Source organism: Scardinius erythrophthalmus, assembly GCF_964197995.2.
Source record: "Scardinius erythrophthalmus genome assembly, chromosome: 23".
Lineage (NCBI taxonomy): Eukaryota > Metazoa > Chordata > Actinopteri > Cypriniformes > Leuciscidae > Scardinius > Scardinius erythrophthalmus.
In genome coordinates this window covers 22271386-22404002 of record NC_138243.1, presented here as the reverse complement: position 1 = coordinate 22404002, position 132617 = coordinate 22271386, and the positions used below count along the sequence as shown (strand labels likewise).

At 38.6% G+C, this 132617-nt stretch overlaps 8 protein-coding genes across 20 annotated transcripts in view; 4 read left to right on the top strand and 4 right to left on the bottom strand.

Moving 5' to 3' along the window:
• Positions 1-11922: 11922 nt before the first annotated feature.
• Positions 11923-14820, top strand: ovca2 (OVCA2 serine hydrolase domain containing). The gene is made up of 2 exons (XM_081355289.1): positions 11923-12306; positions 13851-14820. Exons 1-2 carry the CDS (start codon positions 12141-12143, stop codon positions 14366-14368), a joined length of 684 nt encoding a protein of 227 aa, XP_081211415.1. The 5' UTR covers positions 11923-12140; the 3' UTR covers positions 14369-14820.
• Positions 14821-21396: 6576 nt separating this feature from the next.
• On the top strand, positions 21397-50887 carry smg6 (SMG6 nonsense mediated mRNA decay factor). 5 transcript variants are annotated; one of them, XM_081354323.1, is made up of 24 exons: positions 21397-21514; positions 22481-22559; positions 23581-23610; positions 23689-23794; positions 25634-25736; positions 26183-26268; positions 37621-39793; positions 39953-40133; positions 40896-41006; positions 41130-41236; positions 41463-41541; positions 41802-41912; positions 41995-42207; positions 43081-43142; positions 43661-43806; positions 43920-44036; positions 44138-44312; positions 44394-44610; positions 45107-45274; positions 45435-45602; positions 45728-45872; positions 45955-46172; positions 47012-47093; positions 49389-50887. In XM_081354323.1, the coding sequence occupies exons 6-24, from the start codon at positions 26211-26213 to the stop codon at positions 49517-49519; spliced, it is 4662 nt and encodes a 1553-aa protein (XP_081210449.1). In that variant the 5' UTR covers positions 21397-21514; positions 22481-22559; positions 23581-23610; positions 23689-23794; positions 25634-25736; positions 26183-26210; the 3' UTR covers positions 49520-50887. The 5 variants fall into 5 exon arrangements, with proteins under 5 accessions (XP_081210449.1, XP_081210450.1, XP_081210448.1 ...); XM_081354324.1 differs by lacking the exon at positions 21397-21514 and having other exon boundaries at positions 22476-22559; XM_081354322.1 differs by lacking the exons at positions 21397-21514; positions 22481-22559 and having other exon boundaries at positions 22880-23595.
• Positions 50888-50960: 73 nt separating this feature from the next.
• zdhhc20a (zDHHC palmitoyltransferase 20a) lies at positions 50961-64846 on the bottom strand. Of its 2 annotated transcripts, XM_081354327.1 has the most exons (14): positions 64630-64781; positions 63028-63054; positions 62696-62790; positions 61441-61561; positions 60377-60446; positions 59900-59932; positions 59137-59257; positions 57662-57697; positions 56878-57010; positions 55850-55976; positions 55568-55651; positions 55179-55288; positions 53697-53744; positions 50961-52803 (listed from the first exon to the last, which is right to left on the bottom strand). In XM_081354327.1, exons 1-13 carry the CDS (start codon positions 64745-64747, stop codon positions 53701-53703), a joined length of 1119 nt encoding a protein of 372 aa, XP_081210453.1. In that variant the 5' UTR covers positions 64748-64781; the 3' UTR covers positions 50961-52803; positions 53697-53700. The 2 variants fall into 2 exon arrangements, with proteins under 2 accessions (XP_081210453.1, XP_081210452.1); XM_081354326.1 differs by lacking the exon at positions 57662-57697 and having other exon boundaries at positions 64630-64846.
• Positions 64847-69543: 4697 nt separating this feature from the next.
• LOC308683432 (uncharacterized protein) lies at positions 69544-72159 on the top strand (the record flags this gene model as incomplete). Its single annotated transcript, XM_081353904.1, has 1 exon — positions 69544-72159. The coding sequence occupies exon 1, from the start codon at positions 69574-69576 to the stop codon at positions 72157-72159; it is 2586 nt and encodes an 861-aa protein (XP_081210030.1). The 5' UTR covers positions 69544-69573.
• A 3380-nt stretch (positions 72160-75539) lies between these two features.
• Positions 75540-98769, bottom strand: phldb2a (pleckstrin homology-like domain, family B, member 2a). 8 transcript variants are annotated; one of them, XM_081353839.1, is made up of 18 exons: positions 98633-98769; positions 94360-94428; positions 90702-91663; positions 88162-88494; positions 85891-86028; positions 84625-84762; positions 84131-84259; positions 83648-83803; positions 83438-83548; positions 82539-82628; positions 82254-82430; positions 82041-82140; positions 81601-81793; positions 80923-81013; positions 80698-80814; positions 79607-79826; positions 78569-78654; positions 75540-78479 (listed from the first exon to the last, which is right to left on the bottom strand). In XM_081353839.1, exons 2-18 carry the CDS (start codon positions 94412-94414, stop codon positions 78339-78341), a joined length of 3237 nt encoding a protein of 1078 aa, XP_081209965.1. In that variant the 5' UTR covers positions 94415-94428; positions 98633-98769; the 3' UTR covers positions 75540-78338. The 8 variants fall into 8 exon arrangements, with proteins under 8 accessions (XP_081209965.1, XP_081209964.1, XP_081209967.1 ...); XM_081353838.1 differs by having other exon boundaries at positions 94360-94477; positions 98633-98767; XM_081353841.1 differs by having other exon boundaries at positions 82284-82430; positions 94360-94477; positions 98633-98767.
• Positions 98770-110472: 11703 nt separating this feature from the next.
• LOC308684139 (uncharacterized protein) lies at positions 110473-116026 on the bottom strand. Its single transcript, XM_081355234.1, has 7 exons — positions 115808-116026; positions 114083-114391; positions 112845-113120; positions 112423-112749; positions 112221-112328; positions 111383-111445; positions 110473-111307 (listed from the first exon to the last, which is right to left on the bottom strand). The coding sequence occupies exons 1-7, from the start codon at positions 115881-115883 to the stop codon at positions 110871-110873; spliced, it is 1596 nt and encodes a 531-aa protein (XP_081211360.1). The 5' UTR covers positions 115884-116026; the 3' UTR covers positions 110473-110870.
• A 1033-nt stretch (positions 116027-117059) lies between these two features.
• On the bottom strand, positions 117060-125163 carry hhla2a.1 (HERV-H LTR-associating 2a, tandem duplicate 1). Its single transcript, XM_081355235.1, has 7 exons — positions 124670-125163; positions 121502-121786; positions 118205-118483; positions 117777-118103; positions 117562-117651; positions 117415-117477; positions 117060-117263 (listed from the first exon to the last, which is right to left on the bottom strand). The coding sequence occupies exons 1-7, from the start codon at positions 124737-124739 to the stop codon at positions 117202-117204; spliced, it is 1176 nt and encodes a 391-aa protein (XP_081211361.1). The 5' UTR covers positions 124740-125163; the 3' UTR covers positions 117060-117201.
• Positions 125164-128220: 3057 nt separating this feature from the next.
• Positions 128221-132617, top strand: part of gabrr3a (gamma-aminobutyric acid type A receptor subunit rho3a) — a 12923-nt gene continuing 8526 nt past the window's right edge. Inside the window, exons 1-2 of the mRNA XM_081355233.1 lie at positions 128221-128780; positions 129986-130098. Coding sequence (XP_081211359.1) covers positions 128638-128780; positions 129986-130098 — 256 coding nt within the window. The 5' untranslated portion in view covers positions 128221-128637. The remainder of the gene's footprint in view (positions 128781-129985; positions 130099-132617) is intronic.

Here is a 132617-nt window from a genome sequence, read left to right as displayed (position 1 = left end):
ATGTAGGTGTCTTTTTTTCCGCAGTAGTTTCAATTTTGATATTTTTAGGTCAAACCGTTCTTGTCTGTCAGTCATATTCTATGGTCACTGTCTCAAAGAGCATGCACAGAGTCCAAATTAAAACAATTCCCCAACGTCCAAATTAAACAATTCCCCATCGTAAGTACACATTGATGGCCTAAGACACGAAACGAGCGGTTTGTGTGAGAAAACGAACAGTATTTATATTGTTTTTACCTCTTATACACAGCCAAAGTGAACTATCCCTTTAAGTACACCGGCAAACAAGGATAATTAACAAACACAAACAACTAACAAACTCAGCTCAGGAAAACAGTGCAAACTGAAAAACAAAAGTCCAAATGGTGTGTGACTGTGACATAAAGTATTTTTATCATTCGCTAGGGCATTCTGTGTGCATGTGAGGCAAATGCGCTGAACATCTTGTGCTGTTCACACAAAACCAAATGAATCAACGTCAAATTAACAGTAAAAAAAAACCTTAAGCATTAAACATTTTGAATTAATTGCGTGATAAAGCGTTAACTTTGACGCACCTATTTTAAATGCTGATTTTATTACTATTCTTGTTTATTCCTAAGTGTAGCATCTGTCTTGTCACACCTTTAGTTCTTGTTAACACGCCAGCTACACTCCACATAAACATACAGCAGAGCAGATGGTACAGCAAATTACATTCTCTACTTCCTCTGTTCTTAAGCTCAGCGTGCCAAGAGAAACTTCTGGATCAATTTCACGCATTCTAAAATGGGAGAGAAAGAGAGTAAGAGATTTTCAAATTCCGCTTTGAGAGTCAGTGTGGAGATTTTAGAGGTTGGCGAGATTGATTATGCAAATACAAACTAATTTCTTAAATAAAATGTGAACTTGCACATATTGACTCGAAAATATCGACAAAAGCAATTGGGGAATCTCATGATTCTGCCTCTGTTTAAAACTGGGTCATTTTTGTTCCATGTTACCACTGCTTTCACTTTATTTTGACAGTCCCCTTTAGACATTCTGTTGACTACATGTCAACTAACTCTCATTAGAGTGTTAGTAGAGTATTAGTAGACTTGGTTAGGGTTAGAATAAGTTGACATGTATAAAGTTACTAATAGAATGTATTTTGGGGGACCATCACAATAAAGAATTAGCAGATATTAAGCAGACAGTCTACTCTAATGAGAGCTATAGTCAACAGACTATCTAAAGGGGAACATAAAAATAAAGTGTTACCAATTCTTGTATCAGAGTTTAATGCGCAGGGAAAAAATATTTAATAGGATTTAATGATCAATCTGTTAATTTGATCTTTCCTTCCTTCTACAAAGAAAATAAGAGTGAAATGAAGAGCAGATATATGCGCTCAACTCCTTTTCCTCACCATTGACAGAGAGATCAATAATACAAGCGTATTGATTACAGGCCAGTGGAGATTATTAACTATGTCCCCTATTATAGCTTGTGCCTATAGGTGATGATGATTCTCTGTGGGTGGGCTACCAACCAAAATGTAGCAGAAATGGAGACTAAACTATCGCCTTTTGGTGGACTCTTGTCATCGTCAGCCGGTCAGGACAAGGTATACATTAACAACACATTTTGTAATCTTTTTTTTTTTTTTTTTTTGCCTGTATTCCATCACTCCATGTCTGCCTGTTCATTTATCTGTCTTTTACCCCGTCTAACTACATATAGGCAAATTTCTCATTTGTTACATCTCACAACCCAGTTGCTCTTTCTCCCTCACTTTTATTTTCTTTCTGGCATTCTCACATGCCTCTGATTATTCCCTCTTTTCCAATCTGTCTCTCTTTGTGTTGTCCGGCATGAGATGAATGCAGTCACAGCAGAGGAGGAGAGTCGAGTAAAGATAGGTTTATACTTTATCTTGTGAGAGAAAATAAACCAAGATAAAAGTATTCATTGCTCTTCTGATAGCTCTCTCAAACTCTCTCTTTTTTTTTTTTTGTATATTAACAACTGCACTGTCAATAATCAAACCTCTCTCGCTCCCTCCTTTCTCTCTCTCCTTTACTTCTCCTAGCTTGTGTGCACTATATACAATAATATATTAATGAAGATTCCACTTCCTTAAATAATTCAAGTGTTTGGATCAGTGAGTACCAGCTGTAATCATTCTCTTGATTCAAACTTTTTTTTTTTTTTTTTTTGCTCAGCTAAGTGCTTGTGAATTAGTTATGCACCCCTAGTCATCCTCTTAAACGTCTATATTTCAGAAGTCTGGGATCTCAGAAACTCTCTGACATATGCTAGGCATATTTCTGTTCATTTAAGGCTCATGCATTGGAGCTTATTTGTGATCTTAGCTGCGCTTTGGAAATATAAATCTATTCTTTTGATCATTTTAATTAATATTTAAAGTTCTATTTGTTTATTTTGTCTAAATAAATTTCAAATAAAATACTAAACTAAAGTTTTACACATTTTATACATTACAATGTACAGTAGGGGAAAATTGATATTCAATTTGAGATTTGCTAAAGATTACAGTTAACAGTGTCATTTAACAATTAGTTTTTTTAATCTTTTGTGGTAGATGATGTCAAAAATAATCTAAATGTAAAAATAGTGGTTTGTAAGATGTTGTAATGCCTCTTATTCTCACCAAGACTGAGGCTTTTATCAAAAATACTAAAAAAATAGCACTGAAATATTGTTACAATTTGAAATAACTGATTCTATTTTAATATATTTTAAATTGCAATTTATTCTCCAAACTTCAGTGTCACATGATCCTTCAGAAATCATTCTGATATGCTGATTTGTTTAAAACATATATATATATATATATATATATATATATATATATATATATATATATATATATATATATATATATATATATATATATATATATATATATATATATATATTGTGAAACCGTGATTCAGGATTCTTTGATAAATATAAAGTATAAAGCAGCATTCATTTGAGATAAAAAATCTTTTGTAATATTATAAATGCCTTTACTTTCATTTTTGATTAATTTAATGATTTATTGATAAATAAAACAATCAATTTCTTGAAAAATATCTTACTGAACAGTAGTGTAACCAATATAAAATTACATTTAATTATTTAGCATTACTATGTAAATGTATGATCATTTATATAAATGTATTAATTTATAATAATTTATTAGTAGCAGTTATAAGTTTAATTATTTTAATTATAAATAAATAAAATTTAATATTGTCTGATAACCAATATCAAGTAGCAGAAGTTAGTAAAAACAATTGAAATTGCTTACACGTCCTGTGTGTGTCCATAAATGATAAAACATTAGGTTCATTCCAGAGGCTGTTTCAGTGAGTTTTCATAAAGGGACATATTAATATTAAGGTTGTGAGGTTTCAGCCAGAGGTGCAGCGAGTTCTTATTATGGCCAGGTGTGAACGGAAATAGAGTCCAGACTCAGAGAGGGAGAGATGATTCTAATGGGAAGTGACAGTCAGTTCAGACTGTCTGTATACATGTATGCAGATGAAGTTGATGAGTGTGTGTGAAATGTGTGCGTAAGTGGACACATGCTCATGGAGCAGCAGTAGGAAAGAACCGGAATTGGAATGCGAGTTTAACGTCGCAGAATATTTCACATCTATTGACCTTCTGAAATCTGGCATCTGCTCACTCTCTCCAGACTAAACATCTCTCAGTAATGGGCAACTGATCTCACTTCCTCCATAAACAACCAACAGACATGGGCAGTACTTACTGTATATCATGTCTCAGAAGACACGGGTCAGATTTGACTCATTTGTGACTTCTTTGCTGTCTTTTTGGGCCTAATCTCGGCATGTCTTGTTTTCTAGTCCTCTGTTCACGTGAATCAATAATCGATGTTAGAGCATGTGATACTTTGTTTCCTGTGACTGTGATTCCTGTGCAAGTACATTTCTGTGTGTATACTGGTCACTTTTCTGCATCTAGTAAAAAGGAAAGTTGTGTGTATTACACACACAGATTATATAAACAAAAACTTTTATGTTAGATGTGATAATCGCTACTAATTGATTTGACAGCACTAATATATATGTATATTTATATATTTGTTTATATATATATATATACACTGTAAAACAATAATCATAAATTTAATCTTTATTAAATCTTAAATTGAAAGTCCATTTTTCATAAATGTATATGATGCCCACATTCACTTGTAGCTTTTAAAATAGCTGATTTTAGTTTTTAGTGTTATCTTTTTTTATTAATTTAGACAAAAATGCCTTGCATTTATTGGTTACTGACCATAATATGAAAATAATTATCAGCTTGACCTCAAAAGTCTCTTTTTGTTTGTACTCCAAGATTGGTCTTTGCTAAATATCATATTGGCAAGGTCCTTATTCAAGTAGGGACCCGAGCCGAGATGAAAGACTAAATTTAAGCCACTGAATCAATTTCTAGTTAGTCTACCTAATTGACTAAATTGATCTTGGATGAAGCCAAGCTCATTTCTGCTTTTCTGTTCACACATGTCTGAACATTCAATCAGCTCTATGATTTTGTTCTTTACTGTCTCTCACATCACAGTTTCACAGCGGCATAACATTCTGGAACATAACCGAAGCTCACAAAGAGAAACCTCAGATAAAATTACTTGTGAAATTGATCATTTATCCATTCTGACCCATCTTTGCCCTCCCTAGATTGCACCGTCATAAAAGCAAAAAATATCGCATTCATTTAACCTTTTCACCTTTCTTCTTTACCTCCAGTTTCGCTGCCATTCTTCTTTGAACACAGACCCAATATTACACTATAAATAGCCATGTAATGGTTAGCGTTAATTGCCGTGTCCTCCGGGAAGACATTAAAAATGGTCCTTATTATCACTCTAACGCACTTACCATGTATTCAGGCAAGATTCTTCACACCATTCAGATGCTCAAGCAATTCTGCATCAGTTCTGCTGCAGTCTTATAGGTTATTTTATGTTATTTTTAACCAAATATTTTCAACGAATCAATTGATCTATTTTTTTTTTTAAATAGCCGCTGCATCTGAAATCAAATATAGTATACAATGAATAGTATGCCAAAAAAGTAGAATGTCCGAATACATATTCGACAAAACTGTAGGCGAAGAAGTACCCGGTTGACAAACTACTTCCACCGAGATTTACTTTACTATCCCATGTGGTCACAGGAGAGGATTTATGAATGGCAGTGAAGCGACACAATTGACTCTGGTAGGCCACATGACAGTTACAACATGGCAGATATAGTACATCTGAATTTCAATCATACTCCCCATTTTTATTAGCCTAGAAATCTAGACGCACCCTAGCCGCAGCAAAATGTATTTTGCAGCCAGGGTAGTCTAGCAACTCTCCGTTGACTTTCGGAACTGTAAAAGCCTAAATTGGGTCAGGCCAATCACATCGTGTATAGAGTAGGCGGGGCGGGCTTAACATAATGACAACAGAGTTGCGACGGTTCCCTGCTACGTTACTTGAAAACAAAGAATGGCGGCTGCTGCTGGAGAACAGTCTTTCGAATCGGCTTTGGCCGCGACTCTGGAGGACTTGGAGTTAAGTTTTTCTTTGAGAAAAGAGCAAAGAACGGCACTTAAGTCATTCTTAAAAAAGGAAGATGTGTTCATAGTTTTGCTGGCCAGATTCAAAAGTTGAATCTATCAACTAACGTTAGTTCCGCTGTTGGGAAAACGCTCTGGTTGGTTGAAGCGCTGTCCTATTGCGTGCAGAGTGAATTTGAAAGACAGCCGTTTATCCCGCCCCTCGGATTGAGCCGTGTCTATGGTGAGTTGCCAGACCTAACATCTTGATGTAGGATGTACATTTTTATACTATATAGAACATTCTTTTTTAAACAAACACAAAGTAAATTCAAATTCAAATGTATAACTTCAGACAGTAGCTATGCGATTTTGGATGTTTGCTTATCTGTGAATCAATGAATCAATTCAGAAATTGTTTTGTTCATTACAAGTACAATTGCGTAATTTATTTGTCCTTTTGTGTTTCACAGAAGAAAGAAAGCCATACAGGTTTGTAAGGACACAAGAGTGAGTAAATAATGATGCATTTTTTTTTATTTTTGTGTGAACTGTTCCTTTAAGTTTAAAATAATCCACAATAATCTTTTAGCTAATTAAAGGTAGCGTAGGCAATTTTCGGAGCGGCTAGCAATAGCGAGCTAGTTTTGAAAGCATGAGATCCCACCCTTCAGAGCGTCTCCAAAGCCACGCCTCCCTCAAAACACATGAACGCACACAGCAGAGTCTGAGATGGCGTCATATTTCCTCATGTCTCAAAGCACATAACATTACAATAATAAAGAACATAAACAACTTAAAGAGCGCTAATCTGTACCATCTGAGTGCTGAAGATTCATTTTGACGTTGATAGTGTTGCCACTGAAACGCAGAAATTTGAGTCACGAACTGCTCCGAGTATAACGTCACAGGTTTCCATCTCTTCCAAATTACAGTAGTGATGGCGTAAGCGCAGCATAAGCTCATTGTTTTTGGTTCAGGAGGAACTGTAAAAGGTGGTTGAGGTGCTCGGTGACTGACGTCTGTCTAACTCTGTATAGCATGAAACAATGGCGCGTGATGTCTTAGCGAGCAGGGTGGGGTATGAAAATACAGTGCTATGCATAAGTTTAGACACCCATGCTAAAGTTGACTAAAAAGAGGAATAAAAAATCATCTTTTGGAAATTGAACTTAATGCCTTAATTTAAAAAATTAGGAAAAATCCAACCTTTAAGGACACCATTTTTCTTTGTGAATGAATAATGTATCGTAAATAAATAAATGTTCTTCCTTAAAATACAGGGTGCATGAGTTTGGACACCCCTATGTTAAATTCCCATAAAGGCAGGCAGATTTTTATTTTTAAAGGCCAGTTACTTCATGGATCACTGATAAAGTTCCCTTGGCCTTTGGAATTAAAATAGCCGCACATCATCACATAGCCTTCACCATACCTAGAGATTGGCATGGTTTTATTTCAGTTAGCCTAATAGCTAGTTTGATTTGCATTGAGAGATGATCTTATGGAAAGTACTCCATGCCAATCTCTAGGTATGGTGAAGACTATGTGATGATGTGCGGCTATTTTAATTCCAAAGGCCAAGGGAACTTTATCAGGATGCATAGTATCCTGGATCCATGAAGTAACTGGCCTTTAAAAATAAAAATCTGCCTGCCTCTATGGGAATTTAACATAGGGGTGTCCAGACTTACGCACCCTGTATTTTAAGGAAGAACATTTATTTATTTACGATACATTATTCATTCACAAAGAAAATTGGTGTCCTTAAAGGTTGGATTTTTCCTAATTTTTTTTTAATTAAGGCATTAAGTTCAATTTCCAAAAGATGATTTTTTATTCCTCTTTTTAGTCAACTTTGGCATGGGTGTCTAAACTTATGCATAGCACTGTACATATGTTGAGAGGCAGGTAGGACATTCATCGCATTCGGACCAAATGATTGGATGAACATTTCATGGTCCTACGCCTTCCATGGACGATTTATGTACAAATACATTTAGACCACTTAACTTAGTTAGAGACTTTCAGCTATCATAACAAAAAATGTTTCTGGAACAAATCACCCTCCCTTTAAGATATATAACTTAATTTTCAGGTGAATTGTTCCTTCAAGGTCGATGGGAATTTGTTGCATGCTGTCAATTATTACAGACAATAAAACAGGAAACACATTTACAGTAATGCACTTATACAGAAATCCACACTGCTTTTATTATGCTTATCGATGGTCTGTGGCACAAAATGTCTGAATTTTATTGTGTGAAACTGCTGATAAACCGTCCTAAAGCTTTCTGAACTGAGCCGGTGTGAAGCAAACACAGAGGTCACTCAGCAGAGGCATAAATATTTTGTCAGAATAGCTGCAGGTAATGGGAATACGCACATCCCACCCACAATGATGGCTACATGGTACAATGAAAAGAAGCAAGAAGCAAAAGTAAATCCCAGCTTTTTGTGAGCAGAGTATTACAGGTAGCATGCTGCGATATCTCTCTTACACTGTTAAACCTTCACTGTTGCTGCTGTGTGTGTTTGTGTGTGAGAAAGAGATTGCATCCATGGTTTAAAGCTCAGAGATGATATGACTTTGGTTTATGATAAAGAAGCTTTGTGATTGCAGTGTGCGCTTATGAAGTTACCACAACATTCAAATGACAGATTCGCTGGTTATGATCTTTCGCAATGGTAAAATAACAATTCCACAGCCTATATTCAACTGGAACTGGGATCTTATTATTATACAATCTATTTTTATACTTTCTTTTATTGCATTCAATTCCATAATGTCCTTCTCTATAGTGCCTTTATCTCTATTGACAGATTACCTGATATATGATATTCCTACATTTCTTATAATGCACTTTAACTGCATTAATGCATCAATATTGTAAGGGAATGGTCAGTTTCTAACTTGATATGTGTGGAGTGTCATGATATCTGATATTCAAAGCTACTGGCACGTGTGTGTGTGTGTGTGTGTGTGTGTGTGTGTGTGTGTGTGTGTGTGTGTGTGTGTGTGTGTGTGTGTGTGTGTCAGTTAGTCATGTGCTACTGGATTTTTTGCCTAAGTATTTTCTATGTATTATTGGTTCTTTCTGTGAATAAGGGATACATTTGTCATTTCTTTTTCTTTTTTTAACTTTAAAGCCATAAAGGACTAAATAACCTGTTCTTTAGAGAGTGAGCTTTATGTTATACAGGGTGGGCCATTTATATGGATACACTGTAATAACATGGGAATGGTTGGTGATATTAAAGTCCTGTTTGTGGCACATTAGTATATGTGAGGGGGCAAACTCCTCAAGATGGGTGGTGATCATGGTGGCCATTTAGAAGTCGGCCATCTTGGATACAACTTTTGTTTTTTCAATAGGAAGAGGGCCATGTGACACATCAAACTTATTGGTAATGTCACAAGAAAAACAATGGTGTGCCTGGTTTCAACGTAACTTTATTCGTTCTTGAGTTATTTACAAGTTTCTGACCACTTATAAAACAGTGTTCAATGTGCTGCCCATTGTGTTGGATTGTCAATGCAACCCTGTTCTCCCACTCTTCACACACTGATAGCAACACCCCAGGAGAAATGCCAGCACAGGCATCCAGTATCGGTAGTTTCAGGTGCTGCACATCTCGTATCTTCACACCATAGACAATTGCCTTCAGATGACCCCAAAGATAAAAGTCTAAGGGGGTCAGATCGGGAGACCTTGGGGGCCATTCAGTGTGTGAAGAGTGGGAGAACAGGGTTGCATTGACAATCCAACACAATGGGCAGCACATTGAACACATTTTATAAGTGGTCAGAAACTTCTAAATAACTCAAGAACGAATAAAGTTACGTTGAAACCAAGCACACCATTCTTTTTCTTGTGACATTACCAATAAGTTTGATGTGTCACATAGCCCTCTTCCTATTGAAAAAACAAAAGTTGTATCCAAGATGGCCGACTTCTAAATGGCCACCATGGTCACCACCCATCTTGAGGAGTTTGCCCCCTCACATATACTAATGTGCCACAAACAGGACTTTAATATCACCAACCATTCCCATGTTATTACGGTGTATCCATATAAATGGCCCACCCTGTATAAGACTTAACAACATAAGTCTTTTAGGCTAAATCTTCAACCTTCCTGGCTAACAAAAATACATTCTAAGAACATTTTGACAACATTAAAAACAATAAAAGAACATTATAACAATACAAATTACAACAGTACAACAATAAAAATTAGGCACACTCAAACAAGTTTCAACCTCAATTTTGCACACTATTTCTGTAAAGTGCCTGTTGTTGTTGTTGTTGTTTGTTTACCAGATTTTATATGTGCTGCTGACATGGTTACTCAACCCAATACTGATGCAATCCGTGTCATTCTGATCCAGCGGTCCACTTGTTAAATGACCGTGGGTGATTTCTGCTCTCGCTCCAGTTTCATGTGTGTTTCTGTGGATATATCCTACATCTCATCTGTATTCCGCACTGGCGTTCCTGCAGGGGTTACTTCCTGCTGCAAAGGGTGAGAATGAAGCACCCTCACCTGCCTCTAACAAGCTGCATTTGAGAATAAATCACTTAAACAGCACTGAAAAGAAGGTTGGCCTTAGGGCCTGTTTTATTTATTTGGTCTCATTTGTGACTCATCTCTCTGGTTGATCACGGTGAATATTAAAGAAAGCAGCAGTTCAGGCAGAGGACAGGGAAAACGAAGAGGTAATGAACGGGTGATGAACTGGTTGATAGGAAGACCCTTGAAGAGGCACACCGAAGCATTTAATGTGTGATAAAATGCTTTGCACTGGCAAAATAGCTTTGGATGTGTTTAAGTAAATCTGTTAATGCAGGGAACGAGGTATAGGGTATGCTGGGAATTTGGCTGGCATATACTCAATATGCATGCACAGACACAACATTAAATTAGAGAAAGAGACTCTGATTAATTAAGCCTCTTTTTCTTTTACAGAGATTCATTTAAGTTAACATTGTGGATTGCCACAAAACCTCCCTTAATTAATGGTTTAAGCATATGCTCAGCCCTGGTTTCTACTGGCTGAGCTCTGCACATCACTGGGCAGAAATATTCATTCATTTCACGTAAACACACGCAAGCACATAACCAAGTAATACACATTTATGGGCGAAATCAGTGAATCAACAAACTAATCAATATCTATCTATCTATCTATCTATCTATCTATCTATCTATCTATCTATCTATCTATCTATCTATCTATCTATCTATCTATCTATCTATCTATCTATCTATCTATCTATCTATCTATCTATCTATCTATCTATCTATCTATCTATCTATCTATCTGTCTGTCTGTCTGTCTGTTTCAGTAGAACTGGTCTCAGATCCGCATTATTATATGGATAAACTCTATGTTGTGTAGAATATAAGTATTAGAGGCATCAGACCTCCAGGGTTCCTGCTCATTTTTAGATTAATTGTCAAGTGCTCAGGAGGCACAATCATCCAGAAAACTCACCAAGATCAACAGAGAGAAATAATCATCTACCCAAATTAAGAACTTCCCCTCTAGGATTGCATGAAATATTGAATGCATACAGATTTATGTTATTATGTAACAATTTTTTTGTGCAGTTATTTACATTCTTTAAAAGCTCGGAGGCATGATGTTTCTTCTTATACAAACAGTTGGAAATATGGGAGACACTGAAGCCCTAAATCATTATGCATAATTGCAAAAATGCATAGAAATTATGTTTTGTCTCTTTCGTTGTTTTTATTTTTCAGAAATTATCTATCATTTGCATTCATACAGCATATGTTTTTTTCTTTGTATTCTCTCTATTTAACTGCAGTGAAACTTCCCTCTTTGGACATAAATTTAGATTTAAAAACATGCACTTATTTTGTCACTATGTTGTCACTATTCTATTAAGGGGAAAAAACTGCTTTTGTCAGTAGGCTATGCTGTCAGTGGGCTTCTATTAGACCTTTCGGTGTTCTCTTTCAGTGCAGAGAGAACTATAGCCCTGTTAAGCCTGTAGGCTATTTATTGAGAATTAAATTAAATAAGTAAAACATTTCCATTCGTTGCAATCCTTTTCAATTTGCATATGAGAGGCTAACGTCTATGATCCACTAGACTACTTAGAGAGAACACCCTACACATTCTTTAGGGAACGCTTGCCCCCTGGTGTTTAAATTCGGAACTATATTTCTGTTTCTGTTTGTGGAAAACAATAATGTACAATTTATGGAAAGCACACTTGAAGAAAAACATAAAAACGCATTTTATGAAATAGTTTTAGTGCTAACTTGTAATCTGGGACTTTTGTAAACAAGTTGCGGATAGTATTTCCCTAAGCGGAACTCTTGATTCGTTATGTTTCCACACGACCATGAATCAGTCGCAGAATAGGGAAACATGTGAAGACTTTCTGATGTTATTTTACAACAATATAAATCAGTAGTGAGCTTCTGACTAACTTATAAGTCAGCTTGTCCCTGTTTGTTTGTTTGTTTGGGTGTGTGTACTTTAGCAGCAGTGCATTGTTTCGAGTTTGGAGAATAGCTAGAAAATTCCAAAAAGCTTTGACAGATTATTAATAATGTCTAAATCTGCGGTTCCTCTCCGAATTCTCTGTATTCATGGTTATCGACAGAATGCAAACTCCTTTAGAGAGAAGACAGGAGCTTTACGGAAACTATTAAAGAAACAAGTGGAGCTGGTGTATGTTAGTGCACCACACCAAGTTCCTGCTATTCAAAACGAAAGTGAGTATAAAACTGATAATATCTGCCTAGCATTAAGGCCCTTTCACACTGGACGCGATTTTGACGCACGAATAATTCGCGCGATGGGTTTATTTTTTGATCAGCTGTTTGTGTAATGAGCGCTTCCACACCGAACGCGAATGTGCTGAGGCGAAAAAACGACTTTTATTTTTTTCGCTTCGATGTCGATTTTTTTTTTTACTTTGCGGCGACAGAATAGGCTTCAGCTAATTCACATACTACAAGGACAACGATTTGAAAGACAATGTGTGGCGTAGCATTGCCAACCAACCGGTTTTCACGACTGTGAGTGTGTTGTGTGATAGTCCTGTGCTGTGTAGGCTAGCAGGCCAAACTACATTTGGGATAGAAAGCTAACACTATTATCGTCAAAGATAGAGACAGAGACCGTGTTTACTTTGAACACGTAACAAAATGCAGTGAGACTATTTAGGGCTGCTTTTAGTAGGCTATACTATACATTCTTTGTGTGATATTTCTAGTCGAATATTTGTGTGATATTTCTAGTCGAATGATTTTTAACTTACTTCGTGTGTTACATGTAATGTGTAGTTACATTACAAAACGCACTGTTGAAGACGCAAAAAAAAAAAACTGCACATAAGCATACTCCCCTTCAGACTTTCTGTTCTGTAAGATTGGGTGCACCCAAAACCTTCTTTTCTGTCTTTTAAATAAAATGAAAAGCTCGTCTTCACTGGATGCTATGACTATGACTGGATGATGATGATGATGATGATGATGTGTCCATGTTTTCTCAGCTGTCGGCGCGATTCGCGCGAAAGTTTTGGAATGTTGAAGCTCTCTGAACGTCACAGACGTCGCAAATTCGCGTCGCGGCTGATGTGAATGGTTTTGATGCGAACTATTCGCACACGAACTATTCGCTTTTTCGTTTCGCTTTTTCGTTACGCATCCGGTGTGAAAGGGCCTTACACTACCGGTTACACGTTTGGAATAATTAATATTTTTTTGTCATATGCTCACTAAGGCTGCGTTTATTTGATAAAAAAATACAGTAAAACAGTAGTATTGTGAAATAGGCTATTATTGCAAGTTAAAATAACAGTTTTCTATTTTATATCTTAAACTGTAATTTATTCCTGTGATGGCAAAGCTGAATTTTCAGCATCTCCAGTCTTCAGTGTCACATGATCCTTCAGAAATCATTCTAATACACTGATTTAGTGCTCAAGAAACATACCTTAAGCTATTATAATCAATGTTGAAAACAGTTGCACTGCTTAATATTTTTGTGGAAACTTTGACACATTTCCAATCAAGTTAAGAAAGTTTTTTTTTTTTATTATTAACACGTTACACCGTAAACACTTTTATTCAGCAAAGATGCATTAAATTAACAATGTTACAAAGCGATTTCTATTTCAAATAAATGCTGTTCTTTTGAGCTTTCTATTCATCATAGAATCCTGACATTCTGAATGGGTTATGCAAAAACTGATCTATTTCCTACATAAGTGTCGTTGTTGAATCTTTCTTCCTTATCTTACTTCTGCAAACAGCCAATCAGGAGCCAGAGAAGATGGCCAGCAGTGGTGAAGAAGACCAGAGGGGCTGGTGGTTCTCTGATGTCCAGGCACGAGGTTTTAATGCTAAGCAGGAGTGTGAGAGCAGCCTGGGTCTGGAAGAGAGTATAGAGGCTGTGAAAACTGCAGTGAAGGATCTCGGCCCTTTCGATGGCATCCTGGGCTTTAGTCAAGGTGCCGCCCTGGTGGCCATGCTGTGTGCCTTGCAAGAACAGAAAGTACAGCCTGATTTCAATTTCCGCTTTGCCATCGTGGTCGCAGGATTCCGCAGTGCCTGTTCCCAGCATCAGCGGTTCTACAAAGGACCGGTGCTAACAATCCCCTCTCTGCATGTGTTTGGACAGGATGACCGTGTAATTCCTGAGGAGATGAGCCGAGATCTGCTGCCAGCGTTTGATGGAGCTCAAATCCTCCTTCATCCTGGTGGACATTTTGTTCCGGCGAAATCCTCACACAGGCAGACATACCAAGACTTCCTTAAGAAGTTTCAGTGAGAAGATTACAGAATATGTGAGGGTTCCTGGAATAAATCAGGTCTACATAAAATGTACTAAGTGAATTATAGCTACATTGTAAAAAAGCCTTGCTCAAGGTCAGGTTTATTTATACACCCTTAAAAGCAACATGAGTGCTGCACTTAAAATGACACATCACTCTAAAATAGAAAGCATTAAGAAATGCTCAATTTAGAATTGTAACTACAATTATAAAAGAAAAAGGAGAGAAAAACTAAACATCAGACAAGTATAAAACATAATGTACTTACACTAAAGGCATAATCAAGTTACGCATAAGCCAGAGAAAATAGATATTTTGGAAATTGAAAGGTTAATAAAAGAATGTTTTACACTGTTCTCAGGGAAATGGTTACTTGAATAAAGACTTTCAGAAGTATGCAGTGCTGTTTCATTTTCCGTGACAGTGTCTGTTTAAAGGCTATTTTGGGGTTCAAATCAAGTTAGGCTCTGTGGCATGGTGTTTGCCACAGAAAAAAAAATTATGTAATATATATTTAATATAATGTATTTTTATTTGGAGTTTGTAAAAAAATAAACAATATTGCACAGAAATGCATGTAAAATGGAAGTCTATGCTGCAACTCCCTGGGGCGGGGTTTAACCCTGTAAAGCCTAACATATGAAATAGTCATAAAAATGGAACAGTTTATAGAATCAATGGACAAAGTATATACATAGACACACACATAGTGTGATATAGGGAAATGTGTAGCTCATACTTGAGGAAAAAACACCTGTTTTATTCAGAGCCCTGAGCAAAAATGTGCCATTTGGTGCAGTTGCTGATATTTATATGTAATTTTAATCAGTGAGATATTTATAACAGTATAGCAGACTACTTGCATAAATGTAGGTAAGATGATATTCAAATGCTTAGTTTTATGATCAATTCTCTGTAGGTTTTATTGTGGGGAGTAAAACATAATGCAATGCAATAAAATTATGATTGAGAGATAAACAAATAAATGTTCATCAAAAGTATGATGTGTTATATTTGATACATTTTTTATATGATTTTTCTAAAAATTAAAAGAAGAAGAAGTGATGTATGGATAATTAAGTTGCTTCAGTCCTGTTTGGATTCATTATAAAATTTTACTAACAGTATAAACGATATTCCTACATATTATTTTACAAAAAAATCAGAAAAGATTTCACAGCACAGTACCACAACCTGAAGAGGGATATTTTTTAAATTATACTAAAAGGCCTTTTACTTGCTAAAAAAGAATAAACAACAATCAAATGACATGTAGTACATTGTTTACAACAGTTATTTTCAGCAAAGTTTTGATCATATTGATAATTCAGAGTCTTTGGAAATTTTCGCACAAAATTTGATGCAGTATAGGCTTTAGGTTTATTTTATTAGGTTTATGTTATTATTTGTTAAAGTGCTTTATAAATTATTCAATAGAATAATGTGTGGTATTGGAGCTGTAAAATCCTATTGGTAGTGGGAAAGTATCTAGGTTACGACTGTAACCTCTGTTCCCTGAGAACAGGGAACTCGCACTGCTGTCAACAACATCATTGGGGAACACCCTGTGTCTGAAAAACTATCCAATCATGGCAATCTAATTTGACCGGCGACAGCCTGATGTCACTACTAGTGCGACCCAGAAGTATAAAAGGGGCGCCTAGAGAACGTGTCATCCACTTTCGCCTGAAGGGACTTTTCAGCAGGCATCTCCGAGGCAAGGCTAACGACGCAGTGTCTCGTTCCCTGTTCTCAGTGGTAGCCTAGACATTCCCTTTCGAAAGGGAACTCGCACTGCATGCGTCGATGACGCTATTGGGGACTGATGTACAATCCCACCATGCTGAGGGGAGTGCATGCCAATTATGGCTCGTGACAAAACGTAAGAACTGGCAGTTTCAACCTGAAATGCCAAGAACACACTCCCCCTTCCGGTCACATACTCACATAGTCAGTGACATTATTCCCTACGGTCACTGCCCAAGCTATAAGCCTCAAAGAGGCCTCCAAACACGGAAAAGCCTACCAAGGCCGCTCAAGGGCTTGAAACCAAAAGCTTCCATGGAAGGGGTTCCGATGGCCAGGGCATCCGAAAGGAGTCCCATCCAGTCACTTTCTGAGGGGGACATTGAGTCAACCCTACATGCCACCAGGGAGGCTGACCTGATCAAGTTTACTGACCTAGTCTTTCCAACAACCTGTCTGTTTTCCTAAACAGAGTCTCTCACAAAAGCCAATAGTTTCTTATGAAACCGGAACATAGAGACGGGCATCCTGAAGAGTAGAACTCAGCATAGCACTCTATAACCCTTGCAAATGAGGGGAGTAGCTCTTCTCAATCCTGGATCTACATAGTGCTATGAAACATTGTGGAGGCTGGGCACTCTAACAAGGGACCCTAGCCTCCAGCTCTAGGGCTAATATAACAGGGAGTTCTCATGAGAGTCCTTCAACCTTATAACCAGACTTAGGGTAGCTAGGAAAATTCTACATACATAGTGAAGCCACCTTCAAGGAGGCCTGTGAAGGCCTTCTACTTGATAGCGATACTTGTTAGCAGAACTAGCCTCAGATATCATAGGTGTACTCACAGAAATACTCTGGGCCCGGTTTTTCCTACTTTACATTGCCAATGGACAGTGTACTCAGCTAGAGCGCTATCGACCCTTTAAACAAGGGGAGTACAATCTTACGCTACCTGACTATCGAGGAGGCATATAGAAAGGCCTACAGCTTCAATTATCAACAGCGTCAGCCCTTGGCATGCTCAGGCTCTAAGGGAGTGTACTCAAACTCGTCCCAATGTCAAGTCACCTTTATTTATATAGCGCTTTTTACAGTACAGATTGTATCAAAGCAGCTTCACAGTAATAACATGAAAATAATACAACAAAGTTTGTTTCTAGAAGAAAACTGCGTCATCGTCCACCCTAAGTAAGGCAGATCAATAATATTGTTGAATATTAAATGTCCCCAACTAAGCAAGCCAAATGGGAGGGAGTACTAAAGTGAGCCCCAGTGGTGTAGGGCGAATAAACTAAAAAAGCTTCTAGCAGATTGTCTCCAACAAACTCCTAGTACACATGCCTAAGCCAGATATTAAGGCAGCCCTCGTGGAGATGGCACTTGAAGATCCTATGTCTGAAGTTCCAAGTCTCAAACCAACTCTCAGAAGTGAGAGGAGACCTGCTTTACAAATACAAAGTGGCTATCCAGGTGGTCCGATGCGGGCCAACACTTGGTTGGTCTATCTGGAGCTTTATACAAAGCGGTGGCCTCAGGAGAAAAAAAAACAAATGGGAGGAAGCCATCTCACGCTAAACAGAATCAGTTTGAAGCTCTCATGCACGATGGCCTCACTAGAGATTTCTCTGTGCGATTAATCCAACCTGTACCGCACTGGGTTACCAAGATTGGCATCACCTACTACATAAACCTGACGACTCTAACACAAGTGGAGGCCTATGAAAAGGTATACAAGCCTACCTATAAAAAAAAGAGGAACTTCAGGGCCCTAATTCCTAATTCTAATATTTTCCTATTCTTTCAAACATACCACTTAAAACTTTCTAAACAGGGATCTAAAGCAGGGTTCCTCAAACTCGGTCCTGGAGGGCCGCTGTCCTGCACAGTTTAGCTCCAACCCTGACCAAACACACCTAGCTATGAGTTTCTAGTGATCCTGAAGACATTGATTAGCTTGCTCAGGTGTGTTTGATCAGTGTTGGAGCTAAACTCTGCAGGACAGGACCGAGTTTGAGGAACCCTGGTCTAAAGTATAACAACCTTATATAAAGACCTACCAAGATCATCCTGCTGCTCATAGAGCGGCGGTCTAAATTCTATTCTTTGAACGAAGGCCTACCACCCAAAAGCTAGAAAGGACACGCTCACTACCAAGCCCCACTCCGGACCTTCAGAAGCATTCCGTTTAATGGGAAAATATCATCATCGGTCCAGGCCTGAGGCCTCAAGCACCTCGGGTAAAGAAAATAGGGGGGAGAGGAAGAAGAGAGGAGAGGGTAGATGTTATTCACCCTCAGAGGAAGGGGATCCCTCACTGACGCTGGGAGCGCCTGTGTTGGATCCCCCCCCTCGGATCCCTCTTCTTCCTTGAGTCGCACCTTCTCTGCGACCTACTCCTTTTTGGAGGAGGAGCGCGGGAGGTGACGCTGAACCTCTGGCCCTGTCTCCGATCCTCGAATCGGGATGGGCCAGGCCCCCCTGGCTGTCTGGGTGTGGATTCGTATCGCAGCTGAATGCATGATTTAAATGAAGAAACCGGGGGATCGAGGAGAAAACCCTTTTCTTTCTCCCCAATGTCAGCCAGGTTCAGCTACAGATGTCGCTCCGCGGCCACCATCGGTTTGTCTGGTGACCCGAAGAGCCAGATCTGTGGTACGGCGCTGCTCGTCCACTGCGTCAGGGGAGAGACCCTGCCTTTTATCCAAATCCTTTCAGCAGGTTGGCTTGGTATGCCTGTAACACAGACATCGTGTGTAAGGCAGCCCCAGCCTGACCTGCTGCCACATATGCCCTGCCATTCAAGCGAGATGTCATCTTGAGTGGCTTGGAAGGCAGGGCCGGAGCTTTTAGTGCCGATGCTTCTCCAGCAGCGAGATCAATTGGGGGCATCGACACATACCCATGTTCACGCATCCCCTCGACATCAGCGTAGTTTGCCCGCTGCTGATGATGGATGCGTGCAGAATATGGGTTCTTCCATGCCTTCTTGATCTCAGTATGCAGATCAGGAAGGAATGGAAGGCTCATGGGAGCTGGGGAGTTATGGTCAGAAAGGACCGCTCATCCAACCTGCCGTGAACAGGTCCTTCCTTCACGCGCTCCCACGGCAGCTGAAGCCTCGCTGAACACCCAACAGCTCATCATACACGGGGCAGGAAGACTGTGAGGGTTCAGGTTGTACCTCCTCTTCACCCTCATCAGCCCTCTCCTGCTCTCTCGGGCTAGGTGCCAGCAGAGCACTTGCTGCTGGATCAGAGGATGTAAGAGATAACACATCCTCATCCAGCAACTCACCCTCACGAGCTTCTGACAGGCGTGAGAGAGAAACGCCTCTCTCAAACTCATCAGCGAGCTCCATCTGGGAACCCCATGATCCGAGACTCCGCAGTAGCTCAGCACGAGCGGGACCCGAACTACTGGGCCCAGATGCCTGTCCCTCTTCCCTCGAGAAGAGGGCCAGACGAGAGCGGAGTTTTCTAAGCGGAAAACTCTCACATTCTGCACAATCAGATCCCTCAAGAGCTTATCGTGCGTGCTCTTCGCCCAAACAGTAAACGCACAAGTCGTGTGTGTCATCTGGTGTCAGAAACCTGAGACACGGATCTACACACTTCTTGAAACGCTTGTTTTCACTTGCCGTAATTCTTACCATTTTCAGGTGATTGAAAATCATACAAAACTGTCCCTGAAGACGAAAAGAGGATGACAGAGGCGCCCCTTTTATACTTCCGGGTTGCACTAGTAGTGACGTCATAGGCTGTCGCCGGTCAAATTCGATTGCAGTGATTGGATAGTTTATCAGACATCGGTTCACATGGAGGGCGTTCCCCAATAGCATCATCGACGCAGTGCGAGTTCCCTTTCAAAAGGGAACTGTTCTGGGTGATGAACTTGAATCTTCAGAATATTCAGTTGGCAGGTGCAGTAGCTCCAGTTTTCAGTGAGTGTGTGTGTGTGTGTTTCACCCTGCAGCTGTTTATCATTTTGATTCCTCTGTCAGTGTCTGTGTGTGTGTTTGTGCGCGCAATTAGATTGGGAACTCTGTGTTCTCATGTAGCTTAAAGGAAGTTTGGCGGCCCAGGATTGCATTCATGATGATTTCCAGATGTTTGTGGAAGGCACTCCTCTTTTCTCTCTCACTCTTTCCAATGTATCCAGAGCGCCTCCACACCTTCCTTGACCCGATCTCTCGCGTTTCCTTTACTTTTTTCTCACTCTCCCTGTCTCCATCCCTCTCTTATTCTTGTAAACGGCAATAAAACAGCTACACATTAGGTTGATTTGTTGTTTTAAACAGTTCACATTGCATCAGTACACTAAAAAAATGTAAGCCTTTTTTCAAGATTTACACATTTCAATTAGCCTAGGCTACACTTTAAAGATAAATGCTTTTTTTTTTTTTTTAAGTACAATCAACTTGGATGTTTAAGTAATTTCAACTTAAATTACATTAAAATGACTTAAAAATTTGTTGAATCTTGTATAACTTATAAAAAAAAACTTGTTTTAATTAGTTAACAAAATGTAAAAACAAAGAGATTTACAGAGCCCTTAAAGGGTTGTGATGGGGGGGAATGAAATGGAAGGAAAACTCCAATTTCTTCCATTTATTTTGATATGATTATTTTATAATTGTTATAGTATATAGAAATATTTATATAATTTTGTTAACACCAATACCACGCCAAAATGATCATATTTTAAAGCCTTTTTTTTCCTCTTCATTTGTTTTTCCCCTCTTTCTGTCAGTCCCTCCCACATAATTCGTCCTTTTTTTCTGTTCTCTCCTTCTCAGTGCCACGTGTCTCTTTCTCCACTCAAACACATGGTTTTGATAAATGGAAGACAAGAGAAGAGGAGAAACACAAACTCCCTCTTGCCAGTAAGTTTTACAACAGCTCGGTGACTCCCGGCCTCAGGAATCCTGGACTTGCGCAACAGTCGTGGCCAGGGGTGAGAGAGAGAGAGTTGTGTAAGAAATGTCTGGAAAAGAAGGGTGTGAGAGGTGCATCGGGCTGTATTTTGACTCTGGTGGGCTATAGTAGCAGGCAAAGGGATGCCAGCAACCTGTGTTAAAAGTAACAGGAGGTCTTTTTTTTTTTTTTTTTTTTTTTTTTCATCTGAGGAATGAGGAAGGCGTGGTTTTGAGAATGTAGGCGGGGCTACAGCGTGTTTTTATAAGAGTAGAAGGACTCAGTAGTTTCATCCTGCTCCGTTAAACTATCTTTTGCGTTCTCTCATCCTGAAAGCTGACTTATATGGACTATATCACACTGTCTCTGAACTTTTACCTTTATTTTTCTGGAAATCTACATCTTCATGGGAGATTTTGAGGAGTGATGCGTTTGGACAAGTGGTGATTTGGGGTGTCTACTAATCACACATGTTGGAGTCATGTATGTATTGTGCTGTACAGACACGCATGATCTCATTTCAAAGATATTTTGTGGTAAAATGAAGCTAAAGAGTGTAATCATATTAGAAAGGTTTATGTAGCCTACAGTATGAATACATACCTGTATATGATGTATTTATGTATATGAATATGTATTTGTATATGCATATGCCTATTCATACTGTAGGTGAAATGTTGCTTTGGAGTGAATCAAAACCATTATATGTAACTTTATATAATATTTGAAGAAGACAGAAAGATACGTATGAGGTTTCCCAGAAGAGCAGAAGAAGTTAAATTCCAGGAAATGTGTTATGGTGAAGAGGTCACTGAGAAGACCCTGCTTTGCTGGTGTGGCCGGACTGACCAATCAGATCTCAGCAGTGACAGAGAGTGTGGAGGGAGTTTCCCAAGGAATGGATTATTTAACCTAAAGAACAGCTATGATGTCACTGTTGAAGCACATGGTGCATATTTACAAGCAAAGAGCAAGACAGGATGTTTTTTTTTGTTTGTTTTTTTTTTTTTTAATTGAGTTTAGGGGTTGCTGTGGTTTTGTTTTGTAACTAGGATTCTTTTTTTCTTAGCGAGTCAGACAGTGTCTTATACCCAGGAATTCAGGAATTCATCCAGCTGAGTGTGGTTTGAGTTACTTATTATTTATTTTCAGCCTGATCTAAACACGGTCCTGCTGCTTCTTGGTTTTCCTGTTTATGTGAACAGTGCACACCATAAGCCAGATGGTTGCACTTGATTTTACGGTACAGTACGTGCACTTTCAATGTACTTACCCAAGAAAGTACGGAGTAATATAAGGTAACTACATGGGTTGAAGTTAGGTTTAGGGGTAGGTTCAGGACTAGTACCTAGTTTTCACCCAGTTATTGTAATTACTACAGTAAATATATGTACATGAGAAACAGGACTGTAAAATAAAGTTCTTTCTTTCTTTCTTCTGAGCTTGCAGGAACTCTCTGTGCTATCATTGGTAAGAACTACAAAGTTTTGGTGAAGAGGATCTGAACATAACCCTTCAAATTCTTGAGGTTTGGCTGTTCCTTCTTGTGAATCTAGTTGTTACAGGGGCAAATTTGGGTCAAGTGGAGGTGGAGATGAATTAACGCCTATACTTTCCATTTCTAATCATTGCTTTTAATGCATATGGCCAATTAGTGTTTTTAATTTTTGTTTTTAAAATGGATAGAATTTATGGGTGTGCGTGCGTGCGTGCGTGCGTGCGTGCGTGCGTGCGTGCGTGCGTGTGTGTGTGTGTGGGTGTGTGTGTGTGTGTACAATGCCCTTAGCCCTGAACAGTAAGAGTTTATGTGCTGAGGTTCCAATATCAGCACATGGTCTCTTACTTGTAGGGAAAAGAGTCTCTATCGACTTCTCATCACGTTGTTTCAAAGTAAGTATTCGCTTTATTTTGGCAAATCAACATTTACATTTAATCTTTGAGAAACAAATGAAGAATGTCACAAAATGATCATACAAGAGGCAACAATATTTAGAAATGTCAAGAGAAAGCTTGTAATACAGAAACTAGAACATAAAAAATGCAGAAGAACAGAGAAAATAATTTTTTTTTATGTAAATGTATGTTTTGGAAATACTTTTATTTATTGTCGCCTGGTTAATGATGAAATGTAATGATCAACCATATGTATACAGGCTAGACAACTCTGGCCAAGATTTGCATCCAGCCCAAGAACAAAATATTTAATTTAATGAACACAAAGTGGCATCATTTAAAATATTAGAAACCAAAACATGGGACATTGTCTTTGGATGCCGAGATTATATGTAATTTAATTTTCATATAAACATTTCTGAATATCATTTCTTTCTATTACTTGCATGACAATTGTTTGTTTTGTGCAACTACAGACTCTCTCCTCCAGAGGGCGACATGCGAGTTCTATTTCTTTAGCATTTGGGCCATATTCTATTGCACACCACTAAAAATGTCTGCAGATCAAAACTCATTTTGACAAGACATCCCTGTTAATTTATTATTTGTTCATTTTACTCACTAAATTCACCAAAACACCTGTCCTGCTGTCCCAGATGGCACTGGAACCGGTAAAAAAAAATTATGTATGGCTTTCATCAATTACACATTCAACATATTCTGTCACTCTATCCTAATTAAAACTGCTTCTCCCTGTTCCACAGGAAATTGTCTGGAAAAAAAGGAGCAATCATTGGCACTTCGCATTAGAATGAATCACTTGGCCATCAGGAAACGAAGTGAATCATCAGGAAAACATTTTATATTCTGGTACAGTACATGAATCAATTACCACAGAAAACAAATCTGTTTGTATCGAAGTGTTTAATGTATGTTGTTTTCTGTCAGAAATCAAACTGTATCACATGTTTTCAGCAGGCAAAGATAGAGAAAAACAGTCTTTCAATAGAGTTTCAGAAGGAGGGAAGGATATAAATAAATAAAGTGAGACTTTGACCTACTTTCCAAAATCAAATCATTCTGTAAGTTCTTCCTAGCAAATCCCTCACCATGTTACAGTTTCATGTGCGTTCTGGTCACGCACATGAAACATAATGAAGCCTGCTAGTCACAATTATGCTTCCAGTTGTCGCTATAACACCTGCCCCTTGGCGACCATGGCTGTAGACTGTTACCACGTGCCAGCGCTACAGTAACAATCTAAAGCCACGGTCACCATGGAGACAGCAGAGGGGGTGTTGGCATGGTAACTGGAAATAGTGCTCTCCTATTGGCTTGTTAGATGAAACGACAAGCCTCCATAGCACAGGACTCCCCCAATACAGGCTCAGATATACGCAACTGTTTGCCGTCACAGCCGAGTATCTCTGATGTATGTGTGCGTGCACATTTTCACAGCCTTTCCTATGAAATCCAACGGAAGTTATCCAGATGATAGGCTAAATCGGGCTAGGTCTGGTATTCAAATGTGTATTTGTGATGCTGGAGCCAGACTTCAGTAGCCATGACTGTAGACTGTTACTGTACTGTTGGACTCCATAAGCAGTAAGCAGTCTAGAGCCAAGGTCATGAAGTGCTGGCATACTGGCAAAGACTCTCATTACAGCCATGCTGGGCAAGACCTGGAAGAATTCGGCTCACTGAGGGAGAGATAGAACAGCTACTGCAAGTAAAAAGAAGTGTTACAAAAACAGGATTTATTAAACACCTATAATATGTATAAGGTGTATAGATAAAAAAAAATATCATAACTATTCTTTACGCCCATGAATGATGCATAACACGGTTTATTTCATTAGAAGGGCCGTGGTTTGCCCAAGCAGAAAATTCTCGGGAACATTGATTCCCATGAGCACCGCTGCTGGGACAGTGAGGTAGTCAGATGCTGGCTTGAACCCCTTTGAAAGTCATTTTCAATTATATTTTATTATGCATACAACACCTTATCCTCGTTTATTTTAGTGACTGCCCAATGTTAGACTGCTTAATTGTGTTCAGTTTTGAGAAAGGAGGAAGCAGCATTGACAAAACACTAACCGCTGTCCATGGTGCTGAAACACACGTTTACTCTGCTTCATTCCATTGAACCCATTTAATATAGCAGTCCTAGGTAACAGATAAATATATGACTGATTAAGTTATTAACCCTAGATTCATTTAAAAAGAAATATTTTCCATTGCACTACACTTCAAACTATACAGTTCACCCTAAAATGAAAAGAAGTTAGGGAGAATACAATGACCTGACAACCTCAGTCACCATTCACTTTCACAGCATATTTGTACATACAAATACAGTGAACGCTGAATGATATTGTACCAAACATCTCCTTTTGAGTCCCACGTGAAAAAAGTGAGTGAATAATTATCATGATAATCATTTTTGTATGCACTGTTCCTTTAAGAGTTAAAATACATTTTGTGTAGCCTACTTGTTTCAGCTACTCAAAATATTAGTCATTAGTGTCGTTGGCTGTGCTAATTCAATTGTTCAGTCATTAATTTACAAAGAATGAATAAGGTGTCTTCATTGAATGAAAACGGATGCCCACTCCCTTCTTTAACACCCCCGCGAAAAATAAAATGTTTGTGCTGCAGTCATTTGTGTGTGTGTGTGTTTGTATCTGAGCGCGCGCTGTCTCTTTAAAGGGTTACAGTAGGTGACTACGAATCATCCACAAAGTGCGCAAGAGTGACGCAGACCTGACTTCAACGCCTGAATACACGTCACAGAATCTGTGTAGAAAAAAAGGTGAGCGGAAACATTAGGTAGGAAGGAAATTCATAGCATTCAGTAAAGAGGGGAGGGAGGAGGGAGGTAGAAAAAAAACGACTGTTGAATAGAAAGGCAAAAAATAAAAACGATGGTTAGTGGAGGTACTAGGGCATCAACCGGAGAGAAAGGGGAAGGTGGTGTTGCCACGTCCAGCTATTATACGCGACTTTGTGCTTGTTTTTTTTTTTTTTTTTTTTTTTTTAAGGTTTAGAATAGGTACAATCGCGAATTTTGAGCTTGACTGCTTCGTCGTTACTGTGTAAAGTGTGTCTCCATCTCTGTAAATGATGAGGCTTTTCAGATAAACGGCAGGAGAAATAGTTCCTATCGTACAAAAGTGCGTTTTTATCTAGACGTTTATTATACGGAATAATTGCCATGCTATTTAAAAGGGTTTTTTTTTTTTTTTTTTTTTTACTAAGATCTGGCAACGCTGCGCGAGACGACAACATGCAGTTCATCTCTACCGGAAATCTCCACGAGAGAGTTTACAGCGAAGATTCGGGTGGTATTGTACATTTAGATGACTTACAGCGACATTCAATTATAGACTTGTTGCACTAAATACATATTAATTCCAGAAATGTACATAGCATTTTTAACCTATTGTCATTCCCGAATAGTCAATATGCTAATTAAGCTTATTAATAATAAATCACAACTTCGCAAATTCATCTTCTACGATAAAAAGTTAATAATTAAAAAAAAAACATATTATTTAATTGAACTTGTGAACGCAACCTTTTTACAGCAGCACCTGCATTATTAGACTGTTCCCTTTAAAGGGTCTTCATGCTGCCCACGTGCGAAAAAAGTGAGTCACACTGCAGTAAGTTTCAGGTCGTCTGCAATATGCCGTACATCTTTTAATAAACACGCATAAAAATATTATCTGAGTGGGGGAAAAAACTTCTAAGACTTGTATTTGGCAACCTTCAGGTCATTTTTAAACGAACTTCCTGGCTCTCACCGTGCCATTTTCAACCAAACAGTGTCAAATCACACTTACCTTGAAATATAGGAGTCCTTGTCAAAAATGCAGTCGAATTTATGACGGCTGTCCGTTTTCTAGCACCTTGTCTGTGAGATGTTGGCGCTCCAGTAGGATGGCACGGTGTACTGCGTAATGAGAAGTTCTTTCTCGCCTGAGTGTCTCCATATGGACCACTGTCTACACTCGTCACGCTCGTCTCGTCTTCTTTTTCCTGGTAGAAACAAGCAGCTCTCAAGCGCTGTTCCATCTACCGTGCGCTTTTTATAGAGATCTGATAGTACTAGTAAGCTGGAGAGGGAGGGGGAACTCATTCACTAAAAAGCATCACCTACTCAACTACGCGCGTGCACTACGTCATTGACGGAATTTTGTCAACGGGGCTGCTATTTATAAAGACCAAGGAGAGTTCGGATTCTCACAGTTAAACGAGCACAGAACGATTATATATAGATTGTGTATGCTTGTTCCTTCTTCTGAACCTGCCAGTTGAAATCTCAAGACTGAAAATGTGGCTAAATACGTTCAGGTTCAACAAATGATGATTAAAGTGATAGTTCACCCAAGAATGAAATGTGTCATAATTTCCTCGCCCTCGTGTTGTTTAAAGTTTCTTTCTTCTGCTGAATACAAAAGAAGATATTTTAAAGAATGTTGGTAATCAAACAGTTGATGATAGCCGTTGACTTCCATAGTATATCGTTTTTTTCCTGCTATGAAAGTTAATGGCTAACGTCACCAACATTCTTCAAAATATCTTCTTTTGTGTACAACATAAGAAAGAAACGCATACAGGTTTGGAACAACATGAGGGTGAGTAAATGAAGACAGAATTTCCATTTTGGGTGAATTGTCCCTTTAAATGCTGGTTTTGATGTAAAAGGTTTTAACACCACTTGTTTAAAAGTACATAAGTATATAAGATTTAAAAAAACCCCACAAAATTTCACTTCTGTCTTATAAATTGAGGTGTTAATGGGTGTAAAAGGACAGAACTATCCTGAATCATCAGATTCGCGTTTAAATCAATATAACATCCACAAAAGCTTTTAGTATAATTTCAGATATAAATGGATGTTAAATGACAACTATCATCTTAATAATCAGGTTCTCCTTAAAACCAATATATAACATCCACACAACCTTTTCACCTATATGTGTAAATTGGCTAGAAATCATGACTGGACAGGGTTGTAACACTTTCCAATGCTTACTTTACCCAAGATTGCACAAAATGTTACATTGTATAGGCCACAATACCAAAACTATGGCAAGTCTGTTATGTTTTAGATTTGTTAGTCTTTATGTATTTGTTCTACTTGTGTCCAAGTTTATTGGAGGGGTGGAATAATAATTATTTTGAACACGTAAATTTGATGTTGCCTATATTAAATGCATGCACACATTTTAAAATGTTTAAGTGTTACACCCAACCAGTAGTGGAACAGTCCTCCGTCCTTAAGGACAACTAAACTACATTTACTTATTTGATATACATGGAAATATTAAAGTTGGGAACACTTGGCACAAAAACACATAAGTTACAGACATTCCATTCTATATATCCTAAACATTTACTAACAACGCATATTCTTTAATTGTTTCTGCCCTGATACTGTACAATGAATACATTGTTAGCTAACTGCATGATATAACCTATACATTTCTGAAATACATAACTTGGACAATGTCACCTCTGATTACAGATCACTCTAAATTCGAATGTAGACACATGCATTTTCTGTAAAGCTGCTTTGAAATTATGTATTAAAGTGCTACAGATGAATTGAATTGAACATAAAGCAACCATCAACCATAGAGCAGACTGAACAAAAGCATATATGTAATGTCAGTTTACGTGTCTTTTTACTTTCATTCCACTTATACTGTATAATTCATGTATTTTAATGAAAATAAAATTTAAATTTTCTATATTTAAATTATCCTGCTTAAGCGCGTGAGTCGTGATTCCTCGCGCGCCTTTCACCCTTCGACTATAGCCTATACAGAATAGCGATTCATGCGGAGACTGCGGACGTCCTTTTTTTCTGCAAGAACGGAACATCACATTCTTATTTCTTATGTTTTATGCGGCAAAGACGTCGACAGCCATTCTGCTGTTGTAATAAACTGATTTCGATCATATAGCGCGCGCAAAATGTCGACAAGCTCTCTGCGAATCGATCATATAGCGCGCGCAAAATGTCGACAAGCTCTCTGCGAATCGCGTCGCTAAATCATTCTCGAGTGCGTTTCGCGTTTAGATATTCAGACAGACGTCAATGGGAAAGCAGTCATAGCAGCAGAGGATTGATCAGCCTTTTGAAATCAATACAAGTGTAACTCGATTCTAAGTGCGCCGAGAGCACGCAAATGCGTACAACCGGTAGTCTACGTCCTCATGACCAATTCTGGATAGTGATTTGGGGAACCCTGAGACGTAACGCACGTGTCAGACGGGTAGCTCGTATTCTCCCTCCTGAACTGAACGTGGGATGATCAAGACAGAGGAATACACCGCGTGCCCCCGCAAAGGGTACATCCCTGAGGAAGTTTGCGGCTTTTCTAACTTTCGCTATGCTCATATCAACTAACTTAGAATATTATAACATGAAGATATTATTTATACAAGGATGACTTGTTTTATCAACTTACTGCATTACACATAAGAACGTGACTCTGCGACATATTGTTTTAATAAATTAAGTAGACCCTTAAAACCATTTTGTATGGTTAGATTTATGCATTATTTGGCCCATTTATAAACCTTTTTAAGAACCAAACAAGTAAAGATATATCTTTGATATATGAATTTTATGTGCTATAAAAAGAAAATGTATTTAATTTCCACTGACATTGCCAAGTAAAACGTGCAATTTTTATGTTGACCGTATGTGCTGCAGACAGAGGGGCATACACTGGTAAGTAGTCACGATGAAAACTAGATGATTTTCTAGGCAGATATTGACTTATATATTAAGGACTATATTAGGGGGAAGCACTGCTACTTGGGCGTGATATCTCTGCGCCCAATTAGCAGTGCTTCGCCTGTGCTTCCCCCTAATATAGTCCCAAGTCAATATCTGCATAGGAAATCGCCTAGTGTTAATCTGCATCGCTATTTGTACTTGTTGTGAATAGGCATGCCACAAGAAGTAATTAGGTGTTTATATATATATATATATATATATATATATATATATATATATATATATATATATATATATATATATATATATATATATATATATCACTTTTACTCAGGACATGCTAGCTGGCAACAAAGGATTCCATTTATTATGCTAAGCTAAGCTAGCGCCGACCCTGTCAAACTAAAACAATGCATGCACTGAGACAAAAATGCATTTCCCACCTATCTAAATGTAGGAAAGAAGGTGAATAAGCCCTATTTCAAAAAACGGTGGAGTGTTCCTTTAAGTGACCCAATTAAGTAGTCTCTATGTGAATTTTATATGGCTCCCTGACATGATACAGGCATTCGATTTCATATATTCATTCCTCCAATTCAATTTCATGTTAGTGTCACAGAGCTGAATTATAAGACTGTATTACCTTGTTAACAAACTATTAGCAAGCAATAGCGCAAATTAGCATATTAAATGTTAATCATTAAATGCCCCTTAAGCAAAGCAGTTATGAAATTAGCTGTATCAGTCCACAGCAAATGTGCCACTCTTCTCCACAATGGTAACAAAATTGCACTGATATAAATGTGAAAACTTGCTCCAATCTGGCATTCATTAAAAAGTCTCTTGTCCTGAGAACACAGTTTGACATTTCGGTTCACATCTACCGTCATTATATTGTTGACTCTTGTCTGAATGTATGATACCATTTTATTGGGTACACTTGTTTATCCAAAATTATCATAAATATGAAATTGGACTGTTAGATTCCAAAAATTCTCAAAACAGAATTCTCAAAAATATCATCATAATTATTTGAACTAGGTTTTTGAAAACAAACCAACTACAAAAAAACAAATGACTTGAATTGGACTTTTGCCTTAAGCCACAGTGCACTCAAAACATTTGTTAGCTCTGGGGTTTTGGAGATCTGTTTATTTAATGAAACATGAATCTAGAACTACAACAGGGCATTTTGGGTGAACACGTGCCTTCCTTTTTGAATTCAGAGCGAAACACACACATCACGGATCGCAGGAAGCTCACTGCCGGATTCAATTTCTTTTATTTCAGAGCAGAGGACAGAAAATAACTCTCTTAGACGCTGAGTGGGAAGAGTCTTTGGGAGGCTGCGTTTACTTCCGTTTCTATTTTCAGAGGCCCATCACCCCATCAGAGCTCCTTTTTTGTCATCTCTGCCTACTCTTTGCATCCCTCCATCTTTTGCTTAGTTGATTAGTATTTGTTTATACTTGTTCCTATTTGATTCGTACTTTCCTCCAGCTGTGAGAAGTTTTTTTGGACTGTAGACTCCCTCCGACAGCACGCGATTCGTTTCTAGAACATCCTGACCTCCAAGTGTCCTCGTTTTTAAATGTATGCATGAAAATGTATGCATGCACAATTTCAAAGAAAAATTCGACAGATTTTTGGTCACATGTGTGGGCACATTTTTTGCAATGCACTGTTCGTTAAAAATAACAAGAAGAGATGCTGAATTTTGTTACCTCCTCTCTCTCTCTCTTGATCTCTATTTCGTTGTCACTTCCGCCCACCCTTCTCATCCTGCTCTCTTCCTCCCTCTCCAATGTAATCGCCCCCACAGAAACTGTCACCTCCCTCCCTCCCTCTCTCCCTTTTCTCTCTCCCTGCTTCTCGCATCTCTCCACGTTGTCACTGTATTGTTTCTCTCCCCGCATTTGCAGATGTTCCACAGTTTGCTATGACGCCGATAATGATATCAGAATTTTCGGAAGATTGATTCAAAAGGCGAGACTTGATGTCTGGAGACAGTAACTGCTCCCTCTATCTCTGTCTCCCTTCTCACTTTCTTTTTTTGTGTCTCTCTCTCTCTGTATTCACCCCACAGAATGCACTCAGATCAATACAAAAAAATCCCACACCCCCCTCCCTTATCCTCTGCCTCCCTTCTCTTTCACGCCCTCCCACCCACCACGTCTCTCTCTCTCTCTCTCTCTCTCTCTCTCTCTCTCTCTCTCTCTCTCTCTGACTCATGCAGAAATCCCTGCATGCCTGAGCCCAGTTTGTGTTTTCACTCTCTGATTGCAAGGCTGACTTGCATCTAATGAGGTTTGCCGGAGAGAACGAGTGAAAAAGAAGGATGAGCAAGAGGCAAGTGGGTTCTGATTGGTAAAACCCCCTCCACCAACGCATTAATTTACACACACACACACCCAAATTCACACATTTCTATTCCTCCTACCACACCCACCCGTATCGCCCAGCACATCCACACACTCTCTCTGATACAAGTTCATTCATTATACATCAAAAGAACAATCTGAACCGCTGTGAATCCACAATGTGACCAGTAACTGTCGACAAGTCATATTCCTTTAACAAGATACACATTAAAACCCTGCACTATATGCAAGAGTGAAATCTTGTGTGCGTCATCCACATTGCAGTCGGTGACAGAAGAACACAATACAGTAGTATATACGAAATGGACAGAAACACTGTAAAAGTGTTCACTGTAAAAAGTAAAAATGTGCAGTTGATTGCTTTACCTGATCTGAACCTTAAAAATGACTTTCATAGTTAGTTTGTTTTATTAATGTGAAGTAATGTGTGCATATAAAATAGTGCACATAATATAATCACTATTTTTACAATACCCTTATAGACAAAATACACACATTAAACACGGTTCTCGAACCATTTTTGGTTCCACAAAGAACCTTTTAGTGATCTATTCTTTTTCTTTGCATAAAGAACGTAATAATAAAGGGAAATTTAAAGGAACATTTTTACATTTTACATAAAGAACTGTCCAATGGAAAGGTTCAATTAGTTCCTCAGGTTCATTTAGTTCTTTATGAATGTTAGTCCTTTTCTATAAAAGTTCTTCATGTAACCACATGACAATAAAGAACCTTTATTTTTAAGAGTGTATAAACATATTGTGTGTGTGTGTGTGTGTGTGTGTGTGTGTGTGTGTGTGTGTGTGTGTGTGTGCGCGTGTGTGTGTGTGTGTGTGTGTGTGTGTGTGTGTGTGTGTGTGTGTGTGTGTGTGATTTGTGAAAATTAGGTCTCATACTTTTGTACCCCATGTACATATATTTTGAATAATTGATTTCTTAACCAGGAACTGAATTCATTTATATGTAAGTTATGTAAAGTTGTTTCCTCCTCATTTGGCACATATTTGGGTACCTTGTAAATTAAACACAATTCCTCAGTCCTTTGCTTCATGGGAAGTCCAACTCTCTCTCTCTCTCTCTCTCTCTCTCTCTCTCTCTCTCTCTCTCTCTCTCTCTCTCTCTCTCTCTCTCTCTCTCTCTCTCTCTCTCTCTCTCTCTCTCTCTCTCTCTCTCTCTCTCTCTCTCTCTCTCGTCCTCCCGCTCTCCTCTTCTGTTCTTCTTCCTCCCTAGAGCTGTTAATGTGAATTAAACATTAAAAAGCTTTCAGAGGCTTGAGGTTATTGGGATACATACGTCACAGGTTCTATACCCTCTCGATTTCAAACGATGTGTTTTTTCCAACCCCTCTGCCTCGTTTTCCTCTTCCCTCCTGGTTCTTCTCCCTGCATTATCTCTGCATTGCTCATTGTTCTTTCTGCACCTTCTCCACCTCTTCATTTAATTCTCTCGTATTAATCACTGTCTCTTTCCCCATGTGTCACCTGGACCACTTCATCCCTCCTTTCACCATCATCCACCTCTTCTCTCATTACTTTTAAAAAGTTGGCTTCAGCCTATCACCCACCACCCTTATGCATCCCAAGGGAGAGCGGGGGAGAGAACAGGAGTGTGTGTGAGAGAGAGGGAGAGGGATGGATAAATGAGGGGGCAGGAAAAACCCCCTGGTGTTGTGAATTCACCTGCAGAAAACTCCCTGCCTTTGCCACCTCCGCTCTGCTCATCTGTATTCCGAGTCTTTTCTCTGCTCTCTCTCTCCTCCCGCCTCAATATCTCGTCTCCCTCCTCCTCCCTCGCCTCTTTCCCTCAGTATTACTTTACCTGCAGCATAGTGCAGCAATGAAACATTAGTGTTCCTTTACAGTTGATCCATGTTCAAATGCACTATTAGTGTACAAGCTGGAATCAAATTTAAATATATTGAGGTATATTAATATTTTTTAATTACAATTTATACAAGTGCCATGGTATTCACTTTTTTGAACATGGCACCATTGTAATACAATATTTCCTCGCATGGTAATAATATCATGTTTTTAAACATGGTAATGAATCGGTATTCATTGAAATACCCTGCAAATTCCATTCATGGTATGTGAATATGGCAATCATTCAGCACCAATATGATGTAACGCCCAGGTTCAGAAAGTAAAAGTCCTCCTCAGTATTTTGTTCCAATCACCTGGATTTGCTAATTAGCACAGGAGATAGAACTAATTAGTGAAATCAGTTGGCTACGTATATATTAAAGTACCAGCACAGTACTTTTTATAAGAAATTCACAAAAAAAGTGACTCTTCTGAGTGCAACAGTGTTATATGCGATAGCTTTAATGTCTGATTTATAGTCATAAAACTTTTAAGACTTTTATAAACAATTCACATGCACAACTTGGAATGTTTTAGAGACATTGCATATGAGTAAACATTTCTTCAGATAAAAAAAACCACCTTAAATTGACATCTGACTGACTTGTGATATCAGGAAGGTGTTACACCCTGTGGAGTTGACAGGAAGCACTTCCATAAATGAGGAATTCATACAAAAGGTGAATAGGCTCCTGTCTCTTTAAATGCCTGGCTGATTCTGTTGCTAGGGAAATAGAGATGTTTACTCCAACATCAGTGTGAGCTGGCTGACTCTCCTGTGTCCTTCCACGTTTTCTCTCTCTCTCTCTCTCTTCCATTCTCTTTGTGCATTTTTGATTCTCATGATGCTGTTTTTCCCTCCTACTTGCCTCACAGAAAAGGACTATTTAATTTTCAATAAACGAATTAATTCTGGTATTAGTGATGGATGCATGTGCAGTTGCAGAATTGTCATGTGATTGTCAGATATGAGTAGGATGACCAAAGTGATAAAAAAGAAACCTGACCTCATGAACCACATTTTAATGAAGTTGTTCAGCCACACTCAATCTCCCTGTCTCAACAAGTTTATTTCTGACTTCCAAACCTCCCCATGCAAGATTTTTTGTTACTTTTTAAAGTGTGTGATACATTTAGAGGTTTCATATCTGCAGTAAAACATCTGCAAATTCAAGTCGAGCAGAAGAGAAATAAAAGACAAAACTATGCAGAGAAATTTGTAATGAACGTCCTTGAGGTTGCTCCTGAAAATGCAACAACACTGACACCTTTGGCCATTTGGAGGAACTGCACTTCACATTGGTCAAAAATACCATATGGTGAGACGCACAAAACAAATCATTTCTTATACAACGGAGGGCTATATGTACTATCAATTTAGATTTTTCTGCATGTTCAGTGATTTTTTTCTGTTTCGTCTCCTTAATTTGCCATGAAATTTCCTTACTTTTCTCCATTTGCACTCACATGAACAGAACACACAACCACAAAGCACATGACTCACAAGGATGACTCATAGTACCCACCTCTCTGTTCTCACTGAACCCTGTCATCCCTTGAGAGAGAGAGAGAGAGAGAGAGAGAGAGAGAGAGAGAGAGAGAGAGAGAGAGAGAGAGAGAGAGAGAGAGAGAGAGAGAGAGAGAGAGAGAGAGAGAGAGAGAGAGAGAGAGAGAGAGAGAGATGCTTACACTGTAAGGAGACAACAGGCTAATTAAAGTCAAGTGGAGAGCCATTTTTAGCTGTTATTGCATTTTAGAATTTGTAGGAAAAAACTATTAAATGCAAAAATACAAAACAAATTAGCATTTTTACTAGTGCTCTCAGACATTGGGACCCAAATGATAATATGCATATACACAGACACACACACACACACAATTTGTTTTTCTGATGTGAAAATATTACTATAATTTTAATTTAATGTAGGCCTAATAAATAGCCTATAATTACGTAAGCCTATATGATTTGTCAAGGTATGATTATTGTTGTAATCATATTGATTATTAATATTAATTATTATTAAAAGTCACATTTAATAAGTGTTATTTATAATTCAGAAGTTTATAGATAACAATAATTGAAGATGTAGCCTGCCCTACACATTAATTTTTTTTTATTTTTGGGAATATTCATAAATGTGAGTTTCTTAAAACAAAGCTATTGTTTTCTGTTTTTCAAAAATAATTTTAGAATTACTGTAAATCGTTGAGTTTTACAAAAATGAAAAGTGAAAAAAGTTTATTTTATTTTAATTCATGAGAATAACCTGATACACTGCCTTTTTAATATTCGTCTCTCTCTCTCTCTCTCTCTCTCTCTCTCTCTCTCTCTCTCTCTCTCTCTCTCTCTCTCTCTCTCTCTCTCTCTCTCTCGTCAAGGCAAACCACTCCGCATTATGAAGGGATGGTCTTAATTTTTAAACGCGTTTTGGTTGTATGGCTTTTTGGCCCTACAGAGTCGCCGTGTATTTGTGTTTGTTTCTTACGAAAATGGCGGACGAGCTGGATAGAGTACGAATTTCAGCCGCGGAGCTACGAGCAGAAGCGTCGAATTTCACAACACACGGCGACAATATAAAAGGTTAGGGGCTCTATCCATGTTTATAACAATGTAAGAAAGGGAGTAGTCGAAGACAAGCCCTATTTTGACAAGTCACGTCAAACTTGGGGTTCAGTTTGCTAATATCTAGCTAGCATAACAGTTAGCAACGGCCGCCACTCATGTGGGTTGAACGGCGCTTGTTTTGAAAAAACAAAACAAAAAACATTCAACATATTTTTCCGGGTTTTCCTGCGTAATTACATTGAATAGGCCCTGTTGTGTCGCTTAGCATAAAGCACCTAAGTAAGAAATAATATTTTCCATTTGTTTAAAGAAGCAAGTGTAATGCTAACTATTAACTTATACTGGCTATTGAAGGCGGCAACTTCTTAAATGATATATTTATTTAAAATGGAGAGTTTATAAATAAGATGGTATCCAACCTCAATTCTTTAACTATACATTATAACTTGATTACTGCTGTCTTTGTATATGTAGTAAAAGTATTGTTGGGTAAGCGTGTTTATAGTGGATGTGCAACAGGTTATTCCTCGGGTGCAGTAGTAACAGCAATTTGGTCTTGATTTTGTGTACCAACTAAAGTATTATATGTTGCTATTTATTTCTGTCTCCTATAACGCAGTCGATCACACATTTCCTAAATAATGGCTAAATAAAAAAAATTGTGATGACATCAGGGGACCGGATCCCACTAGGGGGCCTCGAGATGACTTGCAATGATTTAAAATGAGCCAAAACTCATTTTAAAACTAAATATCAAGATAATTCTTATTTTAATCCATTTTGTCTTTTCTTTAAAGAATCAGGATTTCTATGGTATGAGTTCTAATTAAACAAATTCTAGACTTAGAAAAGTAATGCAAAGTAATAAAATCTCATAACACCGTGGGCATTTTTAAATTATTATTTTTTTTGTTAACCCAAGCTCTTAAATATTTTATTGGGTAGAAATTTTGAGTAAAAAGTATATATTTAATAATAATAATACAAAAAGAGGTAACCTTAATTCAATTCAAAAATTGTAATTGACAGTGTGAGACATTGGAATCAAAAGGGTTAAGAACCACTGCCCTAATGTACTCTTTTGCCAATAAAATCTATTCTTTCTGTTTTTGTCATCTTTTTCTCAGAATTGCAAGAGGAGGGTAAGAAACAACGGCAACGAGACAGTAAACGTCCAGACCTGCAGTTGTACAAACCTGGTTCTGGCCATCCACGCAAACCTAAGGACAGCTCAGAAGGAGCTGGCTCATACCCTGTGCACCCACCGGAAGATTGTGGTTTTGGTAATGACACCAAAATGCCTGACGGCTCACCTACCAGTCCTGGATGCTCTCACATCCCTGGTATAGACAGTGGAGACTTTCCAGATGATGGTCAGCCTGAAACGAATCATAACACTAAAGGGAACGTTAGTGGCAAGAACCACCTACTTGTGTTACAAGATGGAAATGCTGTTAAAAGCATTGAAGGTGCTGGGACGCCAAGGTCTCCGAAGCAGTCACGAAAGATGCGAAAGCCAGACCGTGAGATATATCAGCCAGGGGGGCGAAGATCTCAAGGAAACAAAGAGACTGGGGCGAGCAAAGAATTAGATGGGGATCGAAGACAAGAGGAAGAAGTGGGTGGGAAATATGTTGAATCACTTACAAAGGGTGAGAAAGAGGAAAAGCGTAGAAACAGGCGCGGGAAAGATGGCAGGAAAAAGCAAGAGTCCAAAGGAAATGTAGACTCCCCCTCTGCGAATAAAACTGAGAATAATGTCGAGAATATCACTAGTAACATCAGCGAACTCCAAGTAGAGTCTGGGGAAGGTAGAGATGGAGGTGGGCAGGATGGTGCAAACCGGAGAAAACCTAGTGGGGAAGGACGAAGAAGCCAAGCAGGTGAAGAGAATGGAGGAATCGGAGAAGACAAAAAAAAGGAGAGGGGTAATGGGAAATCCAAAGCAGGAAGGGAGAAAGGTAACAACCAGGTCTTTGTCAAAAAAGAGGAAGGGGAGGGAGGGAAAGGTACAGAGGCAGCTCAGCCTGAAGGAAAAAGGCAGAGGAATGTTGGCGCAAAGGAGGTGAGCCATAACCAGAACATGAACCGTGAAAAACAAACAGGGAACAGGCCGAAAGAGAGAGGGAAACCATGTGAGAGAACAGATTCAAACCGAGTCAACGCTGCCTCAAAGCGATACTCTCAGTCAGACATCCGACGACCTCGAAACCGCACATACAGCACGAGTTCGGCCAGTAGCGGGACCAGTATGGATGGTCTGGCTGAAGCTGAGAGACTTCGAGGAGAGGGTCGGCAGTTGTCAGCACGCACTGTGGAGAGATTCACTGGACAGAGGGAGTTCGTCCGAGGGAGCCTGGCCCGCCCGAGGAGACGGACGGCCCGGACCTTATCCTCCACAGATTCGCTGGAGGAAAACGAGACGTGGGAGCGAGGAGATAGACAAGGCAGAGTTTCTGATGAAGCCAAGAGCACCCACAGGGGTCCTGAAGGGGGCGGAAGAGGCCAAAGAGCGCCTGCGCCTTGTGGTCGAGGAGGAATTTTGAGAGTTTCTTTGGACAAACATTCAAGTGAAGAGCAAGCAAGCCGAAAAAACCCTAGAGGTCGTGGGAGGGGAATCCTAGTGCTTCCTGCCCACACTGATCTAACTTTAACCCCTGAGCCTGGGCCTCAGCTTCGAGGAATGAGAGGAGGAATGGGTCTGGGCCGAGGAAGAGGCGGCCGTGGAGGAGGGGCAAGACGACTTTGGGACCCGAATAACCCGGATAAGAAACCAGCGCTGGTGTCAAGCCAACAGTCCAAGCATGCATCTCTCCAGCAGGCTTTGTACTTGCAGCAGGGTGGATGCGGGCCGTTGCACTTCCTGGATACTGATGACGAGACTGCAGGAAGTCCTCCTGTCCGCCAGGGAGAGTATTTTCAAAACCAGCAAGCTGCTGCGATGGCTTACTACAAATTCCAGAATTCCGACAATCCCTACTGTTATCCGTTACCAGCCAGTTCCCCAAACACCCCGCCACGCTATCCATACCCGTATCACATTCCCTACCAAATTCCTGGCTCTAATGGGATCTATCCCACCTCTGCTATTCCACCTTTTTATGGACCCTATGGGCAAGGTGGGCCAGGTTATCCCACTGCAGCGGGATCTAGTCTCACTCCAGAAGAGGCAGAGGTGCAGACCAGAGGAGAGCTGGGAAAGCTGCTTCGGCTGGCTGACAGTCAGGAACTCCAGCTCAGTAACCTGCTGTCCCGGGAAAGACTGAGCCCAGAGGGACTGGAGAGAATGGCCCAGCTCAGGTGTGTATTGAAAGTAAAACATGGGTGTTTTAAAGAGGAAAACATGGGATTTGTTAGATTAGAGTTCTACAATTATACATTTTATGTCATTGTCTCATAATGGACATTATTCCAGCCTGGTTAAATTTTTCCTTTCATTTTTTTCTGATGTTTATCCAGGGCTGAACTCCTGACGTTATACGAGCGGGTGATTTTGACAGACATAGAGTTCTCCGACTCTCAAAACCTAGATCAGGCCCTGTGGAAAAATGTGTTTTACCAGGTGATAGAGAGGTTTAGGCAGCTTCTGAAAGACACTGCCCCACAGATCAAAACCATGCTGATGACCATTCTGGAAGAGGTAGATATGCACAAAGTTGTCTATATCCCCCTTATGAAAGTCATTGTCTAATTTTTTTTTTTTTTTTTTATGTCAAATTTACACTGCCATTGAAAAGTTTGGAGTCAGTAAGATTTCCTTTTTTTTCTTTTCCTTTTTTTTTTTTAGCAATGCATTAAATTGATCAAAGGTGACAGTAAAGATATTTATAATGTTTAAAAAAAACCTTCTGAACTTTCCATAAAAATGTTAAGCAGCAAAAATATTTTCCACATTCATGATAATAAGAAATGTTTCTTGAACAGCAAATCAGCATAGTAGAATGATTTTTGAAGGATCGCGTGACACTGAAGACTGGAGTAATGATGCTGAAAATTCAGCTTTGCCATCACAGGAATAAATTACAGCTTAAAATATAATAGAAAACAGTTATTTTAAATATTAATATTTCACAATATTGCTGTTTGTATGATGTTTTGATCAAATACAATAAATGCAGCCTTGATGTGACTTGAATTAAAAAATAAAATCTTATCAATCCCAAACTTTTGAGAGGTAGTGTGTAAAGCATTTTAGCTTATCCAGAGTGACTTTCAAAAGTGCTTAAGTTTCACATTCAGGATGATTTAATGGTCACTTGTCCCTTTGGAATAAAATTGTGAATTACTTTGAAAAAAAAAAAAAAAGTTTTGTATTTTTTTTTTCCCCCTATTACATCACTCAGCAATTCAATAATCCATTTGTGACCGAAAGTGAAGGTGCAATGTTTATTCTTTGCTCTAGGGGGCAGTATTCTTTGATTCACTTCTACAGAAGTTGCAGACAGTGTTTCAGTTCAAGCTGGAGGACTATATGGACTGCATGGCTATACGAGCAAGACCTCTACGCAAGACGGTACACAAAATACTATAAATTACTTAGATATATCGGCCCAGCTATCGTTGAATTCAACTACCGTTGAATAGAAATTTATGCAAGCACATTGAACAAGTGTGAATCCACCTTACCTTGTTTCAGGTCAAGTATGCTCTGATCAGTGCCCAGCGCTGCATGATCTGTCAGGGCGATATTGCACGATATCGTGAACAGGCTAGTGACTCTGCTAACTATGGGAAGGCCCGCAGGTAAGTCTGTCATGGCTACATTAAACTTGAAGTTACAGTTTTTTGATATACATACATGCGCCTCTGTTTATATCATGATATATTGACTGATGATAAATTGAATTAGTGCAACATAAATAATTTCTTTCTTTTTTCCCCTTCACTTACTTATGGGAAGTCATTGGTTAAGTTGTGTTGTTGCGTTTTCACATTTCATTGTTGACAATTTGTCTTTTCTCCTGTTCAGTTGGTATCTAAAAGCTCAGCAGATTGCTCCGAAAAATGGACGACCCTACAACCAGCTGGCCCTTCTAGCAGTGTACACGGTGAGACCACCCGCATAACATTAGACATTGTGTTAAAATGCGTACATTAACGTTTTAATATAAAATATTAAGATATATATTATATCAATACATATATAAACATAAAAGTATTTGCACTTTTATTTAAAAATTATTTAAGTATTATTGTCTTAAGTTTTAAACCATTTTTTTTTCTTCAATAATTGCTTGTATGTTATTGGCTTAAATGACTATTATTAACATGAAAGTTAAACTCATTTATTCTCCTCCCATCTCTTTAGAAGCGAAAGCTGGATGCTGTATACTATTACATGCGTAGTCTAGCTGCTAGTAACCCGATCCTCACAGCCAAGGAGAGCCTGATGAGTCTGTTTGAGGAAGCCAAGCGCAAGGTATGCATGTTAACACCACTCTTCCAATAGAATCAAACTTTTTGTTTCTGGGTGTCATATTTGTTCATCTCTCCCAACCTAGGCTGACCAGATTGAACGTAGACGAAAGCAGGATTCAGATGGAGGTACCCATGGTTCCAGAGGTAATGCGGGTGGGCGCCGTGGCGAGGACACCTCCCGTGTGGAGATTTGGATACGTCCGAGTGGGAATCCGGGCACTTCTCGTCCAACAGGCAGTGAATCTGGAAAGGAATCTGAGCTGGATGGAGAGCTTGGAACTTTGAGTGCCAGTGATGTGAGTGCTTTTGAAAACATAGTGTTATTTGTGCTGGGTTACTTTGATCACCAAAAAAATCTGAGGTTATTTTATACTAATATAAGGCCGCAATGTTTAGATTGCTGTCACTGCCCTAATCTTTCACTGATCTCTTAAGTTTCAGAGAAATTACCAAATAAAATGCCACCGTTGCTAATACATGTGCTGACAAATAAATCCAATTTTTCATATATTTTTAAAAACAACGTTTATTAAGAATGTCAGACTAGCAGCCTGTTGCACTTTAGGCAAGATATATTCCTCTGAGGCACACAAATGTTTTCACAAATGTTTCAGAAACAAACAGAGGCAGACGCACGCAATGACACGCGTACAAACACCCGTGCGCATAAGGAGAGCCAAAGAGGTCATGTCAAGTTGTTTATCAGTTGCACAGGATGAGGCTGACTATGAGTCACTCATCAGTGGCAGAAAAGGGCGTCATAGTGCCATCATTTCGGTAACCTTGGATATTTGCGTACGTCAGCATTAAGTGCACACTTACTCTTAAAGAAATTTGACCTTTTTCCACCCCACCATTGTGCAAAAGATTGTCAGGGTTAACAGGTTGTTTTGAGCCCTCTGATTCTGGCTTTAGGAAATACACTGATTTAATTAAAGAAGAGCGTTTTAGGTTTATCTGCCAATCAAGGTGCCCATCCTGTGGCGAGTTGGTACATTTTCTGATCAATTTGTTTAATTAACTCTTGGTGACTGCGCATACCTATGGAACTATTGGTTTCAGTGGGGAAAACTTTTTTTTACCACAGTGAACAATCTCTATCATTTCATCCATTTTAGCTGAAGGTAAATTACACATCTACTTACATTTTTCTGTCCTTTTCTTTACAGCTTAATAAGAGGTTTATTTTGAGTTTCCTATACACTCATGGAAAGCTCTTCACTAAAGTAGGGTAAGTCTTAATGTCAACAGATTCATTGTAAACAGCAGTTTTTACACTGTGTTGTTTTGCTTTTAAATTGACTTGACTTATAAGGTCATCTCAGTCCAATCATATTGAAATTTCAGAGTGCTGATTTTTGAAGAGAACCTAGATTATGTATCATTTGCAACGGTTCCTGAGAGGAACGTTTGGGGATCAGAACAAGTTCATCTGTATCTACAGCATTGACTATAAAGCATGTTTGATTGGAAGTTCCTGCCTTTAATTATATTAGGCAACTGTTTTATTCAGAATTTTTTTAGTGGACATTTTTAAAAAGACCTGTCCTGGGAAAATGTTAGATTTTCAAATATTTATTAATGTTTTAATTTTGCCATAAAAAAAGCATTTGCTGCTGATATAATAATAAATAAATAAAATATCTACAGAATCTGTGACATGCTGGTAATTACCACAGAAATTATTATTTAAAAAAAAATTAATTTTACTCTGGTTCATTTGCATAATGTGTCGTGTTTGGTCCTCAGGATGGAGAGTTTTCCTGCTGTAGCCAGTCGAGTGTTGCAGGAGTTTCGGGCTCTCCTCCAGCACAGCCCCTCCCCCCTCGGCAGCACACGCATGCTGCAGATCATCACAATTAACATGTTCACCATCCATAACGCACAGATTAGAGGTAAAATTACAACACTAGCAGTGGCCATAGAGCCTCTCCAGTCCATTGAAAATAATCTTTCTTGCTTCCCACTTTGCTATGCCACTCAATTTTTCTCTCTTTCTTTCTCATAGCTGAAAGGCAGGGTGAATCTCGGTCTGTATTGGAGGAGCAGACCATATCCCTAGGTTTAGCTATGTTTGGTCTTCTTGTCCAGCGTTGCACTGAGCTCTTGAAGGAAACGCCTGCTGGTGAGTAGATGATGTGTTTTTTGAGAGGTAAAAATCTCAGTATATGTGAGCCCTATGCTGCTTTGTCTGATAGTTTGCTTTCTCTTTTTTTTCTCACCCAGAGTCTATCCCAGCAGAAGAGCTGGGGGTGTTTGATGAGATGGATGATGAAGAGGGGATGGTACGGGTGTCCTCCTTCCCTCCTGACCTGAGAGAGCTGCTGCCCAGCATGAAGGTCTGGTCCGACTGGATGCTCGGACACCCCGACAAGTGGAACCCTCCTCCCTGCAGTATTCAGTGAGTCTTGCTTGCTGTACGTTCACAGGACTGTTGATTTGAAGCTGAGCTGGAGTAATATGGTTCTGTGTGTGTTTATAGGGGGAGTCCAGATGTGTGGCAGTGTCTTGCAGATCTTTGCAACTCTTTCTCACGCGTGTATCACGGTGAGGTTCTGCTGTATAAAGCTGATGCGGATGGAGAAGGAGACGAGGAGCTCAGAGTCCTGCAGCTGGAGGAGGACAAAATGCTCTCTGGCTTTGTCCCGCTGCTCGCTGCCCCACAGGAAGCCTGCTATATAGACCAAGGAACAGATGCGGTCAGTAATGTACACGTCTATGCATACTAACACATTACATAACACTGCCAAATTGCATGCTTGGGTGGATAATATGTCAAAAATTAGGACTCAGTAGATTACAATAATTTGGAATTTAACCTTTATTTTATTATTTTAAGTAATAAATTAGCTACTTATTTATTTTCAATTCCAATTTGCTAAAATGTACTGCCTCCTGGGTGAAATAATGTATCAAAATTAGTGCACTTAGTAGATTCAAATAACTGTAATTTATTTTTTATTAATTCTTAATTTGCCTTTTTTTTTCACTTTTTGAATTCAAAGTTGATAAAAAAAAGTTTTTTTATATTTTTTATGTAGTGTAGTGCTGCGTTCTTATTCTGATCACACAACTCAATTATTTACTTGAGTCAAATTCATTGTTTGTTTTATGATATTAATCACATTTAATTCAATAAATTAACTTTAACAGCTGTAGTTTTCTCCCATCTGAATGATTGTTTCTGTATCATAGGCTATAGCAGCTGACTGTAAGAGAGTGACCGTTCTGAAATACTTCCTGGAAGCTCTGTGCGGGCAGGAAGAGCCGCTGCTGGCTTTTAAGGGAGGAAAGTACATTTCCATGGCAACACCACTTACAGCCGGCGTAAATGATGAGAACAAGATGCAAACGCAAGAACTGGTACAGCAAACCTCTCATTTCCTGGATGTGTGAAAGAGAATTTCATCTATTTTGTTTTGCTTTTCCCTGAATCATTGACGGTCTTTTTCCAGTAACCCACCCAACAGAGTGTGCGGTTAACTATCTGGGCAGAGCACTGCTAATTCCACTGTTTTCTCAGGAGGATGATGTCATTGTGGAGGAATCGTCTCTCTCTGCTTCAGAAGGGGAGATCGATGGAGAGATTGAAGGAGACGGAAGCGAGGATGATATCAGAGAGCTGAGGGCACGGCGCCACGCTCTCACACACAAGCTGGCACAGCAGCAGAAACGCAGGGACAAGATTCAGGTATCTCAAGATGCCATCTTTATCTATACACATTGTCCACTTCTAATGTTAGTCAGTGTTTCTTGCACCAGAATAGATCAAGCTAATGAATTAGAGCTGACAAAGTGTTTGTTTCTGTCCTCCAGGCTGTTCTGCAGATGGGTGGGCAGCTGGAGATTGAGATCAGGCCATTCTATCTGGTCCCTGACACAAACGGCTTCATAGATCATCTGGAGGGCCTGAGGAAGCTTCTGGCCTGTGGGACGTACATTCTGGTTGTGCCTCTTATCGGTGAGACCCTCTTTTATCATTAAAATGCACACAAATGTTTCACTCTTCCTTTCTGTCTAATGTTCCTCTGTTTTTGTGACAGTGATCACGGAGTTGGACGGTCTGGCTAAAGGGCAGGACAGTCGTGAGGGGGTCAGTAATGGTGCCCATGCCCGACAGGTGCAGGAGAGAGCCAGAGCAGCCGTCACGTGTCTAGAGAAAGCCTTCGAGTCTAGAGATCCCTGCATCAGAGCGCTCACCAGCCGAGGAAACACACTGGAGTCCATCGCCTTCCGCAGTGAGGACACCTCTGGACAAAAGGTCTGTGTTTCTTCCCCTTTGTGAAAGCAAGGTGGCGCTAATCTACAGAGGATTATGCTTGGTTCAAACCTCAGTTCTATTCAATTTCCTCTTTCCTTATTGTATTATTTTCATCTAAACCACTGTAAGTTTGCCATCAAGTTGAGTGCTAAAGGTGAGGTGTCGTCAGTAGTGGTTCAGCTAAATTTTTGATGGTATATATGTTTATAAATATGTATTTGCTCTGAAATTGCATTTTATTTTTTATTATTTTATTACAGTCAGGGAATGAATCATTTTGACTAACAGCCATTTAAATTCATGCAGCCACAAAATTCGTCTTAGTAATAAAATGTTCAATGTTGGTGATTTCCACATTATTAGTATGCTACCATTCAAGTTTGAGGTCAGTAAGATTTTTTTTATAAAGAAATTAATATTTTTAATCAGCAAGGAAACATTAAATTGATCAAAAGTGACATACATTTACATAGTCAAAAACAATCTTTCAGATAAATGCTGTTCTTTTGAACTTTTTATTGATCAAAAGTCCATCACAGGAGTAAGTTACATTTAAAATATTTGAAAAGTTATTTTAAGTTCACGATATCACTGTAGACAAGGAGAACAAGTTACACAAGACAAGGAGAGACTGCATAATTAGTCTAACGGTGGTCTTCAGGGAATGTAACATTCATACACAGTTCTGTGGTTCGGAAAACGTTTTCACGTCAGCCTGCAACTCTAGTGTGGAAGCAACCCTTTAGAGGTTCATTTTAAAGTTCATAAATGCACATGGGACTATAAAGTCTATTTTAAAGCCACCCACTCATTGTGCATTTCTTTCCCTCTTTCCCCAGGGCAACAACGATGATGTCATCCTGTCCTGCTGTCTGCACTACTGTCAGGACAAAGCCAAGGACTTCATGCCTGTGGAGAGAAGTCAGTTCACTTACTTGTACTTGTTAGGGGCCGTTCACACAGGTGGCACTTTTGCATTCCATCTGCATTTGATAGATTGTTAGTCTTTCATATTCGTATTGCGATAACCAGCTGAATGTAAATTATCCTTCTTATTGCATGACCTGCCATTTAAGTAAATAAATTGACTCAAAATTGAATTTGATATTTTATTAGCTCATTAAACTCAGTACAGTTCTTAGCAAGTTCCTATCAGTTTTGTATCACTTATTACACAGCTTTTCAGCACATAAATAATGACGGGACCAGGGCTTAAAGTATTCCGGCACCGTGCCGGATCTCCGGCGTGCGGCCGTGAGGAAGAAAAATAAATAAATTTGAATCTTGCATGCGGTTTAATATTTTCGAGTCAATTGATTTCACCTACCAATCATATGAAAGAAACGCAGCTCTACTAACATTACAAGCCTATCAGAAGCAGAGCAGGGCGGGGCCTGGCAACACAGTGTGATTGAGGTTTATACGTCACGTTAACGTTGTGGGGGAAAGGAGCGCTAGTTCATGAAGCTTTGGATGATGTCCTCCTGCACGGGCGTAATTTCCTATGGGGACACTTTCCAAAATCCCGTTGTCCTCCCCACCCCCACTCAAATTCGTTTGTTATGATGTTTAACCGCACGCCGTCATTGACACGGAGGACTCGGAGCAGGACCGAGCCTGTGTAAAATAGCTCACTGAATGTTCTAATGAGCGAGTAACTTAGCGGTTGCAGCACAGACAGCGATGAAACGCCAGAAACAACAGGTAACGGTACGTGACTTTAATGTCATCATGGATGAAAAGAAAGAAAGGAGAGGTGTGAGTGGGTTCAGTAAATTAGCTCAGGTCAGGATAATCATCTTTTCTGTCTACACCTGTTGATAACTGAGCTAACGTTAACATATGCTGCTCCTTGGTAACTTCAGACTTGGCTAAATATTTCATTTGAATATTTAATTAAATATTCTGTGTAGCTTACAAAAAAAAACACATTCTGTGTAGGCCTACCATGAAAACGAGTCCACTTTAAACCGCAGCATTTTCTGTCAGCAATGTACAACAAGTAGCCTAACGTTAGTGCTGTCAAAGTAAACGCATGCGATTAATTTGTCCAGCTTTAACGTATTAAAATATTTATCGCAGCGTCTGTTCTTTCTGTCATCCTTTGGGTTATATGATCATGCTCTCCTTCACGCAAATGTTTTAAACTATCAATGCGCGAGAAGACAAAAGAGCGCTGTCAGTGACGCGCTGTCAGTGAATGAATGTCCTCCTGAAACACACACACACACACACAGACACAGACACAGAAAGACGCGCGCCAGTATCGCATTCGCAGTCGACAGCGCGCCATCGAGTTCCCTTTCGCGCTTGTACGAACCATAACACACACATTTCGGCTATGTCAAAATGTCAGTTTTGTCGAGTATCTTCACAAGAACAGTAAAATGAGTTAAATACAATCTTAAATAGTTCGTAAAGAGTAGAGAATGCGTGAGATCCTGTCAGCAGCGGCTGGTAAGTGACAGCAATTCTCTCTGTTAGTAAAGTTAACCAAAGAACAATGGGAACAGAGAAAATTACTAACTGCCAAACGCTTAAGGATTAATCTATTTTTCATTTATAATTAATGCAGTGCGGACTGTTTCAATTTCTATATTCACATTGGTTAGACAGGTAAGGTACAGGCAAATATTACATTTATTATGGGTTTAAGTGATGATTGTTTTAAGTTTACTTAAATTAAAAGTTGTTATATTTTTTTAAGCCTAATAAATGTTTTAAATTTTGGACAAAGAGACATAAGTAGCTATATCAGTGATACTGGTCTTTATTCATAAAAATATGCCATTAACATGCTTGAAAATAAATGGTGCCAATGAAGCCCAAGGCACCGCACCGCACCCCCCCCACCCCCCCCACCCGCGCCTTCCAAAAAATTTTCAGGCTCAGGATTTTTTTTCACTTTAACTCCTGCGGGACATGAGATATAGGGCGCTTCTGAAAGCTGCATATCACATCATCAGGCTCTGTCAAAGAACGTCTCAATTTAAAGGACCCTTTGAAGGCAGCCATCGTTTCGAGTCCTTTTGAAGGATACATTAAGTGTTTTTTCAATATCGCACACTCCTATCGGAATGGCACGACTAACCAATCAGAATCAAGCATTTCAGAGAGCATGTAATAAACATACTTAAACGCGTTCTAATTCGAGCAAGAATACTTTCTATACAAATGCTCTTTGAATTTACTGACCAGTTTTGTGTTCTCCACCAGATGGGCCGGTGCGGTTGCGCAGGGAGGTGGTCTTGCTCACGGACGACCGCAACCTGCGAGTCAAAGCTCTCACACGCAACGTTCCGGTCCGAGACATCCCCGCGTTCCTGATCTGGGCTAAAGTAGGCTGAACCGCAGACCCGACCTACTGCTGTACAAACCAATCATCCTCCACTGAGGAATGTCACAGAGAGAGGATGAAGTTAAAGGGGAAAGATACTACAAGTTTTTGTCGAACTGACAAAAAAAAAAAGAGTGGAGTAACACATCAAGCTACTTTAACAAGAAAGAATGGAGGATTTCCCCCTTAAAACGCAGCGTGCATAGACAACCGCTTACTTCGGACACGGTTGGAGAGGTTGAACGCAGCTTAGATGATTCAGGGGGGTTAATTAAAGCGCAGAAATGCTGTAGAACAGGAAGCAGGCGAGGTGTACGTGTGTGAGAAAGAGAACCCAGCATCAGCTGCTCTGCTGTTTAGAGTGTCAGCTTGTAGTGTTTGTGTGGAGTCACACGCAGGCGGATGAGCTCATTCCAGCGCTTCCGTCTCTCTCCAAGGGCCTGTGATGAGGTGAGTGCTCCAGTAGGGGGCGGTGTGAGGCGGTCTCGCGTTCCTGCTCTGTGGCCCAAGCGGCCCTGATTGCGTTTTCATTGCCTCCGGTGCATGCTTGCTCTAAGCATGATTGATTTAAAGCTCTTATGATTTTTTTTCTTGCGTATTTAAGTTTGCATTGCATTTTTGCCTTCGGTTTTGACTGTCAGGTTCTTGTTTTCATTTAGGTCACATGGTTTCGTTGTAATACACTCTGTCTAACTGTCTGATCTTCTGTAGTTGCTGTATGGAAGCATCAAGTGTGTAAATTCAAGTCATTGTAACATCTGTATTCCTGTGTCAAGTAAATACTGATGTAATGAATCTGTCATCAGTTTTTTGAGGAAAATTAGGCTTTGCTGAAAATTATTCACAAGGTGTGTCTGTCTCTGAAAAAATGGAACATAAAATCTGCAATTTTGAGGTTGAGCAAAACAGAACAGAAGAGTTTTGTTTCCTCTCATAAAGAAATGGACAACTTGGATGAGCTGTGAAGTGGGTTATTTATAAACTGCTGTCACAACCATCAAGAAAAACACTGGTTGCTGTTTAGTTGTCATTGTTGAAATGTTTGTGCGAATTATTTTCATGCCTGTTTTTGAGTGGATCGTCTGTGCTGGTGTTTTAGTGTGGTTATTATTTTTCTTTCCCAAAACTGGAGTATTACAGTTCTAATGGGACCTGGTATGTCATCTTGTTAGAGCCTGTTTGTTTTAATGGTCAAATATCACACATTTCTGTTCTGTGGTAACAAGAAGCCATGTTTGGCTTTAAGCAGCATCTGAATTAATCACCTCTGGTCACAAGTCTTCCTGATTTGTTTTTAATGTTGTGGATTTAATTTAAATTTCTGAGTTAATCATTTGTGTTGTCACTATTATGTATTAAAGAGGTTTTTTTCAGCACAGGTAGTGAGCGTTCATGTAATGCAGTCGTCAGTTGTCATTCCTTTTCACTGTCAAAATCAATCACATGCCAATGGAGTGCCAACATTTTTTTTATTAATTCAATTTCATAATGCATACATTAAATTCTTGGTAAATCTGCAAAGTACAAACATTAAATTGAATTAGACGGAAAATCTGTGCAAACTGTTTAGACTTCAGAAACATCTTCAAATATAACATCATGAACCAAACTGGCCTGCAGAGTAAGTACAAAAAGATCCTGTACAACTTTTTTTTCTGGAAACAATAATAAAACTCCTATATATGTTTGGTTTTTAAATTCCAGTAATGCATTACATATTCATGAGGGAGTAAGTGATTGATTAGTGAGTTCTTTGATATTAAAATGATTATTTTTGGCATACTCACAGTCCTATAAAAATGTTTATAAAGACGATCATGTCCTCATTCAAATACCACATGACCTCCAGCAGATGCAGCAGCCTATCGGTAATTACATTTGATGTTGCAATGGTTACTTCAGCTCAAGTTCTGCAGTAATGCTATCGAGGGGTCATAATTCATTTGGTAATTCGTGGCCCCTTTAACTAGGTCATTGCTTTTCAATACTTTTTATATTAACATGCAATAACATAAATAAAAAATTCTGAAAAACTATAATAAAAAAAAAACGATATAGCAACTGTTCACTACAAACACGATTCAATGCCTTCCATGATCAACTCTGAAATGAGTTTTATGGGTTGTTTTCAAAGTATTAACACAATCTTTTTCAAGCAGAGATATGCACGTATTTCAGTCACATAAGAGCTTCCTTATGAGGTCACGTTTCTCCAGGAATAAATGAAGACGGTGCATCTGTAAACAGACCTCACTGAACTCCTCCCACTCACAGAACAGCAGAAACAAAACTACGCAAACAAAAAAAACTGTACACCAAGATTACACATTCACGTGGAGTAAAAACTTCAGCTGTCTTCAAACTTAAATTAAGGAAACTCCACATGATACTATTTGCTAAATTCGTTTTTCCATATTTGCCGCAGCTGGCAAAAGTTGAACGTCTTGGCCTGAGTTCCTTCTGTAATAAACAACTGAGCTGCATGTGCTACACAACCTAGGAATGAAGTGTGCTTTAATGTCACGATTCACACCATCTGCTGCAAAATCTAGCCCTCAAACAAAGGCACAAAGCTGATAGTATAATGCTGATGGGCTTGAGGTTTGAAAAAGTGTTAATGAATGGGTAGAGGACCTAAAGGTTGTGGGATACCACTGAATACTACATTAAGTTTTCCACAAAGATAGTACATTAATGTAAAGATCTAAAAGTAAAGTATTGCACCTTCTGAATTATCTCAAAAAATACATAACTACAACTCTTGACGCTTCCGTGTAGTGAATTTTACTTAACGGAGGAACACTTTCTTATCAAATAATGCATTGCACTTGCATGTTAATTCAGATCAGTTAACATCTGCAGCTGACAAAAGTGCATCTTGGGTAGAAACACCTGCCAAACTTTTTTTGGTCAAAAAAAAAAAAAAAAAACGTAGTAATCCCAGAGATTAACCAGTATAAATACATTATATATTGGACAGACAAAAACCTGAAGGTCATCTAAGGTATTTTGATCAAATAAATGTGCATTTCGGAAAAAAGAAAACGTGTTAGTCACCGTGCAATAAAACCTGTCGTTGAGTTCAGTCGGTGTTTGGTGCGGAGAACTTGAGAGTCTGTGCGGATATGAACGCAGGTTAAATAAATCCACCGCAGGTCATTTCCATAGAGATGAGATGATGATGCTGCTAACCTTAAGGCATTATATCTGAGGGCTATGCGGTCTTGCACACAAGGTCTTGGAACAAGAGAATCCTTAAGAGAGGAAACATAATCCTGGTGCCATTCCAAGGTCCTGTAAGGAGAGAGAGAAACCAAACTTGTGTTAGAATAAACACTGGAAAGATCCATTCTATGAATATACAGAAGGAACGCAAGTATCCATTTAGCAAACACTTTGATCCACCAATCAGAAAATCTTTCAAAAAAAGTTTCAATGGACATGTAATTGCAAAATGCTATATATATATTTTTTTTTTTGGTGCGAATGGACATTTACTGCTTTGAATCAGTCTGATGAATCCTCCACTGAATGAACTCACCGAATCAACATTTGACTCACTGAACTGGACTTTCAGTGATGTTTATCTAAATAAAATATGCAAGTTTCACATACCAGAATTTTGTGAGACTTAAATCACTACATGAAATTGTATCAATACAGTTAATTTGACAATGTTTGGTAAAAGATATACATTTACACGTTTTTTTTTTTGTAATTATATTTGAAAAATAAACAACATTAAAGTATTCAGAAAACACTGATTCAAAGCTACAAAACTCTTGCCCAGATCTTAGGGGAAAGCTCTTTATGTCGGGCTTAAAAAAGCAAACTTTTGAAAACGGGGTTTCAAAGTGCAAGTTTTTGAAAAGATACCATATGCATCTGTGTAAACTACAAAAAAGCTTATTTGTGAACCTGGTGATGTCACGTGCATGTGTGTTCTGTCTATAGGCATGTAGGATTTCTTTACAAAGTGATATCGCCAACTACTGGCCTGGCATTAATAATAAAGTGTTTTAATCATTTCCACAGATCCATGTGAACGGGGATCATCATACACGAAAAAAGGCGAAAGGAAAAAACATTTCTGCTTTTAGAACATTGTTTTCGTGTAACCGTACCCTTAACCACTACAACACATCACCCCAAAGACAATCCCCATTCAAACTAAAGCAAAGTCTTACCTGATTAGGACTCATTCTCCATGGTAACAGAAACAGGCTGACATACCTCTGGAAGACAATTCCACATCAGTCAGTTTCATAAATGCATACATTTCCCTCACATTTTGATATAATCGGTCAACTACATTAGGGAGCAAACCGGTGTACATTAAGGAGCAGTGCGTCTCCATATTCAGAGAAATCATTAGACTTTTAACAATATCTAGTGATAAACAACCCACCATATTTAACAATGTTCTCTAGCAATATAGACCTTATGCGCCAGAGAAACAAGAGCGCCGCCATCTTTAGAATATTGTCTTTTAAAGGGATAGTTCACTTTGAAATTAAATTTTGATATGTTTTAGCTTACCTCAAGGGCATCCAAGATGTAGGTGTCTTTTTTTCCGCAGTAGTTTCAATTTTGATATTTTTAGGTCAAACCGTTCTTGTCTGACAGTCGTATAATGCAGGTCTATGGTCACTGTCTCAAAGAGCATGCACAGAGTCCAAATTAAAACAATTCCCCATCATCCAAATTAAACAATTCCCCATCGTAAGTACACATTGATGGCCTAAGACACGGAACGAGCGGTTTGTGTGAGAAAACGAACAGTATTTATATTGTTTTTACCTCTTATACACAGCCACGTCCAAGTGATCTGAGGGTGCGAGCGCATCCTGGTGTGTGACGTGTACGCAGACTGGTGCATAGATATATATACACTAGATGTCGCCTTGGCTATGGCAGTTCATTGGAACGAATGTCTTTAATGCGACATCTAGTGTATATATTTCTATGCACCAGTCTGCGCACACGTCACACAGCAGGAAGCGCCCGCGCCCTCAGATCACTTGGACGTGGCTGTGTATAAGAGGTAAAAACAATATAAATACTGTTCGTTTTCTCACACAAACCGCTCATTTCGTGTCTTAGGCCATCAATGTGTACTTACGATGGGGAATTGTTTAATTTGGATGATGGGGAATTGTTTTAATTTGGACTCTGTGCATGCTCTTTGAGACAGTGACCATAGACCTGCATTATACGACTGTCAGACAAGAACGGTTTGACCTAAAAATATCAAAATTGAAACTATTGCGGAAAAAAAGACACCTACATCTTGGATGCCCTTGAGGTAAGCTAAAACATATCAAAATTTAATTTCAAAGTGAACTATCCCTTTAACTTCCGTTTTTGCGGTCGCTCTGTATATTTCTATGGCGCTGCTGTCCAGGAGTAATTAGCTTTTGAAGTGGATTTACTTAATGTAATGTAAAGTTAACGAAAGTTATCATGAGGACTGTAATGTTTAAAGCAGATGACTTAACAAATGTCAGTCGACCGGGAAGATTTTAAAACGAGCCGTTCATTGATAAACACGCAAAATCGCTGTGAAAATACAGACCAGAAGTCAAAAGACAACGAGTGCAGCGCTGAAAAGGGGCGGGGCTACATAAGGTCTATAAGGGGTGTAAAAGCTCCGGCGTGACGTTACTTACCTATGTTTGCAGGACTGCCGTCTTTCTGCTCCTCAGAGTGCGTATTGTTGCCTATGAGAAGATTCTGTGACTCATTCAGAGGTCTGGGGTTTGTCTGTCCATCAACAGTGCTGTTACCATAACAACCATTATGTGTCAGTCACAAACACTTATGGAGATTTCCACAGCTCCAAAATAAACCTCACCCTGGATTATATTTTACTATTAACAGTGACGCTCTGAAGACATTTCTGGGAAAACAGACTTCTAGAATGTCTGAGATTAAAAGAAAATGCACATGATCTAAAGGGAAAAATACGCATGGTTTAATTTGTTTTCATGACGAACTGCAGAATTATACTGCCATTCAAATGACTAGAGGAATTGTAAACAAAGTAGATTGTAATTACCATTTAATGGCCTGGTGTTCAACATTGCCTTGCTCTGCGTCAACGTTGACTAAGCGAGTAGGGAACGTGTAGCCATCGCCTGAACTAGAGAGGAAAAAACAGCTACTCATGCAACCATAACTTGCCACACAACACTGAATGGTTTTTCATGAGGGTGCTTATAATCTTACAATTAACATTAAACTAAAATTATCATTTACTTTCTTAATACACATTTCTGTATGTAATTATGAATGATTCATTGGTGCATATTATTAATAAACAAAGTTTGTTTGTTTTCACCTGCTGTAAATGGGTATGCACCACCATAGCTTCTGGTCCCCGAACACCTGGCTGATATTCTTACGGAAGCCCAGAGTGAAGCCATTTTTATCTGGACCATTTCTGAACACCGGTGCCCTGAACGCCTCTGAAACAAAGGATGAGAGATTAGAATGAGGTCTGTTCCTGTTCTCAACAAATGACATCCTCTACTTTTGAACTAAGTTTGGGAGGAGTATCAAACTTCATTGTAGGGCACACAAAAGTTGTTGTTTTTTTTGTCTTGAAGTTTACCTAAACATTCTTCATAAGCACACTCACAATCCAATTGTCCACATTCATTTATATTTGACTTTTATGAGCAAAGTTTTATTTGTTGTCTGAACATGTGACTGCATTTTCCCTCAGTAAAAGATAATGATGCAAAATAGGTCACAATACATAACTAAGAGATAGGAGGACTAGCAGGTCAAAGAGTGACAGGGAAAGCAGAATGTGAACCTGGACAGGAATACGACGAGGAAGTAATTAGAAACGATAACTATATTTACTGTATTTAGTGTTTGCAGTGAAGCAAAAGAAAAAAAACAATCACAATGTAATAAACAACAGCTTATAATAAGAAGAAAGGTATAATAATAACGACAATAATAATTTTAATGGCTAGAGATAAACTAAACTAAAAAAAAGGATGAAAAAGAAGGAAAAGAAGAAAAAACATGTAATAACAAAAAAAAACATTTAAACAGTTGCAGATTAATTAAACTTTAGAGGTGAAGGATTAAGAGAAGCAGGAGGAGGAGAGGAAGAAAAAGGAGAAGGAGAAGCATGAGCAGGAGAAGAAGATGAAGAAAGAAGAAGGAGGAGAGAAAGAAGCAAGAGGAGGAGGACTAGAAGAAGCAGGAGGAGGAAATGAGGAAAGAAAAGAAAGAGAAGACGCAGCAGAAGGAGAAGAGGGAGAAGCAGAAGAAGAAAAAGGAGGAGAAGGAAGAGAAGGAGAAGTAGTAAAAAAAAGGAAGAGAAAGAAGCAGGCAATACTAACATCTTACCTATAGTGGTTCTGTTTTTTCCCACCAGCCACAGATGGTAGCTGAAGAGTGACAGGATACTGATGAAGAACATGGCCGCCACAAAGAACAGGAACAACACATGGAACTTTGCATGAGTGTCTGGCAGATGATTCTGTTGAGTAACAAAATTACATTAAGTTTCCCATTTTAGTTTGTAGATCAGCATTTCATTACACTACAAAAGGCATATTCAGGCAAGACCCTCACTCACAGGTCATTTTAAGGTGCTATTCTTTGTAAAGCTGAACAAATACATTTAATTGGCAAACGATTTTTTGAAATGTGAAGCGTGACATTTTTTAGAATCAGTAAATGAAGCAAAGAAAATAACAGACACACCACGGTTTGGTCGGAAAAATATAGTCCCGCCCCAAACTCACACCACTGGTTGAGCCAATGTTGCTGTCAAGCTGTCTCTAAATATTAAGCTAGGATAGGGAAAAAATATTTTAACCTTAACAAAAAAAATAATAATACACACATCACCTTTAAAATTGTGAGATGCCCAAAATCGTTTACTGGCATTAATGTAGTTGCAGAGCCTGTTCATCTAACTACGTCAACACTAACGTCCATGTCTGGTAAGAGCTGATTGTTGTGCCACTAAAAAGCATCTGTATAATTTAATATGCTAAACTGCACGCTTTGTAGCAACACTACTGGTTATTTTCAGTACAAGAATGCAAAGCAAAATGATCCAACAGTGCAACACAAAACAAACGGCAACAGTCAAAACAGTGCAAAGCACGCGTGAGTGGTTTACCTCCGGGCAATGCTCTATAGCCCTCCGTCTGCAAAGCTTCAGACAAAGTGTTAAAAACAGACAGAATGTTAGAAGCAGACACATTTTCTTCCATCTTTCTGTGTCTCAAAAACACACAAAGGTCCTCGCGTAGCATTTAAGAATATTAAAAAAGTTTTAGTGAAAATACTGGTGCATATAAATGAACACATAGTATATGCTATTGTTCAAAGGTTTGGGGTTTGTAAAAAAAATTTTTTAAAAGAAGTCTCATGCTAAGCAAGGCTGCATTTATTTGATCAAAAATTAATTTAAAACAACAATATTGTGAAATAAGATAATCTCTCTCTTTTTAGCTATGAGAAAGAACCATATTCATCAGCAGAGTCACTCAAATCCAAAGCACAACCAAAATAATGTTCTTCCACAAAATGCATGCAGCTTTGTTTTTTTAACAGCTAGAGGGCCGAAAGATACAGTGTACCTTTAGGGTGTTCACACTTGGCATGTTTGGTTTGATTAAAACAAACCCTAGTGCGATTGCTCTGTTAGTGCAGTTCATTTGAATAAGTGTGAACGCTGCCATCCGAACCCTGGTGTGCACCAAACAAGCAGACCGAGACCGCTGAAAAGATGGGTCTCGGTCTGCTTCCAAACGAACTCTGGTGTGGTTCGAATGAAATGTGAAGATGCGACCCTAAAAAGGACAGAATGCTCAAGTATACCTGTTTTTTCTCATCATAGTAGTAATGTTGCCCATCTCAGGCATCAAAACCGCATCTCCTCGCAGCAGATCTTCATTTGCGTGTGTGACGGAGGGATTCCTGCCACTGTTTTGAGTTCTTTACAAACTCTTCATGATTTCTCAACAGGTCAAAATACCATCACATGTAGGTTACGCACATACAACAAGCACATTTAGCCTAGCACACAGCATTGTTTTGGATGTTCATTAAGTTCCGTTGTGAGATATACGTAATAAAAGCCAACCAATCAGGTTATGAACATATCCTTATGCTTTTAGGTTCATTGTTAAAATGCCAATGTGAACACTAAGCGGACCAGGACTAAAACCTAAAAAAAAAAAAGTTTTACAGTGTTTTTACGAACTACAAGTGTGAAGACACCCTTAAACTCAAATCAATGTTTATTGATTTATAATTATTATTTATAATAAATAATTTATAATAATACTTATTTATTTAGCATGTAGCTGTGTAATTAAGCAGGATATAATGAACTAAATAAATCTAAAATAATAGAATAAACCCCAACAGGGCAATTCATTTATTTATCTTTGTGATATTACCACCTGACTGTACGTTATTGTTTCACATAATTGTTTAGGTCTTCTGCAATTCATTTTCATGCAGACAGAAAAACAGATAGATGGAGAGACACACTGAGGTTGGCGCTCCGAAATAGCACAAGGTGAGAAGCAAGAAGTGTGAGAAATGAGAGGAATCAGATGTCTTTGTGTGAATGTGCGGACTTACTGTCCAGAACTGGATAAAGTACTGCAAAACTGTAGCGGCGATGTAGACGCAGTACAGCATAGAGTATGCCAGGAACAGCACAAAGAACTTGTAGTTGGAGAATCCAACACAGTTATTAACCCTGAAAGACACAGCAAAGAGTCATTATCTCTCTGCATAGTAACTCAAGCACAAAAGGTGACAGCTTATGTGTAGGGCTGGGTATCGTTTATAAAAAAAAAAAAAAAAAAAAAAAAAAAAAAAAAACACGATACCGATACCTTTACTTCGATACCGGTTCCTGAACGATGCTTTTTTAGATAACAATTTTATGAAACGAAAAAAATAAAATCCGATTTAACAACATTACATTACCTCAAAAAAAAATTTTTTGATTTTTTTTAGTTTGTTAAACTTTTTTTACACTCGTATTTTGATTCTGAGTCACATTTGATCTTTTCCACATATTTTCCATCTGGGTTAGGACGCTTACACACACAAACACACACTACAGCCTCACGTGCAAGCCATGTCTTCTTGGGCAACCGCGTAAACTAGTGTTTTTCCACTATAGCCAATCATGCTGCATGCACTGACGTTTACAAGATTAACCCCTTAGATATCGAAATTTGGTCCCGAAAAACAAGACAATGTTGTTTCTATACTCGATAGTATCGAGGCAATTTGGTCGGTGCCTAAAAAGTATCGAACTCGATACCCAGCCGTTATTATTTGACAACATAACTTAAGGTAATAAACTGATCGCAGCTCCGGATGCACGTACCATGGACAGTGGTGATCCATTTTCAGCACACATCTGGGAAAAACAAAAAGGATCAAAATAAAATGTGCAAATCCAAGACATACAAGATAACTATGGTTGCATCCGAAATGGCATACTTCCCTACTATATAGCAGGCGATAAACAGTATGTGACAAAATAAATATGTCCAAATTCACAGTAATCATATATATAAAAAAAAAAGTTTTAGAAGTAGGCAAAAAGTACCCGGATGACCTACTACTTCTGGCGAGATTCTGAAGTGTGCATAACATGGACACTTTACTATCCCATGAGGCCATGGGAGAGGATTTATGAATGGCGAATGTAGTACATCCAGATTACATTCATAATACACACATTCATACTACATACAACATACTCTTTTTAAGCGGTCATGAAGTAATTACGTGAAGTAATTAAGTACCAAATTAGAGTATGTGATTTCCGACGTAGACTGTGTTTTTTGGGTGGACTCACCTGTCGCAGGTAGAGCAGTGATGACATCTGTCTGGTTTGATCAGCTGACAGCGATCACAGTAACGGATAGCTGAGGAGGGAAGAGGATTTATAATTCAGAATCAATTCATAACTCCGAACTGTATTTCACTAGTATATAGATGTTTAGACACCAAACCATTCAAAAGTTTGAGGTCAGTAAGTCAGTAGTTCTTTTTAAAGAAATTATTTAAAGCTTTTATTTAGCAATGATGCATTAAACTGATCAAAAGTGACAGTAAAAACTGAATCATCTGTTTCCACAAAAATATTAACCAGCACAACTATGCGAAAGAGAACTGGTGGTGGTTGAGGAGATTCCCTCCTCCATGTAAAGCGTTTTGTGTGGCGAGAAAAGTGCTCGAATTATTATGAATTATTATTATTAATGAATTCATATAACTGAATTCGGGATTGTACGCTGTCCGAGAAGCGGCTTTCTGTGTGCACGCTTCAAGCGTGTGTGTGTGCTTCAAGCGTGTGTGTGTGTGTCAGACAGCACGAGTCCCACAATGAGTTGTTTTCCACAGCTTTTTGTGCTTAATAACTCTTTTTAAGGCCAAGCAAGTCACACGTAAGTAACAGTTGCGTGCCCAGTCTATTCTCGGCTATATGCGTCGACCTAAAACTTTTCACAACTTTTTGAAGTAGCGTATCACAAGCCGTTGCGATATACATATCATGATATGTACATTTGCGTTATTTCGAAATATTGTGCAGCCCTAATAAAAGACTTAATTCAAAAACATTTACGACTCCAAATTTTTGAACAATTGTGTATAAGAAAGATAACCAATCACACTTCAGTATGCAAATAGATACAGTGGAGTACAAAAGTCTGAAATCACCAGCATTTAATATCACATTTTATCAGAATAGCAGTTTGAGTAAAAAGTTGAAGCAAACTTTAAAACTACACATTTATAAAGTTATACATTTATAAAAACAAAAAGTAATGAAGTATTAGTGTTTGGAGTTGAATTAAGTGCAGAACATTTGAAAGAAGTAGGAGGGATTTCAATGGCGTTGTATTTTTTTAAGCTCACCCCCAGATCCTGTGCGTGTATATACGGGTAAATCTCTGGCCACTCTTTTCAGGATTTCCTGTTGGGCCTCTGGTCTCTCCTCTTTCTCATACAGCTCTTTTTCAACCTTAGGGAGACAGAACTAAGAGAGACAACAGGATGTTAGATTGTGAGTGCGAATAGACTAATATGAATCTGCATATGCAACCAAAATCAACCAGAAACTTTCAAATAACTTAATACTACTCAATTTTTAATACTATTTTTGCCATCTTTATTGGCAAGATAGATACATGACAAGAAATTATTTGACTAGCACTGTCCAAATGAGCTCAGTGTGTTAGACCTAACTGCTAAACCACGTCACACACCCCACAGGCAGTAAAAAATGCTAAAACATCATTTTTTTGGGCTTTCTTCCTCTTCTCTTCTCTGTCATTACATTTTGTGGTAATAAAACTACAGAGCAGCCAGAGTTTAAAGGCTCCCGCTGCTGCTGCTCCTCCTCCAGATGTGAGGAACATAACCACATACACATTACAGTATGATAAATATTTTCCTCCCCCATGACCCAGGTGAAATGAGAACCTGAGAGCCTGGCAATAAGGCTTCATATGCACTTTCGGTCTTGTGAACTTACAATGGCTGCCACGTCTGAGGCTGAGACTAACATGATCTAGACCAGTGGTGTTATTTTAGTATCCTATAATGGAATGTAATTTTAGTAATTCAACCTTCAAAGGCAACATATTTTAACATAATTTTCATTTTATTTTTTAGCATTATTTCATAATTATTATTTTCTTTTAATAGTTTTTATTTTAGTAAGCAATAACAACACTGGACCAGTGATTCTCAACATATCTGTTCTGATTGGGTCCCAAATGAGAATGGGGGGAACCAATGCTACAAGCAAATAATAAAATGCCTAACCACCAATAAAACTAAATAAATAAAAGATGGAAAAATTAATAGACACATCTATCAAACATTATATTAAACAAAGTTTTTAATTGTTCTTGACCTCAACGCGTTTTGCTACCAATCTCTACGATACTTTGACAGGTTATACAGTACAACTTTCCCTCATTCTCAAAATCCAGACACTGAACTACACAAAGTAAAATAAAATACAGGGAAGACTACATTAAATATTAAATATGATATACTGTTGGGCCACCACTTGATCTCTAAACTTAAAGCAAGACCTGGGCCCTGAGGCAAAACTAATAAATAAAGGAACGAGAACAGAAAGACAAAGAGAGAATGACAGTACCTCTTTTGAGGGGATGGCAGGCTTGGAAATGATGGTCTTCCAGTAGGACCATATGAACATGAAGAAACAGTGGTGAAACACTATGAGATAAAAAACTGCAAGAGAAACAGAATGAGGGGAATTTTAGAAAAACAAACGACAATCCATACTTACTTTATAAACCAAAAAAAAAAAAAAATGCTGTTACTTCATAACAGAAATGGGATGTTTTGTTCATTCTGGTACGACAAAACATGTGACTAAGAACAGTAGGAGGCCAGATTAGCCAACAGAAGAATTTGTTAACTGCTTTTGCAATATTGTGCACTTGGTTTCACTGGCGTTCCTCTTACCTTGCTCCTCTGTGTTAGTGATTGTGTCTGTAGAGAGAAAGAAGCAAAGGTCAATCGGCAATCCCATCAAGAACAACTGGCCTGATTCACAAAGCCATCTGCTGAGTGCTGGGATACTGCTAATGCTCTCTCAGCTCCCAACCGCCCAGTTCCCTCCAGTTATGCCAGAGCGCCAGGCGACTGGTACTGCCATCTGGCAGAGTGCTGTCAGAGAGAGCCTTGTGTCCATCACGGATGGAGAACCCCGGTTGTCATGACGACTCAAGTGACTGACAGAAGCGTGTCGTGATGAAATCTTTTATTCATTAAATGTTTTGCTTAAATACATGTATTCTTATTTCATTAAGTATTTCAATAAATGTTGAAATATTTATTTTAAAAAGTACAAAAGTACTTCCAATGTCAGAGTATGTAGGAGGTTTAAATGTGCACAACATATTGAATGTTTAATCATTTCCATTTTTTCCCACTTGGTTATGTCTCACTAGTGTTACATTGTGTTGTTATTTTATTGAGCTATGATTTAATGTGAATCATATGAATGTCAATTCATCTTTCATGTGAATTTGTCACTGGTGTCACAATCCTTGTTTCATTTGTGAAATAAAATAAGAAACTCAACAAGAGCAAAAGTTAATTTGAGATTTTACTTGCAACTCTCCATCATGGAGTCATCCCGTCAGATTTCTAAAAGGATTTACAAACCTTTATAGCAAAAAAGAGAGGGGAATCAATAAGGAAGGGTTTACAATATATCACTGCACTTCACTAGGGTAATAAATGGACCGGAACACACAATGAAGTGAGTATTTTTAGAAGCTGATGGGAAAGTAATAACTGGGTGGAACCACAGAGAGTGCAGCGATCACTGTGAAGTGGTTAACAACAGCTGTAGTTAAAGCATATATGTTTTCAGTCATTTATGTTTCACACTTTAGGCTATATCTAAAATAATATTAATTTATTCACTTAAGGAGTTCAACCTTAAAATCCCAAAAAATATTACAGAATTTAAATTTTTTGGTTAATTGTCCATTTCAATAGTCCTGCAGTGTGGATTCAAAGAAAATTTAAGAAACGTTAAGTCTATTTAACATTTAATTAGATAATTGTGCATATATTATAATTATACAAGACTTAAATTATGATGTAAAGCGTAACTTATATCATACCATGACACTGAAGACAAGTTCCATTGTCACTGTCTGACAAACTAAACAATGTAGAAGTCAGAAATCTTCCGAGACATACCTCGATCAGATTGAAGTGAGCTTTATGTTACTGAAAATTAATAATACATTCGCCATTCTTTCCTGTACGTCAGCTTGTCAAATCAAGCCTCTCAATCAGTTTAACACCTGGGCTTAACGCTCGCGCTTGAATTAACACTGTACATACAATAACTGAAATCAAACCAGTTCATTCATGGCTTTCGACGTGAATTATGCACATAAATAAACACTATACAAAGAAACCGAGCTGAATTTCGATTCATATCTGGTACCAGTCAGTTACTGTCACTTCCTTCCCTGACCAACAACTAGCCATCAACTTTTATCTACTGTGTTACATTCTACCAAGTCTACTAGGGTCGAAACTTACATATACAGAGCTCCACCACGTAAGCGTAGTAGGACCAGCACACGACCAGGTTGATAAAAATCACAGGTATCCAGGATAAGCCCCGTTGACAGCATCTTACCGCCTGAGAGGGCGCCATCTTTAATCCGACCCTCGTCGGAAAGGGTGTCGGTGACGTCACGGCACGAGGCTCGTCCGATCGACGCGCTCGGAGAAAAACAAAGAGCTGCTTAACACCAGCAGCACATTAATTCCCCATTATCGCCCAATTAAGCGATAAGTATTTAATTTTTAAATCAATAACACCATAAACATTCAATTGTCCTCCCATATATAGTTTTGTTATATTATGTGACAATTGTCCCGAGCCTTAGGAACCCAAATGAAATCAGCATTCACCTTTCTGCCATTCTGCCTTGCATTTAATCGCAGTATATTTATTAAATGATTTTATTTCTTCAATGACGTGAGAGTTTAAACCCCTATTTATTGTGTTTTGATGTGTGTAACTTATTATATATAAAATGCATGTACAGTGGTGTTTTCAGAAAACTAATGTGCTTTTTAGTTTTTTTTTAATTAATTATTATTTATTTATTTTTTAAATGTGTAGCTTAATAGTCCTTCTTAAAAATTACTTTCAAAGTCAACATGCTTATGGCTGTTTAACTTTGCACGTTTATTCATTTGTTTTCATTTTTCTCACTTCACTTGGTTATTAGACTAATTACATGTCATTGGTGTTGTATGATCTATCACTAGGCTACTTAAATTCATGTTTTATGGGAATTTGTCACGTCTCATGGCACATGCATTAAAAAATATAATGATGTGCACCTTGTACGAATAAATCATTTGTATTCCGTTAAAATAAAAAAAACTGAATTATCTATTTTGATATCATGGTTACTAGTCACCTTTATTATTATAAAGGGATAGTTCATCCAAAAATAAAAATATCACAATAATCTGAATATTTATTCATTACAAGAACCATGCAATAAACTATTAAGCATAATAAACTCAAAAAACACCTCAATTCACTTGCCCACATAGGCTACACACAACACCATCAAGCTTAGTCCAAGCAAAACATTCCAATGTATTATTTAAAAAGTATAAAATAAGTAATTATATATACAGTATTTGTAATTTTCCTGCAACTCGCCATCACGTCAGCAGAGGGAAGCAGCGCAGTAGTTTCAGCATCACTGTTGGTCTCCCATTGAGACAGTGTAGAGGTGAGAGGACTTTGCGTGGGACGCAAAAATCAATATTACAGTCTGGATGGATTTGAATCACCCAGCTAAATTTAATCTAGTTAATGAGTTAGACTGGATGTCCCAAGAGTCACCTTCATCAGTGTGGTACTTTTCATTTGTGCTTAATTTGATTCATTGTCAGTTTGCTGGCTAGGTGGGCTAGATAGCAGGCCTAAGTCGGTTTATTTGCGAGTTTTATTAGATTCGTTTTCCACCCTGTGCCCTGTCCTGCAGGGGGAATTCCAACATTGATGCCAGATGTGGTTCATTTCTCTGCACTGTAGAAAACAGACTCCTCTGGTCCTGGTCCTCTCTTTCCATATCTGCTCTTCTCTTCAGGAGGTTTCAGAAGTGAGTTCGTCAGAGAACCAACAAAACAAAGAACAAATTGTCTATTCCAGCACTTAGCCTACGTGTGATAAATAGATCTTGTGCTGAGCTAGATTTAGAACTCTTGTTTTTGATAAAATACTCTCTCTCACACACACACACACACACACACACACAGTATCACTCTCTTTGTGCTCTGCACTTAATGTAAATATAATGAGTCCTTTTTGTAAGCCTATTAAATTTATAGTGACTTATATTCTAATAATAATAATAATAATTCGTTACATTTATATAGCGCTTTATCTGAGACCTCAAAGCGCTTTACATAGAAGGGGGGAATCTCCTCAACCACCACCGATGTGCAGCATCCACCTGGATGATGCGACGGCAGCCATATTGCGCCAGAACGCCCACCACACACCAGCTTACTGGTGGAGAGGAGACAGTGATGAAGCCAATCAGTATATGGGGATGGTTAGGAGGCCATGATGGATAGAGGCCAAGGGGCAAATTTGGCCAGGATGCCGGGGTTACACCCCTACTCTTTTTCGAAGGGCATCCTGGGATTTTTAATGACCACAGAGAGTCAGGACCTCGGTTTAACGTCTCATCCGAAGGACGGTGCTCTTTTGGCAGTATAGTGTCCCCGTCACTATACTGGGGCGTTAGGACCCACACAGACCACAGGGTGAGCACCCCCTGCTGGCCTCACTAACACCTCTTCCAGCAGCAACCTGTTTTTTCCCAGGAGGTCTCCCATCCAGGTACTGACCAGGCTCAGCCCTGCTTAGCTTCAGTGGGCAACCAGTCTTGGGCTACAGGGTGATATGGCTGCTGGCAGATTCTGTACAGATTCATTTAAGATGATACAATTAAAAGCAGTCTTGCGCATCTATTGTAATGTGACTGAGTGGTTTGTATCTACACACTTGGATGATATGGTTATCAGTAGTGTTTATTGATGAATCACGCTAGCACAATTAAAATATGCAATGCTTGAAATCTAAACTCACTCTGAAAAATCCCCAAATTCTTAATCTTACTATCATATATAGCTGAACTAGCCTTCTTCCTCTGGGTGGCCTAACTGTGAATTTTGTAAATTTTGCAAAGACGATTTGCAGCACAGTAGAAACTTGTCTTTAAAGTCGGCATTAAATTAAAATTCACCCTATTTTCTAAATGGATGTCACTGATCTTATTGTGAATTATTCATCCATGCATGTTTCATTTACGAAACATTTTTATATGTTTTCATTATTTATTTATTTTTTTTATAAATAATATAACTCTGCCTTCTGGTAAATTAACAGAGTTATCTCACGTATGCCTGACTTTTAAACCAATCAACACCCCATGGATTGAACCAAGTCCCCACCCTACATTTTTGTTCGTTAATCTGTTTCACTCCGATGAACATCACAATATAGAAGAAAACATCTTTAATTATTTTTGAGCCTCCTTTAATAGGTTGGAGATAGGTAGTCTCAGCACAGAGTAATGTGTTGTTCTGTCTGGCGAGTCACCCCTGTTTAGTGAGCCCCAATGAAAGCACCACTTAAGGGATGAATGAATTCATTGTTTCATTGCGATGAGGTGAAGGAAGGAGGAAAGAGGCCTGTTTTAAAAGAGAGAATACTGAGCAGATAAGGACAGAAAAGTAGATGTATACATGAATGGATGTAGAGAGGGTGTCATGCACCTACTTCAGAGGGGACACCAGTGGCGGTCCTGGGTCACTTGGTGGTGTACTCAAGACAAAAACTTAATTTTTCTCCAAACTCTTTATCGATAAAGTGTAGTAAAAAGAAATGAAAAAGGTTAAGTACATTACACAACAGTCTAGACTCTAGAGAGTACGAGAAAAAATATTGAAACTTATTGTAAAAAGAATCAAAATATATAATTAAATTAAATTAATACATTAAATTAAATTTAAAAAAGGAAAATAAATAACGATTATTCAATTTCATATTTGAAATAATTCAGTTATAAACTGTAGTAAACAAGTTTTTTCAAAGAAATGGCTCTTTTCTAAAATAATTAGAAGAATGTATTTATGATTTTCTGAAATATATGGGCTTTCTAAACAAATTAAAACAATCATATTCAAAATCTTAAGAATTTTACACTTTTTTTATATACCTAGAATCATGCTACCTAATCATACTTTTTTTGAATCCATAAAAAATGGATGTGCAGGAGAAGAGAGATGGGTATGGTATATAATCTCATATGTAAATTAAAAAAAAGAAAAAGACAAACAGGGAGAGAGAATTTCTTTACAAATAAGGAGATCATGAAAGACAGCAAGAGCCAGAGAGACACTGATGCAGAGATGAAGATACTGGGTAGGAGAGGTGGGCCAAACTCATGATGAGAGGAACGTGATAAATAAAAATAGTCCTCAAGACCCCAGCAAAATAAGTGCGACAAGCAAAAGGATGGGCTACAAGAGTACAAACCTACTGATGAGAATTCCTACGAGAATTATGTGTGTGTGGGAGAGAGATTGTGGGTGGTTGAGTGGGAGGGGCATAAGAAGAGAAGGAAGGTTATTAGAGAAAGACAGTGAATTTGAGACGACAAGAGATTGGGAAAGAGAGGGAAATTACGGGAAAATGTTCACACCAATCACAGCCATATTCATTACAAAATTTCAATTTCAACACCCTTCCAACATGTCCTCCCCTTTAATGTACACACACTTGGAGTGGTAACATATTTCGATCAGATTGATATTTTGAGCAGCTTGTTTGTAAATCTATCACAGCAGGGACGCTGTAACCAAGCCAGTTGCTGCCTGTGTTGTCCTTTGTCCCATACGCATCAGTGATGCTGATAGCAAGAGAACACAGTCAAAAATAGGAAGGATGAATCTGCATGAGTAACTGGGATGGGAGACATGGGAACACTTGGATGAAAAGAGGGAGTGGACGGGGAGAGAGAGAGAAAGAAGGAAAGAGGGTAGGATGATGACAGCCCCTGGCTCCGCTCCATTGCTGACGAAAGCTGCTTAGACCCTCAGTTGCTATGGTGACCAGCTGGAGCAGCCAGAGGAGAGGAACAGAGAAAGAGAGGGAGAGGGAGGGCGGAGGCTAGAGAGGGAGGAACAGAACGAGAGAGAGAAAGAGGGAGCGCTTGAAAAAAGAGCAATAGACAGAGGGAGGGAACGAGAGTGAAGACGGAGATAGATACACATTGCTAGCAAAAACAGTCAATAGAAACACAAAGGAAAAAGGTAATTTATTTATTTATTCTTATCAGTTATATTTCATTCATCTGAGCGTGAGGTTACAAAGAGGGAAAGTGTGAGGGTAGACCGAGACGTTGAGACGAAGGAAAAGACACACTGCAGTGGAGCTGGAATATGGATGCACAGTCTGAGAGCTGTGAACCACCGCCATGTGACCCTCAGCCTCCAGGTAAAATCAGAAAAGCCTTCAAACTGTTCGGCAAGCGGAAGCCTGGGAGCAGCGTCGCTAGCATCTTCTCCATGCGTGGGAAAGGAGATGGAGGCCCTAAATCACCGCCATCAATTAGCAAAACCCTGGATGGATTAAAAGAGCCTACTGCCCCAGAAGCAGAGGCAGAGCAGGTGGATCTTGACCAGGAGGATGAGAGTCAACAGGAGGACGCTCCAATGGAGGAGTTCACGAGCGAAAACATGAATTCAGAAACCACCCCTACTCGGCATTCCATCTCCTCGCTCACCTCTGCTAAGTCTTTGAGCTTCCTCAATATGCTTCGCAAAGGCCGGCGAGGATTGACGGGAGAGCGGCAGGCTCAGACCGAGTCTCAGAGGCCTGGACGCCAACGGAAGGGCCTAAAGGGATTGTTTGGTACAGTACGCTGGCGTGGTAAAGAGAAGGAGGATGAGGAGGAGGAAGAGCCTCAACCTGGCCCTCCCCTTCTTGCTTCCCGTTCCAACAGTGTTGAGATTATAAAGGAGAGTCTCACATTAACACCTGGGCCTCCGCCTCGCTCTGTGGAGGAGACAGAGGAAAAGCTTCTTACAACACAAGAGGGACCTACGTCATCTGAGGACTCTGCAAAGGTGAGCGGGGTGAACAAACCTCCAACAAATGAACGCTTGAGCACACTGCTCGGAGATATCTCATCAATTTTGAGCTTTGATTCACTGACGGCATGTGGAGATATTGTAGCAGATGTTGAGGCAGAATGGGTCAAAGCTAGCAGTAGAATGGAGGGAGCACCTAGCACACAGAAAGTGGATAATTCTGAGACGACTTCATCTTCTACAACTTCTACAAGATCAAAGCCTAGTCCTTCTCCTACTTCTACTCTAAGCCCCACCACCTCTTTCAAACCTTCCCCTATTTCAGCAACCAAACCCACCCCTTCACCCACCACCACCAAACCTTTTCCCAGCCCTTTGACAAAACCTGCAGTCACCTCAACGTTCTCTTCAGTGACCAAAATGTCACCGTCTATGCCTACTGGCCCTATTATCCCTACCCCAACATCCAGCCCTCTCGCTAAACCCACCCCTACATCATCAGCTATGCCCATAACCCAGCCTACACCAACACCTATCCCAATACCTCAAGCCACTGCAACTTCAACTACTCCAATTATCCAACCTAAACCAACCCCTACATCTGTCTCCACTACACAGCCTGCCCCAGGCCCTTTATCAAGCCCTACAAACAAACCTATCATTTCCCTAGCTAAACCTGCCCTGTCCCCTGAATCTAGCCCTGAAATCAAACCTGCCACACCATCTAGCTCCACAACTACCCCCATGACCAAACCTATCCCAGCCTCTACACTCATTCCTCTATCTCTCTCGATCACTACTTCTGAAACCTCCCCCTCAATTAGTTCTACCCCTGAAACGTCTGCTGTTACCAAAACTGAACCTACCCCAACCCCTGTGACTAAACCTACCCAAGTATCAACCCCTGCAACAAAACCCACTTTGGTCATTACCCAAGAATCCAAACATACTGCGTCTACCTCTGCAACCAAACATACTCCTTATCCACCACCATTTGGTAAACCTACCCCAGCCCCTGCACCAACACCAAGACCAAAACTTGTAACAACATTTGGATTATCGACAAGCCGAAACACTGCTCCTATTTCTAAGCTTGAGACAAAACAACCCACAGGACAAACTTCAAAATCTACTACCCACACTGGCACAACATCTGTAAGAAAAGCCTCCATCTCTGAAACGGCTGCTTCTGTTGCTAAACTTCCATCTGCTGTTGCCCCGTCACACTCTACATCCATGCCTGCTCCTATTCTTACCTCTGCCACCATGAAATCACCCACGGTTACTTCAACACCACACATTCCTGTCCTGAAGTCTCCTCCAGGTATTACTCCATCCTTCATTTCTTCAAAAAGAGCAGAAGATGATGTCAGCATGGATTTGAGGGAGGACCTGTTAAGACAAGAAGGAACTGACAATAGAGACTCAGCAGCAACTCAAAGCATCAGCAAGGCTGTGAAAAGGGGCCCTGCAACAAAGCCCACAACTCTAAGTAAGATCCCTGTTTGTGGTGGAGGCAGACCTGCTAAGCTGCATCATCGAGATTCCCAGCCAAATGGAGATGATGACCACTCAAATCTACCAACACCGGTACATGAAGAGGAAAGTCCGTTCACTCTCTCACGGGAAAGCAGCAGCAAAGAGGCCCTCAGCGATGTCTCCACAGAATCGGGGGCTGTCACCTCAACCCTCTCCCACAGCCAAGAGGACATTCTTGATGGCAAACTTAGTCTCCAGACACATCCAGCAGCTGGTGCAACAAGTTTAACCCGGGAGTCTAAGATCCCCATCAAACACGGATCTACTGCAACCTACCATTCTGTGCAGGGGAGGGCAGAAGCTGCACGCTCCAAGATACCAGTGTCCAAAATGCCCGTTCGTCGGACCAGCAATAAGCCTGCACCAACAGCTACAGCTGCCGTCACCCGAAAGTAACTGACATTCTAATCCTGCCTATGACAAAACCCTGACACATTCCACTCGAAACAGTTTTCTCAAGAAAAACTTTTTAATATATTCGGTCAGGCATCACTGTGCCTGGCTTACGCCTTTTTGCAGCAAATATCCTCACAGGAACAACTGGATTGTTATCATTATCAACTATTTTACACACCAGTGTTAATCACACAATTCTTTTATCAGCTGGGTGTTTCTATTCATATCACTCAAGGACAGACTGAAGCTGGATTCAACTCTGTGTGCCACCAGGAACAGATGCACATGCACAGGCCCTGTCTAAACGATCCCCATGGCAACCAAACATGCCAATTAAATGGCAGGCACTAAAGCACAAGAGCCCTCACCTGGAATCCAAAGCCATGTAGACCTTCTCTGAAGAAACAATAAATGCATCCATCCATTATCTCCGGCATCATCCATAATGGTCTTTTGTGGTGGTTAAAAGCCTCAGAGAAGAAACAAGCAATCCAACATCGAGTCTTGTGGTTTTTGTCCAGGTCTACAACACACTAGAGGGGCCCAGTATCATCACAAAGGTGCTTTTTTCTTATCTTCCTGGACTGCCACAAAGAAAAAAAATGTTTTGTTACAGAGCAATTGAGGGATCTTTGTAGCATTTGTTACTTGGCCTTCTTTTTTAGATTTTCTTGTCTGGTGTCTTTTTTCAAATTTTTCTTTTTCAAGTGAACTTTGTGGATCAATGTTAGTCTTCTTGGAGCTCCCACGTGTTGTATGCAAACAAACTGGATATCTTACCTGTACAGTTCATGCCAAGACAGGATATTCCACAGCATCTTTTGAATGTATGTAGCAGAACGCATGCCCTACTTTTTCAACCAGATGAGCCATCGCACTCCTCTTCCTCTCCCCACAGATGTCCTTTTCTCACTGTTTTTTAAACACTGTGTTAAGTCACACAGTGCCTGTCAACTGTAACAAATGTGTATGTAACATGTCATCGAAGAACCATGAGGCATATGGATCTAACTCTATGGATTTTTCTTTCTGCCTGCACTGAACTTTTGTGTGAGACTGCATTAAAGAAGTCTAAGGACAGTAGAGGTGATGTTTCACAGGCAGTTGGTGTTATAGGTAAGCGAAGACTTTCATGGATAACAGTGGTATCAAGTTTTGGATTAATAGATCCTTTTCTTTCGAAGTTGCCATCACATGCACATGTTTAATAGAGGACTATTTTTGTGTGTATGAGTGTGTATATGTGAATGAGTGGGTGTGATTATCTTAATGTCACATTATTTCCTATTTAATCAATAAAATGTGATTATACCTAGAACGGTTTCAGTGTCATGCAGGGTGCTTTATGGTATGGGAATCGATTGCATAGGACAGAATTAGGTTGTGAGGGACTGGCGGTGCAGTACATTGTCCTCTGTAGTCACATTATGTAACCATGCTACTCTTTGGTTCGAGGACAGTCAGTAGATGTGGATCCCCACAGAGCTTTCCACTATAAAGACCCAGACCCCCACCACTGCCAACCACCCCCACCCCCAGCTTCCTCTGAAGTGCCATGCTGCTGGCCTGAAAAACCCACTGACCTGAATAACAAACCTCATGAATGTCAGCATTTCCTGGTCAGTGAGCTGTATGCTAAGATGCTAATACGCTATAGAAATTCCCACCACGCAACCATGCAGCTGCTGTATGCAAATGATATGTTTCTAATGGGTTGTTATGCTGTGTCAAAGAGGAACGAGGATACAGTTATTTAAAAGAGGGGATCCTCCGCCTTTATAAAACTTAATTGAGGGAATGAATGAACACTGGAATGGGGGAACAGTGGTGCCCAGAGAGAGAACGAGAATGAGTCGGAGAGACTGTGGTACAGATGGGGAGAGAGAACAAGGAAGGGGAGGGCAGAAAATAGCAAGCCCTTTGGTTCCATCACAGCTGTGTTTTTTGACAGTCGTGACATAACAAGAAATGCTAAAAGCAGAGTGTAAGGCATACACTATATTAACACTACAGATCTTTGAAACTCATACTACTGAAATCAAACAACATCAATTGATATTTGTAAGGACAGAGATTCAATCGGCTGTTGATCTCCATCACGGGGTGAACAGAGGTAGAAAGAGGTTGCAAATTTCCCATAAGGAATAAGACAAACAAAGGATGGAGAGAGACAGCACAAACAAGGCTCTGTTGTCCAAATCAGAGCCCAGGGCAGTAGGACTGTTTAACTGGAAAAACACGAGGTCTTCACCACTTCACAAGGTGATTAGCCAAAGAGCAGCTCACTGTTAATGGAAACCATCCCTTGCTTATGGATCTGACACCCCCCTGGGGTCTGAAGATGATGAAAGGCATACGCACTAAATGGTCTGCTTTTCCGTCACAGAATGCGCTGCTCCAAACTCTGCAAAACCTGAGGTCTGATTGTGAATATGAATAATGATGATGATCACGTAGCCTCAATTACAAAAACTAAAGCGAATCATTGTAAAGTGAAAATGTCAAACGCAGCCTGCAGTATGATCTAAGGCAGAGAAAAAAAAAAGATGTGTGCGCAAGATAAATCCGGCATGAGGGTCCTATTTTGAGCCCTAGCTCAAAATAGGATGAAATTGTCTAAATCTAATGGAATATAGTCTGGCATGCTAATGCAGCCATGCTAGACAGTACAAGAGGTGATCCTCCCCTAAAGCAGATGGCACAACAAGCCATATTCATAATTACACGCAGACAAAGAATCGCATGTAGATATAATCACAAAGAATGGGATTAAAAATGCGATTTCAGATTATCTGCATATGCGTTCAGTTTGTGTGCATCTAAACATGAGATTAACGTCCTAATCTCTCTAAGAGATTTGTTTTGAAACATGAAACTTGGTGAAAACACCATTTCCTACGTCTCAAACCCAGTGGAAACGCATAGAAATATGATACCATCAGAAGATTTTAACCGTGTTGCCTGATATTACATACCCTTCGGATCATATTCCTTTTACAATAATGAGCAATGTGAGCTGGATGGATTGTCATAAACTCTCCTGATACTTTAAAACGGGCCGTAACAACAGAATGTGTCTTATTCCCTATCGGTGTATATACAAACACCCCCAGTGAAAAGATGTTCTCTGTTAGGAGATGTTTGGCTAATTATCCATGCTCCATTGAAAAAAACGTCGCTATGGCAACCTCACTAGGTCAGCCAATGGGGGACCGGGAAGAAGAGAGGTGTGGTGAGGAGGCAAGGAGTTCTAAAATGGACTCTCACGTTACATACGTAACACAATTTATCTATCCAAAATGTTAAAAGTGAACTACTGTATGTAGCATGTTTATAAAACTTGGTAGTGTATGTGACAGATGGGCCGTACTGAACATTCTAGCTGTAATGAATTTATTGAATCACACTTGATCACGTTTCTGGGTGAACAGTCCGTGAGAAGGTGTGAGAGGCGGGATGGAAATGTGTTCATGTTAATGTCTCATTTTTGTAGCCATGTTCTGCAGTTATTCATCACAAATAACAATAACGCATACATATAAACAAACATACAGCTCAAAGCCAACGTTATCGGCATCACTTTCAAAATACAGACAAATGAAAAAAAAAACCATCTGGTTTACTCGAACATATGATTTTATTATGGTTCACATTTTAAATGAGCTAAAAAACATGCTTACAGTAAAAATATTGCTTTTATCTAAAAAAATACTGATAAAAGCTGAATATAAAAGTATCATGATACATTTTAAATAAGTACTTTGTTATTGTGATCTATATAACGCTTTGCTGTGCTTATGCAGTAAAGTACTGTATTGTCTACTGAGTGAAAGCTGAAAAAGCACCTCTACAATGCTATTCAGTCTCAAAGTGCACATCAACACTGATCTTTTGGCTGGCAAACTACAATTAATTCATTTCACGACCTAAATTGTTGGTGAAAATGTGGAAGTATTTGCCAGAAAAGATGCCCTGTGGTTATAATGAGGCTGAATGACAGACATGATTGCAAGAATGACAAGACAATTTGGTCTTCAAAAATCAGTGGTTCTTAACTGGGATGATGGCATGGTAGAACAAAAAAAATGCAACTACCGGTACTCCTAAAATTGCATATCATTTGGATGGTAAACAAATATTGATAAAATTTTAAAAAGGAAGAAAAACACTTTTCTTTTGTCTTTGATGTCTAAGGATGCGTGTATGAAAATCTGGTTTCTGAAACAAAACCACTTGTGATGTTTTGCTTTCAGACATGTGCCTTCATTTGACCTAATATGACAATCTTGGCATTTCTTCTTGACACCTATAATCATATAATTTCTGTATTGCTTATAATACTCTAAATGAAATAATACTGATTCCTACATTAAAAAAATAATATCAAATACACAATCATAAGTTCAGACATGCATATAGATTTGTTCAGTGGTTATAAAACGAAACTTTTAAAAATCAAAATTTTCAGCTTAGGGTTCAAATGATATTCTTACAGTGAATAAATTCTGCAATCATTTCAATATTGCTTTAAGCAAAACCATCTGCGGGTCAGTTGCGGTACGACACACAATGGCATTGAGAAATCAATGAATTCAATCAAAAAGATTATGAAAATAATAATTTTGTGCTAAGTTATTTAAAAGCATTATCTATTAAATAAACCCTTTTTAATGGCATCTTATCTGATGGGTGTACGTCATTACATTCATATCATGCTGAAACACAAATTCAGCTTGTCTTTGGAGCTAAATTATTCCTTCTGGAATGTTCCTGAGCATCAGGGAGGCACAGTAAGAGTGTTGCAGGGATGACGTATTTTTGTAGGCCAAAACCCAGAAATGGCATTTTAGCACTTCCGGTTCCATCGTTCCCAAGTCAGGAACGACTTTTTGTTTTTTTAATGGGTTTTTGTTTAAATGCCTGAAATAAGTTATGTGGTGAACAAAAGCACAATATATTTTCATGTTTGATTCTACAACATAAAATACATCAGTAATTCACTTTTTTTTTTTTTAAGCTTTTATGTGTCTTGAAAAAGATTGTTCGTGACATTAAACGTCATCAGCCGAACATCTACTCACATTGCATTGTTGTGTTTATAACTGCCCTCTTGCAAACTATTATAACTGAAAAGTTCAGGGAAAATGTTTTTATACAAAGACTGAAAGAGTTTGTGGAAGCTTAGTGATGGTGATGTTGAAGTCATGTGACTGTATGTAGTTCGTTTATAGCCTACGTTTAGCTTTTGACTGCTGTCGATTGTATTCACCCTTCAAATTTCATAAAAGATCATCATTATGAACAAAACGTGTAAGAATCATTAACTTTTGATAGTCACATATCTAAAAACCCTATTGTGTTTTTGTGGAGGGAAACAGGGTGATGCTAACTTCCGATTGGCCTACAAAAATATGTCATTACCGCAGCCCTCTATAGGTCAGTACAAAAAACACTTATAATAAACAGTCTGTTTATGTCATTCTACAAGTCTTGTAGCTAAATATATAGCTATACTCATCAGATATTGACAAATGCAAGGCACTTGGTAAAAGAGCGAATAATATAAATTGCATAGCGATATAGAGGTCAATTAACAAAAACATTTTCCAAATGTTATTTGAAATAACATTTCTAAATTCATGTTCAGTATTGTTGGATATAAAAACAGTACTGAGCAATACCCTGATGTTTGTTAGAGTCTGTATGGCACACCAGGAACACTTTGGTGTCTCATTTTTAACAAGCACGACCAGTTATTTCTTTGAGGTATATCCATGTCAAAGCTTCATTGTGAGTTGGCACGTTTGTGAAGTGTGAAGACCAGTGAAGCAGGATTTCTTATTTACAGTGCTGTTCTACGTCTCACCCCTGAAGTAAACAAAACGGGGTGAAAAATTCAAGAGTTGGTACCTTTGAAGTCCAAAAGCTGCCTCTGTAAACTCAGGACAGGACGCAGTGGGTAAAGCACCAGTTTTTCCAAACTAGGTCATGGATGACTGCAAATGCACAGTCGACGCTCTCTTCACGATCAGTCCTGATAAATGAGAATCATAAAAGTGTAACCTCTTCTGATAGGAAGACATGGAAAATGTACCCATTACCCAGATCCTTTCAGCAGGCCGAGCTGAACTGTGAAGGTCACTTTGGGCTTGTTAAATGTCGTTACAGACGAGCCCTGCTCACACCAGGAAGTGCGTATATCCCTCCGCTCCAGTGACGATAACATCCATCCAGATTCTCATTGCTTCTGGGGAAGGAGCCACCATGTAATAAACCCGGTCATGCGTCTTCACACTAAACGTCAGGGAGGTGTTTGGGCTCTGATGGAAAATAAGAGTGTGGATGGAACAAGATTAATGGGAGGAAAAAATTATCAACTATAACAACGAGCACTATTTTTGCAGCTCACCTTGTGTGCGTTCTTTAGGTGGTCGTAATACACTTCCTCAATGGCTTGGAAGTAGATAACACCCTTCATTTTGGTCTCATGTTTATCTGGAGAAAAATAAAACCATCATGTTTTTTTGAAGAGAGCATGCGGTTCAACCTTTGTTTAATTGATTTATTTTACGGTTTAATAATACAATTTAACAAAGGTTAAGCTAAACAAGTAAAACTCTGTCAAATAAAAGTGGTGGGTAACAGATATTTGTATGATAAATCTGCAATGATTTGCAGGTTAGTGCTGAACGTAGCCATTGTCTCCTGTGATGTCTGTGAAGGGCACAGCTCAGTTTTGCCCCCTTGTGGTGTAATCTAGTTTCATGGTAAATTTATTTTGCATCACTTATTATTAAGGTCATCTTTAGATAATAGTTTAAGTCATCCATGGAAAAAATTTAAATATTGAATTCAAGAAATATTCTGGATTCAATATATCTGTGGCCTGTTCATAATTATCACTGAAAAATGTTATTTTTTTTAAAAGAAGAAGAAAAAAGGCTGACAATTACAATTGATACTTTGCAGTCACGTGATATCTGGCGGGCAACAAACGCGGTTAGTCCATCCAATCGCACAACAACTATCTGGCATGTCGTGTACACCTCAAAACACCAACTTTTGTATATTAAAACTGGCAACGTCCTGGCAAGATCCTTGATTAGTTGACTGGTTTTCGTTGCTAGAGAATGACGTTCTTGCCCGCCAGCCAGTACAACTGACGTCACATGCAAAGTATCAATACTTTAATGGACGATTTAAATGTTTACAGCTCAACAAACACTCTTTTTGTCTGAAAAATAAAGTGCACTACCCAAAATAAACGCTTCAAGTTTCTGAATTTTTACCCTATCTCTATTAGAAATGCATTACTGTAAGCACATTTTAAAACTGTGAATCTAAATGAGTGACAAATAAACATTTAAAATTCTATGGTAGTTCACAGCGGGCCACAGACACTGTTGATAAAGCTTGATAAGTCCAACTAAAAAGTCAGTGCAATTACCAGCATAATATGCCAACGTCCTTCGATTGCGGTCAAAGACGAACCAGCGCTTCTTCCATGTTTTGATTTTTCCACCCATTTTGACCAAGAACCCCCTGCAGGTCTTCTCGGTGATGGCTAGGTGAAAACAAGTTTCAGGATGGTGACCCGCTGCTTCGATGTGACCTCTCAGGTCAAATTCATCCTTTCTCACTGGGAGGTAACGTGTCAAAGGACGAGACTAGAGACACAAATGGCAAAAATTAAACAAGGTCTTAAAATTGTATGAGTGTGTCTCAGATTTGATCAGAGGCAGAGATCCACTCATTTATAAGCCACCCATATTTATAGGTTGATTATCATCAAATTAAAACCATCGGCAATAAGCTTTTAATGTGTGATTAATGTTGTGTTACTGGTTTTATTATATTGCTTTTGTTATTTTTAAGCTTTTGCTTTACTGGCTTTTGTTATTTGTATCTCTTGTAAAGCATTTTTGAGTACCCTGAAAAGCACACAATAAATAAAATGTATAATAATTATTATTACTATTATTATTATAAAAGGTACATTTATTGCGTTGTATAGGATCGACAGCATAATATAATCAATAAATATGGAAGACACAAATATTAGGACAAAAATAACCCCATTACAAATTATGATGCAAAATACAGGCTTTGTCACAGAAACAAAATATTTCTGGATGATCAATTCTAAAATCACCTGACAGTGATGACATGGCAAAAAGTTCATTTTGGATATTAATTCTGCGACTTATGTCATAGATTTAAAAAACAAACAAACAAACAAACAAAAAAACAGATTGAGGCTTTTATGATGCATAATCTATAATTAGAATCTATCAAAAATTGGTAAGAAGAAGAAGTAGGTTTTAAGGTTTAGAAGTACAAATATTACTAATGAAAATTGTTATCTTCGAATATTTATTTGTATTTATTCTTGTTTACCCATTGTGTGTGCTTATAATAGATTATTTTCTAAATCAGTGCATCCATAATCAAGAGTTTTGAATTGCATTAAATGCTGTAAGTTTAATCTTCCTCTCTTCCATGTCCACTTGTCTCTATGTCTCTCTCCCTGAGATTCACCTCTCTCTCCACTAGTTTCTGTCGACGGTTTGTCTCTTCCTGCAGTCTCCTTTCCAAGTCCTCCCTCCTCCTCCTCTCGTCTTCAAGAGCCTGTCTGCGCAACTCCATCTCCCGCTCCTGCAGAGGAGAAAGAAAACACATTCTGATTTCATTCATCTGTATATTGGAATTTTTTTTATAAACATGCAGATGCAGAGAAGAAAGTTAAAAAAGAGACCGATGTACCCTGTGCTCCAGCAGTCTGTTCTTCTCAGCTTGAGCTTCTCTTAGCATGCGCTCCATCTCCTCTATCTTCACCATGTTAGCTGTGCTGGCGCTGTACAGACCACACACACACACTTTTTGTTAGTGTTTTAAACTGATGATTTTCAGGTCTTAATAAGATTTTTCTAGTAAAAATCTAGTAAAAAAATAATGTATTGTCCAATAAAATCAGAGGTGTAAACCCTTAACCTCATTTGGCAATGCGTTCCAGAGCATCTTAAGGTTCAGCTACTTGGAACGACCTTGGAATGCAATAAAAATTCCTCACACAGGATGTGTGTTTATCTGGGCTACTTAAAGGCAGACTTCTGTCTATACAGCATCCTTATAAACAGTAATAAATACATTTAAACTCTCACAGATCACAAAATACAGATACACACACTTACTTGACACATGTTAATCCCAACAATATAATGATAGAGTTACTTTATAAAGTTGCATTTAAAGTGGATGTTACTGTGTAACAAGCAAAAATATTGTGTTTGTTATTTTAGGGAGGAGCAATGAAGGCAGGGGTTTGTTTGTTTCCAGCAAGTATCTGTAACATCTAAATGCTAAAAAACTGGATGCAAAAAAAATACAATTTGAATGGTCAGAAAAGACTTATCCTGATCTTCATCAAAGTCTTGGTCTCACCTTGAGATGTTGTCCGGTGAACAGGCGGAAATGCTGGTCTCCAGGCTTTCTGTACTGTCCACGCTCATTGTGTCAAAGTTGTGTCCGTTATCCAGGTAGTGGAATGGCTCCAGGAAGACGTTTGTCTCAGAAACCGCTCTATTGGACATCTCACTCATTCTCTGCCTCTCGTCATTCAGATACATTTGACCAGCTGCAAGACCAAAGGAGAAAAGAATAAAAAATAAATAATAATAATAATAATAATTTAAAAGTTTAAATTTAAATAAATAATTTGATATATTATTTATGTGCATATGTTTAATTAATACAAATAAATATGCTTAACAGATTTCAGAAATATGGATGTGTATATATATATATATATATATTTTTTTTATATGCTTAAAACTTGTAGAACTGTAGAAATGTCAGTGTCATGAGATGAACCAGTGTGTGACCCTTGAGCAGACGGCGAGTGTCCAGATCACGGGAGGTGACAGACAGGGTGCGGGGGAGTACACTACCACAGCTAGAGCTTTGAGACAGCGGCATATGGGGCTACAGAATTAAAAATACAGAGCAAAAGAGACCATTTAAACCTACCTTCCACATAAAACCATGAGCACTGAAATTTTAAATGTAAATTGCTCTTTTAAGATTGTATAAAATACTTTTCCGATGTGCCGTATCTGTTGTCTGACCTTGGGAGACAGACTGCGATTAAGGGCAGAGTTTAAGGTTCCGGAGCTCTGCCTCTCTCTTTTACGGGACATTCCACTGTCACTCAGCAGAACTCCGCCCTCTTTACCGCAATTACTCCGCCTCCTCTCCTCCAGAGAGCGAAAGTGCTGGAATATTCAAACAGAAAGATAAAATAGTCTTTCAATATTGAAAAAAACGTTTTTGTCATTCCTGAGCTTAGTTTCTTCTTTACTCATAGAATTGGTTTGCAATACCTCCTTCATGGACACAGGGTTAAGAGGAAATGCCTGACCACCTGTCAGCTCAGAGTACTTCCTCTCTAGAGATGAAAGGTTTTCCCGTTCCTGAAGAGGAATTAGAGACCATTAAGAAATGTGTAGACATGTATGAATAATCTTGCATTAGATAGCAAAATAATAAACCACATGAAATTTTCCATTTTCAAGAAAACAATTTTCAAGAAAATATTTCAAGTTTATACATGTATAGGTCATTTTGTAGTTAGTGGAACATGTCTAAAATAGCTAAAAATAAATAAATAGAGAAGTTAGGTCTGAGAAACATCATATTGTATTGTCTTTTTTGCAGATACCACTTGGTTTGATACTGTATTAAATGATTACATTCAATTACAATAATATACTGCCTTGCCAAAAAATAAATAAACTGCTGATTTGAATAGGCAAATGCTTAAGAGTTTATGATTTCATTTCTTAAACAACTATGTAGAAAGACAAAAATGAATGCACCTCTTGATGGAAATAACATCACAACATTTATTTATATCAAGAGCTGCCTCAGTTTTTGGTCAAGATCTTGTATTGACAATGTAAAGTGTCAAGCACTCTGTATCCAGCACATCCCAAAGACTTTCAATAAATTTAAGGTCTGGAATCAGAAGTTCCAATTCATGTGTGAAAATAATTCTTCATGCTCCCTCCCAATCATTCTTTCACAATTAGAGCCAAATGCATCTTGACATTGTCATCCTGGAATGTGGCCATGACATGGTTGTGTTAAAAAATGAAAAGCTGCACACTCCATCAATTAGGGTTAGAAGAACTGTTGCCAAACATACGCTAGAAACATAATAATCACTGTGTATATTGTAAGTAAATATATTATACTTGTCTGTGTATATATACACACTCACCCTTTGCAGCATATAAGTGAGGTTGCTCTTCTCTTTCAAGAAGTTCTCCTTTTCCCGCTGTGCCTGCTGGGTAATCTGGGTCGACTGCTTCTTCAGGGTAAGTAGCCTCTCCTTTAATGCAAACAGTTTGTGTACAGAGGGAAAAATACGATTATAAAAAGCTCTTTGACCACACACAAACACTCCAAGGTTAAAATCATCTACACACACCTTGCGAGTGACAACAGATCTCTGATATTCTGCAATCTCTCTGAGGAGTTGCTGCGTCTGCGTCTCCTTCTCTTCATCTTGACGGCTTTCTTTTTCCAGCTGCTGAAACTCCAAATCTTCAAAATGCTTTGTTTCCGCTTCTAAAGCATCAGTGTCCTACCAAAAAAAGCCAACAACACTTAGCATGAGGCAATATACTGCATTTTTTTTACATGATGTAAGTCCAAACTAAACTAACTGAACATTCAGCAATAATTCACAAGATTGTTCTAAACAGAAAAGTGACTAAAAGTCAAAGTCTCAGGAAATTTGGGTATGTTAAAACACAGAGAAGAAAGGCCTACCAACAAGAAAAAATGGTATTTCCAGAACTGTTGCAGAGAGGAAAAAACACAACAGGAAGTGTTTGTGAGAGACAGACAGCAGAATAGTTGGCCGCATAGGTGGGAGCAGACACGGGGGAGACCACGGTAACTGACTGACCCTGGATAGCTGAATCTGTAGCTGCTCCTTCAGTGCTTCAGGACAGGTGTCCAACTGGGTCTTCTGCTCTGAAATCAGCTCAGCTAGCCTCTCTACTTTAACTCTCTCAGCCTCCAACAGGGCTTTGTCCTATAGCAGTGGCGACGCGTATGGATGACATACACATACAGAGCAAACAGTGGTGAGATGGACACAAATATGACAGACAGAGAAATAGAGAAATTGCAAGGTTGGGTTAGAGCAAGGAAGAGGTAAACTGGGAAAAAAAAGGTAAGTAGATGTGACATTGGTGGGTGTAATTCACTAATAATGGAGTACATGTTTGCTTAAATTTAAATTCATGAATCATGATTTCTGTGTAAAAACGTTCACACTACGTACGGTAGATAATTGAGACCCTCTTGATTGCCTTTTTGGAGACTTCGTCCTGAGGTTTTGATATACTATTTTCAATCTTTTCAAGCTGTACAAATACATTGTCAACTGATGGTTACCCGAGTTTGATTTCTTTGAGCATTTTTCTCCATGTTCCCCATTTTTTGGTTGAGCTGCTCCAGCATTTCTTTATCGCTCTGTAGCTGAGTGACCTCTGCCTCCTGCTCGCCATCTAAAAGAGCTCTCTCCACCTCCATCTAAGAAGAGATCAAGACAGTGTTTATTGACTTTATTTCCTCAAGAACAGTGTTCTTACTGTTAACTAGGGCTGCCCCTTAATAGTCGACTAAACGTTAGACGACCAAAATTGTATTAGTCGATTAGTCGCAGAAAAAAAAAGTCACGCAGTCCGTGAGGGACGCCATGTTAACGGCGGGTAATTACAGTACGTCAGGCAGGAAATCCAAACGTTCGCCTAACATCCATCAACCTCATATATGGCTTGTCATTTGAAACATGTAAGTAGTAGCAACTTTAGTTGGCCACTTGCTCTAACGTTAACCTAGATAAATGTGTATTGTTATTTAGGCACATACTATGCACATATATACCGCAGGCAGTACCCTTCAGGTTTATAGGGTTAATAAATAATTAAAATGTCTCCTTGCTATTTTTTTCTAACACATTCATGATCATTTCTTTTGCTCTGCGGCAAGCTTTATGTGTGCGCTTGAGCGCAGAATAGGCTATTTATCCCGACTATGGCTTAAAAATTAACGACTACTAGTCGACTAGAAAAATCTTTAGTTGGGGCAGCCTTACTGTTAACTAAAACTATTTAAAATTTGTTTTTGGTAATTGAAATAAAGCTGAAATAAATGAAAAATTAACTTAAACTTCAAACTAAAATTATAAATGTTGCCATGGCAACTAATTGAAATGCGTTTTAAATACTAGTTGAATTACTAATTACTAATTGCAACTTATTGAAATAAGTACTAAAATTACTTAAACTGTATAGAAAAATAAAAAATGAATAAAAATGACAATAGTATATAAAATTACTAAAACTAAGATTTAAATGTATATAAAAAAAGTTAATTCAAAATATTAATAAATACTATAATATTATATAAAAATATAACTAAAATAACATCGTTGAGGAATAAACTAATTCATTTGATCTAGAAATCAGTCCGTGAGAGACATTTACAGTAATGCTTTTGGCAAATGCTTTTATTCGAAACGGCTTGCAATTTCTGGGAATCGAGCCCATGAGCTTGGAGTTGCTAGCGCCACGCTCTACTGTTTGAGCTACAGGAATGCTTATCATACATGTTACCTCACTTTAAAACACATAAAGCTTTTCATTTAAGCACACACACCTCTCTGATAGACTCGTCCATCTGTGTGTCTAGATCTCGGATCTTCTGTTCAAGTTCTTCAATGTTGTTAAACACCTGAATCCTCTCCTCTTCTATACGTGTCACTTCCTGCCTCAGCTGCCTGTCTTCAGATACCTGCTTAAAAAAAAACATTAGAGATCAGGCTGCAGGCATACTTTAAAAGACAATGCACTTTATAAGATGATTGGTTTAAGTCCTGGATGATGATTGGACAATTCAGTGTTTGTTTAGAACTCCTGCATTGTTCATTGTTTCTTGACTGATATAACAAACAAATCACAATTACATGATGATCTGAAAAGATTAAGTTAAAAACAAAAACAGACATTCAGACTTGACATGAGATTGAACTCTGAAATGAATATCCAGCTCCTCATGACAGCTCTTTATGGATAGTTAACTAGGCTGTTTCTGAGGCCACGAGTTTTTCGGTGACATTGCAGAGGAATGTAGCTCAGCAACAGATGCAAGACTACAGAGCCGCATCTGTCTGATAATGGCGTCTGATCTCCATGCATTTGACATTTACCAAAAATATCTAGCAGGGGATGGGTCTGTGCATATGTTTAAATGAAAACTGTGATCAACAATAGCAACTGTCATGAGAGTTTATTAAGAAATATTGCTAGAGAGAAGAGGATAAATGTGGGAGAAATTATATGCAGATCTGCATTCTTTCCTTGCATTTCTGTGCTTCTTTCCAACAATTACTGTCACATGTGTCTTGAGCACATAGACGCACACACATACACAGCAAATCCACCCTGGAATAGAGTCATTTCCTGTTCCTCTCCTCTTGCAGGAGAGGCAATAACTGCCCCTCTCTCCTGAGAGAAAGTCTATTAAACTCAAACACACCATCATGTCATTATAGGTATCCAATGGAAAAACACTTATTCCACAAAGTCCCCATCTTGAGCTGGAATTTGCACCTTATGTGCTTAAAATGCAGACGGAAACTGTGTAAGGTCAGCGTTTTAAAAGGTCAAAGTTCACTTCGTCGTGCATGTTTAGAAACAGACATCAACAGAGAGTGTGTCAGTTATAAAGACTCCACAGCATTCCCAAACTGTTTAGCATACTTTAGATCCAAGAGGACTGCATACTTTCCACTGCATCATTATTTCAGTCTGGGATATTGAATACACAGATGTAGGCTGCTTTAGATTTGAACACACTGGCAATACAGTAAGAACAAACATCACCGTGGCAAGAAATAACTATGTAATATGGAGATTACATTAATAGAAGAGTGAATATCATGAAGAAATGAATGGTCATTTTCAACCTCAAAACAAAAGCTACTGTAAAAAAAAAAAAAAAAACTACTAGTAAGTTTTTTTAAAACCTGAATTTACTAAAATTACAACAAATACAATGATATATAACTACAATTTAAATAATATATCAATTTCTTTCACATTACACTGATGAGAATTAGATTCATGTGTTACATAATGAGAATTTAGTAATAAATAGATAATATACTCATTATAATATACTTAATTATCTAATTATTTGACCTAATTATCCCAGAATTAAATAAAGGAATAATAATTTACATTAATATTCTTTACTGTACATGGTAGTAAAATCTTGCTTTTTTATTTACATTTTAAATATGTATATATTTTTTTTAATTAATTTAATATACAGGGTGGGCCATTTATATGGATACACCGTAATAACATGGGAATGGTTGGTGATATTAAAATCCTGTTTGTGGCACATTAGTATATGTCATGGTCGCCACCCATCTTGAGGAGTTTGCCCCCTCACATATAGGCTACTAATGTGCCACAAACAGGACTTTAATATCACTAACCATTCCCATGTTATTACGGTGTATCCATATAAATGGCCCACCCTGTAGATTAAACTTGGTACATCACACATCACAGACAACAAATTATTAACTAAATATAATTAAAAACTAATCAATCAATAAATAAATGAATGTATCATTCATTCATTTCCCATTACAGTAATTAGAAATTAAGAATAAGTTAGTAATGGCCATAATACACTTAATTATCCTAAAAAATAATACCACAACACAAGAAAAAAAAAAAAAAAGGCCCTACAAATAAGATTTTTTCTTAATAATTTGGGATGACCCCCAAAATCCATGCTCTTGGATAGGTTGTGTGAAATTCAGAAAGTGATATTCACTGTTTGACATCAGTAATGGTACAAAAATACAAGAAAAATATTTGTTTGTATTCAGGTACATATTGTGCAGTGTCTCACCTTGCTGCGGAGATGTGGAGAGGGCGAGGGGGCTGAGCTTCGTAGGCTTGTGGTGGGCGACTGGGGCCTGGTCTCCCTGTGTCCGCTGAGTCTGCGCTGTCTCTGAGTCAGTATCTCTGTCCGACCCTTACCCAGATACCCACTATCCAGAGACACAGCTGCAGAGTCTGAGAACACAGATTCATCATCAGACACCTGCAGCTTCTCCAGCTCTCGGTTGATCTTCTGCAGGTCCGACACAGCTGAGACACCCGAATCAGTCTCCATCTGGCACAGATCGGACCGGCCCAGCTCAGAGCACAGAGACAGGATGGTCTCAAGACGCTGGCGCTCCTAGAGTGGAACGAAAAATTAAACGGTCTTAGGCTTCATTGATGATATGGATTTGATTTATGTGAAACTGGTAATGGACAGTGTTTCGGGGTTTTAAAAATCTTAAAAAACATTACGATAATAAATTCATATTTAAGATTCTGTTTATGTTATTTGTAATCTAATATAAAGCAAAACAAAAGCCCTTTCTACTAATGGTCTCAGACTTTTGGATCATACACTACCTGATACATTATATTATAAACCAAACTGACTGAGCTCAATAGTCTGAAGCTAAAGTGCCACTATTATGTTGTTTTAAAGATTCCTAATTTTGTTTTGGAGGTCTCCTACAATAGGTTTACATGCATCGAAGGTCCCAAACACTTTGATTTTCTCATAATATACATTGCACTCATATTTCTCAAAGAGTCTGAATCAGAAAACAGTCTGTTCGAATATTTTGTCTATTCTGCACTAATTGATCAGACGGCCCAATCTGTTGTGATTTATTGTGCACTTTGGTCTTTAAACCTTTTCAGACCTTGTACATTTATAAACAGCTTATATTCAAAAAAGATAATAAGGGCACTTTGATCTTTGAAATATTAGATTATACATAAAATGCACTGTTTATTTGATTTATGATTTGTATCATTGATGCCTCCTTAGCAGTGGGTTGTGGGATTTGGCCCTGTGGAACGGAACTAATTTAGTTGCACAGACAAACAAACACACATACATTCTCTCCACACGCCCCTGTGGTCAGATCAGATGGTTTGACTACAATTGCAGTGCTTTAGCTCAGTTATCATGTGACCTAGAGGCAACATTTTAAGTTCTCATAAAGGTCTAAGTGAAAAGCAAAAACTAATTTAACGCGTGTTTACCAGCTGGTTCATACACACTCAAGGTTTTGATTTAGCTTTGAATGTTATTTCATTAAGTCTCTAGCACATGAAAGAGTGTGAATAATCCAGTGAATAGCACTTATAATGCTCCAGGCCAAGAACAGATCAAAGTCCTCTTGACACTTTCATGTTAGGCTGAATAGATTAGGTCAGCCGGAACCGGGAACACTTCACATAAATCCTGATGTACTCATTACATCATAAGAAGAATGGCATCTACGCTAATATTAGTCTCTCTGTTTATCCCGAGGTTTAACGTCTACCGCCGGATCCAGGCTGTATCAAGATCTGATGAAGGACCTGCGCCTGGATGCGACGACAGCGCAGTCCTGAAATGTCAACTAGTCTCTCACCTGTGAAGGCCTCCCTCCCCTCCCTTTACCTATCTACAGATAAAGCGTTGTCGGGATAATTCCGGTTCGCGTGGTTACGTGGAAGCGATAAAAATTCTGTATTATTAATTTTAAGGCCAGACAAGTTGTATGTTGAGGGTGGATTTGTAGGGAAGGACTATACGCCTGCGCACATATATTCAAAAGCGCATACCTATAGACTGAACACGTAAAACGCATGTGCACGCCATCGGCATGAAGTTTGCGCAGAAAGGACTTAAGAGTTTTCTGTTAGAACGGAAGTGCGACGGAAGTGAATCAATCAAACTAACTTTAGCTGGACAGTAACTTTGCTGCTATAAAGCCAAAACACTTTACTTTAATTTCCTATTATCAATGTAAAGCTGCTTTGGAACAATCTACATTGTTAAAAGCACTATATAAATGAAGATGACTTGACTTGACATGTCTAAACATTCTCTCAAAGGATGCAAACTGAAACCAAAAAGCTAGATTCAAGGCTGAGAATTATAGGGAATTAAAGTTGAAACAATATTTCACAATATTAGCAAAATAAACTCCCTCACTTTGACTCCTTCACTCCCTCACTAAGATGTTAGGTTGCTAATCAAATATATTATATTTTAGCTAATATAATATATTAATAATAATATAAAATATAACATAATAACAAGCATAATTTCTATTTTTTATATATAAAAAAAATATATATATAACATGAAGGGTAATTAAAATGCATTAATGATATTCTATATTATAAATATATAAATTATAAAATAATATAACATCAAAAAGATATTTAATAAAATAAATATTTAAAATATAATACAATTACTACTAATAAATCCAATAATAATAAAAATCATAATAATATTATCATGTGATATGTGATTTAACAGAGAATTCTGAAACCTGGTTGAGACTCCCTGGTGTGTTTGTTTTGGATCAGTGCAGGTCTTCTTACCAGTCTTTCCACTTCCTGTTCTCGAAGTCTCTCATCTCTTTGTCTCTGATGATAATCTCTAAGCTCTTCTTTTCCACTGAGAGAACTGATACTGCCCCTTCTCGGCCCCATGCCAGGCCCCAGGCCTCCTTTACCAAATGACAACCGCCTTTCTCCTACTCCTAAATCCAAACATGGGGCAGATCCCACAGAGCAAAGGCTGGCCCTGCGAGAACTGCTGGTCACGTTGGCTATCACAGTCACATCTGGTGGTTTCTCCAAGGATGGAAGGCTGCGGCGTGGTTTGGTGGTACGCCGGGGAGGCAAAGAAAGCATTGGGGCGTCTCCTCGATACAACCTGGGCAGAGAGCGACTATGCCCCCCCAGGCCATTCAGAGAGCCGGTGGAGTATTTCCTTTGGCGGAGCAATGGTTCAACAGTGGACTCCCCATCTCGTGTTAGCAGTCTGCGCCCCAAGCGAGGGCTGGAGGGCATGCTGGCTGCACCACTTGGACCTCGGCGGGATGAAGGAAGAGCATCAGTCATGTAGGAGGAAGAAGAGCCGTTCCACATAGAAAGGAGTGAGCTGGCAGTGTTGGGATTTCGTCCTTCTAAAGGGTGGCACATCAACAGGTTGTCCTGCCATTGGTGCCGGCCACGGGTTTGGCTTGGGACTGGACTTATGGGGCGCTCTGATTGGTGGGGTGATGGTGGCATGCTCAGGCTGCTGGAGGGTGTGTAAGGGGAGGGAACTCGAATAGAAAGGGGTGGACGGTCCTGTAGATAGGAAGAAGCTGAGTGGGGACTGGGAGGGGGGGACAAAGTGAGGTAACCGCGGTCTGAAGTAGCCTTTAAGCTGGCCTCCAGAGCAGACTTCCTGCACTGCAAGCTCTCCATCAACTCCTGAAGCTCTGCCTTGGAGCGTGTGCCACGAACACAGGATCCGACCAATGTGCCGCCATTGGAATGAAATTTTGTTGTGTCTGGTGAAAAAAAAAAAAGGTAATTTATGCCTGTGCATCAAGTGTGCTGCACAAGTCCTGAAAAGTGAAGCCAAAATGTTCTGATTGCCCCCAGGTGGCTGGACCAAGTATAGGTCATAAACCCCACCCTCTTCATGTAATCTAATGGCACGTGAGACAAACTAAACAATCAAATTACACTTCAAATAAATGTTTTCCAAAGATGGTTTCTGTCATTTTAGATAGTTTTTATCACGCTGATGTAAGTTCAAGTGTTATTTTGTTATTATCTTTTTATAAGTTTGGTTTTAGTTAGTTATTTGATGCTATAAAAACAGGAGTGTGACATCATGATTGCCAGCTGAGATTGTCTCTGAGCGAAGTAGTCACTGATTTTCGGGAGGAGATTAGAACTTTAACTTTAATTTCCATAACTGTTTATTTCCCACCGACATGAGCTCTTCTGCAGTAAACTGTACAGATTCTGCAGGAGTGTGGGCGGGGCCTTGATACCACGGATCCACTTCACGCTCACTATTGCGCAGACTCGGGTCCTGAATCAGCGCAAGATGTCAGCGTCATTGGGACATTGGCGGCTTCACTTTTCCACAATGGAGAGAAGTGAAGGAGCGTCGGCCATCTTTTTTTACAGTCTATGCTGTGCAAATTCAAACATGGTGCCTACTGAAGCATCGAGATAGATTTCAATCGTTCATTCATGGTAAACTTAATTTGTCATTGACCTCTCAAATCTATTAAAACTGACTTAAATTTCAGTCTGTTCCTTTAAAAAAAGCCATCGTATGGCTTTAGAAGACTCTCAGACACAAAGGAAATTTTGATTCCTCATGATATGACCCCTTTAAGGTTTAATATACACAAAGTCTTTACCTATAAATTCCTCTGATATCAAGTGGTGGAAAACCAAAGCCAAATGAAACATCTGGAGGCACGCAAATTTTAATGGAGACTGAAATTACATCAGGGAAATGAAAGAGCAGTTTTGCATTTAACTGGAACCATCAAGAGTTGTAACATGACAAACCCTTGATGCGATCTTGTTTTAATACAAAAGCTCAGTGTTTGGAAAGGTTGTCATAGACACGAGCACAAACAAGTTTGCAAAATCTGACAAAATAAACAGAGAAATCAGACGTGTGTTCTGGCTAATTGTTGGGTTTTGCTGAAGTTGTGCTCAGCTGACTACAGCTTTCTCATACAAATCTCAGCCCACACAAATATGGATGCCTTGGGTTTTAGGGGGGAAAGCGTTGCCTAAAAATGGAAGAACCACAGCCAGAATGGGTTTGTACTTTCTGGCACGTGAGCAGAGGAAAGGGACCGGGTTAGAACTCCTCCACAACCGGAGTGTGATTTGTGGGAGCAGTGGTGGTCTTCGTCGGGGAACACACAACATGCGTGTGGACCACCTGTACTCCAGAATGTTTATCTCTGTTTTGGGTTGTAAATCATTTTAGCTAAGTGGTTGACCTGGAGCCATATGGATGGGATTTCACGTTGTCATTTATTTGCAAGGTAACATGGTCATTTGTACAGCTGCAGCTACATCGTGGTAAGAGGAGTGTTTGTATAAACTCAAGGTCTCTCAGCCAACACAAAGCCCACAGAGTAAGAGACAGAAAGAGAAAAGAAGACAAGAAAAGAAAAGCAGAGGTGGCGCTTTCCATGAATACATTACACTTTGGGTCCCATAACTTCTGTTAAGATCCATTAGATAAACCATTATGTAACATAAAATTAAGCCTGCATGAAATGTAGCAAGTTTTAAAAATATAATATGTCTGCATTTCCCCCTAAATAATGATTTTGGACTGTCCTACCTCCAAAGTCTTGATCTTATTAAACATATACAACTAAAATTATACAATGTCAAAATCACTTGTTGAATCATTCAATTTATTGTAATAAACAGACTATTTTTAATATACACCATTTTAATACTATTACAAAAAATATTCCTTAATTCACTTATCAAGCTCACCAAGTTATTGCAAAAAGAATCTGATCAAACAAATACAAGCATTTTTTAATGTATGGGAAATATACATTAATAACTATTTTGTCTTTAAATAGCTTAGCTGCTTCTGAACGAATTTAGGTGAAATTTGAAACTTTGTTACTCATTACAACATTTTTTTAAATATAATAATAAAATCTACATTTAGTGTTTCTTGCTAGATTTATCTGGGTTTTAAACTATTTAGACATAACCCAAACCTCATTTAAAATGAATAGAAAATAAAAAGATCTATAATATTTAGTTTGACCTTTGAAGTTGGCTATCAATAATTTTTAGAAATTTAAGCAACTCCTTTTACTGACATTTAGTTTAGAAATACTTAACTATTAAACGCTTAAGGCCCTATTTTGTATCCTATTCGTGGAAAATTACAAGTAATGTTTAAAAGTGATTGGAAAGAAGGAAACAACATTCATTGAGACTGATGAGCATATTTACATGGTTAACAAACAAGCAAACAAACACAAAATAGCGCAGAAGAGCAGAACAGATGGCACTGAACTGCACTCTTCCTGTGTATAAAACAGTCTGCGGCATGATAATGGAGGGGATCAATTAGGCTGCAAGCAAGTGACTCCGTTTATGAAAAGAGCAGATTGGATCAAAGCCGAAGAGCAGATCGGGGGGTGCGGGGTCGGAGGGTTTGGGGGGGAAGGTGGAAGAAGATGTCACTCACCCGTGCTGAGGGACAGTGCGGGTCCTGCAGTCTTTTCTGGCAGCATGTTCTTCATGTGATTTGCCTCTTCTGGGTGGTTGAAACAGAAAAAAAGATTTACCCAGACAAAGAGTACACCCTGAGGAGAAACCACACCACACACACAGTCATTTTAACATAAAAATATTGTGCTTGCACTGGTGAGGAAATTAAGCTGTAATAAATCATTACCTCAGACGTACAAGCCCACAAGTATGATACACATTCACAGTTGTTTTAAAAGTTATGATGACCAAATAAAGTTACATAAAATGACAAAGAGCTATGGTATTTTGAAGACAAAACTCTTTCCCCTCTTCATGTCTTGATATGGAATCAGCTCAATAAGACAGAAAGAGAAAGAGAGACACACGGTCTCTTGATTAAGTGAAAAAACAGATCCAGAAAGAGCTCAGATTTCAGATCCAGTTTGAAGTTTCTTCTAAAGCAAAGTCCACAGAGTCTTTCAGAAGACTTAAATCCATAAGACTGGTTTTCCCCTTAAGTCTGGTGGCACATCCTCTCTCTCCCCTTCTTTTTCTTTTCTTTCCCTCTCTCTTTAATTTTTACTACTGATTTTATCTCCAGATGTGGGCTTAAACTGACAAAACCTCCTGGTGGCGATGTCCTCAATTGGAAAAATGTATATTCATAAATTCAAAAAAGTTACAAAAATGCAAATTATGTGTAGGGTTTGTCTCTAGTAATTATAATTAGCCTACAAAAGAAGTGTGAAAAGTAAGAAAAATACTTTAAAAATCCGCAGATTTGGGAGCGTTTTGGGAAATGTCTGACTGATCAAACAAACACTGTTTCCATCCAAAGTTGTGAATTTACCTTAGCCGCAAAATTGAAATATCACATAAAACATTTGCAAATAAAGCAGTGCTTTCATTCCACGTGTTCCAGAGTACAAAATCGTCACTTCCTGGGAAATTGGTGCAAAAAATCTGTGATAAAAATAGACGTTTTCATACATCATAATTGACTTGCATCTCATGACAGACTTTGGCTCAGTCATTTTAGAATGATCAATCTAACATTTGAGATGTTGTGTGATGAAATTGGTCTGCTGGTTAGTCCAGTTATCCAATCACATCCATTGTTGAGGATTTTTTTTGTTGCGCATCAAGGGATTTATTCGGTAAATGTGTTTGCATCAATTTATGCACGCCTCAATTGGGCGCATACGTTTTTTTTAATGTGTATTTTTAGAATTTATGCGAATCATAGCATTTACATTCAGCGAATTTTAATGCGATATCCCAAAATGCGCATAAAAATAGATGGATGGAATATAGCTCTCTCCAATAACCACATGTCAGGGGCATTTCCTCCAAACATGTACGACTGACCGATTACGCTGTTCACGAGATAATTCCCGTCTCACATTTTTGTCCACGTTCCACATTCGCAAATTGTTCTGAATTAATAAATGATGAGCAAATGTGAAAGATAGCTCACGCACGTCTGATGTCTGTTAAAGATCACTTCATCTGGAAATCATCTGCTGTTTACTAACATCTGATCGACGTCATTAAGATGTCAGTTTTACATACATTCTAAATCATAAACATCTTAAAGACATTTTCTAAACGTCTATTTGACATCTGAGAGGAAACGTCCTAAAGACGTATTGCAGATGAGCAAACACTCTAAAAAATACATCTTCCAGATGTAAACACGCACATCAAATAAACGTCTCCGTGATGTATGCGTGTGATCAGATAATTCCAAAAGTAAGTAGACAACTCAGACACTAAATATCGCTGCTTTATGTCACGTCACATCCAAACTTGAAATGAATTGAAAATTTGATTTGTGAGGGGTTTTTGGTGAGCAATCAGTTGGGTGAAATTAAAGGTAGGCCTACATCTCTATGTCTGCGACTATCATGACGCCTCCAGTGTTCACCGAGTTTTTATTACTGATGATCCTAAATTAAGAAGAACAGCTGAAAATTCATTAAATAAAATATACATGAAATATTAAAAAAATTCTGCGTTCTTATATTTATTATTTTGGAATGGATGTAAAAATTTGATGTGGATTTATACTTTTTAATAAATAGAACAATAATTGCATTGTTACTTTAAAAATCAAAATAGAGTTGTTTTGTAAAGTGCCCCTATTATGCTATTTTAAAGGTTCCTAATTATTTTAGAGGTCTCCTACAATAGATTTACATCCATCAAAGGTCAAAAAACATATTTTCTCATAATATACATTGCACATCACCTCATTTCTCGAAGAGTTTGAAAACGGTCTGTTCTAAGATTCAGTCTCTCTAAACCCCTCCTTTTCCATGAGCCTATCTGCTCTGATTGGTCAGACGGCCCAGTTTGTTGTGATTGGTCTATCGATTACAAATTTGTTACAATGTTACATAGGTGCCGTGCACTTTGATCTCTAAAACATTTTACATTCAACAGCCAGCTATATTTACACACTGCATAAAAGGTAATCTTCGAAAAAAGCATAATAGGGGCACTTTAACCTGAAAAATGTGTCAACATTAGTGTAACTGGAACATGAATTTATATTTAAATAAAAAAAACATTAAAAACACAGTGAGGACTTTGCCTCCTCATTTCAGAACACCACTGCAAGCTTCTGCCACATGTATAATAATCAATGCGCAAAAGACATGCTGTAAGCACACAGGCTTTTCCTGAAACACTGCACAAACACTCAAACTCCCATCAGACTCTCCTGAGAAGCCCACTCCTGCAGTCTGTGGCTGCCTATGAGGAGTCTGCGAAGGAAGTGGGGGATCGTTTTACGCTGTCAGCGACACAATCCTTCACCCTGAGTTCACCGTCGCCAGCCACCTGAGAAAGCTATGGCTTTCCTCTAAACCAACAAAGGGCTGAGTTGATTGTCTTATCCAGACAGAGGCAGAGCACTGGAAAATTTTCTTCATCTTGCCCCATTTGTCAATAATTATGTGAACTGTGACGTTGCATGGCAGTTGTTTCAGTGTTATTGAAACAATGCAGTTACTTGGAACGAGGTGATGAGGTAATTCAGCTGCAATGTTATGATATGTGGTTATAACTCAGGCTCTCTCAAATGTGCCAAATTCTCAGGTCTGTTGCGATGTCTCTCTAACACTCTCTCCATCACCGGCTGACACCAACTCTCAAACATATAGAAACCCTCCCTTCCCTCCCAGCCTAAAGCACATCATTTGATGAGCATAGTCTTGGACTTAAGGAGTGTACAATTACATACTATATGTCTCCATAATGGTATCATGTGTAGTGCAATCACTGCTCTCTAAATTTTAACAGCTTGTTTTAGTTTATGATCTTGGGAACAGACTGCAAAAACCTGAGTTTCACTAAACTCTGGAATTTCCAGATTCGGATCTGCCCTGTACAAACCACATTCATTCTGTGTGATGATTTGCAGCACTTGTCAGCCTTTCAGCACAAAGACCCTGCCAAAGTGATGACAGAACAGAGCAAAAAGTGCCATGCTTAAAGATTTGATTCCTTTTAGGGCTATCTGCAGAGGTCTATAAACCAATATTCCAGCAAAGCTGACCATAAGAATTTTCCATTTTAACCATAGTTTCCATATGCATTAGTTACTATAGTTCCTATACTACAGTTCTACCACCATACTTTGAGGGGATATATAGGCCTATCTGTATCTCTCTGTCTCTGTCTATGTCTGTGTGTGTCTGTGTCTGTGTGTGTGTGTGTGAGTGTGTGTGTGTGTGTGTGTGAGAGAGAGAGAGAGAGAGAGAGAGAGAGAGAGAGAGAGAGAGAGAGAGAGAGAGAGAGAGAGAGAGAATGTGGATGCACATGAAAAAGAAAAACACATCTGAACAAGTTAGGAGAGTACTAACACTGAGGCAGCCTATTGCACTCACCGCTAATCGCTTTAATATACTGGGATTAAGCGAGTTAAATATCAACGATCTGCTCGCTTGCGCCGCAAAGCAAACAACCACACACGCGACTCTGTTTAAACGCCATTCACTGGCGTCACGCCGTGTTTGTCAGTCTAAAGTTCTATAAACATGCCTTTAACCTACTTTACTGCAGAACAAAACCAGCACACGACGGCTCAGAACTTCTCTGTCAATCCATAGCCGACTTTTGTCCACAAAATTAATTTCCCTACAATAACTCTTTTGAAACTATGCAAAACGCCTAACTTAATCGTATCAACGTAGTTACGCTCTTCTCTAAGCTCCGAGTGATTTTTCTTGAGCTCTGTTTGCAGTTGAAGGATTAAAACTAACCTTTATTTAGTGTCCCATTGACGAAGCATCAGGAGGAGAATGATGCGCGGTCGGTCCTCTCTGTGCCCGACCAGTTTAGCATGACAAAAGAGGACAGACGCGATGCTGAGTGAGTGCGGCAAGACCTTGGCCGTGTCTGCGGACACGCCTCCTCTCAGCGGGGACGCGCTCTGGAACTATACTATGGAACTCTGGCTTTTTGGTTGATCGAGAACGCGCTCTAATGCAACTCTGACTTTTGGCTGATCAGACAGTGACTCACAGTCACTCACACACACAAATTGTCGTAGTTCATGGGATATTAACGTTCATGGGATATTGCATTTAACGTTTCTGACTAACAGAGGTTGTGTGATCTTATCTACCTCCTACAAGTTGTAACTCAATTTTCTGTTTGCTTATTGTAGCCTAATGTATGAGTCGACATAGGCCTATCTTTAAGGTCTGGTAACAATTACCATACCAATCCGTTCACAGCGAGCTATACATTTGCTAGCCAACAAAAACATAATCACTTGATTCTTTAACCATGTTTTTTTTTTTTTCATTGCCTGTGCCCTGTAATTTAGGTCCTACAGATGGTTTCATAAACACACATACACATACATATATAAATTTATATAAATGTATATTTATATATACACACACACACACACACACCAACCAAATGTCCCCACAAGGATAGTAAAATCAGTAATTTTTGACCTTGTGGGGTCTTTTCTTTGGTCCCTGTGAATAAAAAAGCTTATAAATCATACTAAATTATGTTTTTTGAAAATGAAAAAATGCAGAAAGTTTTCTGTGAAGGTTAGGTTTAGGGGTAGGAGCTAGTAAATGTCATTAGCTCAGAATAATAACCAGTACGACTATGGAATGTCCTCATAATGATAAGAATACCAGTGTATGTGTGTGTGTGTTTGTGTGTGTGTGGCCTGGTAAACCCTACATTATGGGGACAAAATGTCCCCACAAAGATAGCAATATCCTAAATCACTGTCCTTGTGCGGACATTTGAGGAAAACAGCTTATAAATCATACTAAGTAATGTTTTTAGGCGATAGAATATACCGTTTGTAGTATAAAAATCCTTATGTCTATGGAAAGTTCCCATAAAACATGAAAACACAACATGTCTGTGTGTGTGTGTGTGTGTGTGTGTGTGTGTGTGTGTTTGTTTATATTACATTGTGGGAACCAAATGGCCCCACAAGGATAGTAAAACCTGAGATCACCTCCATTGTGGGGACCAGCCAGCGGTCCCCATGAGGGAAATGGGTTAATAAACATACTAAAAGATATTTTTTTGAAAATGTAAAAATGCAGAAAGTTTCCTGTGATGGGTAGGTTTAGGGGTAGGGTTAGTGTAAGGGGACATTATATACAGTTTGTACTGTATAAAAACCATTACGTCTATGGAGAGTCCCCACAAAGATATGTGCGCCTGTTTGTGTGTGTGTGTGTGTGTGTGTGTGTGTGTGTGTGTGTGTGTGTGTGTGTGTGTGTGTGTGTGTGTGTGTGTGTGTGTGTGTGTGTGTGTGTAATAATTATACAGTAATTAACTTTGTATTAAAACCTATAACATACTTTTAGATAATAATTGAAACGTGTTCAAGTTCTTAGCCAAAAGTAGTTTAAAAAAAAGTGCAAAGTAGAATTTCCCTTTTTTGAAGACTATACATTTTCTGTAAAAGGGAAGTTTTGGCCAATCCAAAACAAGCAATTTTGTGTGTGTGTGTGTGTGTTTCACTGGTTGCAAATCTTCTGCTTGACCTTGCATTAAATCCATGAAGAGAGTGCATTGGCATATTTTCCATTGTAAATTTCCTCCAGTGTAACGGCGTACAGCTGAGAGGAGGGTGGGGGGAAGAGAAGGAAAGACGGTCCCCTCCTCCTGCTGCCCAGCGGGCACTCTGTTCTCCATCACTCTCAGAGCTCCAGTTGCATCATGGGGAGGGGGCGCTGGAGTGCTGCCCAGCAACTCTGATTACTTCCAGACCTCGGCTACACATTTCAACACACTTAAACACAGACATCCCCATATTCATGCACTCATAGCACATGAACAAATGCGGATAAACACAATTATAAACATTCATTCTGAATACACTTATAGTTAAACTAGATATATACCAGATGCAGTTTTGTATATTTTTTCTCACTTGTTAGCCACGCACGGAGACAGTAAAAAAAAAAAAAAAAACAGATATCACACACTGGCCTGTTGGACATGCATGAAACAGCAAGTAAGCTTAGGAATGCCTTAATATATCTGTCTCTAATGTTAAAGCATGGGAATTTCAAAACTTGCAAGTCTCACTATCTGTGTATGCTTATCTACATCTTATGACGTCTACGAGTGCTCTAAATATTTACCTGAGTACTTTAGGACACATAGTCCCACAGTTAGTTACTGACCCTTAAGAAAAATAAAGTGAGACGAAGAGGATAAGAGATTGAGAGGGAGGAGAAGGGGTGTGTGACTAATCAACTATTAAACACTGAAACATTCTCTGGAAATCTGGAGTCACACAGAAAAGTGTGATCTCATATCACTGTGATCAGCAAACGCAGGAAGAAAAAGAGACGGCAAAAGAGAATGAAAAAGAGAGTTTATGTATAGACTCTGCTAAACATATGACAGAAAATCAAAGAACAAAGAATGCAAGAGGGAGAGAGATGTTAACTGTGGTGTGTCAGGCATGAGAGGTATCACTGGACAGGAAGTGATTCATTGCTGTCGTTTGTTTTGATTTCTCTCTTAGGCCGTAGGCAAGCATGGTTAGATCCCAGGCTAGGACTTGAACTCAGGTCCCCCAAAAAATGACGGTGCTATATGTCAGTACACTGCCCACAAGGCTAAAGATGCTGATTCTATTCTGTGTGTGGATGGAGCTTAACCAGCATCAGTTTAAAGATTTATTCCTTGGCGTTTTTGTCTTTTATGATGATAAGAGAGTATGTAGATAGGAAGCGAAGTGGGAGAGAGTGAGGGGAGACGGGATCAGGAAAAGTCTATTAGCTGGGACTTGAACTCTGGTCACCAAAAGCTCAACAGTACTCTATGTCAGCAAGCTGCCCAAAAGGCAGTACAAGATATGGGTGGAACAGAATCCGACGCGAACACTCCAGCTGTCGGAATCCATTCCCCCACCCATATGATTAGAGATGTTGATGTAGTGACTTAAAAGATGCTGATTCTGTGTGCAAGCAGCTTAACCAGCACAAGATATTAGAACCTAAATGTGTTAGAAACAAGGGGGGAACAAAATCCAACAGCAAACAATCAGCTATCGGAATCCATTCCCCCACCCCCAAAATGAGGGATGTTGATGTAGTGACTTAAAAGATGCTGATTCTGTCCTGTGTGTGCATGGAACTTAACCAGCATCAGTTTGATAAATATCAAGTGAAGGTAAAGGTGAAGGGGGAGGGAGAGAGGGGAGGACAGGAACAGTAAAATCTACAAGCTGGAACTTGAACTCGGGTCACCCAAAGCACAACAGTACTATATATATATATCAGCGAGTTGCCCACTAAGCTATCGGGGACAACTATCCAACACAGTCCAACAGTTTTGTGAATATTAGAACCTCATTTTGTAAGAAATATTGGGGGGGAACAAAATCCAACAGCAAACAATCAGCTATCGGAATCCATTCCCCCACCCCCCAAATGAGGGATGTTGATAGTAACTTCAAATATTCTAATTCTATACTGTGTGTGCATGGAACTCAACCATCCTCAGTTTGATAAATATTAGAACATCCTTGTGTAAGAAACATGGGGGGAACAGAATCCGACGGCAAACAATCCAGCTGTCAGAATCCGTTCCCCAACCCCCACGACTAGAGATGTTGATGTAGTGACCTAAAAGTTTTTGATTCTATACTGTGTGTGAATGGTATTCAACAGCATCAGTTTAAAGACTTATTTCTTGCCGTTTTTGCCTCTTATCATGAAAAGAGAGTATGTAGACAATAAGTGAAGTGGGAGGGAGAGAGGGGAGGACAGGATCAGCAAAAGTCTACAAGTTGGACTTGAACTCAGGTCACCAAAAGCACAAAGCTTCTCTTTGTCAGCGAGCTGCCTACTAGGCTGTCTGTGCCGAACAGCCAACATCAGTTTTGTGAATATTAGAACCTCATTTTGTAAGAAACATGGGGGGGGGGGGGGCAGAATCTGACGGCAAACAATCCAGCTGTCGGAATCCGTTCCTAAAGCCATTTGATTAGAGATGTTGATGTAGTGACTTAAAAGATGCTGATTATATCCTGTGTGTGCATGGAACTTAACCAGCATCAGTTTGATAAATATTAGAACATCCTTGTGTAAGAAACATGGGGGGAACAGAATCCGACGGCAAACAATCCAGCTGTCAGAATCTGTTCCCCCACCCCCATGACTAGAGATGTTGATTTAGTGACTTAAAATATTCTAATTCTATACTATGTGCATGGAGCTTAACCAGCACCAGTTTGATAAATATTAGAACTAAAATGTGTAAGAAACATGGGGGGAACAAAATCCGAGGGCAAACAATCCAGCTGTCAGAATCCGTTCTCCCAGTCATTTGAGTAGAGATGTTGATGTAGTGATTTAAAAGTTTTTGATTTTATCCTGTGTGTGCATGTAACTAAACCATCATCAGTTTTGTAAATATTAGAGCCTCATTTTCTAAGAAAAGTGGGGGGAACAGAATCAGAAGGCATACAATCAACTGTCAGAAAGAATACATTCCCACACCCATATGATTATAGATGGTAATGTAGTGACTTAAACAATGCTGATTCTATTCTGTGTGTGGACGGAGCTTAACCAGCACCAATTTGGCGTTTTTTTCCTTTTTTCATGATAGGACAGTATGTAGACAGAAAGTGAAATTGGCAGAGAGAGAGAAGGGAGGACGGGATCAGGAAAAGTACACGAGCCAGGACTCAAATTCGGGTCACCCGAAATGCAGTGCGCTACAGACGAGGCTATTGGCACCAACTAGCCATCCTCAGTTTGATAAATACAAACAACCCAGCTGTCAGAGTCCGTTCCCCGACCCCTATGATGAGAAACGTTTATGTAGTGATTTAAAAGGTGCTGATTCTATCCTGTGGGTGCATGGAACTCAACCAGCATCAGTTTAATAAATATTAGAACCTCATTGTGTAAGAAACATATCTGTGGTTAGTAGAATGAATGGATACATAGTAAATAAAATTATAATATTACTACATATCATAGAATAAAATGTGAAAATATATTTAACTGATTTAACTGAAAATAACCATTGATTTCAGGTTGATGGAACCAGAAGTGCTAAAATGCTAGCCTGTATCCAGGTTTTGGCTTACAAAGACACTCTATTCACATTATGTTGTGACAACATCACTATGACAGATGTTAGTCAATTTAGGCTCAGAAACAACTGCTCCTAAAATTGCCCTTTAATTGGACTTCTCACAGAAGAACTGATATAAAATGCCTTTATGATGTCATCAAATTCCTGTACGCTTTTAAAATACTGAATATACCACACTGCTCTGGAAACCCCCACATTAAATAACTGGTATTAAACTCAGCAGGTGGTGAGAGGGTCAACATTAAAACTCAAGTTTAGTTCAGCCATCATGGCCTCAGTTTAATGGGCTACATTATTCCAATCTAGCTGAAGGAATATTTCCTGTGCACAGTCTGAAACTTTAATGGTCTCAGAGCAGTAAGGTTGCCATGCGGCTATACAGCAGAGTAAAACATTTTCAAGCTTTTTGCATAAACAAGTAAAAAGAGCCAATAAATACTTGGGTATCCGTCTTATTAATATTCTGATATTTTATTCAAAGTAGCCTATATCAAGACACACACACCTTTAGCAAGAGGTATCAAATTAATAAAGCCACTGCCTAGACTGATCAGGTAGGGTGTGGCTAACTGTGACCACACCTTCAGGCCACTCCCACTGTCAATTAAATGCAATAGGGTTTTCTAAGGATAACAGCAGGAGTTTCAACAAAGCTTATTAAAGAGACAGTTCACCCCAAATTCTGTCATTTACCGACTAACATATTCTAAACCTAACTTTTTCTCTTCTGAGGAACGCATTGTTTTGTGGAATGTTTGTAAGCATACAGTGATCAATCTATTATATCCTTATATCTGATTATATCCAGGGCTGGAAATGGGGGGTAACGCGGGGGGATGGAGTTCAGGGATTGAATTCCGAGGGGTGACGGCATACCAGTTCATATTTTTTAAAAACATTTTTGTAGGGAAATGAAGGGATTTCTATATGTTATTCTCTCAATAGACTACATAAGCGATACGAGTTCAGAACAAAAAAATAGCGCAATTAAATTCCATAATTAATCATTAAAATAGCGCAATCTGGTTCCAAACACCCACGCGATCTTACTCAGTGCTTGAAGTATCGCAGTACCGGCACTTACACCCTCACTTTTTCTTGCATGCCGGCACTTCTCGCATGTTGCTGGTACTCTGACCGAAACATAAAATCAGGCTATTATTTAATTGTATACATCACAGAATCGGAGCCTTTATAAGCATGAGTGGCGCGCGATGGCACGTTCACCAGCGCGCTCCAAAAGTGTGATAAGATTTGCACGAGCCGTTGATAAAATGTACAACCCATTTTAATTCTATTGAGAATGTAGTCAAATGCGGTGGAGAAGATCAAACATGATCTAAAAACAGCCACTAAAAAGACGAGGGGAAAACATTCTGTCCGTGCCGGAGACGGTGGTATCCGTGCCGAAGTTGTTGTTCGTCCCGGAGAGGTTGGTGTCCTTGCCGGAGACGGTGATGTCCGTTCACTTGTTCGTGCCGGAGACAGTGGTGTCCTTGCCGGAGTCGTTGTCCATCCCGGAGAGGTTGGTGTCCTTCCGGGAAGACAGTGGTGTCTGTGCTAGACACGGTGGTGTCCTTACCGGTGTCCGTGCCGGAGACGGTGGTGTCCTTTCCAGAGACGTTGGTGTCCGTGCCGGAGACAGTGGTGTCCGTTCCGGAGACGTTGGTGTCCATGCCGGAGACGTTGGTGTCCATGCCGGTGTACGTGCCAGAAATGTTGGTGTCTGTGCCGGTGTCCGTGCCAGTCCGGAGGCGTTGGTGTCCATGCCGGTGTCCTTTCCGGTGATGTTGGTGTCTGTACTGGTGTCCGTGCCGGAGACGGTGGTGTCCGTACTGGGGTCCGTGCCGGAGACGGTGGTGTCCGTGCCGGTGTCCTTTCCGGAGATGGTGATGTCCTTTCTGGAGACGTTGGTATCCGTGCCGGACACATTGGTGTCTGTGCCGGACACATTGGTGTCCATGCCGGAGACGTTGGTGTCCGTGCTGGAGACGGTGGTTTGTGCCGGAGACGTTGGTGTCCGTTCCGGAGACGCTGGTGCCTGTGCCGGTGTCCGTGCCAGAGATGATGGTGTCCATTGGTGCCATGCCGGAGACCGTTGTATCCATGGCAAAGTCATTGTGTCCGTTCTGGAGACGGTGGTGTCCGTTCCAGAGTCGCTGGTGTCCGTACCAGAGACGGTGATGTCCGTGCCGGAGTCATTGGTGTCCGTTCTGGAGACGTTGGTGTCCGTGCCGGAGACGTTGGTGCCCGTGCCGGAGATGGTGGTGTCCGTGCCGGAGTCGTTGGTTTCTGTTCTGGAGACGGTGGTGTCCGTTCCAGAGTCGCTGGTGTCCGTACCAGAGACGGTGATGTCCGTGCCGGAGTCATTGGTGTCCGTTCTGGAGACGTTGGTGTCCGTGCCGGAGACGTTGGTGCCCGTGCCGGAGATGGTGGTGTCCGTGCCGGAGTCGTTGGTTTCTGTTCTGGAGACGTTGGTGTCTGGAGATGGTGGTGCCTGCGCAGGAGACTGTGGTGTCCGTGCCGGAGTCGTTGGTGTCCGTTCTGGAGACGCTGGTGTCCGTGCTGGAGACGTCCGTGCCGGACTGAGGTGTCCGTGCCGGAGACCGTAGTGTCCTTTCCGGAGACATTGGTGTCCGTGCCGGAGACGTTGGTGTCTGTGCCAGTGCCCGTATTTAAAACAAGGGTGTTACAACTAGCCCCGCGTTAGGTTGTGCCCCGCTCTCCCCTATCCCTGGGGGTACGTGCGGTGACAAAATGGGGTACGCGAACAAAATGCTTTCATTTTTTCTACCTTTGTAAAATTGGATTTAATATTTAAACTCTCTTCGATACAAAAACATACCCTGTGTGAGTTCCTGTGTTTAATGTTGATCACATTAATCGAATATCCACACTATTGCAAATGTGTCATTGATTTTATACAACAGTTCAACAAACGAAAGGTATTAATATTAAGTGATGTTAATTTTTATTCTTTTTTTCAACAAAATAATAGCTCCACGAAAGCCACAGCAGAACAGCAGCACACAGCAGTGTTGTGAATTACAGCCAATTGCTTCGGTACTGAATGAATGAATGGCTCGATGACTCACTCATAAAGACAGTGACTTGCCGCCACCTAATGGCGGTTTTAATTTAATATTTAAAAGCATCGCTTCGTTTTTTACCATCATTGCATATTTCTCTATTGAACTTTTTTTTTTTTTTTTTATAAAGGAAAAATCGATTTAGGAGGGCAAATATTGCCCCTTACTGAAAAAGTAAGGGTAAATACGTGTTTATTAATACTGCAAAATATGCTCGAATGTTACAGTCATTGCCCTTGCCGTCCAGAATAAAAGAGAACATCCCAATCGAGTGAAGGGATTTGTGGAAACTGTGGTTCCTAATTACTGTGATCCAACATTTGCCTCAACACATCTATTTAGCCTCACATTCTACTGACTAATTATGTGCACCCACTGATATAGAATGACATCATTATATATAGATCAGTGTGTGCACCCCATTTAATTATCTTTTTTATCTCCTCTGCTAATCAATTCTAATTTAAATTATTTACTTACTTTTTTAAACCTTGCATTTTCTTTCTCATTTTTGTGTAAAGCACATAATTACCATTGTGTATAAAATTTGGTATATAAATAAACTTGCCTTGCAATGATATCTTACAATTGAAATGAACGGGAATGCTAAAAGATAGCTTTCTCCAGGTATAAACCTCCTTAGACAATGTTTTAAGCTTTCAAACAAAGATAAGCAAAAATAAATCTGCAAATAAAATTATGGATTTACTCCTCTTACTCAAGTACCGCTGCAGTAAAATATATTGTAAACCCTCTAAGTCATGGTGAAGTGATTTAGTTTCATAGTCGCTGGAGCAGGTTTTTATAGGCCATTTTATATAGCCTGAGAAAAAGACCCTTTACATACTAACTATGTAGGAAAATGGGCTTAGTGGATGATCTCCCATTTGCTCAGAATGAGATTAATTTACAGATGCACACATATACATAATCAGAGACAAAACAGAAGTTTTCGAGAAAGGAGGGTTGTCTCAGTTTAAGAGAGGAGGAGGACGACATGAAAAGAGTGTGGGGGAATGTTTTCATGTGATCTTCTGGGAGCAAGTCAGAAAAGGGACAGAGGGAGAAGGGAGAAAAGAGGCCAGGCTGAGAGGGCTTACTATAAATTGCCATGAAGGAAAAACAAATAAATAACAGAAAAAGTACCATGGTTAAAACTTTGAGGAGGCACATGACTGCCAGCCAAAATTCACAAACACAGAAACCCTTAAAATCAAGCTAACCATTACAACCAGTCTAATTATTTAAAGGGAAAGTTCACCCAAAAATGAAAAGGCTGCCATAATTTTCTCCCCCTAACGTGTTCCAAACCTATAGACTATGACTTTTTCTTTTCTTTTCAACGGAAGAGAGTAAGGACTGGTGCTGTCCAGTAAAATCACCATTAAAAGTAAAATAAAAAAGGTCCATATTTCTTCTGAAGTAAAAAAAAAATAGTTTGGAATGGCAAGTGACGCTTTGTGCGCCAGAATGAGCTATAGACTAACCCAGATTAACAAAGCTAATCTAGAACCCCCCAAAAGTATGTTTATCTAGGTCTTCTAATAATTGTATCTTAAAAAAGCAGCAGCAGTTCTGCTCTGGGATATGGGATATGTCATGAAACAAGGCTATTCCCCTTGTTCTCTCCAGCTGGCTGGAGCTCTGGGTTTTTCTTTTTGCTCCGTCGGGAGGAAGTGAGGATCAGAGACAGCTGAGAGCACTTGACTCCCCTTGTCTCTCGGTTTCTATACGTGAGGTCACTGGGCTAGTCCATTTCTCCCCAATAACAAAGATCTTGAAAACCTATTGAGAAGACTTTGCATCACCTTAATAAGCTAAAAAGGGGGGATAATCTTGTAGCAAAATCCATCAGCCATATACACAGTGACTGTGGTGACTGTGAATAAAAAACCCTCAGAAGTCACACTCTTTCTGGATAAGCATAAAACAACATTGATTGCTAATAAAGAAACTTTTCGCATGACTTGCTGCATTATATTGAGATAATCTCTAAATCTTTTTTTTTTTTTCACATCTATCTACAGCTTTAGGTTGTGCAAGATATATTTTAAACAATGCAATTAATCAAACAAAACCTTTTTGGGCTGCTTTTCTCAAAAGGCTACTGTAACAAAAATATGTTTTCAGAATGTTTTGCTAATGTTATGAAAACATTTCTGAATGTTCAGATTGTTTTTTTTTTTAAAGTAATTTTTCTTGGTTATGGGAACTGCAGCCTACATTCCATTTGATCATTTTGCAAACATTATTGGAATATCATTGAAACAAGTAGGACCATTTAAGAAAAACATTTGACGCACGTCCAACTAAAATGTTTTAAGAAAAAAATGTTCCATTAAACAATGTATTTAAGTAGTTTTAAGTAGGGTAACCTACTTATGTTTGTTATTTTGGCTTTACCCCCCTCCTGAAGGTTGCTTTGCTTCCTTTTGATTTACTTTATCAATTATACATTATATTTTGTTAATAAATCTTTGAGCTGAAATTTGATGTGTCTGTCGTGCAGGGCAGGGGACGAGCACACACTCACCCCAAACCTTTTTTTCTTTTTTCTTTTCACTGTTTACTCCCTTACCCTAGACAACTTTACCCCTGGGACGTAACAATAGCGATTTTTCTTAGTGCAACCATCTAAGTTTACTTGACCATGGTGTCATAACTCACAAACTCACTTAGGTAAGTGTTTCACATTCATTGGACCATTCAGATTTACAGACTAGGCTATGTATACAAATGAGGTGATTATCCTATGCCATGAGCTTGAAAAAATGAGCTTGAGTCTGTTTATAATAATAGCCTGATTATAATTTTACCCCGGAGATGCTCATGTCAGACTGGAGGGATCAGTAGGTCAGATCACATACAAGTCCTGTCTATTTAAAGTCCACTCAAGCTTTAATCATCTGGTTCCTTATTTAATTAACAATGATGCAGTTACAGAGCTTACAGTCTCATTGACACACAGCTGAACAAGCTTGAAAGAGACATTTCTGTTCTTTAATTTTTAAATGTCCGCGAGGGACGGATATGTTGCCTTGTAAACAGGAAAAAAGGACCAGCTCCTTCTCCAAAATCTTGAGAGATTTACTCTAAAATCAGCCTGAATTAGTACGTTTGTGTGTTGCTCAATTTGTTAGCTGCTAGCTAACGTTACATTAGCCTATTCAACAACACAGTAGCCAGTGGTTGTTCACGGCCGAGTAATAGTACATAAAAAGTATGTTCTTCTTTTTTTTCTTCTTAAATTTTACGAAAACACTCGCCCAATATCTTTTTTTCTGACAGAATAAAATCACACGTTTTAGCCCAAAGAAAAGCAGATACATAACAGTACTGACTCACACAGTACTTACGCGAATAGAAATATCGCCACCTCCTGGTTATAGACTGGCACATTTCACATTCATACACTGTTTATTTATGTATTTCACACAAGTCACACATAGTCTATTGACATTGTCACTTTCTATATCAAAGTGAGATAAATAAACCACTAATAAAACTAATTAAAAATGAAAATGGTTAATTTCATAAGCTTTATCTAAATTATGATGACCGAAAAAGGATTGTATACTAGTTTAAAGACATATAACTTTATATAATGTGCAAGACTTATAATAATAAAACACTTTTATATTAAAATGTATTTTATTAGTTAAGAATATTGAGTGTTCAGCTGGGTGGTTTGTGTTGTTGGGTTTTGTCCAAAATAACTACACATTATTATTTACTAAAGGCCATGCATTCCAGAAGTGATTATAATCAGCACCATTTCAAATTATTAAATGAATATCAATCACCGGAAGCCATTAATCTGTGAGAGCTCAGTTGTGGCGAATCTCTGAATCATTGTACTTTCCGTCTCTACTCCATCTGCTGAGTGTGATTCAGATTTAAGTTCATTTGTTTCATTTTCTTTATTATCAGATGCATCAGTATTCATCTCAGAGGTGAGCAGAGTTATTATAGCACCTGTAGGTGATTGCGGCCTGGATTCATGTCTTTCCACTGGTGTGTCAGATGTAGAGGAATCACTAATAATCATGCACGTATTTATTACTGTTGGTGGATGTGGCAGGACGTCATTATTAAGGCAGTCAGGATCTTGTTTAAATGGTTTGGATGCTTCAAAAGGTGTTGTGTTGCATGGCGCTCTGCGAATCTCAGTCTCCACTGATTCCAAACCATTGTGCCCGGGTTCATCTTGTCTCTGTCTTTCAAATAGAGGGATTTCTGCCAAAATGAATAAAGGATATTAGAGAGTGCTGCATTCACAGCATGAATGCATGAATGAGGATCATTATTTACCGGTTTTGTTGGTACATCTGATTCGTTTATTGACGTCTGAATGGCCACGTACTGGATTTTCACCTGCAAGAGACAGTACGCATAAAGTAAAAGCTAAAGGGAAATTGCTTTAATAATATATTATATCTCATATTTCACAATATATTATTATAATATTTTATATAATATATTATATATAAATGTGTAATAAAAATATATAATATTATTTTCAAAAAATGTTCTTATGATAAAGTGAATGTTTAATAATATTATATTGTGTAATATTACAAACTATATTCGAATATTTCATATATTGTCTATAATAAATATTATAAATATGTATATTGTGTAAAATATTATCTAACATATATTATTATCAATAATATATTGCTATATGTCAAAATATGTATATTTCACATTTTATTTTAATAAAGTTAAAGCTAAATGGAAACTACACTAAATATATTCAAATATTCCATATATTATACTATATATATATTAAATATTACATGTACATTGTATAAATAATTGTGTAACAAAAATACATTACAATATTTTATATAATATAGTATTATAATATTATTATATGATTAATATAACATACACAGTTTTTACATACTATATATTGTATTAACTATATATATATATTAGTATATATTATAATTTTTTCAATTGTTATTATAATAAAGTGAAAGCTAAAGGGAAATTGCTTTTATTAATCCTTTATATACTTTATACACACACACTATACTCTATATATAGTGTAAACAATGAGTAATAAAATGTATTACTTTCAATAACCTATTGCTACATGTCAAAATATATTATTATATTTTTAAATATGAAATACTTGATTTACCTCTCAGTCTAAAACATCGAGACAGAGCTACAGATACAGTGATGAGAAATATGAAGACAGACGCAGCGGTTCCCCACCATGACCTCCTGCAGTCAAACTCATCATCATCTGGGAAAAAAAGTATAGTATTATGTATTGACTTTTTAGTCATTTAGTGAAATGATCCTGATCCAAGCTTTCAAACACATGAAGTAAATCTTACCGGTCACGCGAACTGTAACATTGACATGGGTTTGGACTTGATGTCTCATTTGGAAGCCGAAGAATGTGCAGATGTAGGTTCCGCTGTGTCCCAAGCTGTCTGGATTCAGCAGATGAAGGGACCCGTTGCCTAAGTGAGCCTGATCTATGTCGAGTTCAGCTTTACTTTCCCACAGGTTCGCGATCCGACGGGTCCGGCTGTCGTAAGTGAAGATGACGGAGGATTCTGTGGTTCTGATGAAGGTCCAAGTGAGGGTGAAATTGTGGCGAGGTTGTGGTATCATGCAGGGGATCAAAAGTCCAGAGCCCTCCTCACCAAGTAACTTATCTAAGAGATTCAAACGATTCAAATAGCTGTTTGGAGGAATAACAAACACCTTTCTTGACATTGTTTTAGCAAGTGTCAGAAATGGAAACTGTTACCTTGCTGATGCAGCGACGCGATCCACACCTGCGTTCCATCCGCTGAGACGACAGAGCAGAAGTAAGTGTGGTCAGAGATGTTGCCCATCACACTGATGGCGCTCTCAACGGTGAACAGGCCCTTGGAGTCCGAGGTTTTACGAGTGAAGTTCTGGAGGCTTCTGGTGTCACGAGGGGGATCAGTGGCCCAGGTGACCTCAGGAGCTGGATAGATGTTCTGGGACAGACATGTGACCCTTTCCTCAATCATCTCAAGCTTCACAAACTGGATCAGAGCTAAACAAGAAAAAGTACCACATGATATTCTATTAAAATGAATCGATTAGTTATTATTTGAACTGTTTATCTATACAAACGTATGCAATAAACTTTTTCATGTTATCTTGTCTACATGCATTTTAATAAAACTATCTGTCCGCATCTCTTTAATGCTGAATTAAATCTCATGACTGGTATAAATATCTACAAGTGAATAACTAAATTAAGGGTTTTCAAACGTTTTAATGCCATATATTATATAATGTTATTTACTGTCATTTGCTATATATAATACACGGAATGATATGCTATATATTTCCATGTATAAAAAGTCATTTAAAAATAAAAAAATATTTATCTATTCTTTGTTATTGTACTTGTACAAATAAACCTGGGGAAAAAAATATTTAAAAAAAAAAATCAAAAACCAAACAAATAAATAAATATAGTCAATATTTAAATAAATACCTTTTTTAAAAGAAAAAAATCTGAAAAAATACTTTCTATTAAATTAATACTATTTTATTATCTGTCAGAATAAAATACTTTGTGATAACTCTCAATTGGGTTTTTTAATTTTTTACTTCCGACCAAAAATATTTTAACATAGTATGTACTTTTTGTATGTTACTCTTTTGTTTTTTTCAATATTAAAATAAATGTTTTTCAAAAGAAAAAAAATATATCAGAAGAAAATATATATTTTTTCTATATTATCTGTCAATAGAATAAGTTACCTAAAACGAAAATGTATTATTATTTATTTTTTAATTATTTCAATGTCATTTGTTACTTTTACTTGTCAATTTCCCACTATTCTTAAAAGTTTTCCACAGACCCCGCTAGCGCCCTCTTGAGTCCCTTGACCCAGTAGTAGGTGACCAAATTTTTTTACACTTTGTGAAAAGTAGCTTTTTACATCAGACAACCCCTATAACCCAAGCAAACTCAAACAATATGACCAGACCATGACCACTGACCTTTCACCCCCAGGTTAACAAAGGTTTCCTGGTTTCCCTTCCTCGTGCTGGTGTAGCACTTATACCTCCCTTGATCCTGGACTTTAACTTTCCTCAGCACCAGAGAGGCATTTCCCTGTGTAATCTGGGAATTAAACAGGTTCGTCCGGCCACTGAAATGCTTGTTCTGGAGCCCGTACTGGTCTTTATTGTAGTAGTAGCTATGGACGGGGATTTGCTGCTTGTACCAGTGGATGACGACGGCTCCCGTGGGCCTGAAGCTGCAGGGTAGCACGCAGTCTTCTAAGAACAGACAGGTCACGTGTGCATCTAGAGCGAGACCAGCACATGTAAAATAATTGCAATGTTAAATTCAGTTTTGCTTTGCATACAAAAATTCTCACCAGCTAAAACTGTTCTAAGAACATTTTGTTAACGTTCCCATTGAGGTATGCAAAAATAAAATTGTAAGCATATAAGTAATATGTATTATACATAAGTGTTTATATTTTAGACCTGTGGCTTGTCAGGATGGTGTTCGCGGGAAATTGCGTACGTTACTCGCCCATGCGTGTCTCGTCATATCAGTAAATAGAGAAGAAGAAGAAAACGTAAATAGAGATAATTTGCTCCGAAAACTTTGTCGTGGGAGTGGAATGGGTTATAGTTGTCCAAAAGGTTGACATCACGCTAAATTTAGAACAGCAGAACAAAGAAGACTTTGGCTTTTCGGAGATGGCCACAACTGAGGGATTTGACATGATGTAGGCCTAAAAGAGATGGCGTTTTTATTACTCAGTAGGTGAGTAAGGTATTGAACAGATAAATTGCCATGTAGCTCTCTAACAAAGTCCATTGTAAAACATTATCTGTTGCAAAAGGTCATAGGCTATTCACTTGCACAGTCAGGCATATTCTTCTGTAAAATGCATGCAGTTTTTTAACCGCTAGAGGGCGGAGTCACCGTGTACCATTAAAAACGTTAGGCAAACTAAAACGTTTCAGAAAAACGTTCCATATAACGTTGAACGAACATTCTCTAAACATTACTGGAAGAACATTTGTTCATAACTGTGAGAGAACATTCCCTGTTAGCTGGGTCACCACAGTTTCAGTTGTTCTGGTTGTCTTGGTTTAAAATAGCTTTATGCCAAACTATGCCAAATCATCAAATAACAAAACTGCACATTTGCACATAAAGATTTAGTCATGAACCTGTTATTTTATTCAAATAGACTGTAATGTAGATGCTAAAATATTTCCTTGTAGGCTGCTTATGAGGATGAATAAATCACATATTCACTCGTCAAAGTCAGTCTTTGTTCTTGTTCTCGTTCACCAGTGTCATTATGAGACTAATGGAGTTTCCTACAAGTGCTGCTTTGATCCATTCACTGAGCAACTACAGCTACTTAAATGGCATACAATTAAATGATATACTACTTAAATGCCAGAGATGGAAAATGCAGGGGGGGGGGAAATGACAAAACAAGTACCATTCAAATAAATGAAATAAATATTCCAGTAACAATTTATTCACGTATCATGTACAAAATATGTGATCTTGCATTTTATATATTTTTTATATTATAAATTAAAAACTATTTAAAAACAAAAAAACATATTTTATATTTCAAGAAGACTACATTAAAAAGCATAAAGAGACTTTACTACAAGACATGGATGGTGATTATATCTCACACTGAGAAGCATCAAAAGTGAGCATGCGTGTATATGTGGTCTTACCTTTAGTAATGATGATACCAGAAACGCGAGTCCCAAGTAAAAGCACTAATGCAACACACAGAAACAGCAGATCCATGACTTTCAGACTATGCTACACGTTCAGATCAAATTTACTGTGATGCCACAATCTTTTTCTGTACGTGTGCATGTGTCCTGAGAGTGTGTGCGCGTGAGAAAGGGGGAGAGATAGACCCTTGTGGACATATCAATTAAACCGGTAAAAGATTAACCAGAGTGCATGAGTGGACATATAGTGACCAGAACTGGTTTGGCCATGTAACGGGTACAGTTAAGCAGAGGAGAAAGAAAAGAACAGACCTGTTCATTTAAACCTCAAAGAACACTGGTGTGGTCTGTCCATGCACGTCATGTTGTGGTTATTTCAGTCCTAAATAAGATTATGATTATGATTAAATACACTACCGTTCAAAAGTTTGGGGATGGAAAGATATTTGAATGATTTTGAAATGATCTGCATTTATTTATTTGATCAAAAATACAATAAAAACTGTAATATAGTGAAATTTAAAAACTGTTTTCTATTTTAAAATGTCATTTATTCCTGTGATGGCAAAGCTGAATTTTCAGCAGTGATTACTCCAGACTTCTGTGTCACATGACCTTCAGAAATAATTCTAACATGCTGATTTGCTTCTAAAGAAACATTTATTATTATCAATGTTGTTACCAGTTGAGCTGTGTGATATTTTTGGATCAAATGGATCAAAGCAGTGATGGCAAAGCTGAATTTTCAGCAGTGATTACTCCAGACTTCTGTGTCACATGACCTTCAGAAATAATTCTAACATGCTGATTTGCTTCTAAAGAAACATTTATTATTATCAATGTTGTTACCAGTTGAGCTGTGTGATATTTTTGTGGAAACCGCGATGCATCTTTATCAGGATTCTTTGATGAATAGAAAGCATTTATTTAAAATAGAAATCTTTTGTGACTTTTGATCAATTTAATGCATCTTTGCTAAATAAAAGTATGAATTTCTTTACAAAACCAATTCTCCTGGCCCCAAACTTTTAAACAGTAGTGTAATTACAAAATGTATGGAATATTATTGATATGTTGATATATTTTTTAATAATACAATTTAATATTGTAAAAACAGCCAGTGTGAGATTTATGGGAAATTTTTTATAAATTATTGATAAATAATATACTTATTTTAAAATATTTATTTTTTTAATATAATCTTTTAAAAAATATATTTAATCAAAGTACCGTTCAAAAACATAATATATAAGAAATGTTTGGTTTCTTCTGATTGTTTCCTGAATGACATTTTGTTCACACAAAGTCCCATCAGTTGGTCTTCCAACTTGTATTTCATTCTGGCTTCTCTCTTCTAATATTCTTCTTTTTTCTGTCCATGGTTAACTTTAAGAACCCGAAGGCTCTTTCATAAGTTTACTTCCTGCTTGTGGCTCTTCTAATGTTCTGGCTATGAAAGACAAAAGAAAAATATTCAGTTGCAAAATTGAAAATCTATGTTTGGAAATTTTACTTCGTCTTTACATTGCAGGGAACTTCTATAAAGTTCTTTTTATGTCTTAAACATAAAAAACAAAGGACTATAACAAACAGGACAGTACCTGAGTTGATGCTTTGCATTTCCGCATCCTCTTCAGTGTTTTCTTGATTTCTTTTCAATTTTGCTGCAAACATAAACATCACCATTGAATATATACACAACAATAAACACTGAAATATTATGGATTGAGTTCTGTACACTGTATTACCTCTGTATTTTTTTATAACCAAAGTGATTGCGAGAAGAGCGATTAATCCTGCGACGATACCCAGCATCCACAGATTATATTTAAGAAAATCTACAAAGAGAGAGAGACAGATGTTTAAAAAAGTAAACTACCTCTATGCTTCAACAGGAAATGAGTTTAAGGTTTGTTCCAACAGATTCATTATTGGATGGATAAGTTCATGGATCAGTGGATACCTTTCCCCTGCCTGGAGGATGTAAGAACAACACGGGTCTGGATCAGATGGCGTGTCTTTGCTCCTGAGAGGGCACATGTGTAGATTCCAGAATGCTCTGAGCCAACAGGTTTCTGCAGGTTTAGTGAAACATCCCCTTTCAATGCATTTTGCTCTTCTAGTTCTGCATGATCCCAAGAGCGGCTGGATTTATGGGTCCTGCTGTCATACTCGAGGACATCTGTGGTTTTGTTTACTGTCGTAAAAGTCCAGACGAGAGAGAAGGACTGAAGGTCCTTGGGAGCTCTACATGGAATAATCAGGTCTTGCCCTTCAGAGCTGGTAATTTCTGTTTTGTACATGAGACAACATTGCTATTATCACCTTCATAAGCATAACATTTATAACAAACATCTGTATTAGTACTAAAGCATTTATCAGAAGTTTTACCTTGCAGCTTTAATGAAGCTGTCCATGTCTGCGTGCCATATTTGGAGGTGATGTTACACACATATATATGATCAAGGCTGTTGTTCTGCTGTTTTAGGACGCTCTCCACTGTAAAGAGGCCCTTTTCGCCAGGAGCCATGTGGGTTTCGGGCTGCAGGGCAGCAGGAGGTAAACTGGGCTTTGTGCTCCACTGCACCACCGGAGCTGGGTAAACTTCTTTAGTAGAGCACCGAATCAGCCCAGAGGGATCGGTGTTAATGAAGATCGCACTGATGGGGGCTGGAGGACATTCAATGAAAAAAAAATTAAATTAACTTTTTTTAAATTGATAAAAAAGTAGCAATATCAATAAAAAAAATATTGATATTTAAACTCGATTAATCAGTACAAATTCAGCCTTTGTCAAAACAGAATTGGCCAATAATAATTACTATTTTTACTAAACAGGGCAAATTAGTGTGAGAGTGCAATTTCCCTAATGACCAACGCAATCTACCAAAAGCCGCGCCAATTACAGGTAAGTTTAAGACATGATTTATCTTTAAATAATGGCGCAAATACCTGCAAATTGAATAGCGCAAACCTTAGTAAATCAGCTTGCATGATTCATTTAAATACTCTTCTCTCATAAAATGTTGCGTCTGATGCAATATGCAAAAATGCAAATGCAATAAGTTCAGCCACAAAAATCACCCTGTCCATGCCTTTTCAGCGCTAATTTTTCACTGCGTGTCTTGAGTAAATCCTGACAGTAGTTTTTTAATGCCAAAAAAGGGTTTGTATTGGTAGCTATTAGTAAATCTGGCCCTAAGACTTCTAACTATGAGGACAAAATTTTACATTAATTTGTTTTAGATTATTTTTTATCCGTTTGCTAACTGAATAAAAGAAGCTAAAAAGTATGAATGGGGCATTGTGTTCGTAAACAACTGAATGAACTAGGACATCTCGTTTGTGAACAAAAACTGAGCAAATGTTAATAAATAACTTGTTTTGGAAGACTTCCACAAAAAAAAAAAAAATCTGTTGAATGAATTGCTCAATGACTCTCATTACACAAAAAGACTCACTTCTCACCACCTACTCTAACAAATCATAAAATCAATCTGAACCAATCTCAAGTGAAGTTATTTACATAATAAAGTCACTGGAATTAATCAAAATCTTCATCACTACAAATGGATAGGTCATTATGGCAGTGTTTCCCAACCCTGTTCCTGGAGGCACACTAACACTAAAAACATTTTCCAACTCTTCCTGTTCCTAATCAAACACCTGATTCAAACCATCAGCTCATTAATAGAGAAGGGAAATAGAGGGATCAGATAAGAGAGACATCCAAAATGCACACTGTTGGTGCTCCAGGAACAGGGTTGGGAAACACTATAGTAATGTTACCCAACGAATATACACTCAACTAAAGGATTATTAGGAAAACCATATATGGTTGCCAGCAGCCATATCACCCTGTAGCCCAAGACTGGTTGCCCACTGAAGCTAAGCAGGGCTGAGCCTGGTCAGTACCTGGATGGGAGACCTCCTGGGAAAAAACAGGTTGCTGCTGGAAGAAGTGTTAGTTAGGCCAGCAGGGGGTGCTCACCCTGTGGTCTGTGTGGGTCCTAACGCCCCAGTATAGTGACGGGGACACTATACTGCCAAAAGAGCACCGTCCTTCGGATGAGACGTTAAACCGAGGTCCTGACTCTCTGTGGTCATTAAAAATCCCAGGATGCCGTTCGAAAAAGAGTAGGGGTGTAACCCCGGCATCCTGGCCAAATTTGCCCCTTGGCCTCTATCCATCATGGCCTCCTAACCATCCCCATATACTGATTGGCTTCATCACTGTCTCCTCTCCACCAGTAAGCTGGTGTGTGGTGGGCGTTCTGGCGCAATATGGCTGCCGTCGCATCATCCAGGTGGATGCTGCACATCGGTGGTGGTTGAGGAGATTCCCCCCTTCTATGTAAAGCGCTTTGAGGTCTCAGATAAAGCGCTATATAAATGTAACGAATTATTATTATATAAATACTGTGTTTGACCCCCTTTCGCCTTCAGAACTGCCTTAATTCTACGTGGCATTGATTCAACAAGGTGCTGAAAGCATTCTTTAGAAATGTTGGCCCATATTGATAGGATAGCATCTTGCAGTTGATGGAGATTTGTGGGATGTACATCCAGGGCACGAAGCTCCCGTTCCACCACATCCCAAAGATGCTCTATTGGGTTGAGATCTGGTGACTGTGGGGGCCATTTTAGTACCGTGAACTCATTGTCATGTTCAAGAAACCAATTTGAAATGATTCGAGCTTTGTGACATGGTGCATTATCCTGCTGGAAGTAGCCATCAGAGGATGGGTACATGGTGGTCATAAAGGGATGGACATGGTCAGAAACAATGCTCAGGTAGGCCGTGGCATTTAAACGATGCCCAATTGGCACTAAGGGGCCTAAAGTGTGCCAAGAAAACATCCCCACACCATTACACCACCACCACCAGCCTGCACAGTGGGAACAAGGCATGATGGATCCATGTTCTCATTCTGTTTACGCCAAATTCTGACTCTACCATCTGAATGTTTCAACAGAAATTGAGACTCATCTGACCAGGTAACATTTTTCCAGTCTTTAACTGTCCAATTTTGGTGAGCTTGTGCAAATTGTAGCCTCTTTTTCCTATTTGTAATGGAGATGAGTGGTACCCGGTGGGGTCTTCTGCTGTTGTAGCCCATCCGCCTCAAGGTTCTGCGTGTTGTGGCTTCACAAATGCTTTGCTGCATACCTCGGTTGTAACGAGTGGTTATTTCAGTCAAAGTTGCTCTTCTATCAGCTTGAATCAGTCGGCCCATTCTCCTCTGACCTCTAGCATCAACAAGGCATTTTCGTCCACAGGACTGCCGCATACTGGATGTTTTTCCCTTTTCACACCATTCTTAGTAAACCCTAGAAATGGTTGTGCGTGAAAATCCCAGTAACTGAGCAGATTGTGAAATACTCAGACCGGCCCGTCTGGCACCAACAACCATGCCACGCTCAAAATTGCTTAAATCACCTTTCTTTCCCATTCTGACATTCAGTTTGGAGTTCAGGAGATTGTCTTGACCAGGACCACACCCCTAAATGCATTGAAGCAACTGCAATGTGATTGGTTGATTAGATAATTGCATCAATGAGAAATTGAACAGGTGTTCCTAATAATCCTTTAGGTGAGTGTAGTCCTAAGCCACTGATAAACCCATAATGGTCAATGACTACTAATCACAGACAATACATTTAAAAATAAATCAATATATATCAAACCTTCCACTGTTGCAATAACATATGTCTGAGTCTTATTGTTGACCACACATTTGTATCGTCCTTTACTCCTTGTATCTACTTGTTTCACAAGCAGCGATGCATTGCCCTTGGAGACGTTGTCGCCGAAGAGCCACACTTTGTCATTGCTGCGCCTCTGTCCCGCCGGCTGTAAACTGAGTATGAGCGCATCCTGCTGGTACCACTTAATATTCACATCAGTATTATTGGGCGTGAAAGAGCAGGGAAGAATACAGTCCTCAGAGAAGATGCAGGTCACACGAACATCTGCAAATCAACAAAAGAGCTTTTAAGATATTCTTGCATTTACGAGAATGAATTATGAGTTTCATTTAAAGTAGGGGTGTCCAATCCTGCTCCTGCAGAGTTCAGCTTCAACCGCAGTTAAACACACCTGAAGCAGACAATCAAGCTCTTTCTAGGAAATACTAGAAACTTCCAGACAGGTGTGTTGAGGCAAGTTGGAGCTAAACGCTGCAGGGCAGAGTTTGGACACACTTGGTTTAAAGGGAATATTAAATAAATTTATTAAATTTATTAAATATTAAATAAATCTTTCAACAACGTATAACTTTTAACTTCTCTGCTGAAAAATCCATCATTGCTGAATACTAGCATAAGGTATGTTTTGCGCACTGGTACCAGCTTGGGTTGCTGGTTTGCCGGTCCCCAGCTACTAAAGAGCTGGTGGACTGTAATTTGTATGCTGGTATGATCCCAGCAAGACCACAACAAACGGTGCGTGTAAATGTTGTTGGAGAATGTTGTCACTATTATGGTGATTAGTGTTCCCTTTAAATGGGTCCTTCACTTTGGTTGACTTTCAGCAATTGTTGCAGTGCAGGCTGTCACTATTGTCTATAATATTAGTACTGTATGTCATGCTCCTGACTGCAATGACATTAGTTCTTTTAACATTTATTCCTTTTACCAAGTTTACAACTTTTGGGGGGTTAGTGACTGCCAGCTGGATTGTGACACATGAATGTTCCCAAATGTGCATGAAAGTCCTTAAAACAAGTTTTAATTTTCAGTGATGCAACAGAAGATAAGTACAAAATTATTACATTCTGATTTGTCTTTAGAATGAAATGTGATTGAAATGTGATTCACAATTTTTTACTTTATTCAGAATTTCAGATGACTCTGCTGGTCCATCTGCTAGACCAGCATAAACCAGCCTGGACCAACATGGAATCAATGCAGGTTTTTTGCAACAGGGTTATATACTGATTTAAAATATTTTTGGGTGTTAAGATACTTAAGCTGAAAAAAAAAAAAGAATTCTAAAACAAAATACCAAATATAACAACATTATTTTAGTTATGTCATTTTCATTTTTGTGATCTAATACAATGATCATAGTATGTTGAGAAGGCTCCAACCTTGCCATTTCAAAACCATCAACTTCTTACTAATATTTCCTTTTAAAGATGTTGCTGGATTGATGCCTTTGTCGTACAGTATATGTAAATCTCCACCCTCAGTTTCCTAACCTCATGGTAAGTACATGTGTACAATACATACATAAGTGCACCCATATATATGCCACCTTTTTTCTCAGAAAAAGTTAGTTCTACTGCCGCTGTTTGCTGTCTGTCCTTTTCTATGGGTGATTACAATTGTGTATTCACCCAGATCATCATGCTTAGAGGACCACTTATGACTGTGATTGTTTAGCATTCAACACACTCACCTTATCGGAGTCTGCAAGAAGATTGTTTGGCTATAAATACAAAATAAACAGCAGCAGCAGTGTGCATGACTGCATGACCTTTATGTTGTGACACTGGCGTAGCGGACTGAGATTGCACCAAACTCTTCCACAGATTAATTGGCATTGATTATATCGATCATTGATTATATTGATTATATAACATTGATTATTGTCATAAGAGTGATAAAATCTCATATGGAATAGTTGCACTAATGGATCAGTTGTACTTCTGTTTCTCATCTTATCTTGATGTCATGCATGTAACGCTTTCCTTTGTGCTATGTGTCTAGTCTAGATCTATTATTGAGAGTCCCTGGAGACGTCTTGGCTTGTCGAAATATTCACAGTGACTGTGTTAGTCCAAACAGATGACGGGCCGGAGTGCATTCTAGCAGACTCACTCATCTCCTTCACTTGCAGACTATAACAAGGAGGGGCTCAAAAACGCATTAGCTGAAATTCTGCCTCCACTTGAGATCTAAGAGTAGCATCCACTTCAATTACATAATAAGGTATATTTATAACGATTATTTATCTTTCCTGGCATCTTTTTTAGTTTGGCTGTTGATCTATTGCAGGAATAATGCCCATTCAAAATAAGTGGCCCAATGAAACTGGAAAAAGCAAAGATAAATCACCCACTTCAGATGAATAATTTATTAGCTCAAAAATGCATTTTTGTGTCTCTATTTGAAAGCCTTTTTTGAGAAGACTCATATAGATGATAGATAATACGCAGTTATATATATATGAAAAACTTGAAAATGAAAATGACTAAAACTGAAGTATAAATAAATTAAAACTAAAAGGATTTTAAAAACTATTAAAATATTCAACTAAAAAAATATATATTATTAAAATAATAAATATGAATAAATACTACAGTAGTACATAAATAATACTAAAATAACATATATTTTGAACCTATATAATAATTTATAACAGCAAAAGCAATCAATGGGTAATATCTAATATTTGTTTCATTTAATTTGAGTACTGGAAAGAATTCCTAAGCAGGAACTACCTAATAACTAGAAAACAGATGTCTCTAAGTGGTCTTGCCAACATTCATAACCCTATTCCATCCACTTGAATTACATAAGGTATATTCATAACGTAAGTCTTTCCTGGCATCTTTTCAGCTTCACTACAAACATGAATTGATCATAAGTGACCTAACTGAAAGTAGCACTCAAACAGAAATCAAAGCTGATCAATAGCGAAAAGAAAAATAATAAGTAAATCGATCACTTTAGATGTGCGATTCATTAGCAGAACTTTGAATAGCTTCATTTCATAAAGGAAAGTGGCATTCTTTATAAATAAAGTGGTCAAACTTTGGACCTAAAAATTAATGACATACTGGAAAATTAGAAAAAAGTTACTCAACTTTTACAAACAATATCAAAAATCACGATAAAAGTTAATCTTACCTGAAACCTTACACTCCACTAAGGAAGAAATCCATAAAACAACATAAGCGCCATAGAGAGTCCTTGACATTCTCCCTCACAACAATGTAATGAAGCGAAAAAGAGTTGCGGGACTGAAAGAGTAGAGCAGAGAGAAACTAAATTGCTGAGAAGATGAGACTCTTCAAAAGAGTCTTTCTCAGGAACGTAATCAGACCCTGTTCCTCTTTACTGCTTCAACAGCACTGACAGGCAAAAAAAAAAAAAGAAGTATCCCTTGGGTCCACCTGAATGAAGTGTTTGTGAATAAAAATTTAGAGGCAAGTAGAGAAAGTTCCTCAGGTGATTTCTGAATATTGACTCTGCTGTGTAATCTTGCTGAATGAGAGAGAGAGAGAGAGAGAGAGAGAAAGAGAGAGAGAGAGTAGGAGGACAGGTTTCCACGCCTCTTTCATAGATCATGAGTTGAGTCACTAAATGGCAGCTGAAACCCTTAACCACATACCCTGTACTGCGAATGACTTTAAGATAACCTTCCCACATCCCCCCAGGTCAACCTTTCTGAAGTTCATTGTCTTTTCTCACCACCTTGTTCTTTGTTGAACCTTTGCTAAATTTAGACATGCTGCAACTGTCCTTGCCACCTTCTTGCTCAATTTGCCAAACTCTAAGTGTGGTAACCATGCGGTGCGTACCTAGTAGTGGATTGCAGTAACCCTGATGATTAGTAAAGATTCGCATGACGTCAAACAGTTGTTTCCTTCCTGGAAGGAGCCTTTAAGATGGCCCAATAAAACTTTAATAGTTTTTTTGTTTTGTTTTTTTACATTCCACAGCTACATTTGACTGATGTGTAATGCATAGAATGAGTCCAAACTTGTAGTATTTACAGACTTTGACAGGTGCAAGTTGTCATACCAACCTTACAGGTTAACAAATGCACAGGCTTGAGGAAGTGCGCTCGTTGACTGAGCTGATCTAGTGCCCTCAGGCTGTAGCAGAAATGTGGTCAATGTGTGTGATGACATGGCTGTGCTGGTTCAGTTCTGCCAGCAGGGGCAGTCCAGTAAATACATTCCTCCTGGCTTTAATCACACTGCACACAAATGTGATTTGGTGTTCAAATCCAATCTTTAGGATTGACAGTCCGCGTCTGTCTGTCTGTCTGTCTGTCTTTACGTTTTGACTTCTTCCAATTGTATTTAGGCTTCAAAATTCATAAAAGTTGTGTTCAATTGTGAAGAATATCACAATGAACAAAACGTGTAATAATCATTAGCATTTTTTAGTCATAGGCCTTATTTCCTGCAATAATCCAAAAGCCAATGAAAAATTCCTATTGGGTTTTTGTCGAGGGAACCAGGGTGATGCTATTTTCTGGGTTGGCCTACAAAAATATGTCATCCCTGCACCACTCTAATCTATCAACCACTGAGAATATTCCATCAGGTCCACAGAGGCGGAGCTGGACTGTCAAGCTCCACCCATTATGTCCAGACAGGGGAAGCTGGATGTCATTTGGCTCTGCAGTGAGCACCACTTGGAATTGGTAATATAATGTGTTTTAGATAAATTCAAGGAAATCAAAATCAGACTTTTGTGTGTCATTTTTATATGTTGTGGACACAGAAAAATAAATATGATTCTTTGAAACTAGGGTGCAAACAATGTTCAGAGTATATCAAGCAGTTCACAAATAGTTTTAAAACATATTATTTCCACTTTTTTAAGTATCAAAATGTACCCATGGCTATATCATATACTGTACTTCACAATTTTGTGATCATCCTGTCATTCAGTATTTGGCCACAAGAGGATGTTTGTGGAATTTGAATGAAGAAGAGGGGTGATTGTGGAAATTACCCTTTGGCTGTGATGGTGGAGCAGCTTTTTATATCCTTCTTATAATGATTAATGATCTGAATAGAGAAGGATGATCCTCGTTCAGCGTAAAAGAGCAGCTTCCTCTAGACACAGTGAGGCACGTGCACGACTCCCTTAGATGCCACCACTCTTCTGTGCCCTCAATCAGACTCTAATCCTGGATTAGAGGAGCATGTTACTGGTCTGGGGGATTACTGTTCTGCTAGCTGCAATTTTATTATTGATTGTGTGCCACCATGTTTTATCTGATATTCGGTTGGACTACGGTTTATTATTCTTTTCTATATACAGACTCTGACTGTCTCTCCTCAATTCACCTCTCTTTTGCTTTTGTCACAGGGAATGATTTTTATTGGAACTCTTTTTTTTTTTCTGACAATCATTACAACTATTGTATACTTTTTATCATGCATTTATTAATTGTTCGGCATTTCCACTATGAATAACCATTTTTCCATGACCATTTTTTCAAAAGTTAGTGTACTTGGTTTCCAAGGAGGAGACAACAGTGTCAGTGAAGGTACATGAGATCAAATATGAGACATGATGTAAGGAAAAAATAAGAAAATCAAGGTAAATATCACTTCAGATTTTTATTATGCATAATTTCTGGTAAATTTTGGGCAAAATGTGAATATATTAGAAAGGCAACATTAAAGGGTTAGTTCACCCAAAAAGGAAAATTCTGTCATCACTTACTCACCCTCATGTCATCCCAAACCCACAAGACTTTCGTTCACCTTCGAAACACAAATACAGATATTTTTAATCAAATCTGAGCGATTTCTGTCCCTCCATTGACAGCTACGCAGCTACCATTTTGATGCTTCAAAAAATTCATAAGATTTCGTAAATCTAATCCATATGAATTTCCTGAAGAGACATGATCACTTTATATGATGAAGAGATTGAATTTAGACTTTTATTCACATGTAAACATAATACACGCATCAGTTATGATAAACAGAAGCTCAAGCATGTTCGCTTGACGTGCAAGAACCAATCAGGTTCATTCTTGCGTTACGCAGCCCATTTGAACCAATGAGGTTTGTTCTCGCACGTCAAGCAAGTCCGGGTGAGCTTGTTTATGTTCGCTGATCAATATTTATATATGAATAGATGTCTAAATTGAATCTGTTCATTGTATAAAGTGATCGTGTCTGCATAGATGATAGATAGATGGATGGATATTATGTTATGCTGTTATATAATATATAGCATTCCTCCATCATCTTGCTTTTGTCTCCTAAAGGAAGCCTCTCTTGTTCTCTCCCATCCCTGTTCAGTCTCCCTCTATCACCCCTCCCAACCTTTCATCTCACCATCATCTCTTGATCTTCTCCATGACTGTAATCCTCTATGAAGCGAGTTGAGATGCTTCTCACAGATTAGCCTGATGGTGAGTCTGTACATCATAGCAGCATGACAGCCAGAGACACATGCAATTACAGAGAAACCTTTACGCTTCATCTACAGCTAGAGGTTACTCAAAATGCAAGTGATTTGTAAAAGACTCTGTAAACACACATAAGACTACTGACAATGTTAGGTTTATGTTGACGGACATGAGAAGACTAGTAATTTGCAGAAATTCTTGGGTACTATTCTCAAAAAAGAGGGCTTGTTGCTTTTTTAAGCAACCTGATGGTACAGTTAACTCTGCTTGTGATGCACCTCCCCTTCCCCATGGAGTTTGTAGGTTACTGAAAGATTTCAGCAGCTGCGTGTAAGAAGATTAGGGAGGAATTAACGTCATTCCTTTGTCATTATAGAAATAAATTGATATTTGGTTATAATCAGCGGGAGGGGGATGGAGGGAGAGCACCATGTCAGAAAAGCAGGCAGGCTTTTAGGCAGGGTGGGAAACGCAGACCGCCAGGCATATACACACAAACACGCATGCACAAAAGTGGAGCTCAGAGGATTTTACATGGCACCATGTAACATGTGCTGCACAGTGTGGATCTAAGGGTCGTTACGGTGTCGGAATGGGCGACACTTCCAGATGGAAAGGATGCTGGGTAAGGAACTCCAGAGAGTTAGACTGATCCCACACCGTCTCTGTGTTTCTCCTCACATCAGATCCTGGACCTCAGGCCTCGGCCATGGACTTTGCTCTCACGACACTGAGGCTGATGTGCCTGGCTTGGCTGTGGCCCGTCGCCCTGCTCAAAGGAAGCAACACCCAAAACCAGCGCAGGCACAAGGACGTCTACCTGGGTGAAAACACACGGCACAAACATGGAGGGTGAGGATACTTTTGCTAGCTCCTTGCGCTCATTTCTTCAGCTCCTAAATGCGTTTGCAGAATGCTGTTGTAGATTGAACTTCACTTTGTATATTATCAATCAGCTCTATTCTGTTTAATTTAAATACCCGTGTCAGTCTGTTTACACTCTCGGTCTTATTTATTGTGGTCTCGTCCCTGTGGATTGATGTGTACGGGTTTATTTGAAGCGCTGTGTTATGACCTGCAATTTGGGGTTGTTGGATTGTGTGTGTGTTTGAGGGTATAATTAATTGTGGATAAAGGAACTCTGTAATTAGAGCTCATGGTTGAGCTGGGTATGTGAGATAAAAACAAAAACAGCACTGGATAGTAATTTAGTCTTTAGTACTGATCCGGAGGTAGGTCATTCTCAGGTAACAGTGCCATTTGTGGCAGAAAGATTTTTAAGATGGATGGATGGGTGGGATATAGATAGATAGATAGATAGATAGATAGATAGATAGATAGATAGATAGATAGATAGATAGATAGATAGATAGATAGATAGATAGATAGATAGATAGATAGATAGATAGATAGATAGATAGATAGATAGATAGATAGATAGATAGATAGATAGATTGTTACATTGTTATATGGTATATTGAGGTTGAAGTATTGAGCTTGGCGAGGCCAATGTAAGTGTGAATATTTCATAACAAAAACATAATAAATATAGTTAAAGGGAAACTTAGATCTGCTTTTGGCAATTTTTCTATTATGTCACTCTTTGAAATATGATGTCAAAACGGAAAACACACTAAAGCTATCAAATAATGTGACTGTTATTACATTAGTAGTAGTAAGTCATAGAGACAAAAATGGCACCTGGAAATAACCCAGACAGGGTCAAATCAAAATATTTTAATAAGAGGCATATTAAGTCATAGTTGTGGGAAACTTTTGTATTGCTGTCTTGTGATTAGAAAATAAATACATTCAAAAGTATTAGTTATATCTCATGATAGATATATCTGTCGTAGTGCATAAAATCATCTGTGATCTTGTTCCATATTGAAGTGAAATTAATTTCTCTAAACAAGCCTCTCTTCCAAACCTCTTGTTTTAGTCAGTGCTGATGATTTACTCAGAATGTAACCAAGAACTTGTGTACAGGTTTGTTTCTGCTTATGTCTGTTACAGCATAAAAATAAACCTTCCCCATTTTGTCTTCTCTCAAACAGACGAATAGACTTAAAAATGAAGAAGTCTGACAGCACCAAATCTTTGCTGATTAAATCCGAGCAGCTTTTGCGAATCGAGGATCACGATTTCGCCATGAGGCCTGGTTTTGGAGGTGAGGGATTCTGTTCTTTCAAAAGGCTCTTATGTATTACTTTTGGCTTTGCAAAGCTGGTATTGATGGTTGTATTCTTAAAACACATAATTGTTGCTTTACTGAGCATTATGTGTTATCTTGGTCTTTATCGTTTCTTTGAATGATTTTGGGAATGTAATCTTATTCAGCACAGTTGGCACAAATAAATGGCGGCGTAACATACAACAGCTGCACTAATACAGCACAGAGATGCACTACAGATGGGGCAATTTCAGGACAGAGTGAGAGGGAAAAAAAGAAACCAATGATGTGATTAACCAAAAATCTGCTGATGGGAATCGTGATGCGTTTTTCTGATGGAAATCACATACTCCACACTGCGAAAGCCATTTATGTAAGCAACAGGAAATGACCATAGCATTAGCATGGACACAGATGATCCTCATGTAATGAGAGGCTGTGTGTAGGAGACACTCATGAGGAAGAGGAGGAGGATGTTTGTTGAAAATCTTGTTGTTGTTTTTTTGGTTATAGATAATTTTTGTAAAATAGAATTACATTTAACACGATTCTCTGAAAATATCTCATTCTCACATGCATTTTAAGCTGCTTACTGTCTATAAAACATGCTATGCCGATAGAGATACCATCCATACTTGCTGCTGTACATGTTCATCAGAATGGGGTTAAGTACTCTGTTCTGCCTCTGTTACACTGGCTGAACTCAAGATCAAGAGCTTTAAAAGTCACAGTGGGGCAAATGACCAGAATGTGATTCTGGCGCTGAGATTGTCAAAAATAGGTTAGAATGTCATATGCAGTATGTCCGAATCAGAAAAAAAAAAAACACTCTGACCCAGATTGGTAGTAGTGCCAAGCAGACAATACACTGAGGACAGATTTGTTTTATGCACAGTAATCTGGATTATTATTCCAGTTGGTCTCTGAGAATGTAGCTAAATTTTGCAGGCTAGCCAAAGGTTACTGTTTTTAGAAAAAGAACATGGAGTGGCGTGCTGTTTTTCCAATCAAATAATCATCTGTTCTATTACCTAAAGGGACATGGTGGTGGAAAAGATTTGGGATGGGATGGGAGAAAAATTTGCATTCCCTTGCAAAACTTTTGTGTTTTCTCGCAAATCCTGTTGTGAGCTCTGACAAACACTTCCTGTTTAATGTCCCCCTGGCAGTGTTGCAGTCAGACAGCTCCGTACCTTAACAATGGAGCGGTTCATAGAGTTTGAAATCGGACTTGTCTCTCAGCCTCCTGCTCATAGAGACCAATTTATATTAAAAGGCTCGTTTTAAAGAAAATTGGGTTGTAGCTTGTTGTCGACGTTACTTTGTTTGGAAATAGGTGTCATTTGTGTTTTAACGTTTAGCTCATGAGTTATTGACCCGGGAAGTTCAAATCTGTGAATATATTGGCAACTTTACTGAACTCCTTGAACTAAGCACTGACTTTTGGGTCCATTTTGGTGATGTTCTGGAAATGTATTTGATAAGTATTGAAACATTATAATGATCATGTGATCTTATATCATACAAAAGCTTTACATATAATGATATATACTGCAATTACTGGTTAAAACACCTAAAATACACTTTACTTTATATTCTCTTAAAAATAAAGGTTCCAAAACAGGGTTTCACTGTGATGCCGTAGAGGAACCATTTTTGGTTCCCCAAAGAACCTTTTTTTTTGTTTAGTGTAAAGAACATTTTAATAATCATAATCTAAAGAACCTTTTTCCACTGTAAAAACCTGGAAAGGTTCCATGGATGTTAAAGGTTCTTAATGGAACCATTTTTAAGAGTGTACAAATATATTAATTTCAATTTAAAATCTTGATGTTGATTAAAAAAAATCTATGTAATATATTGTTTAGCATGGTACTGAATGATTTACAATGGTGTTTACATGGCACTCCAAGGTACTTCAAAGAATACCGTGGTATATGTCCAAAAAATGGGTAGTACATGATACTTTTTTGTTATTTTGTGTGCTAATCCTTACATATGAACACTGAGATAGAGCTTTATTTTAGTCCAGATTAGGGAACATCAGTCGTGCTGGTGGTTCTCTGAAAACAGCGAGAGGTTGATAATCACACAGAGTCATGTGCGCTGAGTTAAGTCTCTGTTTGTAGGAAGCTTAACATCGCTTTTCAGATTGTATTGGTTGATGACAGAGTCATGAGACGACCATTTTAACATTTATTTGACACTGACACTTTATATATAATTTCTGAAAGTTAGTCAATGAAATGTTATTATATCGAATTTTTACTATTTGACCTGTTTAGTTTGTAATCTGAAAGAGGATGAGCATTTACAAGCTGTAAACACTGGAATTTCTCATAGCACTTTTCGATCAATGAATAAAATAAGGTCTGTGGCAAAATCTGATTTTCAGATGTTTTTGCAGAGATGATTCAGTGATGGATACTTTTGTTCTATGACTCAGAGAGAATGCAGCTGGTCTCACTCCAAGTTTTTGTTTAACGTGGTGCAGATGTGTTGGATTTCTATGAAGA

Excerpts from the sequence above, each read along its gene's own strand:
- ovca2 (XM_081355289.1), top strand. The coding sequence starts at position 12,141 with ATGTCTAAATCTGCGGTTCCTCTCCGAATTCTCTGTATTCATGGTTAT. Across the intron at positions 12,307-13,850 it reads TCCTGCTATTCAAAACGAAA|CCAATCAGGAGCCAGAGAAG; the intron begins GTGAGTATAAAA and ends TTCTGCAAACAG.
- smg6 (XM_081354321.1), top strand. The coding sequence starts at position 36,364 with ATGGCTTTTTGGCCCTACAGAGTCGCCGTGTATTTGTGTTTGTTTCTT. Across the intron at positions 43,807-43,919 it reads CCATAACGCACAGATTAGAG|CTGAAAGGCAGGGTGAATCT; the intron begins GTAAAATTACAA and ends TCTTTCTCATAG. Across the intron at positions 47,094-49,388 it reads CTTCATGCCTGTGGAGAGAA|ATGGGCCGGTGCGGTTGCGC; the intron begins GTCAGTTCACTT and ends GTTCTCCACCAG.
- zdhhc20a (XM_081354327.1), bottom strand. The coding sequence starts at position 64,747 with ATGGCGCCCTCTCAGGCGGTAAGATGCTGTCAACGGGGCTTATCCTGG. Across the intron at positions 61,562-62,695 it reads CTGCCATCCCCTCAAAAGAG|TTCTGTCTCCCTAAGGTTGA; the intron begins GTACTGTCATTC and ends TGTCTCTCTTAG. Across the intron at positions 59,258-59,899 it reads ATGGATCACCACTGTCCATG|GGTTAATAACTGTGTTGGAT; the intron begins GTACGTGCATCC and ends TGTGTCTTTCAG.
- phldb2a (XM_081353839.1), bottom strand. The coding sequence starts at position 94,414 with ATGAAGAACATGCTGCCAGAAAAGACTGCAGGACCCGCACTGTCCCTC. Across the intron at positions 81,014-81,600 it reads TCACCGGACAACATCTCAAG|CGCCAGCACAGCTAACATGG; the intron begins GTGAGACCAAGA and ends TGGTCTGTACAG. Across the intron at positions 79,827-80,697 it reads AGAAACTAGTGGAGAGAGAG|TCTCGTCCTTTGACACGTTA; the intron begins GTGAATCTCAGG and ends TTGTGTCTCTAG.
- LOC308684139 (XM_081355234.1), bottom strand. The coding sequence starts at position 115,883 with ATGGATCTGCTGTTTCTGTGTGTTGCATTAGTGCTTTTACTTGGGACT. Across the intron at positions 113,121-114,082 it reads TGTTAACCTGGGGGTGAAAG|CTCTGATCCAGTTTGTGAAG; the intron begins GTCAGTGGTCAT and ends TTTCTTGTTTAG. Across the intron at positions 112,329-112,422 it reads TGTTACAGTTCGCGTGACCG|ATGATGATGAGTTTGACTGC; the intron begins GTAAGATTTACT and ends TTTTTTTCCCAG.
- hhla2a.1 (XM_081355235.1), bottom strand. The coding sequence starts at position 124,739 with ATGTCAAGGACTCTCTATGGCGCTTATGTTGTTTTATGGATTTCTTCC. Across the intron at positions 121,787-124,669 it reads AGTGGAGTGTAAGGTTTCAG|ATGTTCGTGTGACCTGCATC; the intron begins GTAAGATTAACT and ends GTTGATTTGCAG. Across the intron at positions 117,478-117,561 it reads GGTTATAAAAAAATACAGAG|CAAAATTGAAAAGAAATCAA; the intron begins GTAATACAGTGT and ends TTATGTTTGCAG.